The sequence below is a fragment of the Aplidium turbinatum genome, chromosome 5 (genome assembly GCF_918807975.1).
Source record: "Aplidium turbinatum chromosome 5, kaAplTurb1.1, whole genome shotgun sequence".
Lineage (NCBI taxonomy): Eukaryota > Metazoa > Chordata > Ascidiacea > Aplousobranchia > Polyclinidae > Aplidium > Aplidium turbinatum.
In genome coordinates this window covers 29778310-29914464 of record NC_137476.1, presented here as the reverse complement: position 1 = coordinate 29914464, position 136155 = coordinate 29778310, and the positions used below count along the sequence as shown (strand labels likewise).

Sequence of the window (136155 nt, the reverse complement as noted above, 5' to 3'; positions counted from 1 at the left end):
ACAAGAGGAGTTTCTTGAGATGAAGTTCAACTCCACAGCTAAAGAAGACTTCAAAGAACTGGAACTTGAGACGTTCTGGGCCAATTACCTTCCTGTTTACCCTTTTATCGCAACTAGGGTTCTTCGAATTCTAACAATGTTTGGATCCACGTATCTTTGTGAAACTGCTGCATTTTCTGCTCTCGTTGCTATCAAGACCAAGTAGGCCAACAGAAACAGGCTGAGAGTTTTTTGTTTTGTTTGTTTGGTTTATCTTTATCCTGCATTGCGGGAAAGCGGACTTGAGCGCTATGCATCGGTGTACGCCTTCCGACGTACACCTGACCCACGCTGCAGCCGACGGCAATGTCTGTTTCCGGTTATCTACTCTACTTATGACTTAAATTTGGTACTACCCATTACTCGAAATCGATCACTCTCTCTCTTTAGGTATCATAGCTGATGCAGCCCTCGATGTACAATGATGTTCCAGTTTGATCGATCTCGTGCTTCTTGCCAAATTTTAGTAGGGTTTTTGATGAGTGGTTGAAAATTGTGCAAAAATGTGAATTTTTGTGCTCCTCTTGACCGTTTACCTAGAAATCGATCACTGGGTAGAGGCAATTATCGTAAAGTTTCTTGCCCAGAGAAACAACAGCAAGTGCGGGTGGCTGGAGTCGAACATGCAGGCTCTCGATTGCGAGCCCAACGCGCTAACCACTCGCCACTGCTGCCGACAAGTTGAAGGAGCTTACGTTGTTCACTCTCTGGAGTTAAACCTCGCATTAAAACTCTCGTCACCAAGAAGCAGTGTCAAGTATCTCACTGATGTGTACAATAAACGGACAAAAATGCAATTTTTTTGGTATGATACTTATTTAAAATCTAGGGGGGCACGAAGCACATGACCATTATTGAAGGGGGGCTTGATAGAAAAAGGTTAAGAACCACTGTTTTAAAGTGTCTGTGTTGACATAATTTCTGAGTTTTAGCAACACCCATGAACCTTTTGCTACTTTTCCGCAAATTTTATCTATGTGATATTTCCATGTTAATTTGTTATCTATGTAGGCTAAACGCCAAGGTATTTTATTTGGTCTTTTTGTTGAATGCTTGTGTTACCAATGTTAATGTTAAAATTTTTATGTGTTTTTTATTTGTTATAAGCATCAAGCATGTATTCAGTTTTAGAGAAATTTAACGATAATCTATTAAGCTTCAACCAGTTGTAAACTTTTTGCATTTCGTCATTCACATTGTTCTGCAAATTTATTTCACATTTGTCGCTCATTGTAAGATTGGTGTCGTCTGCAAATAGTTTAACATTCATGTTTTTTGAATTTGGTAAGTCATTTATATAAAGTAAGAAAAGAAGGGGGTCTCAATGTCGATCCTTGAGGCACACCGCAGGTAACCTGTCTTGAGTTTGAAGAGATTCCATTGACGACCGTGTGCTGTAGACCATTGCTGATATAGCTTTTTAACAATTGTAATGGAAGGCCTCGAAAACCATATGTTTGCAGTTTCTGTGTGAGAATACAGTAGTGTGATCAACTGTGTCGAAGGCTTTAGCTAAATCATGAAATACAGAGCAAGTTGTATTTTTATTATCTAGGGGAGTTAAGATGTTATCACAAACGTTTGGGTGTGATCAGGTCTTTTTTTGTTAGATAATTGTACATTTGTTCATACAGGCATTTTTCGAAAATTTTGGTGAAAGGGGACAATAGTTATATGGGCCTATAGTTGGAACAATTTTTCCTAGAGCCGCTTTTGAAGATTGGGTTAACTTGAGCGACCTTTAGTACATCAGGATATACACCTTTATCGATACACTCATTGAATAAGTCGGTGAGGAAAGGGGCGATTATTGGTGAAGATAGTTTGACAAATTTCATAGGTAGGGGAGAGCTGGTATGGTAGTATCACTTTTTGCAAAAAATGGAATAACTCAAAGGATTTTCATTACAGACTTTTGAAACTTTGACACTTGATTCGTATTTTCTTACGCTACGACATGTAGTCCTTGTCTTCTCTATGTCGCCTATGTGTCACCCACGGGAAGGTGCTACATCAGAGGCACCCATTTGTTACAACCATACCCAACAGTGGGTATGGTTGTAACAAATGGGCAGTATGGTTGTAACAGCATGCTGAATGTGTTAAAATTTAAGTACAAAACAAACATAGGCTACAGTTAGTAATTTTATTGAGCTAGCCAAATACTAACAAACACAAAGAAAAAGAACTAATTTGACAACATTAGTCACACTTGAATTGGTATTTTTAAAGGCGAAGCAGCAGTGTTGCAAAGCATGTAAACTAGTTTGGCTGACAAGAAGTTAATTGAGCTTTTATTAGCACATCAGGAGGTACTCCACGTTCAGTTTTTCTTTTTGACCATCGTGGCATACTATGTAGAACAAAATACAAGTATTGATGTTCTTATATGTGGGTGAGCATTTTTCATGTTTAGGCTATATGGTAACAAACAATTCAAAAATATTTGCGGTATGGTTGTAGTACCGTGCAGTGGCGTAGCCAAGGGGGGGTTTTGGGGGTTACAACCCCCCCCTTTGGCACGCGTGTGACGTCACGATATTGAGAATGATGCTTTCAGTCTAAAAAAAAATTGCCTAATTTTAAACAAAATTGCATTAAAAGAGCGAGTTTTGCCAATACCAAACATTCAAACATCTCAGCCAGGAATTAGCAACAAGAAAACACAGAGACTTAGCTTTTTTTTCCGAAAAATGCCGAAGAAAACATGATCTTATCCTTTTGCTATGCTACTGGACAGTACCATTTTACAGGAATATTCGTACCCACATTTTTGTTGAAAATGCTCTCAGAATGCACCAAATTCAAAGTAATTTTTAAAAATTTTCTGGGGGAGGCCCCCCAGACGTTGGGTGATCGAAACCTCCCCCCTTTCAAAATTCCTGGCTACGCTACTGGCACCGTGTTACAACCATACCCAAGTGTGTCACTGTCAGCCATGTTTCCTCGAGCTTAGCTACTAAACGACTTGTAATTTGAAGTCCACAAACACACCTACTGATAGCTAAAACTACAAGCAACACCTTAAACAGCTTGAACTTAACATATTCAAAACACTTTTGAAGCAAAACAAAATCTAGCAAAATGTGAAAAAGTTTGTTTCTTACCTGAAAAACAGATTTTTGTTGACAAAACTTTCTTGCAGAAGCGAAGGTCTTTACCAAACTGCATGCACATGTACAGACACACACTATACCCAGTGTTGGGCGCGATAACTCATTTTTCAGTTAAGCGATAACGATAATCGATAAACGAAAAATGCCTAAAGCGATAACGATAAACGATAAATCAAAAAAAAGTTAAGCGATAACGATAAACGATAAATTATCGCCGATAATGTCCGATAACGATAAAAAAAATTTTTCTTGATTATAGCGCTCCCCCATCCCATGCAGCACGAACTGTTTTCATCAACATGACGAAAAATCGAACATAATATACTGTGAAGGGACAAAACTTTTTGTAAGTTATGCATGAATAGAATCGCAACAGCGGCAGTAGGTATCGAATCTTCAACCTCTTGATCCAGAATCAAACCACTGAGGTAACCGCCGTGCTTTTAATTATACTTTTAGATACCAGTTGGATGCTTTTATCAATTGAGTTACACTACCGCTTACGTGCAGTAGGCAAAATAATTAAATCAAATGAAAATACCATAAAAAATTCCAAACTTTGTACTTTGCTTTCTACCGGCTGTTTACAGCAAAGTCAGCAATAATTGAAAAAATTCCAAAAAACGCAAAATGCTTGAAAATTTATCAGTAATCTTAAGCGTTATTGGTAGTAAAAATGTGCATACTGTGAAATCCATCAAGCTTGTCAAATTAGTCGTGTTTGTTCAAGAACAATAACATGATTGTCGTAATTTACTGATAATTTCAGATAAATTTTTTCTGTTTTTTTTGTGAACACCATCATTAAAGCAATGGCAGAACGCTGAGTTGTTGAGATAAGAATTACAATATAGGCACTGTATTATTAGTGGGAATAAAGATATTTGATTGAGCGTTGGCTATGTCGCATAGGTAAATCGTCGTCGTATCCAGGCTTACGCCCGGTGGTTGAAGATTTAGATTAAGTAGACGGGAAGGCAAGGAAGCCAATCTTCTTGTCCACTTTCAGGCATGCCTTTAAGTGTCCTGCGAAAGACAGTGTCCTGCCTTTTCGATTGCCGTTCCAGCGCTCTCACCACTCGGCTATGAAAGGTTATACTGTATTTAGCATAATTTTACCACGCAACTCGATGCGCCTATTGTCATGCAAAAACTACTAGGCTACAAGATGCAATGATGTCGGTCTGCATGTCAAATGCTTGAATCAATATCATATTCTGTAATGACTTGTTTTAGTGATGGTGGCGTGAAAGACCATGTTTCCGATGTAAAAGCGGCCTCGTATTGCGACAGTTTCATAAACCACTTGCCAATTTTTTTCGCTTCGCTTCAAAGGAATCTGTACCGCCTGTGCGCTTACATTTTAATTGTAAAATTCACTCGCGATTACCGATTGCAGCAAAACAACAAGAGACTTGTTGCATGCATTTCATTGCATTGCAATTTGCAACTCTAAAAATTATTGTGTTGTCAGGGCCGTCGCTGCAGGGGGCGTGCCCCTCCCATGACAACGACCTGTGCACACACACTTCAGGCACTGAAGAGCTGGTTTTAATTTTAGTTTCATGAACTAGGTGGCTAGTAAAAATATTACTTTTCATGGTCTTTCCCAGTGGCGTATCCTGGTTGGTTGAGCAAGGGAAGCAATAAAAGTCGTGGGGAATCAGAGCGTGCCGAAGGCACGTGTTTTCTAAGGGTGTCCGGGGCATGCCCCCCCCGGAAATCTTTTTGCAAAATTACTCTCAAATAATGGATGGATTAATGTGCTTTCTGGAAACACTTTTAGGGTAATGTTTGTATAAAATTTATAAGCAGATAAACAGCTATTAAAGGTAGCTCTTACACACGAACGGGCAAAAAATGGGGCTAAAATTGGAAAACACCAAAAATTCAGCTACAGCTAACTACTGCTGTAGTAGCTTAAGCCAGAATTTATTTCAGTCAAGTTTAGCCTAGACATCACATATCCTGTCTTATGCCAAAGTCTATCCAGCCAGGATAGCAGTGTAAAGCCAACATTTGGCTCAAATTTTTGCTTACAAGGCCGATATTATAACCATATCATCATCATCATTTTGTTCCTTCCTCGTCTGGAGGGTTGGATACAATGCGCCATTGTTCTCGACCATGAGCTGTGCGTACTGCACATTCATAACTTAATTTTGTCCATTTTGTGATGTTTGTTGTCCAAATCATTCTTGGTCTGCCTTTACTTCTTTTACCGTTTATCTTCCCTTCTATTAATGATCTTTGTAATGAATTTTGCCTTATTGTGTGTCCGAAATACTTCAATTTTCTTCTTTTGACTGTTTGTAAGAGCATTTTGCTTGAATTGAATTTGGATAGTACTTCATCGTTAGTGATTTTTTGTTTCCATGAAATTTTTAACATTTGCCTGTATGTCCAGAGCTCGAAAGCATCGATCCGTTTCTCCATTTTTTGTGATATTGTCCAAGTTTCAGAACTGTATAATAGGGTCGACCAGATATAGCATTTTAAGATCCTGAGACGAGTTGATAAATTTAAACGTTGATTGGTTAAAATATTTTTCATTTTTCCAAATGTAGTTCTTGCAATTTCTATCCGTCTAAGAATTTCATGGTCACACCTCCCATCTTCAGTTATTAAATGACCAAGATATGAAAAAGATTTTACTTTTTGTATAATTTTATTGTCAATTATAATTTGGAGTACTGCGGTGTCTGGTGATTTTGAGATTATCATTGATTTGGTCTTTTTAGTGTTAATTTTCATATTAAATTCTTTACCAATTGAGTTAACATTGTCCAATATTTCTTGAAGATCTTCTTGTGATTCAGCCAACAGAGCAGTATCATCAGCATAGCGTAAATTTGTTATATTCAAGCCACCAACTTTTACTCCTTTCATATCATCAATTGATCGAAAAATCATTTCTGTATATAAATTAAAAAGACATGGAGAAAGTACACATCCTTGGCGTACTCCACGCTTGATATCAATTCCTTTAGATAAATCTTTTTCCATGCGAATAAATGCTTTTTGATTCCAGTACAAATTAATAATAAAACGTAAGTCTTTGCCATTCATACCAATATTGGACAAGCAATGAATCAGTTTCTCATGGTTAACTCTATCAAATGCTTTCTCATAATCAATAAAACATGCATATACATCTTTATTTACTGCATTGTAACTCTCACAAATTGTTCTGAAGTTAAGTATACCCTCTCGTGTTCCTTTACCAGTTATAAATCCACTTTGAGTCATGCTAACCTCATTCTCAATAGATTTTCGATTTCTTAATAAAATTATTCTCAACAAAATTTTCAGTACATGACTGATCAAACTTAATGTTCTAAAGTCACTGCAGTTCTTTGCTTTGGATTTCTTTGGTAGTCTGACAAAAACAGTTTCATTCATTTCTTTAGGTATAAATCCAGTCATATATATTTCATTACATAATTTGTGTATGCGTTTTAAACTTATGCCATTGAGTGCTTTTAGCATTTCTGGATAAATGTTATCCTTTCCTGCAGCTTTATTACATTTCAGATCTTGAATGGCTTTCTCAACTTCAGATATCAATATTTCTTCTCCTTCGTTATTGGTAATTTCAGGCATACATGTTCTATCATCATCATATAATTCTGTTACATACTCTTCCCATCTACTCTTTATATCCTCTTCCTGAAATAACATTTTTCCCCCACTATCCATGATGCAGCTGTTTGCTTGTTCAACTTTCTTCAAACATGTTAGCTGTTTAACTTTATTGTGTAATTCAAGTGACTTATGAGATGCTTCTAGATGTTCTATTTCACTGCATTGATTTTCCCACCACCTTTGTTTAGCATCTTTGCATAATTGGGATATTTCCTTATTTAAAGCTTTATATTTCTTGTGATTATTGAATTTGTTTTTCTTTCTCTGTTGCATTAAGTCAAGTATCTTCTCAGTAATCCAAGGCTGTTTAATGTTTTTCCTCTTTGATGGTAAAATATTGGCAGCTGCATCATTTAAGGTTTCTTTAATTTCATTCCAACTTCTATCTATAGTTTCTTGTGTAATTACTTGAGGAATTTCTGTTTGCTGTAATAATTCAAATTTATTGTTTACTGTAATACTGAATTTCTCTCGATATTGTTCATTTTTAAGCATATTCATGTCCATATGTTCTGACATATTTGTTCTTTTCACTCTTTTTAGCTTTATTTGGATTTTCATAACAACTGGATTGTGGTCAGACATTATGTCACATCCTGGATACGTTTTAACTTGTCTTACTGCATTTCTGAACCTATGGTTTATCATAACATAGTCAATTTGATTCCGAAATTGATAACCTGGACTTTGCCATGTATACAACCGCCTAGCAGGATGTTGAAAAAGAGTGTTCGCTATTACTAAATCATTAAGTTTACAAAAATTACAGTTTACAGTAAGTACAGTAAGTACAGTTTACAGTTTACAGTAGTTTACATTAAGTTATAACCATAACAGCGCTTTAAATTTTTTAATTTCAACCCACGGGCGCAATATCCAACAAAGCAGAGTTGCCAGATTATGATAAGGTCTAAAAACTAAAATAATACAAAAAAAGACCAAAAATAAGGAAAACATTAGACAAAAAGGAAAAATGGATATATTTACCTGTTTCTATTAAAAATAATAAAATGCACATAGATTTTATGACTTTTAGCGGATTTCAATAAATTGAAACAAAAATAATTCTGCAAGTATAGCCCGAAAAATAGCAAGTATAAAAGGACTGTAGTGGATGAGTTTTAATCCGCCACATTACGAGTATTAAACAAGTATAGAACATATATTGAACAATGGTGAACATGGTTTCATCTGGTAAGGTTACAATATTTGGGAAATATTCATTATTATTATGCATTTTGAAGAATTAATTTAACAAAACAGCCTAATTTGAGGAATTTGGCCAATCTGGTAACCCTGCGCCATGGAAGCGATTGAAAAATTGCTTCTGTGGATTAGTTAAAAGAAACGTAACTCGCGCAAACTTTGCTCTGCTTTTTTTCCTTACTCTCTCACTTGTTTCTTAGTAGCAAAAACGAGAGCAAGATAAGCGATACGAATCTTTGCTTCCGTAAGCTTCCAACTTTTTTAAAATTAAAACCGAGCTGAAATTACACGGGGACAGGAGTTAGAAACCGTTCTAATTTGTATTCAGGTCAAGAAATTACGAAACCGTTTTATTGAAAAATATAATTTTCTCTTTTTTGAATTTTGACAGGGGAAGCAATGCTTCCCTTGCTTCCATTGAGGATACGCCCCTGTTCTTTCCACTTTTCCACTAAAATTTATCGGCGATTAATTATCGGCGATAATCAAATATTGCCTTTGGCGATAACGATAAACGATAACTGAAAAAATAATTAAGCGATAACGATAAGCGATAAAAATTTATCGCCGATAATTATCGCCGATAAATTATCGCCGATAATGCCCATCACTGAATACCTAATGGCGTTATCACGTGACGTAAAGGTTCACCGCGTTGGGAGAAAATTACAGTGTTACAACCATACTACTGTTACAACCATACAAGCTCTCCTCTATTCCATCATGTCCTGTACTTTTAGAGACAGAAAGATTATTAAGACGTTTTAATACTTCTTCTTGATTGACAGGTTTTAGGAAAAAGGAGAATGGGACACTTTGCAATTTCAGTAATGAGCCAGTAGACGGTAGAGGCACTTTAGATGCCATGGAAGGGCCAATTTCTGTGAAATAATCATTAAAACAGTTACTTATTTGTTCAAGGTCAGATATTTTTCATTGTCAGTGCTAATTATTTCTTCTGGTATGTGAGCTGTGTGCTTATGTTTGTACTTGATGATGTCATGTGCTTGCTTTGCGTAATAAGAAAACTGTAATGCATTTTTTTGCTTGCTCTTTGGTATGAGTAAGTAGGCTACATTTCTGTACTTTTTGTATGTTGCTTGTACAGAAGTGTTTGTTGGGTCTTTTATTTTTAAGTGATATAGTCTGTTTTTAGTTTTGATGAAGTTCAAAATTCTTTTTGTTAGCCATGGGTCGGTCTTGAGTTTTCTTTCTCTTCGAGACAACAAACGTAAAGGTGCATGCTTATTTAAAGTTTCATTAAACGTGTCGATGAAATGACTAAATTTGCTATGAACTGAATCAACCCTTTCTGTGTAATGGTTGGTCAAGCTACTTTCAAGATCTTTCAGATGGTTAAAAAGTTTTTCCAGGTTTGGAAATGTTGCCGAAAGCTCATTAAAATTTGGTATCTTTCTACACAAAATTAAAATAAAAAATCATGAAAAGTTAGGATCCGGATTCTTTAAAAAAAGATGAGATCCGGATTCGATGAAAAATAGTAAACTCTGGGTCTGGATCCGCTTCATGCAAACCTCTGAATCGGACATCCTCTTCACTCGATTCAAGGCAGAAAATTTTATCAAATAGAAAAAAAATTGCACGTAGCAACATGTTTACTTCACGCTTGGCTTCGTTTCGTTTATATTTATATCAATGCATTTTATGTTGGTTTGTCAATACAAAAAAACAAACAATGTAGGCTATACGATGTAGTTAAAATAGTATTTTATTTATAGGCTATTATTTATTATTATTATTTTATACGTGTATAGGCTACTTTGTGCACCGATAGCTCAGTTGCTTATGACTTTACCAATCAAGAAACTGTTCTCTTCGAAAAGCCGCCGACAGGAAACACGTCAAGTGGGCTACGATGAGTTATGTCTCAGCATAAAGGAAGACAGGAAGCGCCCTTGCAGGGACGTCCTGTCACTTCCGTTCGTCGTAGGCTCCCTCGGGAGCTATGCCCCGACGAGCTCTGATGGCCTTGGGCGTTCCTGCTCGTGGAGTAGCAGAGGTGGCTAGAAAAGTGGCCTCCTTCTTAATCGAAGGATCCTTCCGCGTCTGGAAAGCTTGGAACACCGGACTCACTTGTCGAGGGGCCTACGTCATAGAATAGACGACTTCAGCGATTAGAAACTTATTCCCCAATAACAGAAACGTTGCAGTAAGTATGCGAGCGCGCAAGACAGCAAAAACTACTTTTTGCGGTTTCCTAATGACATAAAACTTTTTTGTTGCCTTGGGGAAGCAGTAGCAAATGAGAAAAAGTAAGTTGAAAAACGCAAAATCAGACTGTTATTGAAAATTAACAGTCTGACTAAAATCTTCGAAATCGAATTTTCTTTGTTTTTCAACATGTGAGAATGTTAAAACCTATTGTGTCATCTGGGGAAAAGAATAAAGAAAGCGCAAAAATCTAATTTTTAGAAAAATTTATTTAAACGTTCGCCCAAAGTTAGAAAAACTTGGAAATATCTGCAAAATGTGACAAATCAGGCCGTATCTTTAGGTGGCCATGGCTGCTTGTAGAGGCTTTGAACCACTGACGCAGGGTCGGCTACCGAGGTGTTAAAGTGTTGTTGTTTTGAAAATTATTCCATCTACTAGATAGGCTACGGTATCATTAAATGGAGAGTAGTCTTGAAATGCGTTGCTCAAGCACACACCCCGATAGCCGAACCAGCTCAGCTTGATCTTGAGGTTTCTGTGTACAAAGTTGAATACTTAACCACTGAGCTAAGCTAACGCAGCGACCTAATTTGAAAGGAGGAAAAAATGTTTTTGACCCTGGATGAATTTGGCTTTGTTTTTTGGCCCTCAGTGTTTCATTTAGGCTATATCAATTTTAAGGACACGAAACTAAGCACTAGCCTAATTAAGCCACCCAAACCCCATCTTCAGATTCACTATTGGGCACAACTCTGAAGTCGCAGTTATAGGCTAATGTGGGATTTTTGTGTATTTTGATATCGAAATATCGAACAGTCCGCCCGATAGCCCAGTTGGTTGGCGCGTGACGGTACAAAGAAGCTTAAAGATAAAGCCGAGCTGGTTCAACTCTCTGGGCATGCGCTTGAGCAACGCATTCTAAGGACTACTTTCCATTCAGCGGCACCTAATGGATGTCCATCAATTATTGCTGAATATTTCCCCAGAAACAATATTTTAACAATCGTAAACTTCACTCTGTCAATCTCGGTGACCGGGCCTGTTTCAGTGGTTCAAATAAACCTGTACTACTGTACAAGTATGTAAAACTGCCAGGATTAAGTTCTTAAAAGCTCTTCCAATCAGAGGATAAAGATTCAATCAATACAGCTTTGTATGTAAAAAAGGAAGACATGTTTATTAACAAGACAAAAGGATATAGGGACGAATTCATTGTAAATGACGCCAATGCCAGTTTCTCTAAAAAAACTACAACAAAACAACTTTTAAGTTATGATAAAAACTAATAAAAAACTATATGGCTTTGATCTTTCGCAGAAATTAAGCTTGTTTTGCAAAACTAAAAGTAAGTCAATAAACAAACTCAACAAGTATTTAACAATACATCACTTTCTGAAATTGTGTTTGCAATTATACTGTATTGCCGTTCATCATTATTTTCATCATCAATTCATCGTAAAAAGCATCCTTAACCACAATTTTTCTTTTGTGAAATAAAATAACTTAAAAGATAAAAAACATTTGTTGCAGTAATCATGCTGTACAAAGTGCGCGTTTCAAGTCAAAAACAAATATAAATTAACATCTAAAAAATGTAAAAAATTGTACATAGGCTAGTAACAAAAACATGAAGACATTTCGCTATAAACAAACTACACGAAAAAATGTAGGCCTACAAATAATAATTAAATAAAACTTTTCGATAAATCTCATTAGTCGTTTTGTGCTAGAACTGTTCTGGATTCTGTGGGAAAAGTACCTTCCTCACTCAAACCATATGATATCTAATTTATCAACAAATGCGTCTGGCTTTAATTGCAGTGTTGCATCGACAAGCAATAGGAAGCTCACAGTGAAGTGTATCATTTCCAATTTTCAGAGTTTTTCCGAAACAGATCGGTTCAGCACTCAACCGTTGAAGTTGGTTTGGAGGGCTTCCCCAAGTGCTGGTGCATACTGCGTTTTCACAGTCGGGAACGTCGACAAAACCTAAGCTTATTCTTTTGCACCATCCATTGTAAGTGTTATAACTCAAACCAGGAATCTTTATTGTCTGCGGTGCTTGATGAAAGGTGCACCTGAAATACAAATACTGATTAACAAGGGTAGATAAAAATAGCCTAATAGACTAATAGTCAACCTCCAGCAGGTACAAGAGAGCGACACTTGGTCACGTAGGCTACCCTTCCCCCCAAAATTTATAAAAAATAGTCCTACAGCTCCGTGTTTGTAAAAAAATTTGCTCTTTTTACTTATTCAATTAGGCCTACATATCATTAACCTCACCGACACCATGCAGCACGCGTGTTTGAGCACTGTGTGTATATAAAATACAAAAAATTGTGTCGTTTAAAATACGAGAAAACAATTCTACATTCCAAAGTGAACACATTGTTTATTCAACTAAATAACTTATTTAGTTGACTTTTAAAAGTGTTAATAAAGCAAACAACTCGCAAAAAAATGACAAAAATATGAAAACTGTTAAAGTTCCATGGACTCAAGCCCCCAGACTCCCCATCATAAAAGTTCTATTTTTATTGTTTGTGTTAATCACTTTGCTCACAAAATTTTATTATTTTTGAAGCTCCAGAGCTCCCTAATTATTTTTGTTTAGATTCGTTAATGCAAGAACTAGTAAAAAGAATAATTAAGAGTGTTAGTAAAAAGTTTTCGCCACTTGTAGCCATTTGTTTGCATAGGTTTAAGTCTAAATCAAACAGAAATAACGCTACTACAATAGTAGGCCTAGCTATCATCCAATGAAAAATTAACAGCCGTGAATTTGTCTTCAGAGCTTGCTATTAACGCTTAATGCAACTAAGCTACTTACGAAAGCTTAAAAACAGCGTTTAACATCAAGAAGCATTAAATTTTTGTAGTTTTAGCAATGCAAAAATGGTGACCAGAGTGTGAGCAGAACCATCATGATAACCTATCGATGAGATTGAGACCTACCATGTTAAAACAACTGCAACGCCTGAGAATACTTCTTAGCTTGTGGACAGTAGTGTTGACAGGGGCACGTTTGGACTCGAGGTGATTTTAGGGGCCGGTAACCGTTTCAAGGGACCCGAGAACTTGAAGAAACCACCTCGTATTTGTTGATTATAGTGCGCTTTTCTTAGGCGGGTTTTAGGCTAACTTGGAGCCAGAGGATTTCATTGGTTCAGGGCCAAAGTTATCCTTTCAACAGTAGCCTACTGCTGTTACGTTGCATCGTCTTTAGGCAACAAAAAGTTTGCTATTTTTAACTTCTTAAACAATTATTGAAAATTAATTTTTAGATATTATAGAGTGCACTGCAGGTTTAGCTATGGGATGCAAAGTGGCTATGCCGCAATTGAAGCCTTAACACTGGGCTTACAAGTTAAATTATCAGTGTTTATATTCTCTTCCCCATTACTGTCATGACCAACCTGAAATTGGACCTTTAGCTGCTATCAAAATAATTTGCGATTTAATAAAGTTCAGTTACAGTTGCAGTGTATATTTTTTTCAAATTTTTAAGGCTATCCGATCCAAGAATGTTTTTAAAAACTAAGCCTTTACTTGACATATGAATTGTCTTATGAGTTGTTGTAGAAGAAAAAAATGATAAACTTGTAGAAGATTTTATGTCCACAAGTAGCCTAACAATGAGATGATGAAATTAAAAGCGGTTTTACAACAAAAGTAACCCCTCGACGGTGACAAACAATAATAAATCCAACGAAGTGTAAATTCCTAACATTAATAAGAAATTTACATACAAGACTATTATCAAAAAAGGAAAATCACGGAATATATCGTGGGCCGCATGCGGTCCGCGGGCCGTAGGTGTTGTGCATGCCTGGGCTATAGAGTTTACTGCAGGTTTAGCTATGGAATGCAAAGTGGTAATACCGCAATTAAAGCCCTAACACTGGGCTTACAAGTTAAATTGTCAGTGATTATATTTTCTTCCCCCATTACTGTCATGACCAATCTGAAATTGGACCTTAAGTTGCTGTCACAATATCTTGCGATTCAATAAAGTTCAGTTATAATTGCAGTGTAGGCTATATTATTTTCTAATTTTTAAGGCTATCCGATCTAAGAATGTTTTTAAAAATTAAGCCTTTTATAGGCTACTTGACATATGAATTGTCTTGTAAGTTGTTGTAGTCGAAAAAAATGATAAACTTGTTGAAGATTTTATGTCCACAAGTAGGCATAACAAGGAGATGATGAAATTAAAAGCCGTTTTAAATTATACTTTTCTATATTTTCTTACCTCCCGGTCTTAACGAATTGAGACCCACACCTTATCAAGCCCCTACGAAAGATGTGCGGAGTTGCAGCTACAAGGAAGGATCCATACACAAGAGAGATCATGATAATTGACAATTTCTAAACAACAAATTAAATAAAGTTGTTGTTGTACACAAAATGTAAGCTACTTGATTCCTTATGACATTCTAGGCCTACTAATTATATTACGTAATCACAGGAAATAGCATTTTAATGTAACTTGTAGTCTACAAAGTACACTGCTTGTGCTTAATTAAGTGATTAAGTTTCAGTGTTCATTCAAAGTACCAACGGAAATTAAACAGGTTATGTTTAAGAGTAATTTAATAACCTATAAGGAGAGATATCTTCGTATATCGAGCGTAGAACTAATCTACAGTGCATTAGTTGGCCATGCCAGTATTTACTTTATCTATCAAAGAAGAAATTCCATGAATTTGAATTTGGTTTGAAGTTTTTAAAACTGAAACTAAGAATACACTTTACTTCCAAAGTAAACACTTTCTTGGTTAGCCAACTGTAGGCTATGTTGAAAACGGAAAGTCATAATTTCCAACGTGGGTTTCTACACCAACGGTACTAACAGAGTCAGGTGGCCAGTTGTTTTTTAAGACTTTTTGGGCAAGGTTTTTTCCTAATTGAATTCTCTCTGACATCTAACCGAAGCCAGTTGCTAGCAATAACAAGACATGGGTGGGACGTCTCTTGCTATGCGTTGTATCAACATTTAACAGTCCGCCTCGTTAGCTCAGTGGTTACGCGCCTAGCTCAAGATCACAAAAAAATAAAATAAAAAATAAAAAAAAAGATCACGCGGCGCTGGTTCGACTCTCGGGGTGTGCGTTTGAGAAACGCATTTCAGGACTGCTTTCCATTCAGCGGCACCTGGTGAGTGGAATAATTCCCCGGCAACAACACTTCAACAATTGGAAAGCTTCATTTTGCCAATCTCGGTAACCGGCCCTGCGTCAAGAGCCTCTACAAATATGGGAAACTACCAAGAATATACAATCAAGGCTTTGTCAGTTCGAGGATAAAGATTTTAAACCAACAAGTAAAAAATGCTTGTAAACTATCATGTTTTACGGCTTACGAATCATCATCAAAGAGTAGTAAGCCCGGAGTAGTAAGCACTAATCACGCCACTGGGCAGAGCTGGTAGTGCTTTAAACATAACCTCATAACTTGGCATTGCAGCTTCACCGAGCATAGAATCGGAATTACATTGTTGGAAAGCACTTTGTTTATTTGGTGCTAAGTCAAACTATACAACACCAACAAAGCAGGTTTAACAATTTTAGATGAAAAGAAAAATTGGTCACAAAATTTCTCCAAAAAAAACTTTTTTGAAACTTAATGGTTGGATACATAGCTTGATATAAATGTATAAAAACAACAACACAATTTACATAGTGCCGCATCCATAGCAAAAACCATACTCTTGTAAGCTACTCTATAACAACAATAAACACACTGCAGCCTAATTATGTTTATTGAAATTGTATGACAAAATGTTTTCTTCCAAATTGGATAGCCTACTATGATTTTAACTTACCATTTTACATAGACCGCAATTTATCTATAGAGATGTCTTTAAATACAAATCAGAATAACTTGTAAATACTAAAAGACGGCTTACACAGATACGTAACAAGCACAAACTACCTTATTTAACTGAAGTTGTTCCCTGGCAAAGCTCCCGCTGCTTTTTATTTGAAAAAAAAACCAAACTGAAAAAAAGCTTCTAGAATAAATTAAATTACATTTGTTGATAAAAAATTAAATAACCACAAAGACAAAAAATTTCCATTCCACAAGCAAATTTTTGTCTGTGGTTAAATAGGTTTTTCCCGGTTTCAGAAAACAGTTTTAGGCTACATTATGTAGGCAGATTTGAATATAAATTAACTCAGAAAACAATCCCGAAATCGAATCGCTTTTGGTATCTTTTAAAGTAGGCGTAGACAATCATTTTAACGCCGGGCCAGTTAGGAAATGTAGTGTTCACTGATGACTGCACTGCAAATAAATACTAAATCATACTTTCAGCTTTTACTGGAAAACCACTCAAGTACATGCAGATATGAAATATAATTTCATATATGTAGCCTAAATGTGAAAACGCTAAAACAAAACTAATTGAGACGATTGACCATTTTTAAGAAGGAAATTAAAAGAAATTAAGTTTGATGAACATTTTTACTCACATAAACGAATTTTGGAAAAAAAAATCATTGGAAGAAAAGGAACGGCCACACAAGAAACGAAAAAGGATACATCGGGTTTCGGACCGGTACATATAGTCTACCCAGTTTTAATGCATCAAGGCGCATGGTATCCTTTAAAGCAGTGCTTGTCAGACTTTTTTTTATTGTGCGACCCCATTTCAGAAAATCATTTTCTATGCGACTCCTTGGTGGGAAGTTTACAATGTGAGGTACCACCTGTATGGCCTTTATACTAAAGGCCATGGCCCACTTTAGTTTGTTTGGCGATCTAAAAATCATGCTTTGCGACCGGATTTGAACTCGTGACTCCCCACTTTTGAATCGCTGCTTTATAAAACATTGTACTTACTGTCTACGAAATTTCACAATAAGCTTATCGAAACAACTTTAGAGTAAAAACAAAAGTATGGCTTAACAGTTCAATCAAACTTTATTGATGCTAAAAGTATATGTCCGGGAATAAAATTTGGCGAAAATACGTCAAATTGACGTCATGACTGCCTTCAGGATACCAAGCATTCACAAATCAAAAAATATGTAGAAATGACTCTCTGAGTACCAACAAAAAAATAAAATTTGCATGGTGGAGATATTTCTTAATTTGCTTGTTGCTGCATTTATTTATTTATAACTGATTATTGTATTTCTTTACGAAACCTAGTTTTGCGTTCTCTTGTTTTTCAGGTGTCTTTTCTTCTGCAGGATCGGTTTTCTGATTAACGAAAATATAAAAAGAAATAAGAAACTTATGAAGTTTAGCAGTGTACCTGTTTGGGGTTTTACTTTTTATGGAAATTATTCCATCAGTTTCTGAAACAAAACACCGATACACTACGTCTCTATTCAGTAGGCGTCCGTAGATGCGAAAAAATAAGGAACCGAAACTCCGTTGCACTGGCCGGTGTTTTGTACAAGTTTACTAGATTGCGTAGTTATATAACTTTGGTTGACCAAATATACAACTTTAGAAGCATTTTTATTCGTATTTTATCATGTTACTGGCAGTGGCGCCGCCGGACCTTCAACATTGGGGGGGGGGGCAAAATATTGACAGTGCAAGACAGTAGCGTAGTCAGGAATTTTGAAAAGAGAGGTGTGGACGGCCAGCGGGCGAAGCCCGTTGGCGTGTTCGCCGAAGGTGCCACTTAGCGGCGGGGGGTCTGGAGGGTCTCCCCCAGATATTTTTGAAAAATTACTTTCAGTTTGGTGCATTCTGAGAGCATTTTCAACAAAATTGTGGATATGAATATTTTTGTAAAATGGTGCTGTCCGGTGGCATAGCAAAAGGATAAGATCATGTTTTCTTCGGCATTTTTCGGAAATAAAGCTAAGTCTCTATGTTTTATTGTTGCTATTTCCAGGCTGAGATATTTGAATGTTTGATATTGGCAAAACTCGCTCTTTTAATGCAGTTTCGTTTAGAATTAGGCAAACTTTGTTTTAGAGACATAAAGTTGATTGTTTTTTTGTTTTTTTTTGCGAGATTATTACAGTTTTTAAGTTAATTATAATTACAGTATTAACAAGCTTCACTGAGTAAAAACAAGCTTCACTGAAAGTAAAAATAATCAATTAAAACGCCAACCCCAGCCAGCTAAATCTGCTGATTTTACATCGGTTCAACATTGTAGGGCGTTAAATCGATGTAAAAAACGCACAATCTTGCTCGCGGGGACGCAAATCTTCCAATTTATAGGCAATAAGCAATGCAATATCCTGAGAAATAAAAGAATGAGAAAAGAATTTTACTACAAGAGAAACGTATTTTAACGTCTAATAAACGTGGGAACATGTTGACTTTAGTTGCATTATTTCGTCATACTGCAGTTTTTGCATCTTAATACGTATATAATATGATTGTTTGCTCATTTTATGTTTTAAACTTTGTTGTCATTATATTGCGCATGAAATCTTCGTGGATAGGATAAAGAAACATTAAGAATAAAAAATCATTTAACACCGGTGGAGCATAATTTCAGTTTAATACAATAAACTTTAACTAATACTGTATTAACAGGACTATAACATATACCAAGCTGTTGAAAACTCGACAGGGAAAGCAAAATGCGGCATCCTTAGCTTCTGAATACTCCAGCCAGAGATGGTCATCAAACCACTGGTTACTTACTGTATTACTTTAGTAGACTTCGTTGAGTTAAATCTACATTATATCCTTGAAACATTGAATGACCCACTGCTATATGCACTGCCACCACTCTAGAACCAAGCAAGAGCCAATCTGCTGAACAGCCGGTAACAATTGTTACGTAACAGGCAGCAGGAGAAGTAAGTGAATAGAATAACAAAATCGTAATAATAACAGCAGCAAGAAGAGCAAGTTTAAAATAAAAGAGAAAGCTTTTACCTCCCCTTGCAACTTGAGTTGACTTCAGGTTGGGATCCAAATATTAAAAAAATAATAATAATATGTAATAATATAAAAAAATTAAAAAGATGATGCCCAAAACATTGTGGGGGGGAGGGCAGTTGCCCCGCCTGCCGAAAATACGCCTCTTTCGCATACTTGTAGAGGCTTTGAATCACTGACGCAGGCCCGGTCGCTGAGATTGACAGAGTAAAGTTTCCGATGGTTGAGGTCTTGTTGCCGGGGGACTATTCCATCCATTAAATGCCGCTGAATGGAGAGCAATCCTTAACGTGGCATTGCTCAGGCGCACACCCCGAAGGTCGAACCAGCGCCGCTTGATCTTGAAGCTTCTTCGTTCCAGAAGTCACACGCTAACCAACTGAGCTATCGGGGCGGACTTGCGACATGCCAAGTTGCCTCTTGTTCAGTTATTACTTTGTCAGTTTCAGCATTTACCAAGTTTAGCCACTCGCTGAAATCTTGCTAACTCATTTGTCACTTGCTCAGTTGAAGTATGTTCACAGCTGCTGACTTGTAGGAGACTCATTTTTAATAGGTACCTAAGTGATGTACTATAGGCTAGCTACCGGTATTTTATTTCTAATTCTATATCGTTCAAAATTCAAATCAAAATTTCAAATTAAAATGTCACTAAGGTTGCCAAGTTATATACTTTCAGAAAATCGACTATTGTACTGTAGGTAGTAGCATCTTTTTCGCCCCGGACACGTTAATGACGAAAAATAAAATGATTGAATGATTGATTCAATTCAAAAATCAAAATCAACTTTGACCTGACCAAAATTGTAGTGTTGCCACAAACGCAGTGGTTAAAAAGTTCTTCCAGTTTGGAAATGTTGCCAAAAGCTCATTAAAATTTTGTATCTTTGTGCACAAAATGAAAATAAAAAATCATGAAAACTTGGGATCCGGATTCTTTTAAAAAAAAGATTTGAACTGGATTTGATGAAAAATAGTAAACTCTGGGTCTAAGTCTTCATGCACACCTCTGAATCGGACATCCTCCCCACTCGATCTACGGCAGAAAATTGTGGTGTGCCCCAAGGTTCTATTTTAGGCCCCATATTATTCATAATTTACATTAACGACTTCCCGAATTTTATAAAATTGTACTGATTCTATCATTTTTGCAGATGACACAAATCTTCTGATGTCAGGAAAGAGTGTGGATAAATTGCATGCAGTGGTCAATACAGAAATGCAAGAAGTTGTCAAATGGTTTGTAGCAAATAAATTATCACTCAATGTAAACAAAACAAAATACATGGTATTTGATAATAACAGTTTAGCCTACGTGCGACTAAGTGTAAGCAAATCTTATGTAAGTTATAAGCGATCAACCAATTGAGAAAGTACAAAATGTCAGTTTCCTGTGCCTGATTCTGAATGAAAGTTTTTCATGGAAACCACATAGGCTGTTCAACATTTGCTGCAAAAGCTCCAAAGAAATTTTGGCATAATTGCAAAGATTAGGCTAGACCCTGTATTAATTTGTCAAATTTTATCTGCTTAAGCTATGGCCTACCATTCTTTATTTGAAAGCAACTTTAGGTATTGCATGACGACTTGGAAATATGGCAACGAAGGACTTAGCCTAAAATAGGCTACAAAAACTTCAAAAAATCTGACAAATTTCATCGTATTTTCCGTCCCAGCAATGATAGTTGTATCAAGATCCCGGTATCAATTGAGTAATTATTCAAACTGGAAATTGATGTTTTCGTGTTTAAATTTCACAACAAGTTAGGCCTACCTACTACCGTACCAGATTGCTTCTCCAACCTTTTTAAATATGTCAAAGACAGGGCCTCTGAGAGAAATTTTCACTAGGGGTACGAAGAGTCATTCCAGGCCCCCCTCTCACTCCGGGCCCCCTTTGTCTTTGGCAAAACGCTTGATATTTACTTAGGCGTATTGCACACCATACGAAATTTTACTGCAGAATTGAACATCTGTGCGCAATAAATCATCAGGCTGCAATAAAACCATTATTTAGTGTTTTGTGTTGTGCATATCATGTGATCTGTCCCTCGCCAATTTGTGTAGGCTATCCTACATTGAATTCGTGTGTCAGTTGTTGATGGTGCTGTCGCTTGTACAGCTTTAATGTAAAGTTTCCAAATTTATTTATTTATCTCTCTTAGATGTAGCCTAGCCTATAATTATTCCTAATGAGGACACTATGTAGTGTCGAAAACGTAGGATTTAGTAGTTTTTTCTTGTTTTTTTTTGTGTGTTTAATAAAAAATGTTAAATCCAATAACGTTATTGAGTGGTAGGCCTATAGCCTATGTATCTGGTACAACAAGTCAAGCTCTCTATACCAAGGCTCAAACATAACATCTTGTTAAAGCATAATCAAATTAATCATCTAACCAATAACCTTTCTTCATTAACTTTGCATTCACCACATGCCTAGCAGAGGTGAACGAAGTCACTTTTTTCACTCCGGCTCCGCTCCTGTTCCGAAAGTATTTACTCCGGCTCCTGCTTCAACTCCGAAATTCATTTTGAAGTAAAATAAGCGTGAAACCACTTTTTTCAAATAATTTAAAAAAAACACAAAAAAGCAAAACACCCGGGCCTTTTTAAAAAAAGCCCGGGTTTTTCTGAACCCTGCTTTTACTACCCAATGCCCGAACAGGAGAATAATCAACTCTTAGGCTATCGTTTAATTTAGGGTGCTTTCAACAGAACATTTTTGCACGTGAAGCATTAAATAACCACTTTGGGCCCCTAATTTGCGCACAATGCACTCAATTATATTTCCGACCCTTTTGCTACATTACCGGCCCCCAGGACTAAAGAATAACAACTTTTATGCTTGAATTTACTCGTTTAGGATGGTTTTAAACCAACATTTTTGCGTGTAAAGTATAAAATCACAATTTTGAGCCCCCCAACAATTACAGGCCTGGGCCCTCAAGGGTACACCGTACCCTCCGTACCCCCCTCTCGTAGGCCCTGGTCAAAAAGGTTCACAGCTTGTCTACAAAAAACCATAATAATGATTCTCTAAACATTCCATACGTCTCAAAAACGCTTAGCCTACTCAGCATTCAATAGAATTCACAGGTGCGAAAACATGGAACGAATTTCATTCTTCAACTAGAAACATTGATAGGCTACAAAGTCGCTTTTTGTCCACCAGCTAAAACAACATTTAACCCTTAACATACCAAGCCTAGCTCACCAACGTCGTTTACCAAGGTGGGGTCCTCCAAGGACCCCATCGTTTCTATTGCTTAAAGTATACAGTATATACAAAGTCATCAATAATTAACGTTATAACTTCAAACAAATGTATTTAACGAATGGTAGATAATAATTGAGTAATAAACATATAATATTATTGTCAAATAATTAAATATTTAGGAAAAACAAGTTTTACTCAATGAGTCAGCCATTTGCGTCGATAACAAGTCGGAGACGCTTCGAAAAGGATCTGCAAGAGTTATGAATAACTTTTTGGGTATTTTGGCTCATTATTTTTTCAGATTATCCTTCACTGCTTCCAAACTTTGGTGGTATTTAGTCGAAACCCTGCTTTCCAGGTAAGACCAGATGCCAAAGTCTAGGGGGTTCAGGTTTGTGGATGAAGGGGGCCATTCTTCCTTGGAAATGCAAAACGGCAAATTGGCTGAGCCAGTTTTGCGTTGTCTCACAATACATACAATCTGTATACCGGCACACCAAAGCACAAGCCAATTTGTAGTCTACTTTCTTCATCCTTGATTACAGTTTATACAGCTAATGTAACAAAGGAAGATTATACAATGCTCTGCGCAAGACATTAGGTTTCGTTAATTTTTTGCCTAACTCCATCAAGAAATATAATCCTCGATTAGATTTTCTACTGTTCCAGTCTCTTTTTGTGAACACCCAAGTGATATAGGAATTCAAGGCTCCAATGTCAAGCACGTTCATAAAAAGTCGGAAAGGCCATCTTGACATTCGTCTGGCACAAGAATATTCACTCACCAACTTGTCTGCATCATCCACTCCGCCTTTTGTGCGGTTATATTCAAGTATCATGTTGGGTTTCTTGTGATCTTCATTAGACAGTGAATTATCAAGATGCTGAGAAGATAGTAAACGAACCGTCTTGTTTTTTTTTAGGCACATAGCTTACAACTGACAGTTTATCTGAAAAGATAAAGTTTGACGACAAAACATATCGTCCCTTCGCAACTTCCATAACTGCAGGAATATCTGACTTTTTTGCTCAGTGTTCCTGTCTTGGTGATATTTTTCTGGAGCAAAAATTCTGCAGTTGGCACTGATATAAAAAAAAATATCTGTGGTAACACTTCTTCTAGTTGCAAACAGTGATTTCATCATGTCACACAGTACACACAACCAGACGTTCTTGATTTTTCTCAGGTGCACTCCCAGGAAGTTTTACAGTATAGACTTGGAGATTCTACAGGCGAGTGGTTTTCACGTCTTCAGCTGCCCACACTTTAATTCCATATCTTGCTGGTTTTGACTTCATATACTCTCTCATTGGACATTTCCCTCGGAAAGAGACTAATTGTTCATCTACGGTTACTTCTTCAAATGGCTTATAGAGTTTTTTGCAGTTTTCTATAAATCCATTCACATTTCGCGAAAAGCTGCAAGTTTAGCATTTTCTTTTCTTTGACTACGTGTTGATTTGTCATCAAATTCTCAATCTCTGGAAAAATGTAAGGACATTTTTCGCGTGAAGTTAACTGGATAACATTCAGCATTTGTAACGTAATATACCAAGGGGGGTCCCATCAGGACCCCAGGTAACGTTATGCTGTTTTTTTGCATATGTTTCAAATGATTTTTTAATTTTTGTTGCACTATACCGAACTTGATTAAATTTATGACACATACAAAGATGATGAGAAAAATTGTTGCTATAGGTAAGGCGGGAGATAAAAAAATTCACCTCTGGGGTCCCTACGAGACCCCGCTTGGTATGTTAAAGGTTAAGCAAAACGGATACGCAATAGAAAGACAACGAGAAAGGCTGTTTTGCATTTTTGTGAAGATTTTAGTTGAAATTGGAAATAATTTACAAAAGATTAGGCCTACCTAACAATAATGTCGACTGCTTGTGCTGTACTTTTATGTTTGTAGATATTAATAGAAAACGCTACACTCCATAACCAACACACCGTCACAAAAGGAGATAGCTTCATCAACACCATCAGGACATCATCATCTTATCTACCAGCTCATCCATTCCATTACCCACCACCAGGACAAGAAACAATAACTTAAACTGGATCTCAAACTTCAATCGTCGTAGGCTACTGTGTGATAAGCAGTCTGACCATAGAAAGAGCTCAACACCTGCTTTCCTGGGCCACATCCAAACGGACTTTTGCCTGAGGATGGATTTCTTTTATTCGGTTTTCTTCTATTCGGTTATTTAGTCGGTATTTCTTCTATTCGGTTTTCGGTTTTCTTTCTCCATCCTATTATTATTATTATTGTGATGACTGCTCATCCACATCAATATTGGAATTGGCAAATTCAATCCACAACACTTTTCATTAAGATGTCATTCATTACTACATGTGTGCTTCTCTCTGTTTTTGTTTTATTTTGTGCTGCTTGTTTTTTTGGGTTTTGTGGCCGCGCTAACTACAGACATATAACCTACTACATGATTTTCTATTGAGGCAAGTTTTAAACCTTTCAAGGTTTTGCCACCTTTTTCCGTTAATTAACGTAGCCTACTGGTAGGGTAGGTCTAGGCTACCGTATATAGATTTTTTTAGTTAGGCTAGTATCTTTTTCGTCCCCGACGCGTTAATGACGAAAAATAAAATGATTGATTGATTGAATTTCATCAAATAGAAAAAAAAATTGCACGTAGCAATGTTTACTTTACTTTACGCTTGACTTCGTTTCGTTTATATTGATATCAATGCATTTTATGTTGCTTTGTCAATGAAAAAAAAAGCAAATAACGATGTAGGCTACAAGTTAATATAGTATTTTATTTGTAGGCTATTATTTATTATTTTATACGTGTAGCCTACTTTTTGCACCGATAGCTCAGTTGGATATGACTTCACCAACTAAGAAACTGTGAGATAATACGGCGCTGGTTCGACTCTTGGGGTGTGCGCTTTATAGCAACGCATTTCAAGGACTCTTCTCCATTCAGCCGCTAAAAAAGTTTCCATTTCCAAATGATTTTGTTTTCAACACAAGCAAACATTGCGTGATCAATGAACAAGCAATAGTCTAGACTCTAACTCATACAACAGGGGTTCCCTACCTTTTTTACACCGTGGCCCCCTTTGAAAATTCTGAAAAATCAATGGCCCCCCTATTAGGGTGGTCCCGAAAACCGAATTTTAGAAAATGCAATGTGATACTATCTAACATCTCTAAATGACATCTCCAAAATCTCCAAATAATAACATAAATCTCCAAATAATAACATATAAATCTCCAAATAATAACATAAAACATCTCCAAATGACCAAAAATGGACCTGTAAAAATTTCAGAGAGATTGAACTTTGTTTAGAGGTGCCAGATTTACTTTGAAAATTCAGATTTTTTCCCTATGCGAACATATGGGAAGCTATACGCTACAGTCTGTAAAGCCATACTTGACACACTGAAGTTGTAATTACCCAACTGTTGAAATAGTTGTAGGAAATGTACTCTTTTAAACTGGGTTTTAAAATCTCGTTTTAACAGTATGATGTTGTTCTATTTCACTGACCACCATTAGCCTACTTGGCTGCCATGCTGATAGTTTTAATTGATAGCCATGTTGATAGTCACAGTCCATTGGGATGGAAAACTCCTTCCAGATATCAGTGGGAATGCAGTAATTGAGCGATTGCCGTCACTACTAATAACTTGCTTGGCATTCCAAAGTTGCTGTCATCTTCAAGAAGCGCACAGGCCAGTGCATTTGTGACATGTGTCAGGGACTGGGGTGTTGCTAGTAATGTAAAAGCGATGTGTTTCGACACAACAGCAAACAATACTGGTCAGAAGTCTGGTGCTTGTGTCCTAATTTCAACGGTATTGAACAATTGACAATGGACATGCTTCATCTGGCTTGTCGTCACCATATTCTAGAAATAATATTACAAAAATCCTTCTTGACATGCTTTGGGCCATCATCTGGACCAGACATTCTCTTTTTTAAGCGATGAGGAGTACATTGAATAAAGATGGGCATGTGTGACATTGGAAAAAGATGACGGCAGCTTTTCTGATGAATTCATACAGCTCTGTATTCACCATCTGTGTAACAATAATCAGCCAAGAAGCGACTACCAAGAATTTCTAGAATTATCGGTCATAATCCTCAATGGAACACCACCATGTGGAATTCGATTCTGTCATCCTGGCGCCCTTCATCGCGCCAAATGGATGGCAACTGCTGTAAGCTATATGCACTCAAAATCTGGTCAAGTCAGGAGCAACGTGGTTTAAAGCGATTTGTTCTGTTTGTTTTGAAGGTGTATGTAAAATCATGGTTCACAGTCACTTTTAGATAAATGTGCACCACGACATGACTTGGAGCTCTTGAAAAGAGTAAATGAGTATGAGCAACATGATGCAGGTTTATCGCAAGAATCCATGAAAACATTTGAGGCACTTGTGGTATATAAGTGAACAACTTGTGGGCTTGGCATTTTTTGATGATGCTGTTTCTGTTACTCAAAAAAAAGCCATGGTTTCCGCATTAACTCATCAAAGCAATACACCTTCAAAGCGTTTTTTTCGGGTACCAGAGATATTTCATCAAAAGATCTGTCGCACTTTGTCACATCAAACACCATGAGATTTTTCCAGATTCTTAACTTTACCATATGACTTTCTGAAGGTGGAAATCACATCATGGAATGCAGGGGCGGATCTACTGGGTGGGCCTGATTGGTACAGGCCCACCCAGATTGACAGTGGGCCCACCCGAAATCAGATTCATGAAAAAAAAATATTAATGCCACTAGAACAATCAAGTGGTAGGCTACTGAATTGTCTGTGGCATCACTATTTCACACTGAAAGCGAGACAGATGCAACTTTCAGCGAGAATTCGAAGGGTGACTTTGGTGACGTGCTCAAACTGACAGAAGAACTGATGGTAAAACATGGGATAACTAACTGGGACGTGGTTGCTTCTCGTGAAACCAAGCTGCCTTCGAAGTTTCACAAGTCTGTTGTCGCCACAATGCTGGGAAAAACGTCAGCTGTCAAGAGCAAGGAGGATTTAAGGGCGCTGTGGAGCTGTAGGCTATTGTTGACAGGCAGATAACGGAGTTAAACTGCCACTTTATGGACGACACGTATGGATTAATGAGAGCAGCGGCCTCTTTCGCACCATGATCTGCCACTTTTGGCGAAAAAAAACAAACATTCTAAATGGTCTGTATGCACTGTATGATATTGAGATCGCAGATGCTGAACATACTGTATTCTTTCAACACATCAAACGGAAAATGGATCGGGAAAACTTTCCTACATTAACGGAAGTACTGGATAGCTGCCCTGCTGACATTTTCCCGAAAATGAACAGTGTTTTAAGGACCATCATAACACTGTTTTCCACGTCCTGCAGCGTTGTGAGACTTTTCTCCTCAACAAACAAGATCCAAACGCTTTTGAGATCATCCATGCTTATTGGACGCCTTAACAACTTGACACTTTTGTATTTTGAAAGACAACTCATTGACAGTTCGGTTTATAATGACATATCAACTTTTTTAACTCGAAACCTAGGAGACTCCGCCTTGTGTAGAAACTCCGGTAACACTAAGTTTTTGTATGCTGGTCCGCCGTGGCATTATTGGTGAAGGCCCATCAAGATATTTCTTGGCCCCACCCATAAATTACAGTACGTTCTGGATCCGCCACTGATGGAATGTTGATGACAATTATAACAAAGCGCAAGCCATTGTTGGTGGGCTCCATGTAATTAATGACTTTGCCGAAAGAGGTGTTGCTTTGATGCAAAATTTTAACAATGTATTAATGAAAGATGAAGAGCAAATTCAATACATTCTACAAGTTGTGGAACAGCACCGGCATGCTCTGCCAACTTGCAGCAAAAAAATCTTCAGAAAGTGTATCAGTCCACAGACTCAATTGTATTATGTATTTATCTTTAGAATGCACTAGTTAATCTTGTTGCGAGTTAAACTTCTAGTTTTCCAGTAATATACTTTGGAGTTATAATGATGCACAAAGCGCAGTACTAGAAAATTATATTATGTTTCCTACTGTAGAGTTGGATGAGAGTACAGTATTCTCACATATCATTTTTCTCATGTTTATTGTTCGTTCTGCCATGATGTGTTATGTCTTTTTAAAGTACTATTGCAAATGTTACTTCATCTTGGGTGGGTTTCGTAAATCGCTCAATTTATTAAATTTTCTCCTGTAATCTGGCACCTCTAAACCTTAATCAAATTCTTTCAAACTTTCAGGGAAATGTTTTTATATGAAAAGGAACCAAATAGAAGTGTGTGCACTACAATTTTTTAAGTTTGAAATTTTTGCATATATTTGAGGACCACCCTACCCCCTATTCGTTTTAACCTTTTGAAAAAATTAGAAAACGTCATTTTAACTAAAAAACTTGTTTATTTCATGAAGATTTGGGAAAAATGTACTCATATTTTTATTAAATTTTAATTTATTTCTTTTGTTATACAGTAGAATTCGCCTGTGGTGACTTTGGCTATTGTGATATTTCGCCTATACTGACACCTGTTGCAAAGTCCCTTTTGCATAGATTACAGTAGAGTAAAATGCGTCTATAGTGACACTTCGCTTATAGTGACACTTTTTCCGCGGTCCCTTCAGGTGTCATTATAGGCAAATTCTACTGCATAGTGTTGGAGTGGATTTATAGAGATGACAAATCAAAAAAAGTGTTATTTTTCAATTTTTTCCATGGCCCCCTTGATTAAGGCTCATGGCCCACTAAGGGGCCATGGCCGCCAGGTTGGGAACCCCTGTGATACAAAACCATTTTTAAAGCACCACAGTTTGTTTTTATTGAAAGTGGCCTAGCCTAGGTTGGTTGCGGTTGAATTGAATCTTTATATCCCCGAACTGAGAAAGTATTTGATGGGCTACTCATGGAAGTTTCGAATAGGCTGCTTGTAGAGGCTTTGAACCACTGACGCAGGGTCGGCTACCGAAGTGTTAAAGTGTTGTTTTTTTGAAAATTATTCCATCTACTACATAGGCTACGGTATCATTAAATGGAGAGTAGTCCTGAAATGCGTTGCTCAAGCACACACCCCGATAGCCGAACCAGCTCAGCTTGATCTTGAGGTTTCTGTGTACAAAGTTGAATACTTAACCACTGAGCTAAGCTAACGCAGCGACCTAATTTGAAAGGAGGAAAAAATGTTTTTGACCTTGGATGAATTTGGCTTTGTTTTTTGGCCCTCAGTGTTTCATTTAGGCTATATCAATTTTAAGGACACGAAACTAAGCACTAGCCTAATTAAGCCACCCAAACCCCATCTTCAGATTCACTATTGGGCACAACTCTGAAGTCGCAGTTATAGGCTAATGTGGGATTTTTGTGTATTTTGATATCGAAATATCGCACAGTCCGCACGATAGCCCAGTTGGTTGGCGCGTGACGGTACAAAGAAGCTTAAAGATCAAGCCGAGCTGGGTCAATTCTCTGGGCATGCGCTTGAGCAACGCATTCTAAGGACTACTTTCCATTCAGCGGCACCTAATGGGTGTTCATCAATTATTGCTGAATATTTCCCTAGAAACAACATTTTAACAATCGGAAACTTCACTCTGTCAATCTCGGTGACCGGGCCTGCTTCAGTGGTTCAAATAAACCTCTACTGTACAAGTATGTAAAACTGCCAGGATTAAGCTCTTAAAAAACTCTTCCAGTCAGAGGATAAAGATTCAATCAATACGGCTTTGTATGTAAAGAATGAAAACATGTTTATTAACAAGACAAAAGAATACCGGTACGAATTCATTGTAACTGAGGCCAACACCAGTTTCTCAAAAAAATAACTACAAAAAAAAACTGCAGTAGCATATACGGTAATATGATAAAAACTAATGAAAAACTACATGGCTTTGATCTTTCCCAGAAATTAAGCTTGTTTTGCAAAACTAAAAGTAAGTCAATAAACAAACTCAACAAGTATTTAACAATGGCTACATCACATTCTGAAATTGTGTTTGCAATTATACTGTATTGCCGTTCATCATTATTTTCATCATCAATTCATCGTAAAAAGCATCCTTAACCATTTTTCATTTGTGAAATCAAATAACTTAAAAGATAAAAAACATTTGTTGCAGTAATCATGCTGTACAAAGTGCGCGTTTCAAGTCAAAAACAAATATAAATTAACATCTAAAAAATGTAAAAAATTATAGGCTACATAGGCTAGTAACAAAAACATAAAGACATTTCTCTATAAACAAGCTACACGAAAAAAAATGTAGGCCTACAAGTAATAATTAAATAAAACTTTTAGATAAATTTCATTAGTCGTTTTGTGCTAGAACTGTTCTGAATTCTGTGGGAAAACTCTCTTCCTCACTCAAACCATATGATATCTAATTGATCAACAATTGCGTCTGGCTCTCATTTCAGTATTGCATCGACAAGCAATAGGAAGGTCGCAGTGAAGTGTATCATTTCCAATTTTCAGAGTTTTTCCGAAACAGATCGGTTCAGCACTCAACCGTTGACATTGGTTTGGAGGGCTTCCACAAGTGTTAGTGCATATTGCGTTTTCACAGTCGGGAACATGGAAATTATTTATCCCTTTGCACCAGCCATAGAAAGTGTTATAACTCAAACCAGGAATGTTTACTGGCTCTCCTCGATGAAAGGTGCACCTGAAATACCAAAAATGATAAACAAGGGTAGATAAAGATAATACCCCAATAGTCAACCACCAGCGGATACAAGAGAGCTGCACTTGGTCACGTACCCTTCCCCCCAAACTTTAAAAAAAAGCAAGCCTACAGCTCCGTTTTTGAAAAAAAAAAAATTGCTCTTTTTACTTGTTCAATTACATATCATTAACCTCACCGACAGCATGCAGCACACGTGTTTGAGGACTGTGTGAATGAAATAAAAAAAGACTGTGTCGCTTAAAATATGAGAAAACAATTCTACATTTCAAAGTCAACACATTGTTTATTCAACTAAAGAACCTAATTAGTTGACTTTTTAAAGTGTTAATAAAGCAAATAACGCCCAAAAAACGACAAAAAATATGAAAATCGTTAAAATTCTATGGGGTCGAGCCCCCAGACTCCCATCATAATATTTCCATTTTTTATTTTGACGTTTTTTACTGTTTGTGTTAATCACTTTGCTCACAGAATTTTGTTATTTTTGAAGCTCTAGTGCTCCCTAATTATTTTTGTATAGATTCGTTACTGCAGCAACTAGTAAAAAGAATCATTGAGAGTGTTATTAAAAAGTTTTCGCTACTTGCAGGCATTTGTTTTCTTAGACCTAAGTCTAAATCAAACAGAAATAGCGCAACCACAGTAGTCGCTATCATCCAAGGAAAAATGAACAGCCCTGAATTTGTCTTCAAAGCTTGCTATTAACACTTAATGCAACTAGGCTACTTCAGGGCCTATGAGAGGGGGTACGGAGGGTACGGCGTACCCTTGAAAGCCCAGACCTGTGATTGTTGGGGGGCCCGGAATTATGATTTTATAGTTGTTTACGCGCAAAAATGTTTGGTTAAAACCATCCTAAACGACTAAATTCAAGCATAAAAGTTGTTATTATTTAGTCTTGGGGGGGGGGGGGGGAGGGGCGTAATGTAGCAAGAGGGCCCAGAAAGGTAACTGAGTGCATTGTGCGCAAATTAGGGGCCCAAAGTGGTGATTTAATGTTTTAGGTTAAAAATGTTCTGTTAAAAGCACCCTAAATTAAATCATAAAAGTTAGTTATTCTCCTGTCCGGGGGGAGGGGAGGGCATAGCGTAGCAAAAGCAAGGTTGAGATTGCCTAACCCGCCAGATTTTTTTTTAAAGCCCGGGTGTTTTTGGGTTTTTTAAAAACTATTTGAAAAAGGAAGTTTCACGCTTATTTTACTTTAAAATGAATTTAAGAGTTGTAGCAGGAGCCAGAGTCAATACTTTCGGAACTGGAGCGAAGCCAAAGTAAAAAAAGTGACTTCATTCACCTCTGCTAAGCATGTGGTGAATGCAAAAGTAAATAAAGAAAGGTTATTGCTCAGATGATTAATTTGATTATGTTTTGACCTGATGTTGTGTTTGAGCATTGGTAGAGAGCTTGACTTGTTGTACGAGATACATATGACACTCAGTAACGTTAACGGATTTAACATTATTTATTAAACACAAAAAAAAAAACAATAAAAAACTTCTAAATCCAACGTTTTCGACACCACATAACTTAGTGTCCTCATTTGGAATAATTATAGGCTACATCTAAAATAAATAACTAAGTTTGAAAATTTTACATTAAAGCTGTACAAGCGACACCTTTCAACAGCACCATCAACAACTGGCAAACACAAATTGTGTGTGACAATTCACATGATGATCAAAAATTATTTAAGATCAACAACAGGTGAAGAGCGTTTAGTCAATCTGGCAAGGCTCAGCATAGAATCAAAGTTAGCCAGACAAGTTAACTTTGATAAAGCTATCAAAGTTTTTGCAGAATAAAAGGTAAGAAAAATCTGTTTTGCTGAATAAATGAACTCAGCGATGTACAAAATACTGCTTTTGGTATATTATATAGTTGACATGCAAGCATTGGCTAAGAGTTAAAGAAGACCCTGACAAAGTTTATTTTGGCCAAAGTATAAAAGTTTTTGAAAGAAAAGTCCAGACAAGCTGTTATGCTAACTAGTAACTAAATACCGATCATGAAGTTATTGTAGTACAAGTATTACACTATATTTAGTTTTGATTGTGGGCTAACTTGCAATCATACCATACTACAGCTACTAATTTGATGCTCTTGAGCCTGTTGAAGCGTGAACTTTTGAAAGTACTTGAGCTTTTTTGCTTTTGGACGGTCATTGTCATTCTCAATCTCAGCAAAATTTTGTGCATGTTCAAGTTAAATGACGGACTGATTGTTTAATAATAATAACTATATATAAAAAGTGAATTTTTTATGTTCAGCAGAATTTGGATTTAATGGACTATTCATGGGCAGCATTTTTTGTCCTTTCTTGTATCAGAAATCTGACATCTGTTACATCCAAATGCCTTAGAGAAAAAAAAAAACTGATCAGAGTGTTGGTCCATTACATCAGAGTTCTACAGTAATAACACATTATACTGTTATGTAGTTGTTAAACTGTACAAATTATCCTCTTTGTACAATAGTAGCCTACTGGCTGTATGTGGGTCCACGTCTTTTAGGTGCAGACAATTAGGCGCCGGTCAAATAGGCGCGCACACTGTGGTGTCAGAATATTTAGGTGCAGAGCATTGTGGCGCCCGGTCATTTATGTTCTGCAACGTCAAACTCTGGTAAGAAGATGCTATTTTTTAATGGAGTGAAACTATGGAATCAAATACCAAAAGAAATACAGGAAAAGTGTTATAATTCTTTTAAATTTAAATATAAATGTTTATTAAAAATTTTGTACAATGATCACTCCTGAAACATATCATCTGCTTATTTCTCTGCACAGTTTTTTTTTATGTTGCCCTGTGTTACTCCACTGTTAATGTATTATGTAAAGTGCTGGTATTGTGCTATATGTGTTAATATTCTTAATTTTGGGTCTTTTGTTTAAATGTTTGGGTGGCAGCTGACTTTGGTGACCTTTTGGTCTTTCGCTGCCATCCTTGTTGTGCGAATTATTTGTGTTTATTGTGTTTTTGTATATTTTTGTTCTTTTCTTTTTCGCCAACAAACAAAAATAAACTGAACTGTCATTATTCAGATGCATAGAAATAGAATTTAATTTAGAATAGGCCAATCCCATTCTCTGTTCTTATAAACTTGTATTTATGATGCTCAGTTTTTTCTTATCTGGCAGCAAGGCAAGGTAGGCCTATATCATATGAGGTAAGTGACATATTTATCTTTCATATTCAAAACAATGAAAACTATTAATACTACAAAAAGTGCTCAATGCCAAGCAAAAAGTCAAAGCAGCGAATTACATCAAATATAGTTATTACTATCTGAAGCCTTTACAAATTGTTTCACCTAACGGATCACCAGAAGGTCTTATTCAAAGATTCAATATTATTGTGCATAGCCTATTAAAATAAAGTAATAGTTTTATTGCAGCCTGATACTATTATATCGCACAGATGTCTAATTCTGCAGTAAAATGTTGTATGGTGTGCGGTACGCCTAAGCAAACATCACGCGCTTTGCCCAAGACGAAGGGGGCCCGGAGTGAGAGAGGGGCCCGGAATGACTCTTCGTACCCTTGATGAAAACTTCTCTCAGAGGCCCTGGGCTACTTACGAAAGCTTAAAAACAGCGTTTAACATTAAAAAGTATTAAATTTTTGCAGTTGTAGCATTGTAGCAATGCAAAAATGGTGACCAGGGTGTGAGCATAACCATCATGATAACCTATCGGTGAGATTGAGACCCACCATGTTATAACAACTACGGTACAACGCCTGAGAATACTTCTTAGCTTGTGGACAGCAGCGTTGACAGGAGACACGTTTAGATCCGAGATCATTTTAGGGGCCCGTAACCGTTTCAAGGGATCTGAGAACTTGAAGAAACCACTTTGTGTTCTTTGAATATACACTATTAGTGCGCTTTTCTTAGACGGGTCTATGTAATTTGGAGCCAGAGGATTTTATTAGTAGCCTACGCCCTACAAGACCAAAGTTATCCCTTCAACAGTAGCCTACTGCTGTTACGTTCCATCGTCTTCAGGCAACATGAAGTTTGCTATTTCTAACTTCATAAACAATTATTGAAAATTATTTTTTAGATATTATAGAGTTCCCTGCAAGTTTAGCTATGGTATGCACAGTGATTAGGCCTATCCTTCAATTAAAGCCCCAACACAGGGTTTACAAGTTAAATTGTCAGTGTTTATATTCTCTTCCCCCATTACTGTCACGATCAACCTGAAATTGGACATTAAGCTGCTGTTATAATATTTTGCGATTCTATAAAGTTCAGTTATATTTGCAGTGCATGTTATTTTCAAATTTTTAAACCTATCCGATCCAAAAATGTTTTTAAAAACTAAGCCTTTACTTGACATGTGAATTGTCTTATGAGTTGTTGTAGTAGAAAAAAAAAATGATAAACTTGTAGAAGATTTTATGTTCACAAGTAGCCTAACAATGAGATGATGAAATTAAAAGCGGTTTTAAATTATACTTTTCTATATTTTCTTACCTCCCGGTCCTAACGATTTGAGATCCACACCTTATCACGCCCCCGCGAAAGATGTGTGGAGTTGCAGCAACAAGGAAGGATCCATACACAAGAGAGATGATGATAATTGACAATTTCTAAACAACAAATTAACTAAAGTTGTTGTTGTACACAAAATGTAAGCTACTTGATTCCTTATGACATTCTAAGCCTACTAATTATATTACGTAATCACAGGAAATAGCATTTTACATGGCTACCTAAAGATACGGCCTGATTTGTGACATTTTGCAGAAATTTTCAGATTTTGCCAACTTTGGGCGACTGTTTAAATAAATTTTTCTAAAAATGTCAGTTAAACACTTTACAGTAGGCCTATTCAAAATCTGCAAAATGTGGCAAATCAGGCCGCATCTCCAGGTGGCCTTGCGTTTTAATATAACTTGTAGGCTAGAAAGTTTGCTGCGTTCTAGGAAAAGCTTTTCGAAACATACAGTAGTGTAATGGTTGGAACATGTTTTGTGGAAACTTGACCTACTACTGACAATAAAGTTTCAGTGTTCATTCAAATTACCAACGGAAATTAAACAGGTTATGTTTAAGAGTAATAACCTATAAGAATAGATATCTTCGTATATCGCGCGTAGAACTGATCTACAGTGCATTAGTTGGCCATGCCAGTAATTTCTTTATCTATCAAAGAAGAAATTCCATGAATTTGGTTTAAAATTCTTAAAACTGAAACTAAGAATACACTTTACTTCCAAAGTAAATACTTTCTTGGTTAGTCAACTGTAGGCTATGTTGGAAACGAAAAGCCATAACTTCCAACGTGTGTTTCTAGACCAACTGTGCTACTAGTCAGGTGGCCAGTTGTTGTCTTGAAAAGATTTTTTGGGCAACTTCTTTATCCTAATTAAATTCTCTTTGACATCTAACCGAAGCCAGTGGCTAGCAATGACAAGACATGGGTAGGGCGTCTCTTTCCAAGCGTTATATCAACATTTAACAAGTAAAAAATGCTTGTAAATTATCATGTTTTACTGCTTACAAATCATCATCAATAAGTACAAAGATGTATCATTGTCTCCGGGCTTGGGAAGCACTAATCACACCACTGGCCAGAACTGGTAGTGCTTTAAACATAACCTCATAACTTAGCATTGCAGCTTCACCGAGCATAGAATCGGAATTACATTGTTGGAAAGCACTTGGTTTATTTGGTGCTAAGTCAAACTAACCTACCACTGCATTACAACAGCAACAAGGCCGGTTTAACAATTTTAGATGAAAAGAAAAGTTGGTCACAAAATTTCTCCAGAATAAACTTCTTTGAAACTCATTGATTGGATACATAGCTTGATATAAATGTAAGCTTATAAAAACAACAACATAGGAAAATTTAAATAGTTTTTAAATTAATTTTAAGTTAATTTTTGAATTTAAATTTAAATAGTTTATCTTGATATAAATGTAAGCTTATAAAAACAACAACATAGGGAAATTTAAATAGTGCCACATCCATAGCAACAACCATACTCTTGTAAGCTGCTCTACAATAATAAAAATACTATAGCCTACTTTACACTTTATATAGCCTAATTATAATTATTGAAATTGTATGACAAAATGTTTTCTTCTAAATAGGATAGACTACTTAGACTTTAACTTACCATTTTACAAAGACCGCAATCTATCTATAAAGGTGTTTTTAAATACAAATCAGAATAACTTGTAAATACTAAAAGATAAAAGCTTTCACAGATATGTAACAAGCACAAACTACCTTATACTGTATAACTGAAGTTGTTCCCTGGCAAAGCTCCCGCTGCTTTTTATTTGGAAAAAAACGAAACTGAAAAAAAGCTTCCAGAATAAATTAAATTACATTTGTTGATAAAAAATTAACTAACGACAAAGACAAAAAAATTCCATTCAACAAGCAAATTTTTGTCTGTGGTTAAATAGGTTTTTCCCGGTTTCAGAAAACAGTTTTAGGCTACATTATGTAGGCAGATTTGAATATAAATTAACTCAGAAAACAATACCGAAATCGAATCGCTTTTGGTATCTTTTAAAGTAGACGTGGACAATCATTTTAACGCCGGGCCAGTTAGGAAATGTAGTGTTCACTGATGACTGCACTGCAAATAAATACTAAATCATACTTTCAGCTTTTACTGGAAAACCACTCAAGTACATGCAGATATGAAATATAATTTCATATATGTAGCCTACATGTGAAAACGCTAAAACAAAACGAATTGAGACGATTGACCATTTTTAAGAAGGAAATTAAAAGAAATTAAGTTTGATGAACATTTACTCACATAAACAAATTTTGGAAAAAAATCATTGGAAGAAAAGGAACGGCCACACAAGAAATGAAAAAGGATACATCGGGTTGCGGACCGCACATATAGTCTACCCAGTTTTAATGCATTAAGGCACATGGTATCCTTTAAAGCAGTGCTTGTCAGACTTTTTTTTTTTATTGTGCGACCCCATTTCAGAAAAGCATTTTCTATGCAACTCCTTGGTGGAAAGTTTACAATGTGAGGTACCACCTGTATGGCCTTTATATTAAAAGCCATGGCCCACTTTAGTTTGTTTGGCGATCTAAAAATCATGCTTTGCGACCGGATTTGAACTCGTGACTCCCCACTTTTGAATCCCTGCTTTATAAAACATTGTACTTACTGTCTACGAAAATTCACAATAAGCGTATCGAAACAACTTTAGAGTAAAAACAAAAGTATGGCTTAACAGTTCAATCAAACTTTATTGATGCTAAAAGTATATGATAATATGTCCGAGAATAAAATTTGGCGAAAATACGTCAAATTGAGGTCATGACTGCCTTCAGGATACCAAGCATTCATAAATCAAACAATATGTAGAAATGACTCTCTGAGTACCAACAAAAAATAAAATTTGCATGGTTGAGATATTTCTTAATTTGCTTGTTGCTGCATTTATTTATTTATAACTGATTATTGTATTTCTTTATGAAACCTACTTTTGCGTTCTCTTGTTTTTCAGGTGTCTTTTCTTCAGCAGGATCGGTTTTCTGATCAACGAAAATATAAAAAGTAATAAGAAACTTATGAAGTTTAGCAGTGTACCTGTTTGGGGTTTTACTTTTTATGGAAATTATTCCATCAGTTTCTGAAACAAAACACCGATAGGCTACGTTTCTATTCAGTAGGCGTCCGCAGATGCGAAAAAATAAGGAACCGAAACTCCGTTGCACTGGCCGGTGTGTTGTATAAGATTACTAGGTTGCGTAGTTATATAACTTTGGTTGACCGATTTAAAAACTTTAGAAACATTTTTTTTTGTGTTTTGTCATGATATTGGTGAATATCTGCGCTGAAGCACGACCCTGGTAGTGAAACTGATCAAATTAGTTTGTGAGACATGCAAAAACCATCCGCTAGAACGCGCACGTGAGTAAACACATTACGTAGACTATTTTGCTGACAGTCTTTGACACGTAGTAGCTTTTTATCTGAATAAAAACAGGTTTCTTCGATCTTTCAAAGAAGTTTCTCCAACTGAGGGCACATACCAAGAAATATGTGAAAGAAGAGATTCATTAGTGTTTGGGTCAGGTGATATATCAAGTAATATATTCTGTTTTGTATGTTAAACGCCTGACTTTGTGTACGAAGAAACTTCAAGAAAAAGCGCTCTGGTTCGGTTCTGATGGTGAACACAAAAGTTGGCTTCCTGTCTTGGTTTTGAATCTTTATCCTCGGACTGACAAAGCCTTGATAGGTTATGTCTGGTAGTTTCACATATTTGTGGAGGCTTTATTTAGACGCAGGGCCGGTTACCGAGATTGGCAGAGTGAAGTTTTCCGATTGTTGAAGTGTTGTTGCCGGGAAACTATTCCATTCACTAGGTGCCGCTGAGGAGAGCAGTCCTGAAAGTGCGTTGTGTTTTGATCCACTCCACTGACTTGTGGTGTTGACAAATGTAGACTATTTCATTTCCTTTTTTGCAGACTTTCTTTTGGAAACCGAAACAGACCAACTTTATGCAATGCTGTCGTGTTATAGCCAAACGCAACACAATAGTCAGACATAGTAATTGCTATGATGCAATATTGTTTCTGCAATAGTCAGACTATGATGCAATATTGATTTTATGGACATTTAATTTTTAGCAATACTACTACATTTATACAACCGTACCTCACCTTTCTCGTAACATTGCTACTATTACTCAACGAAACATCCTAAAAACCTAGAAAATGTGTAAAACTATCCTGCAAAACTCCTTGGAACGCAACGCTTCCGAACTTTCCAATCCAGCGCGCGAACATACTTTTGTTATTGCTGTCGTTAGTGACGTATTCTCGAGCAGTGTTTCCACTCTTTGGTCATTTTATAAAAAAGAAATGAAACATTGGACTTTGGGCCTTGCCAGCGTCATTGAAAACGATTTTTTTTGGTATTTTTTTAAATATATTCTTGAATGTTCAGTTTACGCATTTTAATGCTTAATTCCCGTTTGAAAATTTTATTTAGTATGCCTTTAGAGCTCCATCGTATTCATAGGCTACGTTCACTTAAAAACGCAATTTTTTTCCACTGTTTCGAGGCATTGATAAAAGCAAATTTTACAGATGTTGCAGTGCTACAAACTCTGCCGATACAAAAATAACAATGTCTGTTTTATTTTTTTATTAAGACAAAAACGCTTGAAGATACAACTTTCAGCACAAAAATGAACGTTTACAAAAACACAAGTAAACAGTATTCACATTACAAACATTTGAAAAGTAATAGATTGAGTTATGCTTTTAGCAGCATGATCGTTGCCTACTTCAGAATGTTGATATTAACGACCTGCTTTAGAGTGATGCTGGGAGTTCACTGTAGTAAGAGCGCATTGCACCCTTTCGATTGCCGTTCCAGGGCTCTCACCACTCGGCTATGCCCTATGCAGCCGGCTGTCATGTCAATCTGTATATCTATCAATCAACTGATTCAACAAAATTTCACAGCAATAACGCCTAACAACACAGAAACTCAACCAACTGCAGCCCCAAGTCAAACAAAAGAGCCGCATTAAAAAACGACTTATTGACTTCAACACCATTTGACATGGCACATGACTAGGGGACTGTGTTCTGAAAGCTAGTTCAATTCGCAACTACCACTGCAAATTCGCAGCATCAGGCTAAAACAGGTCGTTAGTATCTACGTTGTGAAATTGATAAGTATTTCAACGTATGCTATATACATTGTACAATTTTTCCATTGGTGTAACAATTCAAAATTTGGACGTAAAGCTGAACGTGCAAACAATTGAGCCAAATTTTTATTTACATATCGTCCTATTTTTTATCAGGCCAAACAATATTTTTCGCAAGTTGGCAATTGAGACACTACCATCGTTCACACTGCGGTGATTAAGTTGTTGAAGACTACAGCACATAGGATTGCTAGAAAAGTGCATAACGGAAAAAGGAAAATGCAAAAGACGTTGCATGAAATGGAAGCTACAAGACTAGAAGAAAATAATACAAAAATGTGGAGTGTGGACTCTCAGAAGAAAATGAAATGAAGGGTGTGAGATTTCCAGGAAGAGAACATGGAATTGAATGTGTGGGACTTCCAGAAGATGAAATGGAGGGTGTGGGATTTCAAAGAGGAAAATATGAAATGAAGGGTGGGGCAATTAGAGCTAGAAGAACACACAAAATCAAATGCTGTAAGAAAAAGTACACATGGGTGTTTTCAAATGAAATTGGAATTTAAATTAGAGACTGGTTTAATGAAAGACTTTATTCAACAAGAAAAGAGCAAAGAAAAGCAAACAAACTACAATAACCTGGCCACAATCGCACAAACTACGTGATGAACACACTTAATAAAATCGAGATTCGAAAAATGAACTCGAAAAATCGTAGTAAAATCTTACTGAATAAAAGTAAACAAGATCATTTGGATTAAAAAGAATGCATTTAATCCAAGTGAACACAAAAAACACATCAAGTGAACACAAAAATCAAAATCCACAATCTTTTGCAACAGGCAATCTGTTGCGTAACGTTACCATTTGTCTTTGGTGTTCACTTTTTTCAGCAAACTTTAGACCAGTGTTTCTCAACCTTTTTTGGCCCAACGCCCCCTTGATGAACTGGCAAATTTTTACCCCCCCCCAGCAAAACAATTAGCCTAATCACGAAAAGCGAATATAAAACAATAAATTTTGTTAATACTACAAAAAGTGCTCAATGCCAAGCAAAAAGCCAAGCAGAGCGAATTAGGGTACATCAAATATAGGCTAGTTACCAGTCTCTAAAACCCTTACAGCCTGTTTTACCCTAAAAGGGGGATCATCAGAATGTCCTTATTCAAATAGAATTATATTTCTATTAGAATAAGGACCTTTTGATGATCTCCTTTTTAGCGTGAAACAGACAGTATGGGTTATAGAGACTATAGTAACTATATTTGATGAGAAGCAAATATATATTTTTGGGGAGCATGAAAACAGTATAGGCCTACTGGTAGTCAATGTGAACCTTGGGCTTGGTGAGAAAGTGCCAGTTTCTTCACATCCTGTGTAAAGCCAGTGAGAAACATTTAAAGATCACCTCTTATGGATAACTTATGTCAAGTGGGTTTCGCTGTTTGGTATGTAGCAGAACACAGCTGAATTCCTTTTCCACCAGGTATGAGGTAGGAAATGCTACCACGAAGATACGAGCTCTTTGACGAACTCGTTACGCTAGGCGGTAGATGGGTTAAACCAGAATGTCCCCTAATAATCAAAACGCCCACTTGAATCCGAAGTAATCATACCGCCCCTCTGCAAAATCAAAACGCCCCCCCCCCCCCCCGGGGGCGGTACCGCCCCCATTGAGAACCACTGCTTTAGACAATGTATATATTTAAAAAAGTCCTGGCTTGGGTTCAAGTTTACTGAAAAAGTGGACACCCAAGACAAATGGCAAGGCTACACTACTTCAGGCAGCAAGTGATGTGTATCACATTTGCATAAAGATGAAAGCGATTGTAATCAGCGCAACAAACAAATCACATCTAGAGTTAGAAAATAATAACTTCAACACAAGGGTAAACTCACAAAACAAACGTTGGTACTGATCAGGGTTGTGGAGTCGGAGTCGTGGAGATTTTGGCACGTCCGGAGTCGGAGTTGCTAAAAACTCTTATATTTTTTGAGTCCTTCACTTTTCGCAGGACTCCACCGCCCTGGTACTAACCATTCCAACCTTTCGGCAATTAACAAAAAGCGAAATGGAAAAAAAATGTAACAAGGGAAGTTGTTCTGATGATACCAAATTATGCTGGAAATAGATAGTTCCAACATGACAACAGCCATCTTGTGGGGGAAATCGCGACAGATTGAGTTGTGAAAATCAGCGAGAAAAGTCATACTAAGTGTCTCAACTAATATTTGAAAATCCCTAACCAAAAATAGAAAACTTGAAGCAGAGAAAGTGTTAGAAAACATAACTTTTACTAACATGTTCTTCAAATTTTCAGTTTACTCGGTATCTTATGCTATGCCAAATCAATATAAGTGACTTTACATAAACATATAAATGACTAACGATCGCAAATGTACTTAGATTTTACAAGAAAAAGCTGGAAGTTTAATCCATTTTAGACTAAACGAATGGCGCAAGATGCTCTTTAAGTGATAGGTTTAGTAACATCCGAGACAACCGCGTTATCTGGTTCAGATCTGGTAAAGATCAGAACAAGATAAATTGGCTGTCTGAGATCATTGGATGAATAAAGTGATAAATAACCTTGGATAAGCAGTTGTGCAACTTTACGCATTCCGGATTAACATAGAACACGTAAAGAAAACTGAAAGAACATGTAGACATGTAGCAACAATGCGGTGCAAACAACCCCAATCTTCCGACTCAATTTTCTCGTTTGATGCTGAAAGAGATCTCCAAATACACATGAACGTACTCAATCAGTCGACATCGTAACATATTGTGTGAAAGGCTCTAAAGTTGACTTTGTGTCAGGGAAATATTATAGAAAATCTTTTGGAAATGAGAACAAAATATGGGGAAAGGGTTATCATCAGCAATTTACCCACTATCACCTTCTATATCAATGCAATATATCATCACAATATTACCTTAAACAAACTCTCACACAAGTCAAAATCAATTTGGAATTTTAAAACCCTGAACAAAAAGTGAAACAGCTTACACATGAACTGAAATTACACTGTGAAATCGTTTTAAAACGAACTTAACGGAGCAGTATTGATGAGTATTAGAAAAAACCTAAATGGAACATTCTGTATGGAAAAATAGTTCCTTTGAAATGATATAATTCTATTATGAAATTTATACATCCTGTGAAGAACAAACATGGCTATCTAGAGACGCCGTCAGATTTGTTGCATCATGCAGATCTTTGCAGACTTTGTCAGAATAAATATTCCTATAAATCAACTTTTTTTTAAGTCTTTTTACGACCTTCACCAGAAGACATGGTAAATTTTCACATCACCAGGGTTTGAAAATAACGATGTCTTGACTCAGAAAATATCAGTCTCACTGTTAGTCACTTGCCAACAGCTTGGTTGAAACTTTTAGAAATAGATTTTCTTATTGTTGTACTGCGTCCCTAAAGCAGTCATATTTCTTATATCACTGTTCAGCGAAAAAAGAGAAAATCGGTTTGTTAGAAAATTTAAGTCAGACAAACAGTAAAAACCTACATAATGTGACAAATCAGGACATAACTCCAAGAAGTCACGGCAGTACGGGCAATAGCTTCTTTGGTTGAAATATCACAAAAAAAAAAAACAGATAGGAAAGACAAACGTATAAGCAGATAAACAAACATGTGGTATCAATGAACAGTTTGTGCTATTTCCTTATCAAAATTCAAGCACTTGAGTGAGACCACAAAACGGTGTAGACAAAAACTTTAAAAAGTTTTTGAAAAAGTCAAATCAATTTGCACATGTGGCAAACAGTCGAAAAATATCTTCCTTCCAATGTGCAATTGAAAAAGTTTATCAATATTTCAAAACCGTTAACCGTTCTTTACACAACGTCTGACAAGCAATAATTAAATGGCTTTACTTTTCCCAAAGGAGTATTGTCAAAGGCGAACACCTTTAAATGTTTCACACGAAACGAACACACGAGGCGAGCAAGAGCTACTCGACATCGCAATTGTCTAAATTACTGCTGAAGATGAAGTTGGATTAATGCCAACTTTTAGTCCTTTGCTTACAACTTTGTCAGACGACCAATTGTTCTTAATTCTGTGATGTGTAAAGATTTTCGGAAGATGAAAAGCCATTGAAAGTGGCTGCGTCCGATGAAATCGGATATTCCTTGTAGATTTGAGTGGGCACCATCTGGGTTTCATGGTACATTGCTGGAAGCGACTGTTGCTGGTGGTTTTGATACATACCATTAAAGTTTTGTTCTCCAGAACACACCCAATTTAGTTGAGAAGTCGGATTTTCTCTCATTTGTGCTCCAGATTGAACTTGAAAATTTTGTGGAGTCTGGAAGTGCTGCCTGGTTGTGCTCTGATGCATAAGAACTTGTGATGAGGTGGAACAATATGGAACAACCTCTGGGCTAGAATAAAAATTGCGCTGTGACACTTGAGGTGCAGCATATGGAGAACTCATGGTTGGCGTTGAGTTTTGATATATAGTCTGTTTGCTTTCGTACGGGTGATACGGTGATATTCTAAAAAAAAGGTAAATGTTTAAGACAAATCTCCAATGAACAGGTGACTACACTATCGACATAAAAAAGCGGCACACTAGAGCACAACAAGTATCAGCAATTAATTGCAGAAAGGATAAAATGGTATCAAAATGCTTCTAATGACCTAACACTTCTCATTGTTTAGAACAATGGTACACAATTTTTTTAACACGGCGTACCGGTAAAGGTCTCATTGTCATTTTAAGTTCCGGTTACACATTTCAAAAAAAAAAAGACAATCACAAATTTAGTCTTTAAATAAGCTACTAACAAAATAAGCAAAGTCTTTCACTGTACAGTACATAGAGTAAGTACTTAGCCTTGTAACTGATGACAAAAATTTTCATTCACCGCCATGCTAAGGATATTTGTACTGTACCTATTTTTTTCTATTTTTTGTTTCTGAACTTTTTGCAAACGGGGATGAATTTTATCTGAAGTTTTAGCCAGTTTTTGCATGAGTATATGAACCGGTGTGGTTCGAAAGATGTCTTGATACATGTTTATTTTTCTTTTTTTGCTCATTCTTCCATACATTATATCTGAAAAATCAATTTCAATTGCATTAGAAACTTTCAGAAAGCAATATTTTTCATTGCGAATAAGTACTTAATTAATAATGAATTGTAGTTTTTTGAAAGTTTCACAGTGTAAAACAAATAGCAAAATATAGCATATTCTTCAAATGAATTTTGTTTCAGAAAAAACGTAGTCTAGTTGATAATTTTCCCTTTTGTATACTTTTTGACCTTTCTTTTCCGAAAGTAAAAACAAGGACTTCGTACATAACAGGTTCATTAACAATGATGTATGAAAGGTGAAAATTTATACCAACACTTCGATCTAAAACCTAATTAGTCCCTTTCAAAACTAACTTTGTCACCAATGTGCCTCGTTAAGCACAGCTGCTGAAAGATATCATATGATACAATCTTTCCTCTGCCTAACAATGTTTATTATCCATGAAAGAAGGTGAAGTTTCTGGATTGATCTACCAAGTTCCGTGTCATGACTGTGATTTAATCTACATTGGACAGACAAAACGTGACCTTAAATCTAGAATCAACGAGCACCAAAGAGCTATTAAATTTCAACGTCCGGAGCATTCCGCTCTTTGCAAACATTCTATAAATTCAGACCATAAAATTACTTGGACCAACGCTACCATTCTTAAAACTGAAAAGGATTACACAAAAAGATTATTTACAGAAAAGTGGTACATAAACCAGAAAGCACAACATGCTCTCAACCAGAAAGATGGTCAGAATTTTCCCTCTGTGTACAAAAAATTACTTTAACTTTAACTTCACCTTTTCCATTCTCAGTGCGTCTTCTCTATCATTGTTATTGCCAATTCCCTTGGTTTCTGTCTTGTCTGATGACTTTTCAATGTTTCTTGACGGTGGCCCAATAGATAGATAAATTTACGCTGTTGGAAAGCAGCCTACTGGTTTTAGGCATTCACTGCATTCAGTTTAACCTCTAGGTGTCTTGTTGCGTGTTTTAATTCTGATTCTTGCTGCTTACTTTATTCATTTTATCAGTACGTTTTTGTGTTGTGCCATCGTTGCTGAACAGGTTGTGTTAACCTGTTTTAGCCACCTTGATAAAGTCAGTCGTGCTGACTGACGAAACGTCGGAAATACAAAAGCTAGTTATCATCTTTAACATCAGGAGGTAACCTAGTAAATAGTCACCAGAAGAACGCAAATTACTTTTATTATAATGTTTATTACGTGGGTGCAGCACAACACTGCATCTGTCAATATTTTTCGATGCAATGAGATAATAAAACACCTATTTAAAATCTACAAAAGGTAAAAATGGAAGTTAGAATGGAAGTTTCATATCTATACATTTCATCATCGAGCATTCTAATATCTAACACTTCATTAAACATCGCCAACCTTGCTCGTTCAAATATAAACGCAACCTTTTTCGAAAATTGCCAAAAATTGGTCCTTCTATTACGGAAAGACCGTCTTATTACAATTTACAAAAGAGTAACCTTGGACAAAAAAAGAAAACCAAGACAATAATAGGTTGGAATTGTAGACATGCTGTGTATTGCCCGAAGTAAACACTTTGTTTTACGTTCACAAATTGTTCTTAGACTGTTTACTGTAGCCGTGGCGCCGAAGTGGAAAGAAACTTGTCAGTGGTTACCTTGATTCAAGGCAAATTTACCTTAACAGCTGCACAAGTGATTGCTCCACTCAGTACAGGCAACCAGATAAATCTGTGAGACTAGAGACCCAAAATGGAGCGGTGTCCGACGTCCTTAAGCATATCCACGCAATATTAAATATGATGTTAAAAGAAACACAATAGGTTTTTCTCACAGACCGAAATAAAAATGTTAATATGCATTGCAAAGACACTTCACATACAATTAGAGTAACACTTCTTCTGTTTAACACTTACCTTCTGTTTTCATCCCCATGTTAATGCATTTCATGTATCTACAATACTGGCATGAATTTCGAGTTTCTTTTGTTATAGCGCACATCTTGTTGCGTTGGCATTCAGGAAGAATGTCTTGCTTGTCGAATTTTTGTTTTGTACGGCGGAAAAATCCCTGCAAGGTAAAAGATGCTGCAGCATAAAACTTAGTTTAAACTATCATTCCTTTTTACAAGATGGCAACAAGCACAGACTGTAAAATTCGTCATTTTTACATTGATTCAACGTAAAAATGGTCATTTTTGTTATTTGGGAGCTAATATTAATGGCGCTAATGTTGCAAGAGAAGTAATAAACCATTTAGGTAAATTGTTAGTCCTTGATGTAATGAATAAACGATTAGTCTGGAAGAATAGTTTTTAATTACAGTCCACACTTTGCGCATTGGTTATAGCAAAAATACAGAAGAGCATTCAAAATTTAAACATATTTCGACGAAGCCAGAAGCCGATCTAGAAAAGAATATTTAGGGGGGGGGAGGGGGGGGGCAGTGGACAGAGTTCAGTCGAAGTAGTAGCCCTACGCAATTTTAATTTTATTTTGTCATGTTTAACAAACTGCTTGTAACATTCTTTTGCACGTCATCTTAGTTGTATGTTAAACACTTTGAAAAAAGATGAATCAGAATATGACCTAAATGAAAACTAACCGTGTATGAAAAGGACAAAATTATTGCATTAAACATATGTATAAAACAGGAAAAAAATTCACAGATTTGTTAAAATCGACGTCATTTTATGTTGGTTCAATAAGTGAAATTCTCTGGATAAAAGCAAAACTTTTTGTCGCTTGTGATCGGCAGAAGAACGTTCCTATACACACAGTTTATTCACACAAATATTTTACCGGATATGCATACAGTATATCTACTAGCTGCCTGTCATTGAATATGAAAACATTATGTACAATTGTGAAACACTTCAATTATGACGTCACAATATGTAGCTGTATGGTTCGACAAGCAGTGATGTTTTCATTTCAATGCACGTGCTTGCAATAGCTTGTCAAATAGTAGGCTACTTTTATTTTTTTAGTTTATTGTTTGAAATTTTATACAAGTGTGAATGAACAAACATTTCTAAAGAATTAGAAAGCGGTACGTTCATTACGAAAAGTCTGAAAATTAAAACCTTGATGGCTTGGTTTAATTTTTGCAATGGAAGTCAAACGTTTGTCATCTCCAATGTCAAGACAAAGTCTTTTTATTGGACAACTAGCACAATGACGTCACGAACTGACGTAGTGGCACATCTGTGCAATAAAATAGATCAGTGGGCGCCGAACTGCGAAACGAAACAACGATATCCTTAAGACAATAGAATTTACGACTGTCCGCGCCTCTGATCTTATTCATGGCCTGAAAGATAGGAGGTCAAATATGTGTCGCGGATTTTGGACAATACAATTAGTTTCATTGCATCAACAAAGCCCGTTTCAAGTCCGGAAAGGAATCAATTTCATGAGCACCCAATTTTAAATGTCTTCTTAAATGCCACTGGTGGCTAACGAACCAAATGAAACAGCTTATATGAAAGGGTTGTATTGGCAACGACATCAAAATTCAAACTGTTTTGGCTATCGCAGTTGGTCGCACTTCCCAAACAGAGGCGTAATGGCGGTGTTAAGTTTGAAGCAATTTTCTTTCAAAGCATTAAAATTCCGAACAAAATCAAGATAAGGAAACAACTATGGCGGTCCTTTTTACAAGGAAACAACTTGTTTAATGCTGAACACTTAAAGTCTAAAATGTTTCGATCTAAAAAGTTCATAACAAAATAGAAATAGTTTTTTTTTTTTTTACCAGTCGTAATGTTTTTATTGTACCGTGTGTACTGTTTTGATGTTGTGATCACTGACGTAGTTTGCAATGTCTCGCTTCAGTTTAATAGAAAATATGGTGCAAAAACTACCTGTGTGGTTGTACAGGTAACTCAGTCAAATTCAATTCAACATAATCTTGAAGTTAATTCTTCTACTTCGGACTGTGCTACGACCATAGACACGTCACGGGTAACAACTTAAGTTGTTCATTTAGCGCAAAACAAACGTTAAAAACAATTTCTTTCTGCCAACATGGTTGATCAAACACAACAAGGATCTAGGTTAGTAGGTCATTAATAAACAAAGTAAAAATTCAAGTACCACTGTAGAGTTGTCTGCTTTTTCTCAAACCAGAGACATTGGAAAAGAAAACCTATTCTCTTAAACTAGAAGCAGATTGCATAGGACTTAGATATTAGTTCAATGAAAGCAAAATACACTTGAGACTTTCCAAAAAGACCGTTCCCTTGCCTGTAGTTTCCTAGATAGCAGATAGGGACAGCTAGAATCTCGTTCATCTATTTTACTTTCGCAAAAAATTGTGATCGCGTCTCTTTTAAATTTTGCTCTTCTTCGATTGAACCTTCTTCTCCACTCCAGGAGTTTAAGGGCTTTGCCTTTTACCACCCTTGGGCGGTGGCGGCGACTCGGTCTAGATCAGAGGTTCTCAACCAGGGATGCACGCACGCACCACTATGAGGTGCGAGACCTGTTCCTAGGCGGTAGCTATGCTGTATACTGTATTGGTGCGGGAGTGCAGGTGAAACGAAGCGTGTAAAAGCAACATCGGCGTCAAAGTTTACTGAACTCACCTTACACCCTTCGCATGTAGGAACTCCATAATGTTCTCCTGAAGCGACGTCGCCACAAACTCGACAAACCCTCAATAATTTTGCACCTGAAAATAGTAATGAGCAATGACCAAATACTGTACATGCTATTAAAGAAACTCAAGATACACTGTTTCTTCCGTTTAACAGCTCCCAAAATTAAACAACGACTACGAGAAAATTATGGTCTAGTGCAAAGACCAAAACATACTAAAACAAAAGTCAACCTTTACCAATGGGAGCCAACTTAACAAAACTGTTTAAAAGCGAACGCCCAAACCAGTCCATGCCCAGTTACGACAGGTTATCCCACAATTCACCAATGCAAAAAATCCTCATGGATTGGCTAAATAAAAACTGCCTGAACTTATAGTAAAATAAATATTTGGTTACGTACAGCGAGCATGTCCGTTTATAAGATTTGCTCTCTTATTCCCACATGAACTTTATAAATAGAATGGTAATCATAACCAACACTACTTACTTTTAGCAGGACGGGTCACCAAGGCTTCAATGAAATTGTCTGCCTCCTTTTTTGTCCAGTACACTGGATTCAAACTAGTAGACAATGAATGAATTTCATTTTGATGGCTTTCTACCTGACGTCCAGGCTGGATTACCGGTATCAAGCCATGTGCATCAGCATCAACTCCGGGGATTATTGCCCGTTCAGGAAAAAGTTCGTCAATGCCGAAGGGTGCACTTAATCCCGAATTGCTCGACCCCTCTTGTTCAAATGAATAGAAATGTGTTGGCGTTTCGGGATTTTGCTGATGCGTGCTGCAGTCACCAGGTTGTTCCATAGGGGAAATAGAACCCAAAGGAACAGCCTGGCCGTACAAATAATTTGGAAAATTGTTTGCTTGCTGCGGTGGGAAAGCATGACAACTTTCCGGACTCTCCATCAAGCTTATCTGCTTTTGTTTCTGTAAATAAAAAAAAAGATTTAAAATTAGTATTACATTTTGATGCGTTGTAGCAAATTCGTCGTTTCAATGTTTCCCCTATTTTGAACAAGTACCAAGAATCCAGCATGAGGGTGCGAGATTTAGCACTAAATCCAGAGTGCCAATCCAGTTTGAAATTTACACCAAGAGGTGACAAACCACAGACAAATCAAATTCTTGGCCATGCGTTTGCTATTTAACATAAAATTCTTGTTTTCTTGACAAGATGGCATCTAATGCTTGTCGCTTATGTGCGCCAACTGCGAATTGTAGGAGAATTAAAAAACTTTTTGGCGCAGACAGGGCCGGATTTAGTTGATGGGGGCCCGGGGCACTTTTAGATCGGATGGCCCTCCGTGCAAAAAATTTTTCGCGCCGTGGGCGCGAAAAACTAACTCTACGTCTACAGTACCATTAATCCAAGCACTGTACAACATTTTGCAGAAACTTTGAAGACTGAAAGGAAAAATAACAACACAAAAACACATTTTTTCCACGTAGGGGGCCCTTCAAAAGTCGGGGGGCCCGGGGAACCTGCCCCCCCCTCAATCCGGGCCTGGGCGCAGAATGATCTAATCATTTGTAGTTTGAAAACAGCCTATGTAAATTCTAAACAAATTCTGCTTTTTGAGAAAACTCCATTATTACTACAAAATTAAAAGAAATATTACTAGGAAAATAAAAAAAATATTATTACGAATTGACGAGAAAACAAAACAAAATAGCTTAAACTATGTTAAGTTAAGTACTAGGCGCGTTCTGATAATAAAAATTATTTCTTATCGATGATCATTACAATTTTTTTGTTGACTAGAATTTTTCAAATTAATGCAGCGCTAATAGACCATGTTGGTTTTCAAATTTATTTAGGATTCAGGCTTACGACTCCCGGTATTCAACCAATATTACATACCTAACGGTGAAGCATAGGCATGTTGTAAAATTTTGAATTTAAATATACTGCAAGGAGAAACTAATCTATCCAGTGTGATCAATTTCACCAGTGGATTTTGTTTGTTTAGTGCAGTTATGCAAACGCAGTGACAGCGCATCACAATCCGTAAAATAAATCAAAAATGTCTCTGTTTCCTGTCGCTTCGCCTAATCCTTAACCAGGCCCGGATTTAGGGGGGGGCAGAGGGGGCAGTTGCCCCGGGCCCCCCGACTTTTGAAGGGCCCCCCTATGTGAAAAAAATGTGATTTTGTGTTATTTTTTTCCTTTTGGCCTTTAAAGTTTCTGCAAAATGCTGTGCAGTACTGGACTGATGCTACTGTAGACGTAGAAATGTTTTTTCGCGCCGAAGGCCCGAAAATTTTTTTTGCACGGGGGCCCCCCGATCTAAAAGTGCCCCGGGCCCCCCATCAGCTAAATCCGGCCCTGTCCTTAACCCTTTGCTTTTCAACGTTTTTTTGGAAGTTAACTGCTCAAGGGGGGGCCATTTTTGGATCAAATTCAATCAGCTGTTACGTGTTATCCGCTGGTGCTATTTCAACAGAAGTTGGACTGGCGTGAAAGCAAATCATTTGTCTATAAGTTTGAAAAGTCATTATTTTAAAATTTTATATGTTAAACTTGATATTTCAATTTTTGCAAAGGTACCCAAAAACGACAATTTTGATTTAACTTGCCGCTATTTAATTACCATGCTAATCCGATTTCATGCAAACTTCTGAATAACAAAGAGCTCGATCGAACGCACGAAGTGTGTGTGCGGTGTGCCGAATCATTGCATTGATTAGAATTTACGACTTGCGAGCAAATCTTATTGTAAGCTACTCACTGATTCTAAAATAGTTACAATCAGAGTAACATTGTTACACGAATTTGAAAAAAAACAAAACTGCGTTTGTTGTCTTACATTTTTATCCTAAACTAATGCATTCCGTAACTCATGGCTAGCTTCTAGTTTTATGGAACCAAATTTCTCATAAGTAGCCTAACACCTTAGCCTGCTTGAATAGCTGTTTACATCTTTGTTTGTGTATTTTATGTCTACAATTGAGTTTGTAGTATGAATATTTTTAGTAGAGAGAAGACAATTGAACAAGTTGTTGAAATTATCTGAAAATTCTAAGTTCAAATTGGGTGCTTTTGAAATTGGGGATTTGTGTCAAGTCGCAACACAAATATCATGCAGGCGACATCATAAGTCATTTCGCTTACGGGTGTTTATAAACATGACTCATAAATTACATCCACAAAAAATACAGCATTTACATCAACAAAGCTAAGTTCGAAGCTCACTTTTTATTGAAGATTGTGTCAATCAATTTGAAATAACATTTTTAGTCCGCCAGCGTCGAAACAATGCAACAGCGAATTGAGGAACATGCGTAAACAAAGGAAATGTGAAATAACCCACTGTCAGCAAATCTACATAAATTTAACGTTTACAAATGTTGAATCAATGTAAAAGGACTGGATTGCTGACTGGGTCCTTATTGTTTGAAGCACAAAAAATACGCGTAAAGGCGACAACATCAGCAAGGCAGCGATTATGTTTCTGGCCAAAAAAAAAATTAACTTTTGACTTCAAAGATAAAAATGATTATAACGAAGCTTCAAAGTTTGTCGTAAAAAATATTGCAGAGATACAATAAACATAATCATTTTGTGCCAGATTGTGAGAAGACTTCCTAGATTCTTTTCAAACATTTTCATGATTGCAAATTATTTTTCATAACTTTATATTGCCAAAAAATGGCTTCTTTGTTGAAACAACGTGGCTACAATTCTATAAAAAATTCTTAGGCCTACTACATTGAAGTAATGAAATTTTTTTTGTGATTTTGCTGATGACGTTTTACAATATCCGAGAAGTAAAAAATAATAATGATGAATTATTTTACAAAACCGTGGTTTGCAAGCGCTTTACAAAAAATTGTTAGGGAAAAATTTACTATTAGACGTAAAATGTTTGTAAAAGAAAATTGTCGGTTTACGTATTTATAATGTTTATTGCGCTGTTATCGAATTATAAACTGCCTGTGTTGTCTACCTTTGTGGTTGCCGGCCAGCTTAGAGCAGCATGCAAACTAAGCGTTTATGGTATTTGCATCGTGTTATGATTCTCGAAAATTTCCCACAAGGTCTTTATTTTCATCGTGATATTTTTGTGCCTTTTCTGTCCTAAACTTGAAGTCATTGTGAAGCACAATCCACATCGGTTTTTAGACTCAGTCTTCATTGAAAATCTTTTGTGTGGTGCATCATTTCAAGTAGTGTCTTCCCCTAAGCTGTTACACAAACCGCCCAGAACCAGGTTGATTATTATGTATCTTACAGCCGTTGAGAGCCCGTTATTGTATGTGTGGAATTATTACTGTAGATGTCGGACTAAATTCATGCCAAAGTCGAGCAAATTCTGCTTTCGGGATCCTTGCCGTTATTTACTGTATTTTTTGTTGATAAGTTTAGGCAGCATTTTTCCAAGATAAATGAAGACATCGGTATTGTTCGTCTCTTAGATTTAGTTTCCTCAGCATTGTTTATTCATTCTTTGATCCACTAGTTTGTCTCACTTTTGGTATAATCGGATCGTTTATAAATGGCGGGTCTTCACAATAGCCGGCCTCTTATACTGTACATTGGCGCAACGTATTCAGATGTTGAATCAATGATCAAGAAAGCTGATTTGTTTTTTGTCTAATGTGACGCCTAACTGTATGCCTTGTCTACATTACAAAATATTTTGTAATGTACATGAGGCATTATCATCTTTATTTTGCGCTCTTTGGAACAACACACAGTGCACGGTGAAACAAAAATGCAGGACATAAGAACAAGTAGGCGACATAAAGCAGGGAAGGGACGCCATCGAGTTAGCTGCTACGTGTAAATGGAGCCTATCTCATAATTTTGAGTGTATCTCACAATTACTGTTTGCAAAAACGCTATTTCTCCGGCTTCTCCCAAAAGCATTTGCAGTCATACATTTCCGCAATTGCAATGCTTGTCAATGAAAGTATTTCCATAGAACGTTTATTTCGAAACCAGGTTTTCGTGCCTTTACCCAAGATTTCTTATTGTAACGTTTTTTATTCGTCAATGAATATTATCTGCTTGAAACAACTGTTTTGAATAGTTTGTGGCCTACATAGCCTACTATTTTGATCGTGGATTGCTATTCTTCTTTGTAGAGCTGATAACGCAAAAAACGTTTGCTATTATTTTTTCTAATTAACAGCTTTGTGATCAATGGATTTTCTTTTGTAGCGTAAGAAATAACGCGCTTTGTATTATTGAGGTCAAACCAAACAAAGGAAAACAAGAGGATGTTTCTCTCTGCTCGCGCATATCGATGCACGAAGCAATTATGAGCTTATGGCTTGTTATCGCAATGTAATCCATTTCACGCTTTGCTGGAAGTTAGCTAGAAATAGCAAAAATTCACCAAAATCTTGAATTTACAAGAAAACTGCACAACTGTTAGCATCAAATTTAATATCATCAGATCCGCCTGACAATTTTAGGAAAAGTCAAGAAAAACCAAGTGCATGGCGTTACTGTGCTTCAAATAATCAAAGGAAATATGAGGGGGGGGCCAAATCTGGCCTCCCTTTGAGGAGCAAAGTGTTAACCCAAAGAAATGTTAACAACAATAGTGAGCGGTCTTATTAGACAAAAAGAAAACAGGAAATACGATAATACACTCTAAAATGACTTGGAAATGACCTACTGTAAATCCCAGATCGATTTAGTTTGCAAAAATGCAACTACAATATTTTTTAGCATATGCACCGAAAAAAGACTTGGGAAAATTATTTAAGTTATTCCGGAATTCCTTTCTCCCAAAGCTATACTTTATGACAGAAGTCGTTCGGAACAAAAACGCCGTTTTTATCACGTAACAGAACGTTCATTCTTTTACAAAACATACCTATGCAAAGTGTGAATTATTTCTATTTCGAAATTATAATTTTGTGAACAAGTCATGTTTGGATTCACGCTCTTGTGAATGCCAGTTAAACACAAACACGACAGATTTCGCACATTTACTCCCAGCCAGTGCCAAAACCTTGCGCTCCCAGATTGGCAACCGCTGCTTTACCGCGCAACAAAACAAATGCTGAACAATAACAAAGCAACACTAAGGTTGAATTGTGTTCAATTATTTGCACCCAATAGACAACTTGCAAAAAGTTCTGATTTAGATAACGTTTTTTTTTTATCAGAGCCCATAATTGATAATAATTAATTAGATAATTGATCAAATCTTTTGTAAAAAGCTTCTTTTGTTGGAAAAGAAATTCTTCACAAAGAAATTAAATTTTCCAGACGCAGAATTTTGCCTCAACCCAAAAACACGATTAGATAGAATTTATGCACTAAAAACGTACTAGTAGACATTTTGCATAAAAAGCACATACTTTGGCCAAACTTCAACTTACTTGATCAGACAAAACTTTACACACCGACTTGCGCAATCTTACCGACGTATTAAAAAAGCTGTTCCGATTGGTTTAAAGTTCAGTTTTGGTTTTCACCACATTGGTATCAAATACACAAAAACAATTGATGTTGCTTTTAAACACTATTTCCGTTTCATCGCCAACATTGACAATCGTGTTAGGATTTTACAACAGTTATGAATGCTCAGCTTCAAAAGTAACGCAGAGTAATGCAACAATGTCAGGATCTGATCAAAAGCTTTCTAAAATTTAGCTGAGGTTGTTAGCATTCTGCGTGTCGAACTTTTTATGGCGTTTATCAATACTCTGCACTACATTGCAAAACAAAACTGACTTTGTGATGAGTTTTCTGGTCAAAAACGATAAATTTACTCAGCTATTTGCTTGTCCTACTTAACAACTTATTTATCATATTATAATATTGTCACTTCTAAAATGATAAATTTACTCAGCAATGAGTATCCTCATATAGCCAATAAAGAACCAACGAATGATCTTATTCCATCAAACAACGCCTACATCTATAATTGCACATCTGCATCAACACAAAAATTCATATGCAACTTACCTCAGTTTTTGAGGGTGTTCTTCTAATTTTCCGGAGTTCTAGGTGAGAAAGTCTATATCAATAAATCTCAATATTATAATAAATCCATGTTATAATCAATATTATAATAATAATTAATAAATCTCAATTTATTCAATATTTTACTGTATTTGTCATTTTATAATACCGTTACCTCCAAAATGATAAATGTGCTCAGGTATCAATGTTCTCATAAAGCGCGTAAAGAACCAACAAATGATATTTCCCCATCAAACAACGTTTATATATATAATTGCACATCTGCATCAACACGAAAATTCGTATAAAACATACCTTAGATTTTATAAGTAATTTTCCGATTTCTTGAAGGGCAGCAACGAAAGAGAAATCCGTGTCTAGATCAGGTCGCATGGAACGGAGAGCAGTTTTCTCTTCTTGAAGGGACGATCGTTTCTACTTTTCAGAACAGATCACAAGTTTATTTGTTGATATGAACCAGCTTCGCAAAAACGTGCTGTATTCACTTTGCTGTAAGTAAGTTCTGAGGAAAATTAGAGCAGTTGAATGTTAAATACTGAATGGCTTTTTTTTGCAGTCCCTGCAACTATTGAGAGAGGTGCTCGACAAAAACTCTCTTTGTGTTGAATCAATGCAAAGAGCGATTACGTCATTTGCTTCTCTTTTATAAAACTGCTCTTTCGGAGCGGGTTGTTTTGAAAGTGCTTTCTCTCCATTTCGCTGTTCATTCCAAGCCAGTTGCCTCACTGGAAAATCAAAAGACGTGATTTGTCACCAACATCGACAAAACAGACATCCAAAAAACTGTTTTTTATGGACCAAAAGAATTGTAGGGTTGTGAGGGAAATAGTCACTTCAAAATTACGTGTTTGAACTTTTGTCTTTGAAAACAAAATGTCACATGTCTAATGTCTATCCCACACAGTTGTATGAATTCACAGTTTGAAAGTTCCGACGCCACGGCATGAGTTGAATTTCTCCAGCGTCGTTTTATGGCCAACGAACCCGGTAGAATGATCCTAGACGAGCTAATTTCATGAAAAGAAAAGTATATATTTTTTGTTACTTGGCAAATTGCAACCAAACTTTATTCAATGTCGCTTGTGCAAATGTGGTAACAGGTGCAGTGCGACTGAGCCACGTTTTATTATGTATAAATTTAGGAAACAGTTTATGCTAAATTTTCCTATGTCGGGTCAAGTTTTCATAAACGTCCCAATCCTCCATTGCTTTCTCTTGCCACACACCCGTTTCATTCGGTTTACTAGCCAGCTAAAACAACAGCATGCAAATTGTGGTTTCGAAAGCGTTTGAAGATCTGCAGTGGTGTTTTTGGGAGAGTGAGAACTATATCTTCAATGGATGTAAGTACTTTTGATGTGGACAGCTTTGATGGGAGCTTCAGTCAACCTTGATGTTTGGTTTCGGCTACTTTGTGAGCTTTTTACGCCATTTTCTTTCCTTTTCGCCTTTCCATATATTTTCGTAACATTCTGTTCCTTATATAATTCTATACCACATACAATTTTATAACAAAATATGACGGCTCCGAAAGTGGATCTCCAAACGGGGACTTCATACAACAGAATGTTTTTGTCGACGCGCAGTAGATGAAGCTGTTTTGGTCTATATGTGTGTGGATGCTTTTTCTGCTTTAACTTTCAGCAGTGTATTAGAATTGCACCAAGGTTATCTCTATTATAAACTTCTGCCAATATACCCGCAGGCTGCCACATATCTTTTTCGTAAACCTTAAAACTGAAAGGTATATCTACTTGAAGACTGGTGTTGAAACAACTTGCGTTGAATCATTGTTTCTGTTCATAAGATAAAAGGTATTTTTGTCAAGTAATTGACAGTTTGATCGAAATTGTGAGTATCAGAAATAGTCTCAAACGTCTGCGAAACATTGCAATGTGAAAACGACAATAAACATGTATGGAAGATTTGTTTTATTTCATGTTTGAAATGTTTGGTGGTGTGCGTTTAATTCCATAAACAATTTCGTATTCAACACGGAGGTTTTGTCCAGTTGCAACATATATTCCCTTGGCGCTTACCTAGTGCTGCCAGATCACCATAAATTTTGAAGTCCATAATCAGAATTTGTGCCAAAGTTGCAGATTTGGCAACTCAAGACTCAAGTGGCGAGTTGTTTGCTGATTGCCTATCAAAAGTTTATTCGGTGCCGTTTTCCGAGGTAGAAAATCTCCTGAATTTAACATCACCGACCAAAGGTCACCTGTTTTTGCCAAGACGAAAGTTCACGCTGCGATACAATAATATGAGACGTTGAGGTAACGTTTCTTTGTATCAGAGTAGCGTTAGTTCTTGTCTTATCAGTGGAAATCGAAAAAATAAGATTGGTCAACTTCATCAGATCCAACTTCGAAATGCAACCCAGCAATAAATCTTTTCCTCGTCACGCTGTGTGTGGCTACACAGCCATTATTATCACACCATAAAAAAATTTTTTCGAAAGCCAAGAGCACGTGTTTGCATTTGATTTTGTTTATTCTTTAAATCAGTGATTAAAAGATGCGAAAATCATTTGCAGCACAGTGATTAGAAATAGAATAACATCAATTATTTTTGATTTGGACACAAACAGTGCCATGGTGACAAATGCGTATTAATGCTTCAGGCATCAAATCAATTGTTTTTTTTCCATTGATTCAACATCTACAGAACTGTATGAAACGGTTGTACTTTTGATAACACAAGCTACATATTTTTAACGCCTGCAGACGATGAATCAATGCAAAATACGACTGCTTTGGTGTCTGGGGCGTGTTGTCCAACAGGGCTGTTGAAACCTCGCTTGAAAAATATGAAGCTTGCCTTATTTTGCATCAGACAAGAATGTCCATATTCAAATTAACAAACCAAAAAAGGATACACAAATTACAAAGGTTTTATACAATTGTGCAACTTCTGTAGTGATGAAATTATGTTTGAGTCAATACAAAAAAATAATTTGGAATATGCTTGGTTTATGATTCAGTAAAGAAGAAGAGATGCCAATAGATTAATCAGGCTTAGATTAATTTAGAAAATTCTAATTTTGATCAACTTGAACACTGAAACAATACTGAATATTTAATCGACTTATTTTAAAAAAGCTTGATTTAACTGAACCGGACAACGCACAAACTAAAATCAGTTTCATACTCAGGCAAAGGATTGCAACCAAAATCTTGACCAAACTGAGAGCATTTGGTTTACATCAGTGGACAACAGGATGTGAATCACGTGGCTTTGATGTAGCTCTTGTTTGAAACCGAAAAGATTGTTTTCAATGCAAATACGACATCAAGAAATGTTGCATTTGCGTAAACGTTTACCAACAACTGAAAAAGAGAAGAGAGAACGATTAAATGCGCATGCGTCCCTTGCGATTGTTTGGCGCCAATCTCACTGCTACTGCCATTGTTGACAAAATGGCGTTAGCCTTGTGACGTGCAAAGGCGTGCTTTTAGAGATTTTGCAAGAAGGCGCCATTTTGAAGTAGTTTAGGCTTATGCTACACTTTGCTCTTTCACATCAAGCTATTTTTTTATGCTTTGAAATATTGCCACTTGATGCCAAAGCGAAAAACATTACTTTTGAATTGTCTATGAAACATTTGTTGATTTCAGAAGTAGAGATTTATAACGCATGGTTAAACATATTAGGTTTTTAAACAGTTAACACAACAAAACCAAGTTAAATTCGAAAATAATTTCATCACGCATTGGTATGAAAGTAAAACACTAAATTTTTGCAGATTTTTGATGTCAAGAGCACAAGCAGAAAAACAGCCAAAGCCTTGCGACATCAACTTAGATATTGCGCAATTGTTCACGTGGTGTTTGCAAAAAAATTCTGCAAACGTTGAACTCAAGTAAAAAGATCCAATTCGCTGGAAAAAGAAACACACACCAACACTGTCTTGGGAAACCCGCCAAATCACGCAAACGCAGAGCTGTGCGAAAGAATTTTATTTTTGTATCTTTCTGGATTGTCGGACGTGTTTGCTCCACAGAGAACCCAAAAGTTGACTTCTGATTTAAAATAAAACCAAAAACATGATTCAGACAACAATTCTCAACCCGTTGTCAAAGCCCCTATTGTTTGATATGATATCCCAACAGGCAAATAAATCCCCTTTCAAAGTTTGCAGACGTTGAATTAATGTAAAAATGTACCAATTTGCAGGTTGGAAAGAGGTTCAGAGCTTTAACACAAATTAACAGGGAATAACGTTGGAACCGAACTCGAGAGCATTTTATAGGCACAATATCTTTCCATACGGCCCCAAAACGAAAAAAAACATTGAATGTTAAATGGGGATCTATCATTTTCTTTACAGTCGTCTTGTTCGGAAGTTTTAAGCCGCTCATTGGGGCTCAAATTGTGTTGTCCGCAGCCCTGGATAGGTTATCACCTCTTACAGTAGTTCAGAAACTTTGCAGAGGAATTTTTAATGGTATTTAGAATATAACAGCTATTGTGCAGAAGCGACTTTTCAAGGAAAATATTATAAAGAATTTGCAACTTAAGTGGCATTAAACCTCAACGTTTGTACTAAAATAGCGCATAATACAACAGCTTACTGGTAAACACTGCACCAATGCAGTCGGTTTGTATCACATGATAAGTTGGACATCCTGCCGTTTGCCATTTAAGATAGTTTGCAAGAAGCAGTGTATTTCAACGTCATCTCTGCCATACAAAGATAGACTTGCAGGTTTCTACGACTTCGATACTGTTCGTCAACCAACACAATGTGAATCAGTTTAGTGTTTCGTACTGAAAACCAAAAACTGTTTTAAAAGTGCAAATGTAACTTTACTGAAAAAGTTTTACCATTCAAGATATTTTCCATAAAATTTTCCAAGAAAAGTTTTTCGTATTGAAAATTTTTCTATGGATTTTCACTGTGAAGCTATTTTTTAGAAAATATTTTCATTAGATGTTTGGCCTTGGAGATTTTCCGATTATCTTTTTCAGCAAATGAAAGATGCAATTAAAAGGAAAATATTACCAATAAAGGAAGTTTTATTTTATTTTTTAAATGTTGACTTGTAAAGCATCAATTTTCAATCTATGTGCTGTAGACTTTGAATCTAACGAAAATCCAATATTTCGCCTGGACGCAGCGTGCAGCCCCATAGATACACCATTATTGTAACTTATTAAAAACCTTTTCAAAGCAAAGAAATAAATAGAATAGGAAGTCACAAAAAGCGTTATTTGCGATTTCAAAATGTTCTGTTTTATGATTTCCTTTGAAAAACGAAGCAGTTTTCAAAAATGTTAAAATGGCGACCTATTGTTGTCGTTAGAATTATCTTGTTTGGGAGTTCCAAGCCTCTCATTGGTAGCAAACTCAAATCATGTTCTCACGGTCCTGGATAGGTTATCGCCACTCAAAGTAGTCCAGAAAGTTTGTAAGACAATTTTTAATGGCCTTTACAACATGACAACCCTTACGTAGAAGCATCTTTTAAACGACATTATTTCAATGAATTTTAGGAATAAGACGTATAAAAGCGTACAATACAAGAACTTAGTGGTAAAAACTGCCGCCAAACAGTCGGCTTATATTAGCGGCTAAATTGGACATTCTGCTGAAGCCTATAAGTGGGATAATAATGATAAGTCACAGAACGGTTATTTGTGATTGGAAACTGCTCCGTTTTTTATTTCCTGTGAAAAAACGAAGCAGTTTCCAAAAAAATAAACTTTAAGTTACCGTAGCTACTCTTCAAACTTCTGCAAAGAGTTTCTTGTTTGTTTTTAGATTATATGTTGACTGCCACTTTGCATAAGATATTGAAGTCGCACCAGGTTGGGTCCAAAGCAAAACAAGTTGTTTATTTTATTGATTAAAGTCCTGCGGGAGTCTTATTGGCAAACAGCTTGTGCAAACAAAATAGAGAGACAACTGCAAAATAAACTAGTCAAAAAATTAAAAGATAATTGTTCTTTGTTGAAAAAGTCTGTGTTTTGTTGACTTCTTGGAAAGCTTTTTATAAAAGCCAAAAGACAATGATTGCATTGTAGAATTAAGACAGGAGTCTGCTGCAAACGATTATTAATCGCATCATCAATTTCCAAAGTCTTTGTTTTCCAATTGAAAAAGCCCAATCTTTTCATTTAATCCTGTTTTAAAGCACACAAAAGACTGGTGGTGATAGAACAATAGTCTCTTAACGCTGAGATCTCGTTTCATTTCTAAGGGAACGATTTCGAATCAACAAAGTATTTTCCAAATGAAATGTTTTGAGGTGTGAATTTTGTTTGACGTCGACTCTGAGTTTAAGGAAATTCAGTTATAGTTATACTTTAATTGAATTGGGTTTTAGTTTTCGTTTACAATTCAACCTTGTGCGAACGTCTAGTAAATTGCTTCTTCCACACAATGCCACGCTCTGTACAAACTTGTTCAAATATTATTATCAAAGCAGAAAATAACTAGAAAATAGATATCGTGAAGTGGGAAGAGTAAAATGTATTGCAGTACTGTAATTTGTAGTGGCCAAGGAGTAAAATAATGTGTTGTAAGTCTAGTGAGACAACGATTTTTAACCGGTGTTCCGTGAAAGATCGTCAGGTGTTCCGCAAGAAATCTATTAATTCGACTAGTGTTCCGTATAGTACCGGTCGAAAATCGAAATCACAAGAAATTCGTGTTTATCTTTCTGCAGTTTCTGCCTAAATATCGACTTTGTGCCCATCCAAGCAAATATTTTTATTTATCCTGCGAGAAACTGAAAGTAACTGAATTGTTTTTCTTTTGTTTATTTTATTGCATCATTATAAAATTTTGTTTGGTGTTCCGCAAGATTATTTTATTGCATAAAGTGTTGTGTGGCTCAAACATGGTTGATAACCATTGCGCAAAGGCAATAGGCCAATTCTTGCACCGTGAAAGCTCCTTCAGAAACATGATCTGGCGGTTTTGGGTAACGCTAATTGTAGATGCTATTTATCATTTTCGGATGCTCGGCCATCGAAATTACTGTAAATTTGTATTTGTATTAGAACCTTTTTGCATATTGGAAACTTTGCTCCATTTCTTGTTTTTTTACTTGACAAACTTACACTCTCCATTTGAAAGATATTCGTTTCAGCTTTAAATTTTCATTTAATAGTTTTTGTTAAGTTTGCACTTATTATTTTTCTCTACAACATTATTTAAAATGCCTTTTACAAACGTTTAATAGAGATTTTAAAGATTGAAGACACGTGAAGCTCTTCTTTTTATAGTATCACACTTTGAACATTAGTACTTGTGTGCCATTCGGGTCAATATATAAACCATGGTTTATGTCATATATGGTTGCAGGAATCATAAAAGTTACCACATGGAATGCTTTACCGTTGCAATTTCTGTGCTGCCGTAGTGCATGATCATGACCTGCATAACTTGTTTGTCATCATTTTTTAATGAATTCTTTTTCAGATTTTCACCAAAAGTTAAATATGCTAAGCATGCCTAATGTATTCACAAATTATAAGTTTCTGGGCAGCCGATTTGTAGCAAGAATTGACAGCGATAGACACGTGTTTCGCCCATGAGGCTGGGCTCATCAGTATCGCACCGTATTCTTGCCACAAAGCGTGGAAGGCTACACCGTTATGGTTAGCGAATCGCAACTGCTGCTCGCTGTACTAGTGAGTGATCAGCCTTGTGCTGATGGCCGGGAAGAACGTCCCTTCTTCACGTATTCACAAATTCGTACTCAATCAAACCAAATAAAAAAATTTTGCATTTAAAATACTGAAAATTATTTTTAGTTTCAAGTAAACGAAGTTGTGTTTGAAGTATGACACTTGGCCTTATCCACATGCCTTGCGAGAGTTTTTTCATTTATACTTTCAGGTTTTTACAGGGTTAGGTTTCGGTGGTAAAGATGTTATTCTTTACCACATGAGATTGTTATGATCTTTTCAAAAATTCGAACAAGTAAATTGTTCCCTGTTTAGCTGAGAAAAATTTCAATCTGTTTTCAATTGTGATTCTCACGATGAACAGAAACAAAGGCACTGTAGGACGTAGGTTGCTATTGTGCTGCTATCCTGCTAATGGATAGCATTGTTTTTATTCTTTATTGCATTATGGACATTGGACACCAATGCAATGATTGACATTGGTTTTGCAGTATTCGAGCGGCATTGTGTGTGATGAAAGTATCAAAAGGACATAGAACAGTTTTCCTTTTGTTTGGTAGTGAACTGTGAAGCGATTAATTCATGCGAAAATCGAAAAGCAATTTTGAATTCGCTGATGCGATTTCACAGAAGCAAAATGGCGCGAAAAGAAACGTCATTTTTTACCCTTGCTCTTTGAAACATAATCTTCGACGCGCCCTGTTAATGGTTTTAACAGGCGACAAAGCTGTAATGCAAGAGTCTGTTAGTTGTTTTTGTTCAGTTTGTTCGCAACAACAACTCGTTTTTTGATTGGTTGGCGAGAATCGACTCGTGCGAAAATCTTGTTATCCCTTTGTCCAAACAGGACGAACTTGACAGTTCGCTGTTATTTCGACGAGTGAAATGCAGCAGTTTCAGGAAACTTGCCTGAACGCACTATGAAAATTATGACTTAAGACTTTTGTTAACGCCTTATTTAAACAATTAATCTGGGTGTGTTAAATCTTAAATCCAGAACTACATAAACTGACATTTTTTATTTTCAAAACAAAGACTTTCTTGGCTAACAGTTTCCTTTCAACATAAGCCCGAAGCACCCTATGTGCGTTGTTTCATCAAGCATTCCTCTGTTGTCAAATAAACTACAATTGGGTTTGTCAACCCTTGCTGTAGGCTATAGCCTAGTATACAATCAGATAGACAACGTTTCCAAGTTAGTAGCGTGGTCCCTTGATTATATGTGTAGTCGTAATTACTCTCAAAAAGTAATCTAAATATTTTTCAAGAGATTTAAACTTTTGGCAATTGAAAACAGTCCAGGGGCGCAAAAAAGCAATCAATCTTTTTGGGGACATTATCTTATTTCAGTAGCACAAACGTAAAGTTAATTTCTTGACACTAGCTCACTCTTGAGCCTCTACCGACGACAGTTTGGGCAATCCAAACTTATTGGACGACAACACCTTTCTGATATAGAAAACGATTTGCAAATCTCATGTGCTTGCCTTTTAATAAAAAAACCGTTACAAGTTGTGGTAGACTATCACCCTCTCCACTACAACTATTTTGACCTCCAACACCAACCTCTCATTGTTTGGGTACCTCATTCCCGGTCTCCGCAAAGGTTGGTTGAGGTCACCAATTTGGGTTAAGTTGACCATGTAATTGATCTTGTTGTATGTTTTCTATCGTTGTAAGCTTTTGATGCAAACAGAGCACTCCCATATCAGCATGTTAATTAAACAATGTATATTAAAAGAGTATAAGAAATAGCATTGCCGTATCTACGGCATTCTAATTGTAAAATCATTAAGTCCTACAATAATTATTTGTGATGTGTTCGTTGTATTATCGTATCGGCTATTATCATCTTTTTACGTAGATTATTATCTTTTTTTCCTGTGCATTGATTTATACTTTAATACTTTTTGTCATAACAATGTAGGAAAGGCACACTGGTGTGATATTCTAGCCAAGGAATCTTCTGTGACAGAACGAAAATGAAAGAGAAAAATACAGCAATACCTTAGCGACCTCTAGCGATGTAAAGCCCGATGTGTTGAATTGGAATATTTGAAAAATATAGCCTACCATTGTCGAATGGTAAAATGAATGAATAAATGATTGTCAAATAAATAAAAAAGTGGAACAGTTTTTAATTAAGCTCCACAAGCAAACATGAAGCACATAACTATCCTGTCTCTAGTTAAACCATCCCTATATTTGGTGTTGAAAAGCAGCGATCTTCCTGGCGTCAGCACTACCTAACTACTCACTATAGAACAGCGAGCATTGTGTTTCGCTAACCATACCGGCGTAGCCTCCACACTAGTCATCAAGACTTTTCCAAAAACATGTGTTTCTCGGCAGTCGAGTGTAGCAGGAACTCAGCGATAGACACGTGTTTCGCCCATGAGGCTGGGCTCATTGTGGCAGGAACTAGTAGTGCGGTACTGATGAGCCCAGCCTCATTTGCAAAACACATGTCTATCGCTGAGTTCCTGCTGCACTCGACTGCCGAGAAACACCTATCTCTGGTATTGCTTAGCTGAACACTCGGCCATTAAGAACTTTAAACAAAACATAGCCTAATATTGATAAAAACAAAAAGGTTTAGAGATAAAAGAATACCAGGCCAACTAACTGAGCGCTATATTTATTACAATTTAAAAGAAATCGAATTCAAAGTGGATTCGGAACAAGCAACTCATATGAGGCAGAAAACACCAAGTCTCCAAGTCGTTGATCTAGCTGCAACAATCACTTTATATAAAAAAGCGTTTTGGGTACATACACAGTATACTTGTTCTGGGTGCATAAGCAAAAAGGTAAGCTCACACCTTCGGCTTTAAATCCCATACGAAAATAACAATGAGCTTATATTTTATTGTAAATTTCCCGAAATAACGTTAAAATGTTCCCGCTTTGTCAAGTTGATAAAAAATCCTGGGAATTGAATCTTCTTGTGTGGTATAGTGATAGTTGATAGGCCTACCTTTTTGGGCGCCTCATTGTAGGAGTGTAGTGTTTTGTTGAATGAAGTTCCTTGTTTGGTTCAGTAGGGACTTTATGCTGATTGCTCACACTGGCCCAAGGTTAAGTGACGCTTCTACTTTTAAGAAAAAAAAATAAAACGGTTTGATCGTACGGAACGAACAAAATGGACTGTTTTGATTGGTTTGGTTTTGAATCCTTATCCTCGGACTGACAAAGCCTTGATAGGTTATTCCTGGTAGTTTCGAATACTTGTAGTGTAGAGGCTCTTGACGCAGGGCCGGTTACCGAGATTGGCAGAGTGAAGTTTTCCGATTGTTGAAGTGTTGTTGCCAGGGAATTATTCCATTCACTAGGTGCCGCTGAATAGAGAACAGTCCTGAAAGTGCGTTGCTTAAGCGCACACCTCGAGAGGCGAACCAGCGCCGCGTGATCTTGAGCCGGGTGCGTAACCACTATGTATAAATAAATGTGTGCAGGTTATTTTTATTTTATTTCATTTCACATGCTGTTTAGCATAAAAGCATGTTGCACGATCCTACACAAAGCAACTCTAAAGGTTTCAAATGAATAGCTTGCTTGGTAGGCCTACTTTAGTGAAACTACTGTAAAACAATGATGCTAATTTTCTCCCTTGCTACGAGAAGCTTCTGCGATGTAGAGCACGCCTGATTGGGTCATCTCCTCCGATCGTGTTTTACTTCTGGCACGGGATGATGTAGTCGAACTGCCTCTACTGAACGTGGAAACTTTGGACGTTCTCTGCAAATAAAATTAACCCTAAATACTTTTTTCTCGTTAGCAGTCTCGATTAAACAATTACACTAGGGGCAGGGCCGGATTTAGCTGATGGGGGCCCAGGGCACTTTTAAATCGGGGGACCCCTTGCAAAACAATTTTTCGCTCCTACGGCGCGAAAAATCATCTCTACGTCTACAGTAGCATCAGTCCAGTACTACACAGCATTTTGCAGAAACTTTAAAGGTCAAAAGGAAAAAAATAACATAAAATCACATTTTTTCCACATAGGGGGGCCCTTCAAAAGTCGGGGGGCCCGGGGCAACTGCCCCCTCTGCCCCCCCTAAATCTGGGCCTGACTAGGGGTACACCTTTTCCCACAATTTTGCAAGCTGAGCGATATCCTTTAAAATTATTGAGTTTTAAGGGATATTTGCACAGAACTGAAATTGCAAAAGCCTTCTTAAAAGTATGATGTTTAAATGCATGACATCTTACAAAAATTGCTACCGTGTAGAAAATGCGGTTGTAGATAAGCGACAAGGTAGGCTCTGTGTTTTACTTTATTGCAAGCAATTGTTTTACAACATAGTCACAGTGTTATTATTGTGTCTTATGCATGACGTACTACATAAAGGCCAAGACATTGCATAATGAGATTATTAAAAATGGGGGCAATTTTAATTTTTTTTCTTGAATGTTCTGATTATTACTACTGTAAGTCGGGCTATTAGCCTAATTCTATATTAAAGGTTATTTATGCGTATCAGCCTTGTCCCGATGTTGATTTGTTCATAAGGCTTAATAAATGACGCACTACTTTTCACACGTTAACAATTAATACTTTAAATAAACGAGTTTTGGCTACGAGTAGCTGGAGCATTGTTTTTTTGGTACTTCTGCCGATAATCGTACTAGTTTCGTTTGCCGTTTTCACCCTTAAAGGTCATTGTTTTTTTAACTTTTGCTGATGATGTTATCACTTTTATAAATATCACAGTATTATCATGGCTGTCCCATCGCAATTTTCAAGGTTGATGTGGTACAGTATCAGTATAACGAACGATTTAATTGTATTTTCCTCTTACAAGTTTGTGGTGGGCCGGCTTGATACAAGATTAAATAATATATCAATTTTAAACAAAACGAGTAGCCTACGGTAGCCTACTTGGCGGCTAATTTCAACTTTTTGTAGACTTTTAGTAACAATATATTGATCTTTCAAAGCTGCCATAGCTTCAATTTCAGTGTTAAATATTAACGTTCAATGCCCCTCCGAATGAAGACAGTGGTATTTATGACCTTGCCATCTGCCCCCAGTTTTAACAATCCAATTGTACGTTGTCTTGGCCTCCATGTAGTACGTCATGGTTTCATGTCATTGTGCTTGTGTGATGCACATGTAGGCCAACTAACGTTTTATCACCGACAAGTAATAATGTCTATTTAATTCAAATTACTGTGGATAGAAATGATGTATTCCGTCGCGCTTACCCTAATCAAAGCACCAACAGCGTTCTGTTTTGCCCGAACCTTGGCCTTTGCTTCTACAGATTTGATATGTAGGTATATCACAGCAGCAGTGAGAAAAATTGCAAAAATTAAAACCGAAAGCGATGCTGAAAGAACAATTACTGAGAAAGAGGTATCTAAAAATACAAAAATTCATTAGTAAGTTTACTGTGACGCATCCTTGTGTAACCAACAAAGCAGCAATTAAAAGTAAGTACAATGTCCTATCTTAGTTTTGTTGGCTCTTTTCTTTTCACAAAGATAAGAGTTAAACTGACTGGTAAAGTCGGTGGCTGAAAGTCTGTCGCAGAATTAGTAATGCGGTACTGACAAGCGATACTTTAAGAAAAAAATGACTCCTTCCACGAGAGAAGTAAAACCGAAGCTAATCTTTAAAGAAGGTGAAAATGAAAAGCTCAAAAACTGGAGACCGATCTCTCTTCACAATACTGTCTACAACATTTTGAGTAAAATCTTTTGCAACAGACTCTTACTCATGATTACAAACCTGATTTATATCAGAAATGTGGATTGCCAAGCCACAGAATAGAGCAATTAGAGCATGTCACAATGAACATACAAGCAGCCCTGGAAGCATCTCACACACACAACACAGAGACTTGTATATCTTAATACCTGACTTCGAAAAACCTTTGGTAGAGTAAGTTACTCTTTTCTCTATGGAATCCGAAACTCGGCGTGAAACCTATTGTTCATGATGACTACCTGTCTTTGGTTTACAACAAAACAAAAAGCAAGGTAGAAATAAATGGAGCCTAACCAAACGAATAAACGTCAAAAGGGGCATTTAACAGAGATGCCCCCTTATTAAGCATGCTCTATTTCATAATCTGTGCTAATGCTTACCCGTCGCATAGAAAAAAACTAATTTATCAACGGTTTTCGCTTTTTCAAGCTTACAATCAAAGTACAACAGTATGCGGACACCACATTCATAACAAGAGACGTTTCATCTCTTAAAGAAATCAACAAAGAACTAGCCTTTCAGAAAGTGTATCAGCGAAAGACGCAGATCCTGGAGTCCAAACCTGATCTGGCTCACCAAGCTCAGCAGCTTTCCTGATGCAGTTATCTTGAACAACACCAAGATCCGGAGAATTTGTCTAGGAACAAACAAAACAGAACTGGATAAAATGAACTGGCAGACGACCATCAGAAAAAAAATAGACGATCGCCAACATCCACAAACCACGAAGACTCCCCCTCAATGAAAAGATCTCCGTTATCAACACTTTTTTGGTCCCTGTCAGTTTGTATCTGAGTAGTGCTGATGCTAACACAACAACACCTCAAAGACTTCAACAAAATCCTCTTCAACTTCCTCTGGTATCCTTCGCCATTCCAACATTTCCAGAAAAGCGAAACAAGTCCTCCTAGCAATGATGGAGGCATCAACATGGTGGTCATTCAATCCAAATTTCAAACAAGCGGCATTGACAAAATTCGTCATCTCCTTCATATTATGTATCCGTATCTGGCACGAATAATTTGAGTTACAGAACGAGGCACATGAGTCCTCTTTTGTTTTTAAACAGCTTTCCGCCATGACCCCAATTCTAATATGTATGCAGACATCTTCAAGACTTTTTGCAAACTGATAGGCATTAAACACAAATGGGAAAACACCTCCTATAAAAACATTTACCTTCATCTGAAAACCCAAAATGAAACAAGATTGACAAGGTTGACCAACATGGACAAAAGATTCCTTGAAACAAGATTCTTCTGAGAAACAAGAAAATACTCAAATTCCTCCTTCCACCTTACCTATTCTCCACCTCCGATGGAATAGCTCATGGAGGATACAAAAGGGGTGAGTTCGAAAGATTACTACAATCCAGTAGGATCACAAACTGCAAACTCTGCAGAAAACCTGACAACAATGTGGACCACGTCCTCACCGAGTGCTCCCTTGCACTAAGAATATTGATTGATTGAATCTTTATTCTCGGACTGGGAAAGCTTCTTGAAGAGCTTAATCCTAGCAGTTTGCATACTTGTGGAGGCTTTAAACCACTGACTCAGGCCCGGTCACCTAGATTGACAGAGTGAAGTTTCTGATTGTTGAAGTCTTGTTGCCGGGGAATTATTCCATTCATTAGATGCCGCTGAATAGAGAGCAGTCCTTAACGTGCGTTGCTCAAGCGCACACCCCTGAGAATCGAACCAGCGCCGCTTGATCTTGAAGCTTCTTCGTTCCAGAAATCACGCGCTAACCAACTGAGCTATCGGGGCGGACAATATGGCGAATATGGAACTGCGTGAAACAACAAAATTTTGACTTAACTAAAGAAAACCTCAAAATAACGAAGGCATGACCTTCTACAATCAGTTCCTCGGCTGACAAAAGAAGAACCCAATACTTTTGATCACGATGAATGTCGCCAAGCATAGCATCCTCCAAAGTAAAATTTCTCTGGATATTGGCAACACATATATGTTATATATCGAACACAAAGCGGTGATCATAAAAAAAAAACATAACACAAAAGCATAACATTTCTTTGTCATCTGACATTTCCCTTCCTTCTAAATATCTTCTTACGGTCACAAGAAAGAAGAACCAGTCGACCCCCTCTTTTCAATTGCCCCTCTCAGCCGTCCTTGATGGTAGGAATGACTGATCGCAACGGTGGGTCTCACTAACTCAGTACGGTCGTAAAACATCTTTGAAAAATCTTAGGCAGCTATGGGTGTAATTATTCATCTTTAGCCGGCCCCTCTCACTCATCTGAAACTGCCCGATGCTGGAAGAGTGATTGCAGCTGGAAATTGTTAGCCGTCCCTCTTTCTCGTCCCACTTGCCCTGAAATGACAAGAATGCATCGGCCCATCCAAAGAAGACTCTGGAGTCAGAAAAAAAGCTACCCTTCCTTTGGCTGGTACTCTCCGGCATCTCAGCCAAATGAGATGTCAGACTGCAGTGGTTCTTTTTTAACACGCTTGTGCCCTTCTTCAAACGAGCACCAAGAAGAAACCCATACACACACAAATCATCTAAAAATAAAAACTTTACCAAAACGTGCTAGTTATCGAGCTTGACCCGCCTTTTCTTACTCTGCTCCAACATCAGCAAAAGGAAAGTTGAGATAGGTAGATAAGTTTGAGGCAGCCAATAACCTTTTTTTTTTTATATACCTACAGATTACCATCAACCGCGTTGGGTTCCTTCGGTCAGAGTAAGTCTCTCGCCCCCCTGGTAAGTATTTTCTATGTAAGTGTGGTGTGCCTGCTGAGTGTTTGGGTGTGTGGACGGCTCCCGGATCGAACGCTTTAATGATGAGTTAGCTAACAATTCCATTTGCTATGGAAAAAATGTAGACCTGCAAGGTGCAGTTGTATTCCCTTTGACCTCTGAGCATTGCACAAAAAAAATATATTGACGATAGTCATGGGTGAAACACGATGCCTATCGCTGTCAATTCTTGCTACAATCAGCTGCCGAGAAACATATCGTTGATGGGATGGTCTAAATGGCTAACGTGGAAGCTACACCGTTTTGGCTAGCAAATTGCAATTGCTCGCTTTACTTGTGAGTACTCAACCTTGTGCGGATAGCCGGGAAGAACGCTTTCTTCTTCACAACAGCTAAAACTGAGATGTCGATTCAAAGTGTACGGAAAAGAGATAACGATTATTCTCCAATTTACACAACATTAAAGATACTGGAAAGTTGCTGGAAACAAACTTGAAACAAATACATTTATTTTCACACTTGTCAGTTCAATCATAAACAGCTAAAAATCGATTTCTAATTGCCAGTAGCTAGATTATGTTCTCATTGTTCAGTTAAGCTTGAGGTAAGATATTTAATTTCCGGAATTGGAAATACACCTTTTGCAAATATCACCAATACAACTTTTCCTTTCTTAAGATATACTTTTGAACTGTTTCTGTTTCCAATAGTTATAAAATATATTTTTTCTAAAATTTGATCAAAATAAACCCTCTATTATATGTTCAGAAGTGGAAAAAACTAACTGAAAAAGGCGATCTGGTACTAAGACACTTCCTCAAATGGGCGGTCTGCTTAATACAGAATACAAAAAACTATTAATTTGTTTTCTATTGTATGTTAGAACGAACCTGAATCCAAGCCCAGGAATAACTCATAGCAAATCGGAAGATCAAGATCGGTGTTTAAAGTGACATTAGTAAATTCAATGTCGAAATCAATACTGGACGCTGGGAAACATGGAGACATTGGAAAACTAAACAATGCAAAAATATATGTTTTAGAAGAAAATAAATAAAACATGTTTTACTTTACAAAGGTTTCTTATGAAATTGTATTTTGCACTCTATACTTCAAAATACACGTTACCATGGCTACCTAAAAATACGGCCTGATTGGTCACATTTTGCAGAAAATTAGAGATTTTGCTAACTTTTGGCAAATATTTAAATACATTTTTCTAAAAATTGTATTTTTACGCTTTCTTTGCTGTTTTTCCCAGATGACACAATAGGTTTTAACTTCTTCACATGTTGAAAAACAAAGAAAATTTGATTTCGAAGATTTTATTCAGACTATTAATTTTTAATAACAGTCTGATTCAGCGTTTTTCAACTTACTTTTTCTCATTTGCTATTGCTTCCCCAAGGCAACAAAACGCTTTTATATTATTAGGAGACAGCAAACAGTAAAAAAATCTCAGAAAATGTAAGTCAAACACTAGCATTAGCTGTAGTCAAAATCTGCAAAATGTGACAAATCATGCCGCATCTCTAGGTGGCCATGACGTTACTAACACCAACAAACAACTTCTCAATAGTGCACAAACAGGATACATTATACACATTTTATGATTGATGTTTTTTTAATTTGAAATGCTATTTTTTCTTGTTTTTTTAAACCATATGGCAATTACAGGCATTATTTCTAGAGGTTAAAAAGTTTTTACTTTTTTCATCATAAAAAAAAAACTTTGTCAGTTTCGAACTAGTGTCTTGTTGATGATGATGGTGTCTGTTCGATTATGAACTGTTAACTGTAAAAACATAGTAACATATCGAATAATAAGGCAACTTTCTGGTATTCTTTGAGAAGATGAAAAATTAATGAAGCAAACAAACTAGTGGAAAAAGAACTAGTTTCTTTTTTTGCCTTTTCAAATTTGCATGAAATATGTTTCTGCCGTCTACTCGTACCCTCCTTCAAGTATTTTAAAAATGGATTCACGTTGCGTAAAACTTAAAACTGGCAAAAAAGGTTAGCCAAATGGCTAAAACAGGGGTGACGAACTTTTTTGCGGTCGCGGGCCACTTTGTCAATAACACATGAGTTATCGGGCCACACAACTTTTTAATCGTAACCTACTATTAAAACTTTTAGAAGCGACTCAAGATATTATTCATGAAAAGTAACAAACAGCAGATGAAAGTAATAAAACCCACACAGTTGAAAGTATCTTTAGCAGAATCGAAACATACAACAGTACAAATAAAAACAAATCAACTTGAGCAAAAATGATAGAGCAACAGTACTTGCACTGATAATGAGGACAGTTTAATTTTCGAAGCGTTTGCTTTCATATGAGCATGATTTTTTTTGGCTCTATTCTTTTTGCTCATGTTGGCAAATTCTTTCGATCATTATGCTTCGAAACAACAAATCAGTTAATGAAATTTCTTTTTCAAACAACAAACAAAAGCCCATGCGAATCATACACCTGAAGCTATCTAATGCAGCATTGGTTGATTGTTTGAATCTTAATCCTCGGACTGGGAAAGCTTCTTGTAGAGCTTAATCCTGGCAGTTTCGCATACTTGTAGAGGCTTTGAATTACTGACGCAGGTCCGGTCTCCGAGATTGACAGAGTGAAGTTTCTGATTGTTGAAGTGTTGTTGACGGGGAATTATTCCATCCATTAGATGCAGCTGAATGGATTGGAGAGCAGTCCTTAACGTGCGTTGCTCAAGCGCACACCCCGAGAGTCGAACCAGCGCCGCTTGATCTTGAAGTTTCTTCGTTCCAGAAGTCACGCTCTAACCAACTGAGCTATCAGGGCGGACGTGAAAGCATAAACATTGAAGCATAAAATATTAAAAAATGGCATTGAAGCATTGAATTTTTTTGTTCAGTGAGATTATTGGAAAGTGTTTTGCTTGACTAAGCGGGCCGCAGGTTTGTCACCTCTGGGCTAAAAGATATGTGACGTGATGTTTTGACTTTGAGCTCATAATAAATCGACTTTATTTACAAAAAATCAAAACAAAATTTTAAAAAATGAATCTGATTTTAAACTAAAGATTTTGCGTCTACACGAATCACTATAGTTTAACGTAGCCCCACTTTTATTTATATTAAAAGCATCGCATCAATGTTACCTTGCGTTTTCCATAACAAAAACATTTTTGCATTGGTTGATAAATGGATTTGGTTCGATGCATGGACATTCACAGCCGTTGTTACCATTCCATGACGTAGCACAATCCTATGATGCAGAGATATAAAACGTTATCATGAAGCAATGACAAAATGAGCATCGTTGGCTGTTGGTTAATGTTTGTGTATCGTTTGCAAAGTGAGTACAACACTATGTTGGTCTCACTCCTTATTTTGTATATGAAACGTATTTTAAAAATTGTTGGAACTGCGGTTGTAAACGGAAAGCACATTATATTGAAAACTACTGCTGCATGATAAAGGTTCCAACTAAATTACAAACACCACAATGAAAGTAAGTAACCATGCTTAACGTAGCCACGAGGGTTGCCAAAATCATAGACAAAGCAAACAAGTAGCCATTAAAAATTAGCTGTTTTAGATTTTAAGTTTTGACAGTGCGTTACCAATTGTTACTTTGTGTTTAATGTTACTTTGATCGGACTGGAAGCAAATAAATTAACTTACACTTAAAACAATATTCCAGCTAAGGCTTATATTGCTTTTACCTTTAACTCATTTAAGCAAGTGCAAGGAGGTAAATCCGCAAATAAAATGTTTCCACAACTAACTGGGAATATGGTTCGGAGCACTACAAATGTGTTGGTGTCAGGAACTGACGCCAACAAAAAGTCAAAACAGTTTTCTCCGCCATCAGGCTTTATTACTCCTCGAAATTCGCTTCCTTTTGGAGAAAGTTTTAGCTACGTACAAAAAATACATTACAAAAATGAACAAAGCATGCAGAAATACATTAAGCGCAAAACTTATGACATAACTATTGTCATCATAGTTAAAAACATAATAAAACCACAATCCCGAAATCCAGGTAGCCTAATTGTAAATGTTCATTTTAACAATGAGTCGAAAATCAATCGACAATTATAAATGACAAATGCGTTTTAGCTTATTTTAATTTATGCTATTTACAATTTTTTATGTTGGAAACTAAGAAATATCTTTACTAAGAAAATATAATTTTGTGCAAAAAATTTAACCCTATGTGCAATCATCTGAAAAATAACTGAGTTATTAATTTATCACTTAATAAATATTTATCGTTATTAATATAAACCGTTATTAATTTATCAATTAATAAATAATGACACCGTCAAAACTCTGTGTTAGCTCCAGATTTCAAAAAATAAAAAATGTAAATACACATACAAATCTTAGAATTCCAGTATACAGTAATTACTAATCAAGTAAATTATTCCACAGTCTTTATTATGTCACTTTATCACATTTGGCTGCTTAGAAAACTAACCGCTTAAAAGGCTGAGCGTACCTCATACTGCCTTTGTATTGATCCAACCTCTCCTCTGGAGCAGCTCACACGCTGCATGACATTGTTAGATACCAATACACTGGCTATTTCTGGCTCAGCTTTTGTCAGATGTAAATGATCATCGGTGATGGTCAATTGATCCGCTATGATCATATATCCGACCGAGTTGGTCAGATAAAATCTTTAAATTAAAAGAAATAAATTCCAATTTGGCTTCGGATTTGTTAAATGGTAACGTTGTACGGAAAATAAAATAAATGAAAAAATGTCATAAAAGTCCGAAATGTACGTAAAAGTTTAAATGTTGAAATAGATACTAAAATAATGATTTTATTTTTTTGTGGGGTTCCTCGTGTTAGTAAAAAAATAGTTTGTCGGTAGTCATACTCAAATAGAATATATCTAATAGAGAAAGAAATGTACAAGCTAATAAATTAACAAGTACACTAACTCTGAAAAGAAATAATTTAAACACCCAACTCGTCTAAATGTAAGTTCAGTTCAGTGGTTTTCATTTCTGACCATCATATCAAAAACAATACACGTCAACATAGCAAAGGTCGAGACTTTAACATTGTTTTAAAATATACAGTAAAATGTCAAAAAATATATAAAAATTGCAAATAACTAAACTTACTTAACAATGCCATTGATATGATAATGTGGGTCAGTACAAATCAGTTCATCGCGTCCCAAATCAAGGCACTTCTAAGAAAAACGAACTACATCCAAAAAATACGCAGTGGTTTCTGTAAACTCTCGGGCTCTTTGGAAGGTTACAATCCCCTAACATCATGTCAGAACGGGTCCAAAAGTACCTCTAGACCCCCAGTTAACAACGCTATTACTGTACCTAAGTAAATCTAAAATGATATAAAGTCTCATCCTTTTCTAAAAATCAATAAGAGTGTAGCCTTGTTCTGTTACAATAACCAGTCATTTCACTTACTGAAGTTTTAATTAACTTAAAAGTATGATATCTAAATACAGAACATGAATACATACGTAAACAGAAAAGAACGTCATTACTCTGTGAACATAGGAACTTAACACCAGCTAACAAACTCAAGACTGCAACGAGTTGATAACACAAAACACCACGTGTACCAATAAAGAAAGAATGTCTGCGTCCGAAACAAAATAATAATGACGTCACACACGCGAATCAAAAGAGCGCAATTTCATTACAAGTAGCAGTGGGCTATAAATGGGCAATTTTTAGTTTTGCTTTAGGGACAGTTTTTTTGTGTTTCATTTAACCTATCTCAACATGAAATGACAAAATTTTTGGTCTGAGTTCCAAGAAAAAAGTGTGCAGGGCGAAAATTCAAAATGGCCACCATTTTCCCTGAAAATCACAATTTTAGCCATAATTTGGTCATTTTGGGGTATTTTTACCTGGTTGTGGTGTCTTACCCGATGTTTGTGGGGTCAGGCAATCTGTTTAAGCAATAATAAGTAGGGTTTAACTTTCACGTGTAGAGTTATGATATAGTTTGACAAAATTACCCACTTTTTTAGATATATTTTGTGGTTTTTGTTTCGAGCATCAGCAGACTACAAACTGCATGAAATTGTCCTGCCTTCAGCTAAATCAATAAAAAACTTCAAACACAAAAAGGCACTCTGTTAGGAATTAGCATCTGCAAATGCCCTTGTAAATATGAAGCCCACAACAAAAGTAACTCTGTACAGAGAAGTAGGATAATAGACGGTGATTGGCATCTATCCCACTTCGGTGATTCTCATCTTAATTTTTTTTAATGATGACTGCACTGAATATACGATGATCTCTCTATGTCCTCTCTTCATTGCATTTGAAGATAGAGACTAAATAGTTGCCTTTATTGTTGAGACGATGAAGAGACTACAGGTAGCTGCCAATGACCCTCGCTGGACTGCAGTATGTCTTTGGGAGCAGATTGATGCCCTAACGACAGCAGCCGCAAGCAAAAATCTCAAGATTGAGATATGTGTTGCAGAACAACTGGCATTAAAGCATGTGCCATATCATTTGCTTTGTAAGTCCCATACATGTGAACGGTTCGATACAGACAATCTCACAGCTATGGCTGCTCCTGAAAACAAAACTGGTCTTTGTAAGCTCATTGTCAAGAGAGAGCCAGCATTGCAGGCCTAAATCCGGAAAAAATCTGTGGTTGAAGCTACTCTGGCAGCTCTTACAAAGCTCTTAGCCCATGAGGGAGATGGCAAAACAGCATCTTTAGCAGAACAGTTTAGAGGAAGCTGGAGTATATAAGTCGTTTAACCTCTACAAAGAGCGACGTTTTACCCGACTTGAATATCAGGCAGGTGCAGTCTATGATTGCATTCCGTACATGAAGCAGTTTCTTGTCAAGACACAATAATCTTGTTAGAGCTTGTTACCTTGAGAATGATTTCATCATAGCAGGATTCAACGCACTTGCAAATTTTACATGCCAAGTGACAATTCCCTTCCTTGAATGTGTGGAACGAGCAAACCAGGATTTGTTAATTGACATCCTTCTTCAGCTCTGCAATGACCTTGCTGAAAAAAAAATACACACCCTCCGGGACTACTATGTAGAATGGACACATGTGAAAATGGAAGACAATGCTATACAAAGCGATCTTCATCATCTTCTTGGAGAAATGTGCAATTGTGCATCCAGACTGGAAAAGTAGAACTGCAGTGCAAGCGTAAGTATTGGGATGTTTATCTTAATGCTGCTCAGGCAACTCCTCTCCATACACTGGTATCCGACTAACAAAAAAACCTGCCGACACACAACTTGAATGCAGAGAGGTACTTGGTCAAATTTGGTTATCTTGCTTCACAATCGGCCAAACACTCAAACATGATGTTCAAGACAAAGAGGATCAAAGATGACCTTATGCTAGCCTGTAAGAAAGACAAATCAATGAAGTTAAGCGGCCAACCACTACTATTCTCAAACAACTAGATTTAATGGAAGTGACCTGGAGCAACAAGCAGAAAGAGAAGAAAAAGCAAAAGTTGAAAGAAAATTTACAAAAGAAAGTGAGAGCCAGTGATTTTATTAACCAACTCCTTCTGAAATGGAAAAAAAAACATGAGAGGGACCTTTTACATCTGTCCATAAAGTAAAAACTCTTGTTTCTAAAACGCCACCTTAGCTAAAGACATTCTTAAGGCAAGAAATCCAATATCAGAGAGAGTCACCCACCAACATGATGCAGAATGCAGATGTCCGCAGAGATCTTTACCAGGTCAACAAGGTATCCCAAAATGCGATGATTGAGAACCTCACTGTACTCCTTGGAAATGATTTCCAAGTTGCGGAAGCAGTAGTCTTCCTTTGTGAAGAGGAAGAGGTAAAGAGGCAGAGGGTCAGGATAAGAAAGGCCTGGTGTTCCAGCCAAACCAGTCACTTACCGTCATATGGGATGTGGGAGAAAACAAAAGATGGTACGCTGGGTTTTACCTCAACGATAATGGGGATGGAACAATTCGAGTGGAACATTTGATGCGTGCTGGCACAGGAGATGAAACTTGGCAGCGACCACCTGGCACTGATGACATTCAGGACACTATGGAGCAACAGATTATCCCTGTGACAATTTCAGGAACTTGGTTTTTTTCTCGGAGAAAAGCATGTTACATTTTAAACAATTCCCCTGAAATTGAAACTGTGTTTAAAGAAATAACACAATATAAAGGTGAAAAAAAACGATCAATTTGGTAGAAATTAGTATTAAGTCAACCTCCAATCGTCAGTGACTTTTCTGATATGCACTAACAGATTGCCTGACCTCACAAACATAGAGTTGAACACCAGAACCAGTGAAAACAAGCCCAAAATAACAAAGTTATGGCTAAAAATGTGATTTTTATGGAAAATAGCGGCCATTTTGGATTTTTGCTCTGCACACTTTTTTCTTGGATACAAGATCAAAAATTTTGTCATTTTATGTTGAGATAGGTTAAATGGAATAGAAAAAAACTGTCCCGAGTGAAAAATAACAAAAAAAGTATTTTTGACCTATGTATAGCCCACTCATATTACAAGCCTTATTTGTAAGTCAAATCGAAAAAACATTTTTAAACATATATCAACCAAAACAACTACAAAATAAAATTTGATTTGTTTAGTTTTTCTCCAAAATCAGTTTAAAGATCCATGAAGTACACCATTTCAAAATAACTTTAAATATACAGATTTACACACTTGGATCATGCAAGATGGACTCACTTATATTCTGCAGCAGCAAACACATCAGAGTACAAGTTCAAAACAATTCCTTCAAAGAAATCCAAGAAAACCGTCGCCCCAACTGCACCTGCCAACTCTCGGTTTTTTTGTGATCCTTGTCTAAGTTAATAAAAATTGTATGATTTTTTAACATTAGAAAACTAAAATAGCAATTGAATTTTCGTAATTGAAGCACTACAAAAAATGCACCAATTACATGACAGTGACATAGCTTAATAGAAAATTATAGAAAAGCAAAGGCATATGTTGGGGGGTGTAAACATTTTAATATTTCAAACAAATAATTTGTTTGAAAATATAGCTACTGAATGCAGCCAAATCTATATGAAACGTCATTCAACATCTACGTACTAGAATGTCGTTAAAACTTACTTTGTACGTAATAGCATTAAAGACCCATTTTTGGAGGGGCAAAGTAAAAATTTGCCAAGGGTGATTGCTCCCCCAAGCCCCCCGTGGCTACGTCCTTGGCACGATTAATGCAAAGTTTGCACTATGAGCCCAAAAATAAATCTAGTTTCACATTTGAATTTTCCTAGGGAAGGAAGCAATTTGTCATGTATTTTTACGTTCCTGTAACTGTTTTTGGTACACCCTTTTTGATTTTTAGATATGTTGTTATTTTATAAGTATTCTATGTTACATATTCAAAACTATTCTTTTTAATTATTAAAACAACTTTAATTAAACAAAACACACATGTAGTTTTAACATGTTATCAATCGTGATAGAAAGCCCAAAATAAAGTATTTAAACTCATGGTTGAACAATCGTTGTAAAAACTAAACTATTTTCATTATCAATGCTAAAATTTACAGGTAGTTGTACTTTATTATTACGTAAACAAATTATAAAATATTAACCAATCTCAGTACTCGGGTTCAAGTATTGCCCTGGCCATATCGATGTCGAGTCGTCGTGAGCTGCCTACATGAGGATGGCCAATAATGAACTGGTTTGGATTTGCTTCTGCATCGACATACCTGTGAAGCAAAAAGTTCCAAAGTGCAAGAAAAAAGCAGCTTGAAGTTACGTTTTAATGAAGGGCTTAGTTTCCTTTGTTGAATTTTTACATATAACATCACTTCCTTGATTGCTGAAACTGCGTTTCATCAGCTGTTTCATTTAAGTCAAAATTCCTATTTGTTTTAAAAGTTTGAAAAAAAGTTGGCCTATTGTATGATACGATAGTTTCAAAATGCCTTTTAAAAGTAATATCAAGTAAAAGTGAAGAAACGTATTTATTCCAGCTTGTATTTTTTTTCTTTTTTAATTGATTGAACATGTGGTGACGTTAAATCAATGTAAAAAGAATGTATTTTGTGCTGGCGTACCAAGGACGGACAGTAGGATCATAAAATTTTGGTAAGTTTCCAGCCGGAAGCATACGGAAGATTCCGTGTTTGGTGCCAATATATCTCCAAGCAACGTGTCTTAACCAAGGTTGCACTCCTGTAGCTTTCCATAATTCTTCTGCTTTGAAAGTAGCTACGACATCCCGTTTGGCTTCTTCCTAGCAAAAAAATGTATCAGAGTGGACTTGACTCTAGCTAACTGTATCGGATGCAGCGGTTGTAACTGTATGTAGCGAAATGTTTGCGGTAAATTTCAATCTTTTCTTGTGAAATCTGTCGGTCAACATTGTAATACTGATTAGGTCTGTCAAGAAGTTCGTCAAACTCTTTATTGCTGATGTATTTTATTGAATGTTGCTAACACAAAGTTGCAACACGAAATTTAATTTCTGACTTTTGTCTCTATGCTGTTCATAATTAACAAGTATAACAATATGATTTAGCATAACAAAAAAATTAAATTTACGGGACATATTTTGGGAGAATTAGAAGGCCATCTACATCAATCGGTTGTTGAAAGTATGGTGGGAAGAAAGAGATATATAAGGGAAGGCGATAAACTTTGGATGATGATGTAAAACAGTGGGCAGACTTGTCAAGTATCAGAAAATCAAAAAGATTAGCGTAGGAACATGAATTGTGCAAACAAATAGCAGCCAAGTTTCGGCTCGGAGATGGCACATAAAGGATGGAGATGAACCAAAACCCAGATCAATGATGTGCAATGAACTTCTTTTAGACAAACCATGTAAAGTTCAATCCAAACTTGCAACACGAGAAGGAAAAAAAAAATGAACAACCAATTTTTTAAATTAGCATATTTTTCAAGATTCACCTTGGTGTTTTTTTTTCAAATAATAATACTACTAGATGACCATCAAATTGCAATTACTACGTTCAATTAAGTGAAATTTAAACTTTACTTTTATGTTGAACTTATTTGGCCCATTTTCTTCCAGGTAAGCACGAATGCTTTCAATATCTTCTGCTGTGTAGTTACTGAATATATAATCATCAGGATTCTTGAAAGCGCGAGAAGCAAAAAAGATTGATGTTTCATCTGAAGCAAAAATAACACTTCACTACGCAAGCATTAAGTATAAGTAAAAATACAATAAACTAGTCTCTCTTCTTCTTCTCTTTTTCTTCCATCCTTCCTTCTGTTAGTCACTCTTTCCCTATTTCTCTCCAATCCTAGCAGTCTTTGCTTGTCTCCTTTATTTCTTATTCACTCTCTTTCTCTCCGATGTTGTTTTGGATAGGTAGAGACAGGTGTACCATGTTTAGCTTCCGGATTAAAACTTGCGGAGTTGACCACGTGATGGGAGTAATAGCTTTCAATTTCCGTATTTATCTAATGATTTGTCAACGCATAATTTACTGATCTTAGACAAAATTAATATTTTTTCTATTTTTGTTACTTGATGTTGATGGTGTAAGACTACTGTATCTATTATTATGGCGTAAGGGTCAAGCCATTCTAATTAATGACCTAATCAAACAATTGAAGGAAAACACTTACTGAACGAGGAAAGCAAATTAATATGACTGCAGGGTACTCTTGGAGGCACAAGATCAGTACGAATGTGGAGGAAAGTATCAGGAGGAATTGAATCGTGTGACAAAATTTGAATCGTAGAGTCGTTAAGAGCTAGGACTAAGCAAATGGAGAAATCGGCTTGGTTTACCTTAAACAATACAGCGTTATAGGCCACTTTAATGTACAGATGAGATTACGTTTTATTATTGCATTGCAATAGACCAACGTTCAACCCAGTACACTGGTTACTAGGCTGAATAGTGAAGAAGAGAAACACTTCTAAGAATGACCACTTGTCGCTGACTGAGCAAGAAGTTGTTATTTGTCAAGAATTTACATGATTTGCTTGAAGGTAGATAAGTAGAGATGGTATTACAATATTTATGTTTTTCTACTTAACTGAATTTAATCTTTAACCATTATGTCTGTAAGCTTCTACGATAGAATATTTTTACTTTTTCCGGTTTTATGTATTTAAAGTGTGTGATTATGAAATCAGCCTTTTATTGTTTTATAAATGTTGAAAACTCAACTACTTTTTATACGTAGGCTGCAATATAGGCCTACTAGGCTGAGAGCAACATGCAGCAGTAGATCCAACGTTTTCAATATTTGGTATAGTTACCCCTTTCCAAATGTATTGTGATAAAACTGAAACTTTGCTGACAGCATTGTTGGGTGAAGATCCACTATAATTGAATCTTGTTGCTTTAAACGTTTTGCTTCCGCTTTCACCTCTATATGAATGCAACTGGCATATTGATTAATTTCAATAAAGAAGTGATAATCCAGATAGAAAATATGAGTTGCTCTTTTACCGTTCTTTAAAGTATAATATTATGTAAGTAGCTTATACCAGGGCTTCCCAAAATGGGGGTCGCAACCTCCCAAGGGGTCGCGTAATGAAATTCAGGGATAGCAGAAAGTTTACCAATTTGCAGAAGGTACTTATTAGCACTTCTATGCGAGATTCTGTGACAGTGATTAACTTTATTAAGAGTCGCGCACTCAATAGGTGCCCGTATTTTTGAAAATTGATGAGGTGAAATGGAATCAGAGTTAAAAACTCTTTTACTGCATCGTGAAGTGAGATGGCTTTCAAAAATCAAAGCTTTAAAATGGCTAGTCAATTAACGTTGAAAATTGAAATCGTGATTTTTCCAACAGAATAAAATTCAGCCTTGATCCACCATTTTCGCATCTAGTTTTTGGAATTATGCCAAATGACAGATTTGCTTGAAAAACTGAACTAATTTAATTTGTCCCTCATAGGAAAAAACATCAATATTTTGCATTGAAATCTTAAATTGATGAGTTCATAAAAAAATTGAACATCTGGAAACAAAAATTTCAAACTGATTTATCTGTAATATTCTCACTTAGCCTACCGTTCCAGCCTAAGCAACATCGAAAACGCCTTGAGACCTGCATTAACAAACACTGAGCCATGGCTGGATTTGCTTGTCACACCCATCGCACTGAATAAATGTCTTTGCTTTTTTGTTTTGTTTCCAGTAGGCTACCCATAAGCTTCGGTTGTGATGGTCAGAAACAAGTAAAAAATAAAAACAAACTGAACTGAGTGCCGGTAAATTGTTTTTGATCTAAGCTTTTCACTAAATATCACAAATGTATATTTTGCACGGTTTGTCGTTTTCAATCGTGGGGCCGCGAAAAATTTTAGAAGATAAAAAGGGGTCGCGAGCAAAAAAGTTTGGGAAGCCCTGGTTTATACTATACTGTCAGTAGCGTATTTAGGGGGAGGATAAGGGGCGATGCCCCCCCCCTAATGATCAGGTAAAAAAAATAAAAATATATAAGTTACAAATTTTGCAAAAAAAAGTTGTAGCAGAAGACATAATTGCTTGGATGATTCATCCTAGCGCGAGGGGGGGGGGTATAGGCTACTTTTTGCGATACAATTTGCCAATATTATTCTGAGTTTCCAAATCAACTAGTTTAATCTTGATTACAGTAAGTTAAAAATATTTAATTAAGCAAGCAATCACTAGTATACACTGCATACAGTGGCGGCTCGTCTAATGGTGCTGCAGCACCACAAATAAGCTCCTGCAAGGACCTAAGTTACACATAGGCTAGGCTACGTTGAATTCTGCAATGGTGAATGTTAGAAGCTACGTAACTGTGTTGCAAGACCTAAGGGGCGATAATAGGCTTTTTCACCAACTTTTTGGCAAGGCTTGCTCAGTTTTTGGCGAAGAAATCCTAATGCCCCGGAGAGCACCTAGACAACAACATCAACCTAACATTCCAGCTGAAACTGGGGAGATCTATTTTAAACAAACAGTTTTTTTTCCTTTTCTTGACAATTGCATGACACTAATTCACGAGAGATTCAATGAGCACGGCTCGCTAGCTTTTAAAGTCAGCACATTTCTGCCGTCATTGATTCATGAAGATGAGGACTGCCGATCGACGAGATTTTCGACTTCTACCATGAAATGCTGGATGTTGAACCAAGCAATTGCTTTGCAGCTACCATTGAGTTGCGAAGATGGAGAGCAAATTGGCTTGCAGTTTCTGTGGATAAACGACCTGCGACTCTTCTGGATGCGTGTCAAGCTGCTGAACAACTCGACACTAATCCGATTATCCATAAATTATTTCGAATCTTTGCTACGCTTCCAATTACAACTGCCTCCAATGAGCCATGTTTCAGTTCACTAAAGTAGCCTACCTGAAAAATCATTACCGCACGACCATGACCGAGCCACGTTTGGATGGTCTAGCTCAGATGTATTTAAACAAGGATATTGTACTCGAGTATGATGCAGTTATTGATATATTTTCCAAGCGCAGCCATCGCATGGAACTGTAAATTGTCGTTGCAAATCGCCGAGAATTTTCAAAAGGTATTCGTGGTCGGAAGGACTAACTTATTGTTTATGTTCTGAAGTGATGATATCTTTTGTTGGTTCATTGATTGGAACAGTAACTTACTTCTACGGATTCGCTCTTGATTCTGGACTCCCCTACCTGACAGTATTCTGACGGTTTCATCTAACCTCCTCCCCCCGTTCTGACGCATCATATGACATTTTGGTATACCCCACTCCTATTAAAAGGGTCAAAAAATCTAATTTTAACCCAAATAGAAAAAATTTGAACCGATTAACAGCCATCCATTTTCACCAAATTTGAGCTTTCTGTGTAGGCTACTACCATTGAGACTACCCCGTGTGTACTACTCCGAGACCCCCATTGGCATCCAGCCGCCAAGTCAGCCGCTACGCGGCTGACTGACACAATGTCTTGGCCCCCCCTTAAGAAACTTTCTAAATACGCCACTGTATACTGTATTATAGTTTATACTATACTATACAGTTTATGTTTAAAGCAACATTTTTTGGTCTTTTTGGACCACACATGGAAATACGTTGAAGAAATATATCAACGTGGTCTTTGTCTGTTTACCAATTGCACCAATGAGCCAAAACAGTGTACCAGTATTATACTGTATACTGCCAGTATACAGTATATGCATACAGGGCTTCCATTTGTGAAAAAATGTCCTCAATTGAGAGAATCTGATACAATAATTGATAAAAGAACAAGTTTGTGAGGAAATGATTAATGATGAGTATGTCAAGAGAATTTGCAACAAAAGCAAAATTTTTGCTGTTCATGTAGCTACAAACAAGGAAATTCAACTTTTTTTTAAGCATGCGTTGAATTCCTGACCTTTAAAGGGCGGGGAAACCCAAATTAACTTTTTCAGAGTTTTTTTTGTCTCAGCGTGATGTCATTGTGTACAACATGCGTTTTAGAAATTTTTTTTTTTAATTTTGTTGCCCTCGTCTCGCTTAGGCCGCTTTTGTTTGAACCTCGTTTGCGAGGCCGCGCGCGCATCCAGCCGTGACGCTGTACGGTGTGACTGGTTTGTCCTTCAGGATAGCTACTATGTTGTTTCCACCTGCATCTGCGGTATTCCGTTTTAAAAACAAAAGCGATGAGATGTCACAAAGCCACTTTTATTTCAAAATAGGAAAATTAAATCCGACGTAGCCTGTTCATCGTCCTGGCTTGGAAACTTTGTTCGAATTGCGTGGACGACACATGATAGTAGAGGAACGCGAATGCATCGACCAAGATATCCCCATACCCATCGAACAAATTGCCTATAGGCAATGTGTCTGTAACGTCTGCAAGAATAAAACCTTTTTACGCTCGTGTTTGCACTCAAAAATAGCAAAAGATTTTATCAGCAGTATAACTTGCAATAATAAAGAACTTCGACTATTCAACGAAGGCTAAACGGTGATTACCACTGTGACATTGAATGAAATTACATTATTTACATCAGCTGAATCATGTGTTGCTTTCTGTAACGTCTGCAAGAATAAAACCTTTTTACGCTCGTGTTTGCACTCAAAAATAGCAAGAGATTTTATCAGCAGTAACTTGCAATAATAAAGTACTTCGACTATTTAACGAAGACTAAACGGTGATTACCACTGTGACATTGAATGAAATTACATTATTTACATCAGCTGAATCATGTGTTGCTTTTTCAGTCTGACAAGCTATGTCAGAAGACAGCAAAGCCTAATAATGCAAGAGATAATACAACGTAATAAAAAGGAGACACTTATTCATATGCAATGTCATTTACATTTGGGTTTAAGGTAAGAAATCAAGCATGAAAAGCTTAACAAAGTATAGGAATGTGATTAGGCTTACTCTAGCAAACCCTGATTTCAAAATAACCTTAACCAAAAGGTAATCATGGCGTCGAAAATAGTTGAGCAGCAGGTATACTGGTTCCTATATGCCGGTTCCCCAAAGATCAAATATAACTTCAATACAATCAGTAGCCTAACAACATACCATTTCATCTTGTAATTCACTGCTGTCGCCATCCTTGCTGTTAGTGTTGGATTCAGCATCAACTACAGCGTTGGTTTCAACATCGCCCTCACTGCTCATTTCATCATCATCACGTGCCGTCTCCGATCTGAAGGTTGGCTGTCATTTTCTTCCACAAGTCACGTTCTTCCGCTGCTCTTTTTGTTTCTCCAATGCTTGAAAAATCAGCTCACTGTATTACGTCATCTTTCCATGTTTGTTTCCTTCTTCCCCTGCACTTCTTCTCTTCCACCATACCTTCAATAACCAATTGTCGCTGTCCTGCCGATCCTCTCAAAATATGTCCAGCAAGTTTCATCCTTTGTTTTGCTAAGTCGTTTGCCCATCTATCTTGCACTCCAATTCTTTTCCTAATTGCTTCGTTTGTAATGTGTTTTTTCTATGATATTTTTAATATTCTTCTGTATCACCAGAGTTGAAAAGCATTAATTTTTTTGTGAATTTCTTTGCTATAGGTCCAACTTTAATTTCCATATGACATGGTTTGATGTAACAAGATAGAAGTCTCAGTTTTAAATGTAAATGTATTTCTCCTCTTAAAAATTCTTTGCAATGGCTAAAGTAAAACAACAGGTTGAAGAAACGGAAGTTTTCATTTTCCAGCAATCCAACTAATCAGACTTGGAATTTTTTCAATGTTGAGAGAAAAAAGTTTTCTCCGCTTACACGACATCAGTAAACAGTAGTTTTCTTGAGATTTCAATTTTAGGCACTTGCAAAATCCCAATTGACTTGAACAAAATTTTCGAAATCAGTTTCTTGAAAATGCAAACTGCAATGTGACTTGATGATGTTGGTCCAAGCCATTTTCTTGTTCTATTTACCGTACAAATTTTACCCAAATTTTTTTCAATTTTAATCACAAATTTTGTCACAATTATCTCGCTGTGAGGCACAGCCATACACGGCACATTGTTTTACCATGAGAAGAGTTTAACCCAATACCTGTGTAATATATCAAGAAGTTAGATTCTGGGAATTCTACTCAGGGGTTCCCAACCTTTTTTGCTGTTCGTACCCCTTTGTCAGGTCAGAGCATTCTTTGTAACCCCCAAAAAAATTATGATTGAATTTTTCAGGTATATGATATATTGCTAAATTAAATTGCTTTTACAGCTCAATTAAACGTTAAACCGATATTTCACACAAAAATCACCAAAAGAAATTAAATGTCAGTTATTTTGTTTGTCACTTTTCAGTTGCTTCATTGATAAAATCTGCTCAAACAATAGTTCAACTTTACTCAAGCCAAAACGTAAATCATCTTCCAGTTGCAGACGATTTCTATACTTATTCTTGATATACATCATGGTCGAAAAACCACTTTCACAGTAAAAAGTTGTTGAGAAGAGAATTAACACTGTCATGGCTTCCATAGCAAAGCTTGGGAAGGCTTCATAGCAACACCAAAATTCGTCAAACTTTGATTTGTCAAATAGCAGTTTCAATTTTTGGCAGCTTTTTATTTTGATGATGTTCTCCCACAAATTACCCTTATCGACATTTTTGTTAAATCAAAAAGAAATGAATTTATAATCCAATGCTGGAAATAATTCAATTCACCAGCAGAAAGATAACCATCGAAAGAATCAACGAGCATCTTTAAATGGGAAATAATTTCATTTTTGACATTTTGCAGCAAAGAGTTATAAGCAATTTGATCAAGACAAGGAAAATTAACAAGGTTTCCATTTTCATTTTGAGCAGGAGCAAGTAAAAAAAAAACATGGTTATGAGACAATGCGGCTACTGAGCCAACTAAATAACATTAATTATTTGTGGATAATTGTTTTCTTCAAAGCAAAGACTGTAATGGCATAATATCATTTACAAATTCAAAACAAAACTGTGTTGCAACATCTGTTTGAAAAGCTGCTCTGTGGCCCAAGGATCTTCGTACCCCTTGATGTTTCATCTCGTACCCCCAAGAAAGGGGTACGAGTACCCCCAGTTGGTAACCCCTGTACTAGACCTACAGTACACTGTACTACAGCATATAGGACAAACTTCAGGGCCTAACCTGTCTATGCACTTATATTTAGGATTAGCTTAGTGACTGCTAGCCCAGGTTTAGCTGTTTAGACCTTACAACTTGGTAACTTAAACCTAAATTGAAGACTTATGCAAAAACATCAGCAGAAAGCTGAACCCTTGTTAACTAGGCCTAGTCTAGTTGACTAGTGAACTCTTGTACCAGTATACCCAGTAGAAGTGTGGTACAGTAGCTGTTCAAGCTAGGCTAGCCGAACCCTTATCAGTTTACTTCACGCGTGGCATGGTGGAACAAGCTATACAACGCAACAACCTAGTCCGACCAGCCAAACACAACGAAATTACGAAAATGAAGGACTGTACCTCGTGACGTCACAGCGCAAGTGGCTTATTTCAATAACGTTTCATGTAACACGTGTGAGAAATGACAGTGCGCACTTTGCCCCTTGCTGGGGCGGTTGCATATGATTGTTTTTTTGTGAAAGATTGTAAAACGTGTTCAAAAATGCGTAATTTACGTATTCCAATCGTTTATTTGCGTTTTCAATTTTCATTGTCCCTCTTTAACTCAAATTTCCTGTGTCGGTTACTTTGGCATTCAACACAGCTGAAAATTAATGTCTTAACTGGGCTTTCAGTGCGACAAGATTTTAATTTCGTGGTGTATCTAATGGGTGTGTAAAATTTTTACGGTTGAATTCATATTGATAATTTTTTAAAGTAATACCTTACAAAACGAAAGGAATCAAACACATTTTTGATATAAGAAAATAAATCAATAGTTTTTTTTCAAGTCTAAACCTTAAACCATTTGACCAAGTAAACACTCACAATAGTATTTCAAATTTTTTTATTGCTTTCTGTGTTAGGTTGATCGCCCATTTGAGGAAGTGTCATAGTACCTGATCACCTTTACCAGTTAGTTTTTCTCACTTTTGATCATTTTTGATATATTTCTGATGCCTAACAGCTATACCTGCCTTTTCATCGAATCGAGGACAGGCAGAAATTCAGGATCTTGCTCTAATGCGGTTGCATAGACCAAACTAGATTTCGTCTTGATACCGCTGGGAAACTTAAGATGATTCAAAATCAAGCCTACACGAACAAAAGAAAGTAATGTGTGAAAATGACTTCACAAAGCATTGCCTTTAATTAGAATGGTTGTGGTGTAGCGCGTGTCGTCACGCACCACATCTCTCTTGCCGACAGCGCAGTGTGGGTTTGCCGATTGCCTGGCTTGGCTTCTCTTGGTTTCTAATTCTATCGTACTGGTTCATTCTATGGGGCGCCGTTTGGAAAAACACAATTTAGCAATTTTGCAACACCAATTTAGCAATTTTGCAACACATTTAGCTATATTGCAACAATTTACCTAAATCGCAAAAATACGATTTAGTTATATTGCAGCAATTTAGCTAAATTGCAAAATACGATTTAGCTAAATTGCAACAATTTAGCTAAATTGCAAAATACGATTTAGCTAAATTGCAACAATTTAGCTAAATTGCAAAATACGATTTAGCTAAATTGCAACAATTTAGCTAAATTGCAAAATACGATTTAGCTATATTGCAACAATTTAGCTATATTGCAGCAATTGAGCTAAATCGTATTTTTGCAATTTACGGTGCAAGTATAGAATCCAACACCCTGGTCAACATGACGTCACAAAACGGACGCAACTACTACATAGGGGGTGAAAAAAAGGATCCTGAAAAGCGGCGGAATGAAGGTGATAAAGCGGAATGGACATGGATTTTTTGACAATTTTACTGTGTTTTTACAATAAAAACTTTAAACCAACGTCGAGTGTTGAATATAACTACCTAGAATGACATAAAATTTACCAAATTGCATAAATTCAACTAAAAATTTACCCAATTAAACTTTAAAAATAAAAATATAAAACGTTTGCAACTAAATGTGTTGTAGCTATCTAATTTCTGCTCGCATTTTAATTTTTACAATAAAAGTACCAATCTAACGCAACTGCAAAGAGTATGTCTTGCTTCAATTAAACAGTAGCACAAAATAAGTACCATCTTTATCTTGTGATAACTTAAACTTCACCAATTTGCATCGATTCTCAGCAATTCAATTTTTACAAGAAAATCATTCATCCTTTACAAATTGAAAGAGTATGTCTTGCTTTATTCACCTGAAAAGTTTCAGGTTTATATCTCATCTACCAAACGAGCAATCGTCGTTCAAACTTAACCGCCCAGCTAATTGTAAAAACACAGTAAAATTGTCAAAAAATCCATGTCCATTCCGCTTTATCACCTTCATTCCGCCGCTTTTCAGGATCCTTTTTTTCACCCCCTATGTAGTAGTTGCGTCCGTTTTGTGAGGTCATGTTTACCAGGGTGTCGGATTCTATACTTGCACCCTAAATTGCAAAAATACGATTTAGCTAAATTGCTGCAATATAGCTAAATTGTTGCAAAATAGCTAAATCGTATTTTGCAATTTAGCTAAATTGTTGCAATTTAGCTAAATCGTATTTTGCAATTTAGCTAAATCGTATTTTGCAATTTAGCTAAATTGTTGCAATTTAGCTAAATCGTATTTTGCAATTTAGCTAAATTGTTGCAATTTAGCTAAATCGTATTTTGCAATTTAGCTAAATTGTTGCAATTTAGCTAAATCGTATTTTGCAATTTAGCTAAATTGTTGCAATTTAGCTAAATCGTATTTTGCAATTTAGCTAAATTGCTGCAATATAACTAAATCGTATTTTTGCAATTTAGGTAAATTGTTGCAATATAGCTAAATGTGTTGCAAAATTGCTAAATTGGTGTTGCAAAATTGCTAAATTGTGTTTTTCCAAACGGCGCCCCATATCATTCTCTAGTTTTCAGTTAACAGTGTAGCAGTGCAATCGGCAGTTTAAGTAGAGTCTTGTTTTAGTTTGTCATTTAATACTTTCTGTTAACATTCTTTAAAGCTAGTTTTCAATTGCAGGATATTCACGTTTTAAGTTTATAAAAGCCTACTTTACTGAAATGAGTTTGTTGGTTTCAATGTAGGTCATGTCAATGGTCAAATCACATTTTTATTTGAAGTTCATTTTGAATTAAAGCATCATGCCATGAGGTAATAAGATATTAGCAAACAAATGACGAAAAAATGATTAAATATTTAAATAATTTGTTGTAGAAATGTAAAATTTAAAAAAACTTGTAAGGGTGAGGTTTCTGGATAAAATTAATTGAAAGTTCAAGAAACTATGGTTTAATAATAATATAACTGTTGGCTAAACATATATTTGAAAAAGGCATTTCTATTATTAATACTATAATTATTGTGATATATTTATATGTTCTATTTTTATACCTTATTTAATCTTAATAATATTACGTAGTATTTATCATTAACACTACCGCATTTTATGAATTAATCCTTTCAGATAATATTAAACACAATTAGACTTCTATAATTTTCTTTAAAACGACCAAAAAACAGCAATATTCATTGCAGTAAAAAAACAACAAACCTTTTCCATCTATTATAAATGAAAAGGAATATTCACTGGGTTCAAAGAACCTTGATATTGAAACCAAATCATCCAAACGAACGTCAGACGCCACAACTCCAACCCTTGTATTGTTTACAAAGACAGGAAGTGAAACCGTCATGATTTGACCTGGTGAATGGCAAAATTTTTGTTTTGTAGATTTTGTTTTGAAGATATTAAATTAAATAAAGACTCGATCAACTTACAATGCAGGTTTATTGTTGTATGATAGGTTCTTAAACTTTCCGTTTGTTCAAGATCAGAAAAGTAACGAATAGTAAACTTTTCAGCGACACATCAGATAAATTCATATAATTAGCTTAAAATTTGCTTATCACCATAAGTTAACTGCGAAAGAACAGGAGAAATCTAACAAATCTAATCTGCTAATTTTTAAAAAATGATTTTGTAAGATAGCCACTTTGAGGGGGGTCTAATAGTCGTTAATTAAAATAATAGAATGATTTATTAAGTTTATGTATCAGTCTAGTATTTTTGAAATGTTTTAGGAAGAGCAAGAGTTGATTTTTTTTTTTAAATACTTCTTGCAATTATACCAACATTTATTCATACCTAAATTGCCATCATCCAAATATGGAGCTGTCCACACTGGATCGTTTGTATCATCAGTTGAAAAATGTAAATAATAATTAGGTAATTCCTCTAAAACATCGGTAGGGTCTTTTATATTATTAAATAGGCCTTCCTGAAAATAAATGTTGAATAATAAACTGCCATATTTTAGACTTGTTATGCCCATAGTAGCTACAATGCGTTAAACAAAGTGGTTTCTTTCCCGCTATCAGCACAAGATCAAATACTCTCTGACACAGCAGTTAAAGGCAGTTTTAATTTTTAAATACGTTTTGTTAAACTTTATCGTTGACTTAGTATCCCATACTTGGTGCTATGGCTCGGGGAACAAGACGGTGAATTTTTCATTATATTAAACTTTTTGTAACAATGGGAGTGGGGAGGGCAAGTTCTTTTCTCTCGGTCCCATTTTCTTTGATGCCAGTGCCTAGTTTATAATTCTTTTTATAATTGGCTTGTCTATAATGGCAATGCCTAGTCAAAAGTTTGTAAATTATGTCTTGAAATCTCATACAATTTGAAAATGTTTTGCACATTCTTCAAAACCAAGACTTACTTTTGATGGCATTGGATTAAGTGTTGACAAACTGTTTAATACGCTGAAGTCTGAAATCAAACGAAAAATCAAACCTTTGCTCTTTTTAAAATACGAGCAGTCCACACAAACTAAATCTGTTTGTACATTAGAGTTTTAATAGCCATGAATTCATCTGTGTGATTACATCCTCAATTCGAAATTTAATCTGTAAAAAATGCAGCTACCTCGCAAACTAAAAACAACTAAAGCAAACGCCAAAATAAAAGCAGAAAAAGGACTCAAACCAAATTTACGACAAGCGAGAGAACAAAATACAAAAATTTGTTCTTTTCATTTTTCCGTTGCAAAAGTAGTCATTTCATCACTATCACATAAAACTTCACTAACTTGCATTTCCAAGACCATAAGCGAAGATTCTTACGGCATTGTTTAGTAGCGCATTTTCTCTTTTGAAGACCTCTAATATATTCACATGGGATTCCTCAGGTTCACCATTGGATACAAAGAGAATTATTTTACTTGTCTCATTTTCTAGAAACGACAACAAATATGTAACCGACTTGAATTACAAGTCTTATTATTATTCTGTTTTCATCCAAGATGATGAAGCATTTCTATAAAGTATTTTATACTATATAGTTTAGGGTTGGCTTACGCCGATTGAGCACTTTATTGGAGGCACCTTGCTATGCATTGCGCAAAGCTCACTTCTTGCAATTTGAGCACTGGCAAAGTTGGCAGTAGTGCCATTTTTGGAGCTTAGATTCCACAAATGGGAAAATGTCACATGGAGGTATATATCTCCATGGCCATAACAGTGTACCTACTGCATTAAGGATGCCGGAAGGCCGAAATGGTGTACACTGTCTGCAGTTTTACAGTATTGATATATGATATGTTGTATGAAGAGTTGATTTGTGGTACAAAATTTTATATGTATTACAATCCGCTTCGGCTGCCCAGAAACATTATAGTTGATTCGATGGTCTTTATGGCTAGCGTGGAGGCTAGATCGTTTTGGTTAACAAAGCACAATTGCTTGCTGCTTTAGTGAGTACTCAGACTACTGCTAACTGCCAGGAAGGACACTCCCTTTTCTCAATAGTTCATTGTTTGTTGCGCTTAGTTGTCTTGTACAGTGCAGTATAACAAAAAGGCTTGTTGTTGGTAAACTTCAACAGAAGTATGCATTGGTAAAAAATCACTTACGTAAACTAACCAAAACTAAATTAGTTTTATGCTTACTTGTATTGGAGGTTTCATTTGCAAAATATCCAAATGCCTTGATAAGTGCACTGACGTAAAGAGTTTTACCTGTTCACGAAGGATTGAACATCAAAAATTAACAAATTTTCAATTATAGAAAAGCGTAAAAATCAATAAAGGCTTACGTTTGGATTCTAAGCAATAAAAATTCTAAAAATATTGCATAAACTTTAAAAATTAAACAGTACACACATTTAGAGGTATTCCATTCTTCTAACTTTAGCCTGCCATTTTTGAAAACACACACTATTAATATGGAAAGTGTCAGAATAAGTCAAATATGAGCAAAAGAAAAATGTTGCAATTACCTTATTGAAGTTATTTTGTAACCACAATTACATACAACAGGTTGTTACCATTTGCCCGCAACGTGTTTAAAAATTCCGCCATGCGTTCTTTGTTTTGTGGCGTCCCTCGAGCAAAGCTTTCGGTGAAACAATCGCCATTTTTGCTAACTTCGCTAAATTTCCGCGTGTCTTCTGATGTAGTCACAATGATGAACTGGTGTGATTTAAAAAATGTCATTATTTGCTCGGAAGAGATTACAAATTTCGATTTTTGAGCAATTAGTCTATACGCAAGAGCAAAATGGTTAGAACGCCTGGTTAATCTAATAAAAAAATGAAGAGCGCAAAACATAGATACTAACGTATGTTCAGCAAACAAACGTTTCAAAAACTATACTGAAACTACAGTAGCCCATATACCCAAAAGAAACAGTGTCAATGACACCAACTGAGGACAAAAGTTCGTTACAAACACAATCGAAACCGAACAGATAAAGTAGGAACTTTTATCATGTGTTTATATAAGGTTAAAGATTGGCTGTAAATATTGCTAGTGATTTGTAAATACAATACTCTTGACTTCTGTTACTTGTCATTTCATGAAACTTTTAGTTCTATTACGGATTTTCGGATTACGGATTTCCAATTTCGCCAGGGTCGAGGAACTGTAGATATGATCTTTGCGCCAGACAGCTTCAAGAAAAATGCATGGAGCAACACCAAGACCTCTACACTGTCTTTGTCGATTTGACCAAAGCTTTTGATACAGTGAGCAGGGAAGGATTGTGGAAGATCATGCACAAATACGGATGCCCAAACACACATACATCTCCATTGTAAGACAATTTCATGATGAAATGATGGGCTACGTTGTTGATGACAATAAATTCTTTGAAGCCTTCCCAGTTACAAACGGTGTTAAACAGGGCTGTGTCCTGGCACCTACCTTATTTAGCATGATGTTTTCAGCAATGCTAACAGATGCTTTCAGAGATGAAGACTGCAATGGTATCCAATTCGCTATCGTTGTGACGGAAAACTTTTTAACCTGAGGCGCTTCAAAGCAATCACCAAAGTGACCTAAACTGTCATTAAGGAACTTCTGTACGCGGATGACAGTGCCCTGAACGCCTGTACCAAAAGCGAAACCCAACAACAAATGAACAAGTTCTCCTCTGCTTGCGATAATTTTGGAATAACCATCAGCACAAAAAAAACAGAGGCAATGTATCAACCAGCCCCTGGAAAATCCTCTAGCGAATCACTCATCACTGTAAACGACCAGAAACTACATGCATGTTAAAGTTTCAAGTATCTCTGTAGTACTCTTTCTAACACAGCCACCATTGACCTGGAAATCAACAACAGAATCGCCAAAGCATCTATCGCCTTCGGTAGATTGAGGTCTAACGTATGGGAGAGGCGGAGAATCAAGCTGCCCACAAAGCTAAAAGTTTACAAAGCTGTTATTTTGACGACCCTTCTGTATGCATGTGAGGCCTCGACTCTTTATAGGAGACACGAAAGGCAGGTAAACCACTTCCACCTTTCCTGCCTCCGAAAGCTTCTCAAGATTCGATGGCAGGACAAAGTCCCAGACACCGAAGTTCTCAGTAAAGCGAACATGCCCAGCGCTCTTACCCTCATAAAAAAGGCACAAATAAGATGGGCTGGCCACGTCCACCGGATGCCGAACCACCGCATACCTAAACAACTGCTCTACGAAAAACTGACTAACGGCAAACGTCATGTAGGTGGTCAAAGAAAACGCTTTAAGGACACTTTAAAAGCTTCCATGAATGAATTCGCCATCGACGTAAATTTGTGGGAAGACTTAGCCGCAGAACGACCAACTTGGCGCAGTCTTATTTATAAAGGCGCAGAATCAGCCGAGAAACACCGTACGCTATCTGCTGTCAGAAAACGAGAACATCGCAAGGCCCGAGCCTCAAAAAACCGTGGACCTAGTCAACCATCCTTCCAATGTCCATCCTGCAGCAGAAGCTTCACCGCACAGATAAGCCTCATCAGCCATCTCCGCACTCATGTAGCCTACACTGACCAAAGCCCACACTAAAAAAAAAAGAAGAAGCTTGATCTCAGTCTCATTGGCCATCTTCGGAAACGAAGGGCGAACATCATCAGTTCTATTACGTTTTTTCACTCATAATAGCTTGTTAATTAGTCCTTGTGACGTTAGCTGGAATTCAATTTGAAACTATACGGCATCCTAGATTGCTTACATTTATAGCACTTGTAGGGTTCTTAGCTTTCTACTCCCCTTAGTGTAGGGATTTGCCTATCTTAAGTTGTCAGCGTAGGGTTTGGCTTTCTAACTGTCGTATTATTTTTTACAAGGAAAATAAAAAGGATAATTTAAAGAATATTGAGAGACTCTAAGTCTCTAATTAAAAGGATAATTTAGGCTTCTGGCTGTCTAGTCTAGGGATATGACTTCCTACAAAAAGTAAACCAATCAAATAGAATCATACATTTTATTGTTTATCAATGTTACAAGTTTTAGTATTCGGGGAGTTGAGAAAATTGACTGACTAATCTTGTTTATTGAGACGGGTGTCGGATGAGTGACATTCTCCCGGCGTGAATTTTAGTTCTCTCGTTCTGCCGTTGTTCAGTCTGTTCGCTTTGCAAGTCTAATGTCGAATGCCTGAGTTTTTCAATTCCCCGCTTACTTCATAATATACCGGTAGAGCCTTTTCATCAATAAATAGCTATCGTAAGAATCAAGGGAAAAGCTATACCGGTTTCATAGTTATGTCGCATTAGAAATACAGATGTGTTGAGCTAGATTCTGTGTGAGTGGCGTTTGTTAACAGGAAGCTTGACTTATGTTCTGTGAGAGCGTTAGGTTTAGAATTTGCAGCATTGAAATGCACTTTGCAATAATGATGAATTTCGGTTAAATGTTAAAATATAAATTTGTTATTTAAAAACATGATACATGTTACACACTAAACACATTTCATTGAACACATTCACCATCTTGTGCGCGTGGCTCAAATTTTTAAACTGCACACCACATTATCTACCATTGTCCTGCATATCGACCCCAGGACAGATACGTGGACCTAACAACCCTCGATGAATACACATATACAATCCATTGGCTGTTGCGCCTGGATGTAACAACGTGATCTGTGGCGGCCTCAAACGCAAGAAGAAGAAAAAGATAGCACTGAAGATGAAGACAGTATAGTTTTTGAAACGTTTGTTTGCTGAACATAAGTTTAGTACAATGTAGACTGTAGATACTAACGATCTGTTTAAGCCTGATGCAGTTGATGCTGCGAGTTTGTTGTGGCGATATCGAATTACACTAGCTTTCGGAACACAGTTCCCTAGTCATGTGCTATGACGAGACTCGTCATAGCAGATCGTTAGAATCAGCAGTGTGAAGTAAGCAACGATCATGCTGCTAAAAGCGAAACTCAATCAATTGCATAATTTGCATTTTGCATAAGCATTGCATAAGTATAGGAGAGAGAGAGAGAGAGAAACCTTTTATTTTGTCTGCTGCAAAAAAATAGTATACGGTACAAATATAAACCGGTACAAATATATTCAACAACAGACAGGAAGCAGCGAAAGGCTATATTAGTCATCGAGTCAGCTGTTTCCCGTGTTTTTAATGTGACAAATGTAAAGCATCGGCATTACGTTGCAAAAAGATAAGCATAAGTTCCACAAAAATGTAAACAAAAAGTGGATTCCTAGCCCTGTGGTTTTATTGAAACATCAAAAAATATCACGCCCTACAAAAGCAAGTTAGTATGAGAAAAACAAGACAAAAAAAGAAAACACCTGTGCAAAAACAACAACTGATAACTGCTGGCATTAGCATAAAGGACGAAGTAAAAACACTAAAAGTAGGCCTATCGTAGTATATAAAATCATACTTTAACAAAGTCAGTCAGTTTATAGGCCGACTTGAGTACAGTTAATAAGATTGCAGTCGTTAATAAGTAGGCTAGTACGTCGCACAAGTTCATGAGTAGTAAGCCTACGTATAGTACTAACAATGTTCAATCCGAAAGAATCATCAATGTTGTGACAATAAAAACAGTCACGGACCAAGTTCATTCATATAATAATTTTTTTGTTTTTTTGTGAAAGTTTTAATACTCGTAGCCCCAACTATTTCTGAAGGTAAATCATTCCATATTTTTGGGCGTAAGAATTTCAAACTGCCTTGACCTTTTCTTGAGCTGACACTATGTAAGTGAAAGTTATTTTTTTGAGAAGCTCTCGTGCCATGGCAATGTACTTCAGTAATTTCCTGAAAGTAGCCTGGTAATAGCATATTTTTAAATTTAAAGACAAATTTAGAAATTTCTAGTTCATGCAAATTAATGATAGGAAGTATGTCGAGATCTTGGTACAGTGGTGAAAGTTTTGCTCTTCTGTTGCTAAAGGTTATTGTGCGAATGATTCGATTTTGCATTGTTGAAATTTTCTTGAGCAGTTTTTGTGTGCTTGAACCCCAACATAAAATGCCATATTGTGTTATTGAGCGTGCAAGAGCATAGTACAGCGTTAACATGCTTTATTTGTTTGTGTAGTTTCTAATTTTATAAAATATTCCAGATATTATCGCCAATCTCCCAGATAGATCTTCAATGTGATAGTTCCAATTTAGTTTGTCATCAAGAAATATGCTAAGATATTTGATGTTGTTTGTTTTTTGAATTTTTGTATTGTTTAAGACTACATTTAGTTTAGAAGTGGACCTCTCTTTTCGTTCAAGTAACATGTAAAACGTCTTGGAGTAGTTGATGCATAATTTGTTTGCATTGAACCAATCAGTGATAAGCTGCATGCATCTCAGTTTCAACGTTTTGTTGCAATTGCAAAATAGATGTTGCTGAAGTAAATAAAATAGTGTCATCAGCAAATAGCTGAGAATCGAAAGTTGTTATAAGAGGCAAATCATTTATGTACAGCAAAAAAAACAATGGTCCAAGTACAGATCCTTGCGGAACACCACATGTGATATTTTCATGTTTTGATTTGAAGCCATCAGCAAAAACATATTGTTTACGATTGTGTAAGTAAGATTTTATAAGGCCTCCAATTAAGCCTCTCAAGCCATAACACTCTAGCTTTTTTAGAAGTATTTGGTGGTTAACGGTGTCAAACGCTTTTGCTAAGTCAAGAAACAACAGGTAAACGTAATGATTTTTTTTCTTTGAGTTTAATTAGTCTTTCATAAAGATTACTTATTGCTAACGTTGTAGAATGACCTTCCCTAAATCCAAATTGTTGATCATTAATCACATTGAATTTGTCAAGGAAGCTTATCAAGCGTTTGCAAATTATTTTTTCTAGAAGTTTTCTGATATTTAAAAGCAAGGAAATAGGACGGTAATTACTTGGATCTGTTTTTGCGTTTTTCTTGAAAACAGGAATAACTTTTGCAATTTTTAGAGTGTCAGGAAATATTCCTTGTTTCAAGAATGCATTGAAAAGTTTAGTTAAATGAGGTGCAATAACACTTTTTGATAACTTTAACATTCGAGAAGAGATGTCATCTGGTGCATCTGATTTTTTAACATCTAGTTTGTTTATTAGACATTCGACTTCACTTTCATCAGTTTCATATACCGCACATGTTTGTTTTAAAGGAGGCCCCATGAATGAATCAAAGTTTGACTTTTGCTTTAAGTGTGAAGTTAGTTTTAATATGTGTAAAGTGGTAGTTAAGTTGGTTGCATATTTGTTCACGATTTTTGCATGAAATGTTTTCTGCAATAAGTTCATTGGGAAGAATATTCGTTTTAGTTTTCGTTTTTTGAAGAAGTTCATTGATAGATTTTCATGTTTTTGATGAGTCGTGTCTCGATTCATTGAAGCGATGCTTGAACTAGTTTTGTTTTGATATTTGTTTAATGTGAGCTAATTTGTTTCTATATTTTTTGTAAAAAAATACTTTTTTCAGAACAATTTTTTTGTAGCAGAGTTTGAATAATTTATTTTGGTGTTTGATTGAAACCAGAATTCCTTTTGTGATCCATGGTTTGTTGTACAATCCAGACTTTTTCCTACTGAGTTTTTTAATGGGAAATGAGAGTTGATTAGTGTTTGCATAATAAGTATGAATTTATTAGTGCTGTCGTTAACATTTTCAAAGCTTGTTGTTAATTTGAGGTTTTTAAGCTGATCTGAAAGATCACTCAAAAAATCATCAATTTTATTTTTTTCAATTTTTCTTGTTAAATATTGATGTTTTTTCGTTTTGTGTGGTACGGTTTTGATTAATAAAAATGTTGGTAAGTGATCAGATATATCATAAATCAATACATTAGTTTGTGCACTTTCACTGTTATTAGTATAAATGTGATCAAGTAATGTTGACGAACTTTTGGTAATTCTGGTAGGCACATTAATCAAGTTTGCGCATCCCAAAGCAGTTAAGCTACAGCTTGCAAACAAGAAGAAATTCTGGATTCTTTGTTGGATTTGGCTAAATCAATGTTGAAATCACCCAAAACGAAGAAGTCGCAACGTTCTTTTTGAATCATGTGTAAAGTATCATTGTATTTATCCAAGAAAACTTCAAAATTACAGTAAGATGGATGTCTGTATACAACGCCTATAATAATTTTTTTGAATTGTTATGAGACAGCTATATCCACATGTTTTCACAGTCTTCGATTATAAATTGTAGATCTTGCCGTTGAGAGTAAATGATTGAATTATGAAGGTACATTCCAACGCCACCAGCATTGGTTGGGGAATCAGCTTGTATAAAGTTATATTCAGCTATATTAACTAATGGATGGACGACAAATGGCTCCTCGTGCCCCATCCTGTGAGTACCATCTGCTTTCAACTAGATGAGAAACGAAATTTGTCCACAAAGAGCCTCCACCCGGACGGCACAGCTGCAAGGGGCAATTGATAAGTTCAGACGCCCCACCATTCTGCAGCTCAACATAGCAATACAGTCTCTTGACCAATGAGTCTACTGCAAAGTTACCACCACCTGAAACATGCAACGCAGACGAGGCATACCGGGACTTCTGCAATGCTATAATAATTGCGACAAAGGCCACAATACCACGTGGCCATCGAACCAGCTATACACCATGCTGGGACTCTTGAGTGTGAAGCTCTCTATCGCTCCTACCTAAACGCCACCCCGGGTATTGCTTCTAACACCGCCGCCACCAGACTACTTGAGCGGCTGGACGCAAAGAAGCTTGAGCGATGGAATGAAGCCGTCCAAACCATCGACTTCTCACACTCAAGCCGCAAAGCATGGAGCATCATCAACAACCTCATTGAGCGCTCAGCAAACTCCCCTCGCCAGTGCCCCGTTTCTGCAAATGCCATCGCTTCCCAGCTAGTGCAGAACAGCTGCCTACGATACTTTATGGCATCGCGGCCTTACTTACAGTACAAGCTGCTTCGCCTGCTTCCTGACCGACATATGGTCCATATGATTATGGAACTTGTCAGGAATCGAAGCTTCACCCTCACCACCGGCAATCCACGGCGAAGCAGACTGAGACGCCTGAAAAACGGCGTCCCTCAGGGATCGGTCCTGGCTCCACTTCTTTTCAACATCTACACCCACGACCTGCCAACCACGGTCTCCGCAAAATACGCTTATGCGGACGATCTGGCAATTCTCCACTCCACAAAGTCGTGGGAAAACCTAGAAGACACCTTGAGTCAGGACATGCAAACCATCTCAGCTTATCTCCAGAACTGGCGACTGAAACTCAGCAAAACCAAAACTGTGGCGGCAGCTTTCCACTTACAAAATCGGGAAGCTGATCGTGAGCTACATGTCCACAACAACGGAAAACCTCTGTCCTTCTGCCCCGAGCCAAAGTATCTTGGGGTGACACTGAACAGATCTCTCACATACCGCCACCATTTGGTGTCACTGCGCAAGAAACTGACATCCCGCGCTGCACTACTGAAGCGCCTGGCAGGCTCTAGCTGGGGGGCGAGGGCTGACACTTTGCGAATAGCAGCCTTAGCCCTTGTCTACTCTTCCGCAGAGTACTGTGCACCTGTCTGGTGCCGCAATGCTCACTGCCACAACATCGACACTGCCATAAACAGTGCCCTGCGCACAGTGACCGGATGCCTGCGTCTCACACCATTGGACAATCTCCCATTCTCGCCTGCATCCAACCCGCTGAGCTTCGTCGCGAAGAAGCCACTCTGTCCCTCGGTCGACGGGCACTGTAGCCTAACCATCTTCTCCACCACAAGATCTTTGCCTTCCCAAACAGGCACCCCGCCGACTGAAATCAAGACACCCATTCGTGCCAGCCGCTCGGCTTCTGATCAACGAAGCTGATGAACAAGACATCTCTGCGGCTACTTGGGCGGACCATAAATAGAATTCTTGTTATGTATTTTAGTTTATTTGCATTGAAACGATGTACTTTGTTTTCGTTTCCTCAGGTCTTCTCTTTTGCTTAGTGTTCATCCGCATGCTTTTGTTAATTGGCACTTCTCGTTTTGGGCTTACTTTGCAGGTTTCACACTATATCTTGGTTGTGCAATTTTACAATAAAACAGAATTCCAGTATGACTCTGATTGAATGAGCTAAAAACACAACAGAGTTATTTGGCGACGAGGATGGGATGCTGAACGTCTGAACGAGAAACTTACAGTGGTACGCAGAAGTGTTCAGTTTTAGTCCCTACGAGTTTTACTTTCTACAACTTTTAATTTTTACAATTTTTTACAATATGGACAAGGTGGTGGAATTAATGCAGTCGCAGCTAGAACATATGCGACAACAAATGCAGCAACAAGAAAAACAGGCACGACAACAAATGCAACAGCAAGAACGTTATCATGAAGAACAACTGAAGGAGTTAATTTCAGCCCTCAAAATTCCATGCGAATCAGAAAACCAAAATCGATTATCTCAAGCCATTCCTAAATTTTGTGAGTTTGATTCAGCTTTAGAACTTTGGACTGATTATTGGTCACGTTTTTGCACATTTGTAAAAGCACAATCCGTTCCTGAAGGAAAGAAGGCTCAAGTTTTCCTCACTAACCAGTCAGCCAGCATCTACAAGATGATCCTCAATCTGGCCGCACAAGAGTCTACAGAAAAGCCAATCAATGAACTTACAATGGAGGAAATTTCGAATTACATGAAGGCACAGTTCGACCCTAAGCGCTTCGTTATTCGTGAACGATTTCGCTTCTGGAGCAACTTGAAGCGGAAACCAGGTGAGACTGTTCGAGAATTGGGTGCACGAATAAGGCAAGCCGCTGCCACGTGCGACTTTTCTTCTATTACTAATCCTTTAGATCAGGGGTCGGCAACCTTTCTTCAGTCGCGGGCCAAAACAAAACTGCGCAGATGTCAACGGGCCGTACAAGTTTTCCATTTGCACTTCCGTTTTCTTTACTTTTCATAATATTGTTAAAATTGGCGTTCTTATCAGAGTATCTCCATATTTAGCTACTATAGGCTTATATAGATTAATATAAAGAAAATTAGTAACAATTGGTAACGAAAAACACCAAGTACTTTATTTATTGACAGCACAACATTAATGTGATATTTGATGTTGTTTCCTGCTAGAAAGTTTCTGAAGGTCAGGTGATAGGTTGGATGAGGCAAGAATCATAACATCTTGCAAGTGGTCATCAGTAAGTTGTGTTCTCAACTTGCCGTTAAATATACGGTTAATTGACTATTACTAACGCAACTCATGTAGCCTGCAACTAGCATGCAGTAAATAGGCTAATATAACCGGACTTCAAGGTGAAACTGCCAAGTACCTTGATGCTACCTTCTGCAAGCTTAAGCTAAATTTTGCCCCAAACCTAGTTTACTATAACAAAGCGACCCGTGATCGATAGGTCGCGGGTACAAAGGCGCTTTGTGATAATTTCCTATGCTTGGTGGATTCTAACAAGCAGCAAATTCTTCAAAGACAAGAATCACTTGTTGAAAAAAACGGAAAAATGGAACTGGGAGTAAATTATAACTCTAAAAAATAAAGTAATTTAAAAGTCTGGACCGGCTGTCACTAAAAAGGCCAATTCCTGCTTCCTAAGCTACACATATTTCTAAATTATCAACCTTCAAACAAACTAATTCTTAAAACTTCAAATCTATCAAACTATCTGTCAGGCCTGCAACGTCGCTCTCTCTAAAATGCAGTTCGCAGAGAAAGAATATCAAGGAAATTCAAAATGGCGACAATGCCCTAACTAAGCATTGTTGCGGCATAAGTACACAGGCTACGTGATTACAAGTGAGCGTTACGGATAAATATGGAAAAGTAAAAATTGCGAAAGTTTTACATAACATTTAGTAATCTTAATTCTGTTATGTAAAACCAAATGGCAGCATAAAATAATGGGATGTTCGTTTTGGCCCGCCAACTACAATTTGCAAAAATGCTGCGGGCCGGATAATTTTGCTTGGCGGGCCGGATCCGGCCCGCGGGCCGTAGGTTGCCGACCCCTGCTTTAGATGAAGCTTTGCGTACTTGTTTTATGTGCTCGGTAGGAAACGAAGCAGTTCTTAAAGCTCTCTTTAAAATTAAACCTGACGATCTTACTTTTTCACGTGCTCTTGAAATAGCCATAGAAACGGAAGACGCTGCAAAAGTGGCTAAGGAGACTGTGTTTGGCACTGAACCGTCGGTGGTACATAAAGTTAAAGGCACCGATAGACGATATTCTTTCAAGAAAGCTACAGTGGCCAGTGCTAATGCGAACAAGCAAAGTAAGTGCTATCGATGTGGTAACTCTAATCACCTTGCTAACAACTGCAGATTTAAAAATGCGGTCTGTCATTTCTGTAAACTTACAGGGCATGTACAATCCGCATGTCGTAAAAAAGCCGCACAAGTTCATTCTTCTAAGGTCAACTGCATACAGGAGGTAAATACTGTTCATAATTCGTCGAGTAAAGTTCCTAAACTCGAGGTTCAAATTTTTATTAAGTCTTTTCCCGTCTTAATGGAACTTGATACAGCTACAGGGGGAAATTTCATCTCTTCTGAAGTTTGGTCGCAGCTAGGCAAACCTATCTTGCAGACTCCGCAGCTACGTTTTCAGTCGGCAAGTAAGCACTCGATGCCTATTATTGGATCTTTCACTGCCGAAGTGAGCTGCAACAAATCGGGAAAGACGACCACAGTTCAATTTATGGTATGTGAAATCCCTAACCTTAACTTATTAGGGCGTAATGCTATTCAAGCACTAGATATTTCGGTAGATAAGTTCTTTTCTTCATTTTTGCATGCTATTCATTGTCACAACGACATAGATTTTAACTTGCAAAAATCATGTTCCGAGTTATGTGATCAATACGAAGACTTATTTAAACCTGAGTTAGGTTGTCTTCAGGATTACGAATTAGAGATTGAGTTTAACTCTGATTGTAAACCAGTGTTTTCAAAGCCCAGACCAGTGCCTTTCGCCATTCAAGAAGACTTAGCTCTTGCCTATGACGCCGGCATAGAAAAAGGTATCTGGACACCTGTACAATTTTGCGACTGGGGAACTCCTGTAGTACCAGTTCGCAAGGCTTCTACCGAAGGTAAGAAATCCAAATTAAGGGTTTGTGGTGACTATTCTTCGACAGTTAATCCACAACTTAAAACTCACAGGCACCCTTTGCCTCTTCCAGAGGATCTAATGCGTAAACTAGGGGGTGGCCACGGATTCACTAAGATTGACCTGGCAGATGCTTATAACCAGATTAGGTTAGGTCCAAAGAGTCGAAAAATATTGGCATTAAGTACCCATAGAGGGGTTTTACTGCAAAATGTTATGCCATTTGGCATCTCTTCTGCCCCAGGCCATTTCCAAAAGATAATGGATGATTTAACTAGTGACCTTCCAGGTGTAGCAGTCTACCTGGATGACATTTTGATAAGTAGAGCTACAGCGGAAGAGCATTTCCAGAACCTTAAACGACTACTCGATCGTTTATCTTCGAAAGGTCTTAGATGTAGAAAGGAAAAATGTAGATTTGCCCAGGCAAATGTCGAGTACTTAGGTCATGTTCTTTCTAAACAGGGGATTTCAAAGGGTCCTAAAGTCGATGCTGTACTGAACATGCCTGCTCCTTCCAATGCTGGCACATTACGTTCTTTTCTGGGGTTGGTTCAATTTTATTCTAAGTTTATGCCCCCAGATTTTTCTACGGTAGCGCAACCGTTATATCATTTAACCAAGAGTGGTGTTCCTTGGAGATGGGAACACAAAGAAAAATGCGTTTTTGCAAAATTAAAAACGTTTCTTTCCGCAGACGATGTTCTCGTACACTTTAACCCGTTGCTTCCTTTAGGAATTGCATGCGACGCTTCAAGCGTGGGCATTGGCGCCACACTGTTTCACCGCTCCCCGGACGGAAGCGAGAGGCCAATAGCCAATGTGTCGAAAATCTTGACAAAGTCTCAAAGAAACTACAGCCAAATCCAAAAGGAGGCTTTATCCATCATCTTCGATTTGAAGAAATTTTACCAATACCTCTACGGTAGGAATTTTATTTTGGTAACAGATCATAAGCCTTTACTTTCACTTTTTGGTCCAGATAAACCTACCCCTTCGCTGGCGGCTAACCGGTTAGCACGCTGGGCGTTGTTTTTGAGTCAATTTAGTTATACTATAGAGTATCGCAAAACAACGCATCACCAAAATGCTGACGCCTTGAGCCGTCTTCCGTCCAACGATGACACAATTTTTGATGGGGAGGAAAGTGCAGATGATGTTGATATTGTCTGCGCAATTGATACGTTGGATTCGCAGGTTAGTCATTCCGATTCTTCTACTTTGCGCAAGGAAACTTCCAAGGATCCAGTCTTGTCTAAAATCATTCGCTTTACACAAGAAGGATGGCCTGCGAAATCAAATGCTAACGATCCAATCGAACAGTTCAGAAGAGTTGCTGATTCTCTAACAACATGTTATGGTTGTTTATTATATGGTTCTAGAGTAGTTATTCCTTTTAAACTCTGCAATGATATTTTTTCTCTTTTACACGAAGGTCATTTCGGCATGCAGCGAATGAAACAGCTGGCCAGGACAGCAGTCTACTGGCCCAATATCGATGCGGACATTGTCGACCTCTGCCGAACATGTACTACATGTGGTGAGCATCAAGCTGCACGAAGCAAGGCTCCTATCCACCCATGGATAGCTCCAGAGAAGCCTTGGAGTCGAATTCATGTCGATCACGCTATTAATTTTTTAGGTTCCAATTGGCTTATTGTTACCGATACTTATAGTAAGTATCCTTCTATTCACCCAACTTCTTCCGTATCGACGTCTGCTACTATTGATCTTTTAGAGCAGGATTTTGCCCATTTTGGATACCCCCACTCCATTGTCTCAGACAATGCGACTACGTTTTCTTCAGAAGACTTCAAGAATTATTGTAAAGCTAGGGGTATAGTCCACATCACTGGAGCACCATACCATCCAGCTACGAATGGTGCTGCAGAGCGTTTGGTGCGCACTTTCAAGCAGGCGTTGAGAAAATCGTCGTTACCGCCTAAAAGTGCCACCACTCAATTCTTGATGCAGTTTCGCCGTACGCCTAATGCCAGTGGTTACTCTCCCAGTGAGTTATTAAACCACCGACAACTACGTACTAAATTAGATATTTTACTTCCTTCCTCAGCTCAGATCACGAAACCATCGACGAGTCTTTCGCCTCGGAAACAAAACCGGAAAACAATTAACTTCGATGTTGGTGATCCTTGTTATGCTTTATACTTTGGTTCCAGGCAAAGCCGAAGCCCTCGGTGGGTTCCTGCCGTCGTGGTGAAGCGACACGGGAGTCGTAGTTTGCAGGTTCGAGTGGACCCTCGAGGTCCAATATGGAGACGCCATATCAACCAGCTACGTCCGCGTTACATCTCGCCGGAAGACGGGGACCCAGGGGAGACTACTTTCACGTCGTCATCGACAGCTGACGAGTTTACGGTTCCATCGACGCCGATTGCGACCGAGGATTCATCGACGCCGACAGCGACCGAGGATTCATCGACGCCGATAGCGACCGAGGACTCATCGACGCCGATAGCGACCGACGATCCATCATCGTCATCGCATCACGAACAAACATTAAGGCGATCAAAAAGAAGACGCCAACCACCTTTTCGTTATGGGTGGTCATAAATTTTATTGGGGAGGTGTTATGTATTTTAGTTTATTTGCATTGAAACGATGTACTTTGTTTTCGTTTCCCCAGGTCTTCTCTTTTGCTTAGTATTCATCCGCATGCTTTTGTTAATTGGCACTTCTCGTTTTGGGCTTACTTTGCAGGTTTCACACTATATCTTGGTTGTGCAATTTTATAATAAAACAGAATTCCAGTATGACTCTGATTGAATGAGCTAAAAACACAACAGGCGGACCATAAATAGAATTCTGAATGGAGGTCAAGCACCACCAGACTCCATTCATTCATCCCCGACGCCGACACACGCCCCATCGGCCTGACACTACAGAGACAGGCATGGGTGCGCCTCAACCGTCTCCGTACGGGCGTCGGGCTTTTCCGCTCAACCATGCACCAATGGGGAATGGCTTCTTCTTCCTCCTGTGAATGTGGTGCCGAGGAACAGACTGCAGACCACATCATCAATGACTGTACCATCTTCAAGCCACTTAGCGGAGTGGAAGGTCTGCGTGTCATGGATGATGAAACCAAAGACTGGCTGCTTTCTAGCAGCCATCTAGTGTAGTCCGGGAACATCGTAAATCTGGGGTGGTAAAAGGATAGACTCTCGGCCCCAGAAGCTCAGACGACGACGACGACGAACTAATGGATTTTCCATTTTTAATTTTGTTTCCGTTATGCATATTATATTAGGTTTAAAATCCAACTGAGTCATTAATTCTTTTAATTTAGATTTGTTTTTTTATTAAGCTAACCATGTTGAAATGAAATATTGATAAATGTTTTTTTTGATCCATGCTTTAGTTTTGTACTAATTTCAGCAACGTCTGCTTACTCAGGGGGTGAGGAAGGTTTTCTTTGACGTTTTTTCTGTAAAGAGCTTTGTTTTTTTACTGTCCTGAAAGAATTTTTTAGTATCTGATGTAGAGAGGTAGTTTTTGGAATCGAAATTGATGTTAGTAGTAGACATTACAACAAACACAATAAAAATGACTCACAAATATATGTGCAATGAGTAAATACAATATGACCGATTAGGCTACGGAGCGACTTTCAGTTGATAGACGAAAAACTTTGAAAAATAAACAAAACAGTATTATTGCGTTATGAAATATTTAATTTAGCAAGAACTTTGGAGATTGACTAGGCACAGCAAGTAATAATTTAAATTTGAAACTAGGAACTAAATTAATTTACCATGCTTATATTAGTTGATAAAAGGTAACTCAGTGCAAAATTCCGTCAAGCAGTAGTACAGAAAAAAAAAAATGAATTGAGTTAAAATGATACCTGATTAAGAGTATGCAATTTAAAAAGAGAATTAAGACTGACGCAGATAATAGATAAATACACGTAGACGTAGCCTAATTTACTGTAGTTGATTTATAATACCAATCAATGTCGGAAAACGAAATGTCAAACAAAAGAATAAAATACGAGTTCGGAAGGTAAAAATTTCATAAATACTATTATTACGTCACAAAGTATGAAACTTAAAAGAAAAAAAAAAAAATCAACAGTCAGTCTTGACCTAGCTGATAACTCCAATATTGTGCAGAATTACAAAAAGATAAAATTAAACAAAAAATGGAGTGATAACGTACAATAAACTGTCCAGATTTGATCTTTTTTCTTCTGAAATTCGATTTGTTTAGTTTCCAATATGGTAAATTAACTTCTTTGGTGTCGATGGCTGAAATTGGTCTTGGTTGGGTTGAAGGTTACTTATGGTTGGGTAAATAACAGTGACGATCGGTGAGGGAAAGCAAGGAAAGCAGTGCTTACCTTAGCAAAAACTATGCAAAATATAATGACTGAATTCTAGGTTTAACTTCTTATCATTTTTATCACGTCTATTTTAACTTGAAAATTACTGTATTCGTGACTAGAATTACTCGTAACGCTTGTGAGTAGTCTAAGTCCTCACCAAACCGCATGTCTTGCCTATAAATGCCAATTGACGCAAACGCTTCTGTCAGAAACAATCACTGAGGCTCCAGGTAAGCAACTATCAAACTTGCTTTCCCAGATTCAAAAATGTCAAAAAACGCCTTCGTTTCATCCAATCCTCACTCGTTTTGCAAAACGTCACCAGCTGCTTAGCCAATCAGATGTGTTATGGTTATGGTAGGTTAGTTGTGCTTTCCCAGTGACGTCAATGCGTACATTCGCTAGAGCGAATAGACTAACTCGTCAGAATGGTCTCTCGTCAGGGTACACGCACAGCATCATAATGCCAAAAAGCTTGTTGCTGTTTTTTGATGTCTCCTCGCCATGTACTTTAGCCTACTGTACTAGCGTTCATAGCCATGCCTTTGCCTTTTTTACAGCGTTGATAAAACGTTACTTCGCCAATGAACGTTCAGGTGCGGATGCAATATTTAGTTTGTTAAGCTTCTATACGCAGGAGGCAAACTTATCCAGCTTTTTGTACAAATTGCTTGCGGCTGTAATGTTTAGGCCTAAGCGTTAGTTTTTGTAGTGTAGGCTTAACTGAATATCTGAAAATGAACATTTATGACGAATTAAACATTTAGACAACTATTATTCTATGTCTAACACAGAATTTTGGTCCTACAACGTTAAAATTAAGATTGTTCATGACTTCTAAACATTAAATGGATGTATGATCACGACATAAGCGAAGCACAATTTGACAGATTTTTATTTTTGATTTGTTTTGGAAATGCTCTCAGAGCCCACCAAATTGGAAGTGTTTTTCAAAAATTTCGGGGGGTGGCCCCCCAGACCCCCCGCTGGAGGTGTTGCTTTTGGCAACACACCTTCGGGCTTCGCCCGACGGTTACGCCCTTCGTGCCTACTGCCTTGCTGCAGCATATTTCCAAGTTGCTTTCCCAACGGTTTAAGCCACCGAACGTCACTGGTAAATAATTATAGCTCGGTTGAGAAAATGTAAAGGTTGCCAGAAGGAGTTCTTTTAACTTACTTTGCTTTGTCTTCAAAAACTTGGCGATCTGACTGGCAGCAGTGATTTAACTTCGTAAATGCAAAAAAGAAAATGACTGTTGACTTGTTAGCTAGCCTAACTCAAGGTTTCTACGAATTGTATTATCTCTTTAACTTCCTGCTTGATTTTGAAAATTTTTGTTTTGATATGACTACAATCAAATTTTCTTCTTGGTTTTTTTAAAACTAACTTTTTTCCAGGCTTTAATTTTTTATGATTCCATTTTTTTGAGTTAGGCCTGGAGAGAAAAATTTTGCTGCTTACTCTGAAAAGCGCGGGAACGTCAAGGACTTAGTGCTAATCAAAAACGTAAAATTTGTCCTTTATGTGCCAATACGACAATGTCCCGAATAAAATATAAGAATTATTTAAAATTTGAAAAAATTCCAGTTTCTCTGTATTTGAGAAATTAGGGTCGATCTGAAATGAATATATTTATTTAACAATTGGTGCCTTGTTTTATGTTGTTACTTTGTTTTGTATGTCTGTGGTACAACAAAGCGAACTCTTCATCAAAGCTTTATATTGAGAATAGTTGCAAGGAATAAATAGTCTAGTCCAGGGGTGGGGAACCTTTTTAGTATTGCGGGCCACATAAAATGAGAAATAACATTGGCGGGCCACTAAAAAATTCGAAATTTTATTTACAGATAAAAAATGTAGCGAAGTAGACAATGATTTATTTCACTTTCACAGCTAGTGGAAGGGCTGAAAGCTTTTATTTTTGGTGAGTCGTGTGATGTCTGCTGACACGGAAGATGTTGCAACTCTTAACTGCATCTCCAGGTTTTTATCAGTCAGTCTGGAGCGAAGCCGACTTTTGTTAGATTCAATTTGGAAAAAAACTGCTCGCAACGGTAGGTGCTTCCAAACAGAGACACATATTTCAAAGCATGTTTCCGCATGACTGGAAAATCATCAGCATTTATGTAGCGTTGATAAAAGTTGAGCAGTGGAACGTTTTGGTACATCGCTTTCAACGTACAGTCATTCTGGAGCTCTACTATTTCATGTTGGAAGTTACTAGGAACATCAGTTGCAATCACATTGAAAGAAGAGGCAAAAATATCTAACTCCATTTCTTTACTCTTAATGTCCAAAAATCTTGCATTAAATGTCTCCATAAGATTGACACACACATGGGCATATTTGGTTGTTGTAAAAGGCTTTTGCTCTTGCAAGGTAGGGAAATGTGCGGTATTATTGTTTTCAAGTTGTACTTTCTACAGATGTAGTTTAGCTTCAAATGATTTCACTTGTGCAAACAAGGAGCCCAATTTTGACGCGGGCCACATGGAACAGTCACGCGGGCCGCATTTGGCCCGCGGGCCGCAGGTTCCCCACCCCTGGTCTAGTCGAAACCTATACAGATTTGCACTCACTTGATCATAAATGCCTAATGGCGCTAAGACATCTTTTACTGCGCTTACAACCAACGATAGTATCGGTATTCCATTGGCTCTATTTCCCATCGACCGGCTTGTATCTATTATGACAGCTACTTGTATTCGCTGTGCAACGTAAGCTTGGAAAAACCATGATCTGTAAAAAGTAAATGAGATCGAGTCTTCAAATTTACATGTTCAATTATATCAATAGCTCATGTGGTCAAGTTCTCGACATTATGACGAAACGCTAAGATCAAGTGGTGCAAGTTCAAGTACTTTTTGGCATGTGCGATTGAGGAGATACCATCATCATTATTAAGTTTTTCCTCTCGCTGAGGTCGGAGGGAATGAAGCGCCAAGTTTCTCTGTTGTGAGACTTTTTTATCGCAGTTTTATAGTCGTCCTGACCAGTATCATCAGACCAAATTCATGGTGGGTTGCCCCGATTTCGTTTTCCGTTCATTTTTCCTTCTAATCTAATTTTTCCTTTTCCCATGGTTTATTTAACTACAGTTTTCCATTCGGCGGCACCTAATGCATAAAATAGAGAACATGCAACAAACAAAATTTTACTCTTTCAAACTAAGTGACCGGAGCCTGCCACAGTAATTCAGAGCCTCCACAAATAAGCGAAACTTCCACGATTAAAATTGTAACAAAAACTTTCTCATTTTGGGTATAGAGATTTTCACAAATCAAATGAACTCATCGAAGCTTTACACATAGAACAGATCAAACATACAAAAAATATCATTGTCAATGCTTTACGTACTTTTGTAAAGGATTTTTTTCAATGCTGCAAAATCTTTGAGTTTTGGGGTATGTAAACGTCAAGGCTTGTTCTGTTGCAAAGACTTGCCATTTTATGGATGAAAAGTTTGCTGCATTTTCTTTGCAAACGCTTGTAAAACTTTCCACAGGAAAAAATGAACTGGTTGAAGAACCAGAGACCAAAAAGCAACCATCTGTTTCTTCGACCTGTAAATATAGTTTGTAAATATCAAGAAATATTTGATAAAACTACCATTCAACGTTTTACAGGCAGAGAAAACTTTTTCTCAAACCGTTGAAAATTTCATGATCAGATCACCGCTTCAATGCGTGATGGAAATCTACAAGTAGATCTGCATCAGGCATTGCAGAGCAGTGGCGTAGCCAGGAAAAAAAATTGAGGGGGGGCCAAAAATTTGATGAATTGAAGAGAACGACAAAGTGTTTGATTTGAGCCATCGCCACCTGATATGCAGTGGCGTATCCTGGTGGGTTAGAGCATGCCGAAGTCACGCGTATTCTAGGGGAGTCCGGGGGTATGCTCCCCCGGAAAATTTTTGCAAAATTACACTCAAATAATGGATTATAGCGCTTTCTGGAAACACTTTTAGGGTAATATTTGTATGACATTTATTAGCAGATAAACAGCTATTAACCTATTAAAAGTAGCTCTTACACACGAACAGGTAAAAACTGCGACTAAAATTAGAGAACACCAAAAACTCAGCTACACAAAAACTCAATAACTACACAAAAGCCCAACAGAGTAAGCCATTCTGAAATTGTTTCCACAAATTAATTAAAAGAAACGTAAATCGCGTAAATTTTGCGCGATTTACAGTTTGCAACATTTATTGGTGTCTTTCAGTGTGTCTGAAACAAGTCCTTGGGGGTGTTAATAGCCAGATCTCTTGGAAAACGTTAGGCTATAAGTTTCTACAAATTTTATTATATTTTCAACAAAGGGCTCAACTTTGGAATCTAAACTTTGAAAATTTGGGGAGCCATGGCCCCTTTCGCCTCCCCCCTGGCTACGCCTATGTTGCAGAGTGCAAAAAGCAGTGTTGCAGAACGCGTTTTTAAATATTAAATTCTCATCAGTGCAACTACGTTTATGAACGCAATAACAATTGTAATAATAATTGCTAAATGTCAATTTAGTAATTGATACTGTATTTGATAGTAATTGATTACGCAACAATAATTGTAAATATCAATCACATAATAATCGCTTTGTTATTTTTTATATCATGCAGGTCTCAAGGCCTTGTGAGAATAAGTCTGGTAATAATGTGATGACACCCTAAATAATGATATAAATTTCAAAAATAAGCCATTTCGCTAAAAAATTTTTGCAGTTGTAGAGCGACAATAAATAAAACCGTAACATTAACATTATGCTGACGACAAGCTCCTGACAAAAGTATGACGAAAAGTATGAGGAAAGTATGACGAAAGTATGACGAAAAGTATTATAAAATCGAGCAATGACTCACTTCTTCACGTCCTATAGGCTACTAGTTAATTTGATGGCCTTCAATATTGTTATTTTCACAGTTATGGTTTTCATTGTTATCATTATTATAATTACAGTATGACTAAGACCAGATGCATGTTTTCTGACCTGCTGCATTATAATTACAGTATGACTAAGACCAGATGCATGTTTTCTGATCTGCTGCATAACCTGTCAAACCTGAGTACGGTATCTTGGGACGTAAGCCAAGTTAGTAGTACGGCAGCAGTCTTCGGCTTGACTATTTGCTGTGACAGCGTATGATGCTTCAGCGGCTCTTTTCAAATTTCGAACACTTTGAATTTGCTCTTGAAATTTTTGGTCGATTGCGTCAATGATCTTAAGCAATAAGATGAAACATGTTTAATTAGAACAAATTCAAAGGAAAAATTATAGTAGCCTAAGCTTTTTTTTTTCTTTTTTTTTTTTTTCTTTGCTCAACGTTCAGAGTTCAAGATGGATACCACTACATAGTAAGCTTTGACTATCCAGTGTTTGTGTGGCTTCCTTGATATTGAGTTTAAAATTTATAATCTTGTCACGCAGACGTCACTTTAGAGCGGAAAATTCAACTTTGTTATCGCAGCATACAGTGTCCAAAGCGCAGATAGGCCTATGTAACAAATGAGCATCCAAAGCAGTGATTTTCAGCATAGCCTAGTAGTTCAACTAAGTACGGTTCCTTTATATTTCAATAACCTTTATGCCATTTTTTTTTCTTTGAATACAAATTGTATGCAAGAAACTTTCGTACATTTTGTAAAATAGCAAAACCTAATCTATTTCACAGGACTAAGCTTATTTCTGTAAATTGTCAAATGTTTTATTTCGTTGGTGTACTGTAGCAGCAAATCTTTGACGTTTAACTATTTCTTGACGACCTCTCATATACAAACAGATAGTTTATATTTGAATCTCAACCAGTACTCAGACTTCAACATAAACTAGCAACGTAAACGCCCACATAGTGGCGGCATTAAATCATTTGAACGTATTATTGGAACTCGAGTTGGAATGGCGCAACGTTGCCAGGAAAACGTATTTAAAAGCGGCCAATTAGGAGGTCATGGAAAAAGCGAAAGGCAAAAGCGAAACACAAAGTACAAACTCAAAAGACAAGTTCTCACAGAAGCTGAAAGTTTAAAGGTATGTTTCTAATATTACAGTTGATGAAAAAGATTTGAAGTGAACAATTTGGCTCGACTTTATGAGCATCACATGATGTTACTATGAATAATTTGTAAAAAGGCCATTGCTCCATCAAGTCGATACAGATGATAGTGTTTCGAGTGCTTTACATTTTTAAAAAACAGCGAGTGATCTGGGAGTTACAATGAGAAGCATTTGCTTAACGTTATGTCTAAAGATTTTAAACAGGGGAGTACTGTAGTCTAAACAAATCAATAATATAAAACTGTACTCTTTGAGCATTTATCAAGAAAAATTTACCTTGCTAGTTTGAAATTAAGCTTACCTTGTCTGTGTCACTTTTTCTTAACTTGTATTCAGTGTAATTCAATGAATTAAAATGATCCTAAGTACAAAATACGTTATCCCAAATTAAAGTATATAATGCCCTTTTTTCATTAGCTGGAAAGCTACGCCTGATTTTTTTGTTAGATAGGCCTACCACTTGAAAATTCAATGAAACTTTGTGAGCAAAACGTAATTAATGGAGTTAAGGAACAAGAAACTTGTTAACATCACCATTGCCGTAATTTTATTGATAACGTTTCGTCTGTATTGAATAAATGAATACATATTATCAATGTAAACTTTTTCTTGTACCAACTTGTATTTTCTCAACTCTGAGTGCATTCTCGAATAGCTCCGCTATACTTCGAGCCAAAATTTTAGAATCAAAAAGAGGAATTATTGCTTCTGTTTTCAGCAGATCAACCCAAAGTACTATGTAAAAGATGAGAAACAGCTTCATCTCTTGAAAGTGCTGTCAATAGATAAAAGAATTGGTGAGCATGCCTAAAATTCATAAAATGAAAAATCCACTCAGGAATTTCATGTAAAATATACAGCTATTGTAGGTTGCTACAGAAGGATAAAAATCACTCAACAATCAAGGTGGAATTCACAGTTTACTTTAGCATTATTTCACATACCCGACCAGCCTATAAGCTTTATGATTTAATAATGGCCGTTTGATGAATCTTTTTTTATCAAAAAGTAATTTGAATGTCTGGAGTAAATATCGAAATAAAAATAAACTTTTCACTGGGAAAATGAAAAAACAAACAAAGAACAAATATAACTATTTTCGTTTCGAAAAGCTTAATGATTATTTTTAGAAAAAGGGAAAGCCTTTTTGTGCATAAAGAAAGACGAAAAAAGTGTGCCAAAAAATATATATATTCAAATAGGCTTGATCTTTTTTCATTTCATCAAAAGAAATGCAATACTTTATGTTTAGTTTAATAACAACCTACTGCAACTATTTTGCAATAAGCTTATTTGACACTTTTTTCAAAAATATGTATGTTAATGTGATTAATGTAATTAATTAATGTGATATAGCTTATTTATAAGTAAGGTTATTTTTATATTAATTTTCCATTTTCTTTTTTTACTTTATAAAATTTAAATTTTAAATATATTTTAACGTATCCTTAAACTAAAATTGTAATGGTTCTTACTTTGTACAAAATGTGCTACTAAGCCATGTAAAAAAATTTACACCTATTTAATAGTTAAAAAACAACTCTACGTATTTTCAAACATTTCCTGGGTTAAAGTTGCCATCACCAAATCTGTTTAAGAGTTATGATAATGCATCATGTATTGAACACGGGCCGGTTGAGTGAAGCACCACTCCACCAACCGCTAAGCCAATCTATGCGCAATGCGATTGTAGCCTTTTAAGAGTTATGTTAGACTTCCCGTGACAGCACCGAGTATTGAACACGGCCCGTTGAGTGAGGCACCACTTCACTAACCGCTAAGCCAATCTATGCGCAATGCGATTGTAGCCTTTTAAGAGTTATGTTAGACTTCCTGTGACAGCACCGAGTATTGAACACGGCCCGTTGAGTGAGGCACCACTTCACTAACCGCTAAGCCAATCTATGCGCAATGCAAATGTAGCCTTTTAAGAGTTATGTTAGACTTCCCGAGACAGCACCGAGCATTGAACACGGGCCGGTTGAGTAAGACACCACTTCACTAACCGCTACTCCACTCACTTGGCAATGCGAATGTAGCCTATGTTAGACTTCCCGTGACAGCACCGAGTATTGAACACGGGCCGGTTGAGTGAGGCATCACTTCACTAACCGCTACTCCACTCACTTGGCAATGCGAATGTAGCCTATGTTAGACTTCCCGTGACAGCACCGAGTATTGAACACGGGCCGGTTGAGTGAGGCATCACTTCACTAACCGCTACTCCACTCACTTGGCAATGCGAATATAGCTTATGTTAGACTTCCCGTGACAGCACGGAGTATTTAACACCGGCCGGTTGAGAGAAACACCACTCTACTAACCGCTACGCCACTCACTTGGTAATGCGAATGTAGCCTTTTAAGAGTTATGTTAGACTTCCCGTAACAGCACCGAGTATTGAACACGGGCCGGTTGAGTGAGGCACCACTTCACTAACCGCTACGCCACTCACTTGGTAATGCAAATGTAGCCTTTTAAGAGTTATGTTAGACTTCCTGTGACAGCACCGAGTTTTGAACTCGGGCCAGTTGAGTCAGACACCACTCTACTAACCGCTAAGCCAATCTATGCGCAATGCAAATGTAGCCTTTTAAGAGTTATGTTAGACTTCCTGTGACAGCACCGAGCACGGGCCGGTTGAGTGAGACACCACTCTGCTAACCGCTAAGCCAATCTATGCGCAATGCGATGGAGCTTTTTAAGAGTTATGTTAGACTTCCTGTGACAGCACCGAGCATTGAACACGGGCCCGTTGTGTGAGGCAACACTCCACTAACCACTACGCCACTCAATGCGAGTGTAGCTTATTAAGAGTTATGTTAGATTTCCCGTGACAGCACCGAGCATTGAACACGGGCCGGTTGAGTGAGACACCACTTCACTAACCGCTACTTCACTCACTTGGCAATGCGAATGTAGCCTATTAAGAGTTATGTTAGATTTCCCGTGACAGCACCGAGTATTTAACACCGGACGGTTGAGTGAGGCACTACTTCACTAACCGCTACGCCACTCACTTGGTAATGCGAATGTAGCCTTTTAAGAGTTATGTTAGACTTCCCGTGACAGCACCGAGCATTGAACACCGGCCGGTTGAGTGAGACACCACTTCACTAACCGCTACGCCACTCACTTGGCGATGCGAATGTAACCTATGCTAGACTTCCTGTGACAGCACCGAGTATTTAACACGGGCCGGTTGAGTGAGGCATCACTTCACTAACCGCCAAGCCAATCTATGCGCAATGCGAATGTAGCCTTTTAAACATTATTTTAAAAACAACTTTACCTCTGCATGCAAAATTGGCTGCATTTTTCGTAGAAGTTTGTACTTTGCAGGAGAAATTTTAGGACTTGAACAATAATTGACAATGGTGTTGGAATCAGAATCAGAAAACCAATTTTTGTAGTATGATAGATCAGGGCTTCCCAAACTTTTGCTCGCGACCCTTTTTAATCTCATAAAACTTTTCGTGACCCTTCACGGTTAAAATTATAAATAGTGCGAAATATAGCCTACTTTTGTGATATTGATGGAAAGGTTTTCAAATGAAAACTTAAAACAAGCTAATGGTACTCAATGACTGTTACTTTACAGTTTACACGCAGCCTACTGGAAACAAAACAAAGAACCAAACACATTTATTCGAATGCATATGAGTGTGATGGATGCGACCGTTTTTGCTACAAAGCAAGTCCAGCCGTGGCTCAATTGGCTAATGCTGGTCCCAAGGCGGTTTCAATGTTCGTGTTCGAGCATTGGTTTTATTTAAAGTCGGATGTGGCCTTGGAGGCCTACTCTACAGTGGAAAAGACGTGGCCTAAAATCACATTGTATGGAGAGTTGGGAACGTGGTTGTATTAGCTTTTTTGCTAATGTTTTATTTTTTCTGAACCTTTTGTGTCCTGCTTTTTTTTTATTTGAAAAATACCGTGCCTTTCCTCGTTCTCTTCTTCCAGATTGACTTATCACTAGCAAGTTGTTCCCACTAATCTAGATCAATGTTTGCTTGGTTGAGGGAGACTTTAACTGATCTTTGTAATTGCGTCATTGGTGAGACGATCCTCTCAACAAATACCCAGCATTTGCCCCAGTTTATTCTGCTGGACATTTTCAAGACAAATACGTCAAAACAAACGACAGGAATGCGGTTAGGCCTACTCCTGAATCAGGTCATGGTAAATATTCCGCTCTAACGTTAAGATAAAAAGAGTGAAGTTTTTTTGCATAAAATTTATAAATTTCCACAAAATTTAAACTTAAGTCAGAAGATAGATCAGTGATTTCTTTCTGAGAGAAGTGCTCAGTAGGTTAGCTACTTTGTTTTTGCGTTGCAAATAGGTTTGGAATTCAATATAATTTGGTATTGTCCAATTCTGGAAAAAAAAATACTTCGGAAACTGTCAACAGATTCAACAAATGTTTAATAACCAAAGGCTTAATAACATTTGATTTCACATCATTTAACCAAAAACTTTTCAGTACATGAGAACATTTCAAATAAATAATTTTCATCTTCTTGTTTCCAGACGTTTAATGTGGTACATGTTACATGTTGATGAACGCTTTAATTTTAGATTTCAATGTAAAGCAAATGTAAAAACATAGATGTTTTCTCTATGGAGGGAGAAATTAAGTTCGTTCAGTTTTTTAAGAAAATCTGATAACTATCTTCATTTCAAGAACAAGATGTCATTGCGAAAATGATGGCAAAAACTGCATTTTTCTTTCGTTAGAAAAATCACGACTTCAGTTTTCAACACTAATAACCTTTTTAGCTTCAACTTTTGAAAGCCATCTTACTTCACATTACAATAAAAGGGTTTTGAATTCCGATTCCATTTTGACACACCAATTTGCGAAAATACGTGTACTGGGTGCGTAATTCTCAACATGTTTAGTTATAGTTCATAACTTGCACAGAAGTATTAATATGCAGTACTTTGAGTAAAATTGACACGTTCTCTGCGACCCCTGAAGTTCGTTACGCGACCCCTTACGGGGTCGCGACCACCAGTTTGGGAAGCCCTGTATAGATGATAGCATTGCAATTGGATCACTTCCAAATTGCACGTCATGCAAAAGCGTATATCTTTTCACATTTGTAGAATCAGACCTTTCGAATTGTTGCACACTGCTTGGAAGAGATAAGTATTGGCAAATTTGCATTTAATCATTAACCAAATGTCACATTGCTCGCAGCTGCAAACAAAGTCGCTTTTGCTGCAGCTGACTTTGTTTCTTTTGCCAATATAAATAGAATTATGTTGTAGCCTACCTAACTAACTCTTGTTTTAACCTACTTGTTTTGGCAATAGTCCAGTCGTTGAAGGGTTTTACCTTGACTTATTTAGTGTAAATCTGAAATTTTGCACATTGGTTGTGTTCATTGTGTACAATAACCAAAAAAAAAATCCCCGTGAAAATTTTTTGGTGAAAAAAGTTATCCGCCATTTTCGAAATTCCGCCATGTTTTTCAAAATGGCGGATGTACAAATACTGAATTATTCAATTTTTATGAAATTATTACACTTACGGTGTTGATGCTCATTTAAAAGTAAATTTCATACTGCAATCATTTCGCATTGGAAAAGTTTTGGTCCGCCGTGATTGCCTGAGGAAGTTTGCGGATACACGGAAAAAGGGTTCAGGGAAAATGCCTGCAAAGAAATTACGATCTGTGACAAGGAAATTCAAGCTTCTGAAGCCCCAAGTATACTGCGTCAACAGGGTGCAGATAGGATTAATGCTGCCAGTACTAATAGAGGGGACAACATTGTTGCGATAGCTGGTCGAAAAGTACACATAGACTGTCGTAAACGTTACACCAGCCCAATCGATATACAGCTTAAGAAGAACAGAGCGGTAAGTGGGTCCTGCGTCACGAGGAAACGAAGTATTCAAATTCTTGATGGCAATTTGGACAGTAAGACTCATTGTTTGTTTTGTGGGACTCGAGTTCTCACGGACAGACCTGGTTTTAGTTTTGTTAAAGCTGATGTTTTTGCAAGGACTATATTAGAGTGTTGTGAGAGACGTTCTGACGATTGGTCATTCGCCGTGAAAGGTCGTGTTAAATATTACGGTGGCGATTTGCATGCTGCAGACCGTTTATAAGTTACCATCATTCTTGTAGTGTTAATTTTATATATATGGATTTAACGTACCGTTGCAATGCGGCAGAGTATCTGAGGCAAAATATGGAAAATCTGGGCGACTGAAGGATGAGGAACAGGACCAGGCATTTCTAAAGATGTGTTCCCATCTTGAACAGAATGATGAAGAACAGTTAACGATATCAGACCTCAGATATAAAATGAAGGAATTTTTAGCAAATGATGATTGCCTTCCTTATGAATCAAAATATCTGAAAACCCAATTATAGAAACAGTACCGGTACGGTGAATCTATTTATATAGCTGAAGGTCAGGGCTTTTATGACATTGTCACTATGAGAGAGAAAACATCCGAAATCCTCCGATCTCATTACCTAAAAACAAGGCATGAGGATGATGAAGATTCACAAAAACTGCGGCAAGGCTCATCAAAAGTGATGTTCCATCTGTTAATGATCATTATCCAAGCACAGACGCACTCAATAATTATAATAATAATTGTGTTTTATTTGCGCCCATCGTCATACATAACATACAGTAACAGTAACATTGCGATCACAGATGCTATACAACAGACGACAAGAAGCAGCGAAGTGACATATAGTCTTCGAGTCAGCTGCTCCTCTTATTTTGGCTTGCCATTAAAGGCCTACTACATGAAATTTTCAAACAGGAATTAAGCATTAAAATGAGTAAACTGAACATTCAAGAATACATTTCAAAAAAAATTACCGAAAAAAAATTGTTTTCAATGGCGCTGGTAAGGCCCAAAGTCCAATGTTTCATTTATTTTCATTTTTTTCAAAATGATCAAAAAGTGCAAACACTGCTCGAGAATACGTCACTAAAGACTGCAACAACAAAAGCCACGTTACCACATCTGATGTTTTAGCAAACTGTCTGCTGTTTTGATGTTGAAATGTGTTGTTTTGATGTACATACATACATAGCCTACATTCAAATCGCCCGCGGTAACAATTATTGCGCGATTGGCTGATTGCTATAGTCTGTAGTGACGTAACTGTACAGTCGCACGCTTCGTTGCTCAGGCCAATTTCGTTTTGAAAGCTCTGACAAAAGCACGCGCGCAATGGTGGTCAGACCGCAATGGGGCAAAATTTTATTGAAAATCGTTTTATGGTAGCATGTTAAACACAAAGAACGTGGAAAATCGCTAAGTCAGGTTTTTCCTGTACTACCCCTTTAAGTATCTTTGCCGAGATAGTCTCTTCCCAATCATTTGTGACACCAGAACGCCTACCACCTACTGAGTCATCAACAAAATTTCACTGTCTAACTCAAAGGGTTTACTACCAAATAATGGTCTGGCTAAGACAAGAGTGTGATATGGAAACTTGCGGATGGGGTTGGAAACTGGAAGGCAGTCAGTTTGTGACAACAGAGTCGGACATGAATACGGCCCCAGATTCCCTCTTACAGATTATCTACTGCTACTTCCTGTATAGCACTGCCAGGTGTAGCTGTAGGCAGAATAGCCTAATCTACCCTGTACCTCAGCATGTGGACAGTGCAACTTGATGCCTGTGACAATGCGTACAATCAGTCATTAATTTCATTTTGATTTGTCTTAATGAATTCCTTACCACCTTAAACCCAGTGATAGGACCCCAGAATTAGACGTCTAGCATGAATATTAAGTGAATTATTGTCATGATACTGTTTTGGCGGCCATCTTGAAAATGACAACTTTCCGGTGCTCGGATTCTCCTAGATCTTTAATAAACAAAACAAAAAACAAACAATAATAATATTATATTTTAAAGAAGCCGTCGATACTTCGGAAAAATATTCAAATTTTGTTTATTTGCCAATTTGAGAAAAAAATGGTGGATTCTCAAAAAAAGCGGATAACATTTTTTCCCCAAAAGATTTTCACAGGGAATTTTTTTTGGTCAATATACACACTGAACAGAACCAATGTGCAAAATTTCAGCTTTACACCAATTAATTCAAGGTTTGGCCCCTTTTTTTTGCTTCAACGACTGGACTACAAGGCACGAAACGCTTTTCATTAAAAAAAGTTTAGCTTTCAATCACCATTTTTGTGCATTCCGCAAATGGGCCTCAAGCAGCTCTGCAAAAAATATGTTATTGTCTTATAGCTTGTAATGTTCTATAACCATGTTGATAACAACTTTGCATCAACCTTATTTGAAAATGCGTTTGCGTAAAAACTTGCGTTGGCGTAAGAACTTCTGTTTAAATATAAGCTTCTTACAATCGTGCGGGGTGTAAAGGAAGTACAATCAAGACGTTCAAGTTGTTTTTTTGATCAATTACTCAAATACTTGCTGACAATCCTTCCAATCTGAAGCAGACAGTAGGCCTGGGTAGTTTTCAATGGACAGTCGCCTAATATGTACAGTATATACATGATGTATAAATAGTGTATTGAGCAATGACCATTAGGGTGGGGTGAACCAAAAATTTTGCTTTGTCTCGTTGATATTTCTTGTGGAACAACATAAAACGACCAGAAACCGAATTTGAGGAAATTTTGACCTTGGGAACCTACCCACTTTTTGGGTTGAAAATTCTGCCTTTTTCGAAAAATATGCAAAACATATGCTTATGAAAATAGAACTTTAAAGACACTTTTTGTGGCTATGTTCAATATACTATTTTACATTGCACTAATAATGACTTGGACTAGCTTCTAATACAAGTTTTGTTTAGGTTTTGACATTCGATTGCTTTAATTTTTTTTGCAAAAACATGCAATTTTTTTCAAAAATCGAATACCATTGCATTTTAAAATCAGTTTTGGGAATATAAAATGACAGTCATGCAAAATCAATTGGATTCAACAGTCACTAATTCAATTGTAACACAAATATACTAGCACTTGATTTTAGTGTTAACAGTATCTACAAATGTGCTTGGCTGTAGTGCGCCTTTGTATCTGCAGCAGGAATCAGATTCCTGGAAGCTATACCAGCACGGATGAATCCATGTCTTCTATCAAACCCACACACTTTGTACGATGCATCAGTCACCATTTTCACAATTCTTTCTACTGATTGGGAGTGGTTTGGATAGCTTTTCACTTCTATTTTGCTTTCACGATATGAGATGATGTAATCAAATGTAATTGTGGTTGTGAAGATAGGTTCATAACATAAATATACGGTGATGTCGAATAATGGTTGGCCTCATAATTTATCGTTGGAACAACAAACTTCCGAACGGATCTATCACCAATATTTGCCCCATTGCGAATTTTCAATATTGCCATGACTGCATTTTCTCGAACTTTTCTGGTGTCATCCGCAAGAATTGCCATTATCACATTTTCAGAGTGTGCTGTGGTCGTAGAAGTAACTACACTCCGTGTTAGGGATGCAGAGTGCGAGCGCCTCTACCAATCTTTTGTTAGCTCTTCAGATGGTCAAACAACACCCTCAGCCGCCAAGGCTCTTCTGGAATGACTCGATGCAAAAAAAAAGAACGCTGGACAGAGACCATCCAATCTCTCGCACTCAAGCCGTACAGCGTAGAGCACACTCAATAACCTTACGGACGATCAAGACAATCACCCCGACAATGTCCCATTCCTGCTAATAAGATCGCATCGCAGGTAATAAAAAATGGGATATATAAGCCGTGTAACCATATCTCCGATCGGTTTGTTACCAAAGAAGTGACAAAGCTTTGGGAGATCAACACACCAGACTAGGAGAGCATTTCTAGCTCCTTCTCACGGAGCGAATTCAATGCTGCCCTCAAGCACCTAAAACCAGGTAAGGCCTCTGGTCCAGGTAGGATATGTCCAGAGCTTATCATGCACGCTGGTTATGTTCTAAAGTCCTGGTTATACAATTTCCTGTCGTCCTGCCTGTGCCGCCTCAAGATTCCTAAAGTATGGAGAAGATCTCTGGTCGTCACAATCCCTAAGCCATTAAGCCAAACAAACCACTAGACGATGCAAATCGCCCCATTTCCTTGCTCTGCATCTCTTTCAAGATCCTTGAGAAACTGATCTACGCCCGTGTCGAACCAATAATTGACCCACTGTTTCCCAAACAAGTTGGTTTCCGACACCGGAAGTCAACTGTAGACCAAGTCACACTACTAAGTTATTTTGGCAGCCGATTGTAGCATCGAATAGACAGCGATAGACACGTGTTTCGCCCATGAGGCTGGGCTCATCAGTATCGCACCGTATTCTTGCCACTTGAGTAATCGACCGCCGCTTTACCAGTCAGTTTAACTCTTATCTTTTCTCACACTACTAACTTAAGATATTGAGAAGAGCTTCTCGGCAAAAAAGAAAGCGGGGGCTGTTTTATCCACCTAACAGCAGCCTATGACACTGTTTGGCACCGTGGCCTAGTCTACAAGCTACTCCGCCTACTCCCTGACAGGCACATGGTCAAAATGACCATGGAACTCATCCACAACAGGAGTTTTACCCTTGCCACCGGAAGCGGAAAACCAAGTAGACTGCGGCGACTTAAAAACGGTGTCCCACAGGGATCAGTCTTGGCTCCCCTCCTTTTCAACGTCTATACGCACGACCTACCATCAACAACATCTGACAAATATGCATATGCTGATGACTTGGCCATTTTGTACTCTGCGAAAGACTGGCAATCATTACAAACGACGTTGAGCCAAGACATGACGACCATATCTGGATACCTTCATCAATAGAAACTGAAGCTCAGCGAAAGTAAAACTGTGACGGCAGTCTTCCATGTCAACAACAGGGAGGCAAAACGTGACCTGAAAGTGACCGTTAACGGCAAAATTCTGCCGCCCTGCCCAGAACCAACATACCTTGGGGTTACACTTGACAGGTCACTCACATACCGTCACCATTTACAGTCACTACGCAAAAAGCTGACATCTCGCGTCGCCCTGCTGAGACGTCTGGCAGGCACAACTTGGGGTGCAGGTGCTGACACCTTACGTGAATACTGCGCCCCTGCCTGGTGCCGCAGTGCCCACACCCGCCTCATCGACAGCCCAATCAACGATGCATTGCGAACTGTGACTGAAGACTGAATGCCTGCGCCCAACTCCAACAGAGTACTTACCAATCCTTGCAGGCATCCAACCTGCTGAGCTCCGCCGAAAGGGAGCCATAATACACCTGGCTCGCCGGGCGGGAGATCCTAACCACTTGCTCCATGCAAAACTCAACATCCCACCTCAGGAATCTCCCCGGCAACTAAAGTCAAGACACCCCTTTGTGCCAGCTGCTGTTGAATTACTACATCTATTCAGCGATCATGCCATCAGCGCAGCACACTTCATGGAAGATACTTGGAAAGCAGCGTGGTGCGCCACCGACATCAAACTACATGGTTTTATACCCCACCCGGTGGCGCGCCCCCCTAGTATGGACCTGCCTCGGCCGACTTGAGTCAAGCTCAAAAGAATCCGAACCGGAGTCGGTCGCTTCCACTCCAACATGCACAAGTGGGGTCTGGCTCCCTCATCGGCCAGCGAATGCGGAGCGGAGGAACAAACTGCTGACCATGTCGTTCTCGAATGTCCCATCTACAAGGCACCAAATGGAACGCTTGGTATAGCAACGCTGGACGAAGCTACACTCACCTGGCTTTCCACCACCTGTCCTGAAATTTGATCTAGTTTCAAACGAAAGAAGACCGTCTGTATCAAATTGTCAGACAATCACAAAAGGGTAAACGGCTATTCGACGCGGCACTTTTTCGACGAGGCCCTATTCGACGAGGAAACTATTGAATGCGGGAATTATTGGCCTATACAAAACTAGATAGTGTAACTTTTGACTTTGGTAAATTTTTAGAAAAAATCCAAGATTTTTACACTTTTTATGATTCATTTCCCTACTTTAATTTGCATCTATTGGCCCCATATTGGGAAAAACACATAAGTAAACTAATAGTTTTAGGTATAAAAGAAATATTACAATATTATATCAACTTTAAATAATGCGAAAAAAAATTTGAAATTTTAGGGATATTTTGAAATATTATGAAATTTCAACTCAAAAAGTGGGTAGGTTCCTGTTGTCAAAAATCGCTGAAATTTTTTGTGTGATGTTTTCTCAAACCTCCACAAGAAATATCTGCGAGAGAATGCTCAAATCCAAAATTAGTACTTTTTCACCCCACCCTAATGACCATGTTGTAGAATTAATATTGCATATTATGTTATGCGATGTCTCATTTGGCTTATAAAAATTTTGCATATTATTTTGTTAAAAAATAATTACAATCTTTCTACACATACGCGACTTCTATATTTGTTAACAAAAGACTTAAAATAAATTTAACTTTGAATTCAATAGTACTGATGATTAAAACATTTCATTTTTCAAAATTGTTACTGAGAAATTTTAATATCCACATTTTAGGCTGTTTTTTATGACATATACTAAGTTTATCTACCATTTTGCTCCATAGCATAATCAACAAATAGATAATTTCAATATCAAAATTGCATTTGTTTACAGATACGTTTTATATAATTTACACCGCGCAGTTGTCCACAACAGAAGCTGAAGTTTGATAAATAAACCATACACTAACGAGCATTTTATAAAAGTCAAATTATTGCTTATAAATAAGTATTCTTGCAAAAATAGTCTAAGAATAAGAACTTTAGACACTTCCGTCTAAGCAAAATGAACTGCAGAATGGTCTTACATTTTATAGTGATTTATTTGATTTTAATAAATTTACCTTATGCTTTCTTTATGATTTCAATTTTAGGCTAAATTTTACATTAAGAAAAATATTTTTTTTACATTTTACCTTGTGGTGATGTTCATAGAGTACCTTGTTTTCAATTCAACTTACATCATTAAAAATGTTGCAATGCGATTGATATTACACCTCATCATAATGAGTTGTTTGTGACATAACATTTAAAATGTGAGGTTTTAGTGAGTTATTTTAGTAATATTTTAGTTTTAGTAATTTATTTATATTGTTATATAGTGTTAGAGTGGACTTAAAGAAAATAAATGAAAAAAAATATTATTTTTCAACTTTTTCCATGGCCCCCTTGAAAAGGGCTCATTGCCCACTAGGGGGCCATGGCTCCCAGGTTGGGAACCCCTGCACTAAAACCTTTAGCAGGTTGTTCTACTCTTAATGCGATCATCATAAGATTCTTATTCAGATATGTTATTAGTTTATTTAAATTCATTTATTATAAGCTACTAGTCTTCTCCTTGTTTTCCTTTCTTATTACGTGACTGAAATATTTATTTTGTCTGGTTGTAATGCACTATTTTTAAGTAGGGATCTGGTTTGGTTTATTTGATGTAAAATGTAGCGCCTGCGGGTTTTCTTATGTTTCCTTGCGTCTTATTGCCGTTGAGAAACCTGGAGACCCTTTTGGTCCCTGCAGTTTTTCTATAAGAATTTGTGCGTCTTTTTAAGAGTTTATATAGTTTAATAAGAATTTGAAACGCTAGCTAGAATTTGTGCGGTTTTTTTTTAAAGAATTTGTGCCGTTAATTTGACATTTAAAACGCTGACAGTTATTGTGCGTTCTCTTGCAATCGGCAGTTTGATGCACACATACGTAGTTTTACGTCTTTTTAGTGTTGTGCATCTGCCGCATGCCACATCACTGCATTGCTTGGAGTATTCTAATCACACCCAGCTTCTCTTAAATCAACCGCCTCATCATCATCATCATTTTGTTCCTTCCTCGTATGGAGGGTTGGATACAATGTGCCTTTGTTCTCGACCACCAGCTCAGTGGCCGAGTGGTTTCGCCTTCGGCTCTGGTGCTGGTAGATCTGAGATCGATTCCAGGTCGGGTCAAACCGAAGACTTTAAAAACGGTACCGATTGTGTTCTATCCTGCATAGCGCAGTGAGAATGAGTCGGGTAATAATGTGACAACATCGTAAACCTGATATAAATTAAAAATAAGCCCTGTCGCTAAAAGACCTTAGCTGTTGTAGAGCGATAATAAATAAAACCATAACATTATTATTATTTGTTCTCGACCATGAGCTGTGCGTACTGCACTTTCATAAGTTAATTTTGTCCATTTTGTGATGTTTGTTGTCAACCATTTGTTGACAACCGTTTAGCCTAGCGTTAAACTAAATCAGTGTGGTTTTTCTCAGTCATCGGGTGTTGCGTTATTTTCAGTCAATTCGCCACGGACTCTTGTCTTGAAAGTTACGGTGTCAGTTCAGTTGTGGTTGCAGTTCAGTTTTATGTTCTGAATCATTATTTGAATTCAGTTCAATTTATTCTGTTTGTAATCAAGTTAAGCATTATTTGACTGCAACGTTTTCGATCTGGAGGTTTGTTTTTTCTTTGCAATTAACTCATGCTTGTAGAAACCAAGATATCAATCATCCCCAGTCTCCACTACCGTGCTTGTACTCGGGATGTTGCTTTAACAGTTACAGCTAGGTATGGGCAGATGCTTCAGACCAGGGGTCACCAACTGGCGGCTCGCAGACCGCATGCGGCCCGCCACGCTGTTATATACGGCCCGCGGAAGGTATCAGCATACAAGTACAACCAAAAATACTTTTCTTGGAGATTTAAAGAGCATGAAGGCAAAAAGTACTTTCCGGGAAGCATATTTTCGCTTTGCATACGATTCCACAGATCGACAAATTAGATTGTAGTTCTAGGTGGGGGTTGCTTAAAGTTATTCCGATGCGATGTCCAGCCACACTGTCTCAGTGGTTGATTAAAATGCCTGTTTTCGAATTTCGAAATTGTCTGTGAGTATACGGTTGCTTGTTTTAAGTTTGTAAATCTCATGTAAACACTAGTGTGCGTTTCACCGTTATTGTGCTTCACGAGTTGACAAAATAGGTCGGTGTGCCAACTCAATTTATATTAAATTGGCAAAACATTATGTACAAATTTAAAAACTTTTTCTGGTTGTATTATGAAAATGTTTATCTTAGTACTGCAAAATGTTGTTATCAACAATTCTTGCCATGCTGGTAAGCACTGCAAGTGACAGTTGTCTCATAATAATCAAAGAAAGGCGGTTTTATAGACTCTCACAAAAAGGATGAAAAACCAACTCATTGCTTTTTTAGAGGGAACACTGTTCATGAGTTACGATAGAAGCGTTTTTTCGAGTGATTTCACAAGCGTTTGTTTTATGGTGCCTGGTTTCTTTTTCCTTATTATTGGAGCCTGTTTTTCGCTGATATGTTTGCAGGTCACTATTGTTGCCTGTATTGCGATGCGTCAAACATTTCCTTGTTTACTGAAACTGTTAATTGCAAGATATCTTTTGCGAAGCGAAGTGACAACACCACTCTTGGAGATGAATATTCTGATGAAACCGCTCGCCTCGCTATAAGTGCGCAAAACAAGTGGCCTCGTTTATTAGGCATTGTTAAAGAAGTCAAAAGTGTTGTTAAAGGAGCTTGGTCTGGCAGTAGCGTTGTTCGACTAATTTTGTTGCTGCAGTATTCTAAGATAAATAGTAACAACATGTAACGCTGGATACTGGGTACGAAATGCATTCTTTTCTAGCATAGCATAAGAGTGAACATAATTAAAATTTTATTAGTGCAGCCCGCCACAGCTCTCCTTAGTGCCAAAGTGACCCACATGCAAAAAAGGTTGGTAACCCCTGCTTCAGACCATTCGATGTCCGCTGCATAAAACTTCTTTATCTGTCTTCTTTGCAAGTCATGAAATACATTGCATTCTACTGAAAAATCAAATTTCAAAAGCATTTATTTTTTCAGCCATTTTTGCTTAAATATTTCTGGTTTCAGATTTGTATAGAAAAACAGGATTAATATAGCGATTTAGAACTTTAAACCATGTTTTAAAGGAGATATTTTTATTGATTGAGATGGAGGCTTATTTTTTCTTTGTTATGACCATTGTTTCTGTTTTCTTTTTTTGTTCTTTGCAAAACATATTAAATGTACATTTTGTACAAAGACAAACCATCTGAAACAACTTAAGGACAAAGTAGAAACAGCCATTTATACAACATATAACAAAAACACTTGGTCCAATTATTCATCTGAAGCCGTCGATGCCTGGTTCAGGCAAGGTATTAGAAGTCTTCTCTCTCACTGGCTCCGATATGTTAACTAGCTGCAGCTACTGTATGTTAAA

The 136155-nt window shown here is 37.1% G+C and overlaps 3 protein-coding genes across 3 annotated transcripts; all 3 read right to left on the bottom strand.

The window, feature by feature from the left end:
* Positions 1-11388: 11388 nt before the first annotated feature.
* Positions 11389-16125, bottom strand: LOC145769879 (uncharacterized). Its single transcript, XM_082581420.1, has 3 exons — positions 16009-16125; positions 14437-14552; positions 11389-12259 (listed from the first exon to the last, which is right to left on the bottom strand). The coding sequence occupies exons 1-3, from the start codon at positions 16009-16011 to the stop codon at positions 11974-11976; spliced, it is 405 nt and encodes a 134-aa protein (XP_082437546.1). The 5' UTR covers positions 16012-16125; the 3' UTR covers positions 11389-11973.
* A 13913-nt stretch (positions 16126-30038) lies between these two features.
* LOC145769864 (uncharacterized) lies at positions 30039-37191 on the bottom strand. Its single transcript, XM_082581407.1, has 3 exons — positions 37073-37191; positions 35421-35536; positions 30039-30924 (listed from the first exon to the last, which is right to left on the bottom strand). Exons 1-3 carry the CDS (start codon positions 37073-37075, stop codon positions 30648-30650), a joined length of 396 nt encoding a protein of 131 aa, XP_082437533.1. The 5' UTR covers positions 37076-37191; the 3' UTR covers positions 30039-30647.
* Positions 37192-68300: 31109 nt separating this feature from the next.
* LOC145770815 (VWFA and cache domain-containing protein 1-like) lies at positions 68301-132854 on the bottom strand. The gene is made up of 25 exons (XM_082582542.1): positions 132835-132854; positions 120567-120722; positions 120249-120308; positions 118955-119113; positions 117260-117465; positions 116482-116641; positions 98051-98195; positions 97674-97742; positions 96816-96959; positions 96447-96496; positions 95870-96002; positions 95276-95425; positions 92753-92874; positions 85523-85648; positions 84880-85045; positions 84281-84417; positions 83337-83515; positions 82878-82985; positions 81982-82101; positions 77768-77948; positions 76989-77183; positions 76422-76528; positions 74178-74302; positions 70053-70207; positions 68301-68582 (listed from the first exon to the last, which is right to left on the bottom strand). Exons 2-25 carry the CDS (start codon positions 120708-120710, stop codon positions 68442-68444), a joined length of 3282 nt encoding a protein of 1093 aa, XP_082438668.1. The 5' UTR covers positions 120711-120722; positions 132835-132854; the 3' UTR covers positions 68301-68441.
* Between the last annotated feature and the right edge of the window lie 3301 nt (positions 132855-136155).

What these genes read in the sequence shown, in the direction of transcription:
- LOC145769879 (XM_082581420.1), bottom strand. An exon ending in CAATTCGTTAAGACCGGGAG is followed by an intron (nt 12,260 to 14,436) that starts GTAAGAAAATAT and finishes TTTGTATTTCAG; the next exon opens with GTGCACCTTTCATCAAGCAC.
- LOC145769864 (XM_082581407.1), bottom strand. An exon ending in CAAATCGTTAGGACCGGGAG is followed by an intron (nt 30,925 to 35,420) that starts GTAAGAAAATAT and finishes TTGGTATTTCAG; the next exon opens with GTGCACCTTTCATCGAGGAG.
- LOC145770815 (XM_082582542.1), bottom strand. Translation starts at nt 120,710, where the DNA reads ATGAAGCTGTTTCTCATCTTTTACATAGTACTTTGGGTTGATCTGCTG. An exon ending in TTATGGTCTTGGAAATGCAA is followed by an intron (nt 96,497 to 96,815) that starts GTTAGTGAAGTT and finishes GTTTGATTTCAG; the next exon opens with ACTTCAGCGTATTAAACAGT. An exon ending in TTTGTTATGGAAAACGCAAG is followed by an intron (nt 74,303 to 76,421) that starts GTAACATTGATG and finishes TGCATTGTTTAG; the next exon opens with TTTTCCAATGTCTCCATGTT.